Raw genomic sequence first — 118,373 nt, 5'->3', positions numbered from 1 at the left:
TACTATTCCACTACTCACTCCATACTCATCATCCCATCACCACTCCATCACTACCTGCACACTTCTCACCCTCTACTATTCCACTACTCACTCCATACTCATCATCCCATCACCACTTCTTCACTACCTGCAGTCTTCTCACCCTCTACTATTCCACTACTCACTCCATACTCATCATCCCATCACCACTCCATCACTATCTGCAGACTTCTCACCCTCTACTATTCCACTACTCACTCCATACTCATCATCCCATCACCACTCCATCACTACCTGCACACTTCTCACCCTCTACTATTCTACCACTCACTCCATACTCATCGTTCCATCACTACTCCATCACTACCTGCACACTTCTCACCCTCTACTATTCCACTACTCACTCCATACTCATCATTCCATCACCACTCCATCACTACCTGCATACTTCTCACCCTCTACTATTCCACTACTCACTCCATACTCATCATTCCATCACCACTCCATCACTACCTGCATACTTCTCATCCTCTACTATTCCACTACTCACTCCATACTCATCATCCCATCACCACTCCATCACTACCTGCACACTTCTCACCCTCTACTATCTCACTACTCACTCCATACTCATCATCCCATCACCACTCCATCACTACCTGCATACTTCTCACCCTCTACTATTCCACTGCTCACCCCATACTCATCATCCCATCACCACTCCATCACTACCTGCACACTTCTCACCCTCTACTATTCCACTACTCACTCCATACTCATCATCCCATCACCACTTCATCACTACCTGCACACTTCTCACCCTCTACTATTCCACTACTCACTCCATACTCATCATCCCATCACCACTTCTTCACTACCTGCAGTCTTCTCACCCTCTACTATTCCACTACTCACTCCATACTCATCATTCCATCACTACCTGCAGACTTCTCACCCTCTACTATTCCACTACTCACTCCATACTCATCATCCCATCACTACCTGCAGACTTCTCACCCTCTACTATTCCACTACTCACTCCATACTCATCATCCCATCACTACCTGCAGACTTCTCACCCTCTACTATTCCACTACTCACTCCATACTCATCATCCCATCACCACTCCATCACTACCTGCACACTTCTCACCCTTTACTATTCCACTACTCACTCCATACTCATCATCCCATCACCACTCCATCACTACCTGCACACTTCTCATCCTCTTCTATCCCACTACTCACTCCATACTCATCATCCCATCACCACTCCATCACTACCTGCACACTTCTCATCCTCTACTATTCCACTACTCACTCCATACTCATCATCCCATCACTACCTGCACACTTCTCACCCTCTACTATCTCACTACTCACTCCATACTCATCATCCCATCACCACTTCTTCACTACCTGCAGTCTTCTCACCCTCTACTATTCCATTACTCACAACATACTCATCATCCCATCACCACTCCATCACTACCTGCAGTCTTCTTACCCTCTACTATTCCACCACTCACTTCAGACTCCTCAGTTTCTACTACTGTTCCACTACTTATTCCATAACTAGCTCCTCATTTCACTACTATTCATGTTAATTGTTTTCCTTATTATGAACTCAGCACTCTCTACTATTCCACTTCCACTACTCACTTTAAACTTATCACTCAACTGCATACTGCAGACTCATCAAATGTATTGTTCCACCTCTTACACCAGACCTACCACCCCCTAATTCCCATCCCACTCTCCTCATTCTTAACTACTCCACTACTCATTCCAGATTCAACTTCCTCTGATTGTACAAAATCCTTAGGCTTTACTATGCCACCACTCACCTCAGTGCCCTCATTTTCTACTATCCCACCTCTCACTCCAGAGTCCAGACTCATTACGTTCATCTACTCCACTATTGGTTCCAGCTTCCTCATCCTTTATTATTTTACTATTGCATACTCAAGAGTTCACACTCTCTACTACCCCACTACTTACTCCAAACTTGCTGCTTACTCCGAAATCGCTTTTTACTACTAAACTACTTACTCCACACCCAACATACGTACTACTCTATTCATTTGAGACTTATCTCTCCCATTCAATCTGCTGAAGCGACCTCTAACATCTGAAGCATTTATTTTTCCATTACTTATTTCAGACTTATTCTATGATTTCACTACTAACTCCAGATCCCCCCCACCTCTACTATTCCACTGCTAAATTCAGGATTATCGCATCACCACTCCATCACTACCTGCGCACTTCTCACCCTCTACTATTCCACTACTCACTCCATACTCATCATCCCATCACCACTCCATCACTACCTGCAGACTTCTCACCCTCTACTATTCCACTACTCACTCCATACTCATCATCCCATCACCACTCCATCACTACCTGCACACTTCTCACCCTCTACTATTCCACTACTCACTCCATACTCATCATCCCATCACCACTCCATCACTACCTGCACACTTCTCACCCTCTACTATTCCACTGCTCACCCTATACTCATCATCCCATCACCACTCCATCACTACCTGCAGAATTCTCACCCTCTACTATTCCACTACTCACTCCATACTCATCATCCCATCACCACTCCATCACTACCTGCAGACTTCTCACCCTCTACTATTCCACTACTCACTCCATACTCATCATCCCATCACCACTCCATCACTACCTGCAGACTTCTCACCCTCTACTATTCCACTACTCACTCCATACTCATCATCCCATCACCACTCCATCACTACCTGCACACTTCTCACCCTCTACTATTCCACTACTCACTCCATACTCATCATCCCATCACCACTCCATCACTACCTGCACACTTCTCACCCTCTACTATTCCACTACTCACTCCATACTCATCATCCCATCACTACCTGCACACTTCTCACCCTCTACTATTCCACTACTCACTCCATACTCATCATCCCATCACCACTCCATCACTACCTGCAGTCTTCTCACCCTCTACTATTCCACTACTCACTCCATACTCATCATCCCATCGCCACTCCATCACTACCTGCAGTCTTCTCACCCTCTACTATTCCACTACTCACCCCATACTCATCATCCCATCACTACCTGCAGTCTTCTCACCCTCTACTATTCCACTACTCACTCCATACTCATCATCCCATCACCACTCCATCACTACCTGCAGACTTCTCACCCTCTACTATTCCACTACTCACTCCATACTCATCATCCCATCACCACTCCATCACTACCTGCAGTCTTCTCACCCTCTACTATTCCACTACTCACTCCATACTCATCATCCCATCGCCACTCCATCACTACCTGCACACTTCTCACCCTCTACTATTCCACTACTCACCCCATACTCATCATCCCATCACTACCTGCAGTCTTCTCACCCTCTACTATTCCACTACTCACTCCATACTCATCATCCCATCACCACTCCATCACTACCTGCACACTTCTCATCCTCTACTATTCCACTACTCACTCCATACTCATCATCCCATCACCACTCCATCACTACCTGCACACTTCTCACCCTTTTTCACTGCACAATCCAGGGTCCTCCTCTTCTACTATTCCAATGTTCTTTCCAGACTCATCACCTCGTACCATTCTACCATTCACACCAAGCTCCTCGCCCTGTCCTATTCTACTACTCATTTGAAGGATTCTCATCCTTTACTTTTCCACTACTTTTTCCAGGGTCTCCATTATCACCATTACACTGATAATTCCAGAATTCACACCCTTTACGTGTCCACTACTCATTTCAGAATTCTCACCCTCATCTATTCATCTATCCTTTACAAATTCCTCACACTCTACTATCCTACTACTAATTCTAGGCTTATCACCCTCTACTATTCCACTACTCATTTCAGAATTCTCACCCTCATCTATTCATCTACCCTTTACAGATTCCTCAAACTCTACTATCCTACTATTAATTCTAGGCTTATCACCCTCTACTATTCCACTACTCATTTCAGAATTCTCACCCTCATCTATTCATCTACCCTTTACAGATTCCTCAAACTCTACTATCCTACTACTAATTCTAGGCTTATCACCCACTACTATTCCACTACTCATTTCAGAATTCTCACCCTCATCTATTCATCTACCCTTTACAGATTCCTCAAACTCTACTATCCTACTACTAATTCTAGGCTTATCACCCACTACTATTCCACTACTCATTTCAGAATTCTCACCCTCATCTATTCATCTACCCTTTACAGATTCCTCAAACTCTACTATCCTACTATTAATTCTAGGCTTATCACCCTCTACTATTCCACTACTCATTTCAGAATTCTCACCCTCATCTATTCATCTACCCTTTACAGATTCCTCAAACTCTACTATCCTACTATTAATTCTAGGCTTATCACCCTCTACTATTCCACTACTCATTTCAGAATTCTCACCCTCATCTATTCATCTACCCTTTACAGATTCCTCACACTCTAGTATCCTACTACTAATTCTAGGCTCATCACCCTCTACAATTCCACTACTCATTCCAGGATCCTAACCCTCCAATATTGCACTACTCAAATCAGGATCCTCAACCTCCACTATTCCATTTACCATTCTAGACTCACTCATTTCTACTTTTTCAGTACTTGTTTCAGGATCCTAGCCTTCTACCATTCCACCACTAATTCCAGGATTCTCACCCTTTTTTTATTATATTACTCAATCCAGGATCCTCACCCTCTACTATTCCACTAATCATTCCAGATTCCTTACTTTTTCTACTATTCTTCTACTTACTCCATTACCCTCACCCGCTAAGATTCAACATTTTACTTTAGACTCCTCACTTTCTACTATCCCACTACTCATTCCCGATCCTTACTTTCTACTATTCCACTACTCATTCCAGGATCCTAACCCTCCAATATTGCACTACTCAAATCAGGATCCTCAACCTCCACTATTCCATTTACCATTCTAGACTCACTCATTTCTACTTTTTCAGTACTTGTTTCAGGATCCTAGCCTTCTACCATTCCACCACTAATTCCAGGATTCTCACCCTTTTTTTATTATATTACTCAATCCAGGATCCTCACCCTCTACTATTCCACTAATCATTCCAGATTCCTTACTTTTTCTACTATTCTTCTACTTACTCCATTATCCTCACCCGCTAAGATTCAACATTTTACTTTAGACTCCCCACTTTCTACTATCCCACTACTCATTCCCGATCCTAACTTTCTACTATTCCACTACTCATTCCAGATTCCTCACTTTCTACTATTTTACTACTTATTCCATTATCCTCACACTCTAAAAATCAACTTTTTATTCCAGGCTCCTCGCCTTTTACTATCCCACTACTCATTCCAGCATCCCAACTTTCAACTATTCCACTATTCATTCTATGACCTTAACTTTCCTCTATACTACTACTCAATCCAGGATCCCCACCCTTCAATTCTGGAACGTATTCAGGTCTCCTCATCCTCTACTATTCTTCTACTCATCCTATGCTTCTCCCACTTTACTATTCCACTATGCACACCACAGATTCATCTACCTCATTTATTATGCTGCATCAACATCTGCTTCCTGAGAATTTACTTTTACACTCATTACACTCATCTACTTATTCCAGAGTCATCACTTCTTACTATTCCACTACTTACTCCACACTTATCTCCCTCTAATCTTGCATTACTCACTTGAGACTCATCATCCTCTGTTCCTCCCCTTCTCAGGCTACTTCCTATTCTCCACTGTACTGTCTAGGTCAGTGGTCTCAAAGTACCGGCCCGCGGGCCATTTGCGGCCCGCGGACCAGTTAGAAAATGGCCCGCAGGCGCCATCTGGTGGTGAGCCATTGGTATTACAAGTTATTACCACCAGATGTGTAAGCTGGCGCCATCTGGTGGTGGTCGTTGGTATTACAAGTTAAGCATTACAAGTTAAACAGCAATTCTAATGTAATTGTTCACTATTTTCACTGCCATCTTCTTCCCTCTAATTAGAACCCCCAAACATTATATATATTTTTTATCCTAACACCCTAGAGAATAAAATGGCGATCGTTGCAATACTTTCTGTTACGCCATATTTGCGCAGCAGTCTTACAAGCGCACTTTTTTGGGAAAAAATTACACTTTTTTTTATTTAAAAAATAAGACAACAGTAAAGTTATCCCCATTTTTTTTAATATTATGAAAGATAATGTTACGCCGAGTAAATTCATACCCAACATGTCACGCTTCAAAATTGCGTCCGCTTGTGGAATGCCGACAAACTTTTTTACCCTTTAAAATCTTCATAGGCGACGTTTAAAAAAATCTACAGGTTGCATGTTTTGAGTTACAGAGGAAGGTCTAGTGCTAGAATTATTGCTCTCGCTCTACCAATCGCGGCGATACCTCACATGTGTGGTTTGAACACCGTTTACATATGCGGGCGCTGCTCGCGTATGTGTTCGCTTCTGCGCGCAAGCTCGTCGGGACGGGGTGCGTTTTCTGGCTCCTAACTTTTTTAGCTGGCTCCTAGATTCCAAGCAAATTTGTCAAACCCTGACTTACACCAGTGCTGGTGGTAATAATGCGCTCGCTGACACCAGTGCTGGGGGTTAATAATGTGTTCGCTGACACCAGTACTGTTGTTTTTGAAGTTTGAAAGTTTGCATGCGGCCCCCCCTTGGCATATGAAAACTTGTCTTGTGGCCCTCGGGTAATTTGAGTTTGAGACCCCTGGTCTAGGTAATATGTTGGCACCTCATGAGTTAAGAAGAAGAATTTGTGATTATTACCACACTTTGCTAAGTCTAGGGGTTTAATAAGGCTCCTGAAACGCCACCTTTGCAACGTCCAAAAGCACAACAGAAGGATATGTTCAAGTTTGGCCAATGATTATCCTGTAGTAAATGCGGCTGAGCACCAAACACAGCCCTTGGCATCATTTCCCACACCAGTCCTTCTAGCACCTGTCAGAGAACATTGTAAAGTTTGCCCATTTAGTGGTCTGTAGTCATCCCTGCTGAGCACCCCGTCCGCGCCTAGGCATTATCTCCACCATACGCTTGGATTTAGTCAACAAAACTTGTGAGTATTCTCTTACTTTTACTACTTGATGTAACGGCCTCATCCACACCTGTTAACCTTTATACATAGCACAGTGCATCAGCGGAGATTTGTACTGTGTACTGTGGTACTATACGTGGTACTATGTTGGCACCTCATGAGATAAGAACAATAATTTGTAATTATTACCAAAATTTGCTAAGTCTAGTAGTTTAATAAGGCTCAGGATCGGGAACTGCCACCTCTGCAATTTACCAGTAGGATACAGTCAAGCTTTCCATTTGTTGGTCTGTACTCATTGCGCCTAAGCACCATACCCCACTTAGGCACCATCTCCCATACCAATCCTTCTAGCACCTGCCAAAGTTGCCTTTATCAAACCTCTATAGGCTTGAATTTTGCCACCAAGAATTATGAGTATTCTCTAACTTTTGCTACTTGGTGCAACTGCCTTATCCACACCTGCCAAAGTTAATACTTAGTCATCACTTCTTACTATTCCACTACTTACTCCACACTCATCTCCCTCTATTTTGTATTACTCACTTGAGACACCAAATCCTGAAACCCAGCAGAGTTGCCTTCATCAAATCACTATGGGGTTGGATTTAACCAACGAGTCTTAAGAATTCTCTAACTTTTTACTACTTGACGCCACTGCCTCATCCACACCTGCCAAAATGTATACTTATTACATATTAAGGGCCAGATCCACAAAGCAGTTAAGCTGGCGTATCTATTGATACGCCGCGTAACTGCTAGGTTGCTCCGGCGTATCTTTGTTTTGTATCCACAAAACAAGATACGCCTGAAGCTGGGCTAGATCCGACTGGCGTACGTCTTAGTACGGCGTCGGATCTAAGGTGCATATTTACGCTGGCCGCTAGGTGGCGCTTCCGTAGATTTCCGCGTTGAGTATGCAAATTAGCTAGATACGCGAATCCACAAACGTACATCCGGCCGGCGCATTTTTTTAAGTTGTTTCCGTAAGGCTTTTTTCGGCGTAACGTTACCCCTGCTATATGAGGCGTAGCCAATGTTAAGTATGAACGTCGGGCCAGCGTCGAATTTTCCGTCGTGTACGTCGTTTGCGTAAAACTTTCGCGAATAGGGCTTTGCGTAGAATGACGTTCACGTCGAAAGCATTGGCTTGTTGCGGGTTAATTTGGAGCATGCGCACTGGGATACCCCCACGGATGGCGCATGCGCCGCTCAGAAAAAAATTCATTTACGTCGGGTCAAGACGTATTAACATAAAACACGCCCCCATCTCATCCATTTGAATTGCGCGCCCTTACGCCGACACAGTTGCACTACGCCGCCGTAACTTACAGCGCAAATTCTTTGTGGATACGGGAAATACGATGTAAGTTACGGCGGCGTAGTGTATCTGAGATACACTACGCCGGACGTAAAGAAGCGCCGGGCTATGTGGATCTGGCCCTAAATGTATACATATTACATATTAAATGTATACATATTACAGTGCTGATAACAAAACATTGAAACAAAATTCTTAAACCACATCTTCTACCCTTGTTACCAAACTTTGCTAAGCCCATTGGTTTATTACGGCTGATGAACTGTCACCTCTGCAACCTACAGAAGGCCAACAGTAGGGTATAGTCAAGTTTGCCCATGTATTAGTCTGTAGTGATTGCGAATGAGTACCTTGCCCATGCCTAGGTATCATCTCCCACACCAATCCTGAAACCCACCAGAGTTGCCTTCATGAAACCACTATAGGCTTGAATTTAGCCACCAAGAATTTTGAGTATTCTCTAACTTTTACTACTTGATGCAACTGCCTCATCCACACCTGCCAAAGTTAATACATAGAACAGAACTTATTCCAGAGTCACTTTTTTTTACTATTCCACTACTTACTCCACACTCATCTCCCTCTAATCTTGTATTACTCACTTGAGACACCAATCCTGAAACCCACCAGAGTTGCCTTCATCAAATCACTATGGGGTTGGATTTAACCATTTAAGAATTCTCGAACTTTTTACTACCCGATGCCACTGCCAAACTACATACATTATTACATATTAAATGTATACATATTACATATTAAATGTATACATATTACAGTGCTGATAACAAAATATTGAAACAAAATTCTTCTACCCTTGTACAACGGTATTCCCTTTTTACGGAACCAAGCCCACTGTGGTCGTAATTTCAGCATGTGGGCAAGTTCAAGGCCGATGGGTCACTTCTAGAATGTGGCAGGGGCCACGATTAGGGTCACCCACGGTGTAACTCGATTACCGAAGGCCACTGCTAGGTTTAGTAATTATTTTTCTCATCCCGGGAATGGTATCATAAGGTTCAGTAATTACATGTCATCTCTGGAACAGCTGTGGATGCTTGTTAGGGTTAGCGGTGGGGAGGACGGCATGCGGAGAGCCTCCGCTCATCCTTACCGTTGCTAAAAGAGACAGAGAGAGATGGAGTGAAAGTGGGAGGGAGGCAAGAAGAGGGGGGAAAGGAGAGAAAGTGGGAGGGGGGAGAGACAGGGAGCGACACAGACACTGTATTCTCACAGCCAGACACACGCTGCTTTGCTTTGTGTTCAAGGGGTGGGTGGGATACGAAACCCCTCTAAGGCTGACCTGTAAGGATCAGTGCAGCTCATCTCCACCACCTTGCTCTAGCTAACCCCCAGAGGACCATAAGAGAGAGGACAGGAGGAAAGAGAGGAGGTGAGATGCTTTCCAATAGGTGTGTCGGGAGGGGATCTGCTCAATTTCGCTGTGTCTGGACAATTTTTTTTTTTTTCTACGCTATAGGTGTAAAGTGTAGGGGTGCGCCGCTAGGGTCATGGTAGGGTTTGTGCATGCATCATAACATGTGGACGAGGGCTTTTCCAGGGGGTGGGTACCCGAATGAGACCAAGAAGAACATGCATGCTACATCTAAGGGGTTCAGGAATAATTTGGGGTACCCGGACATCAGGAATTTAATTATATCATACATGGGTTCAGGTGTTGTCAGCGACAGAAGGGGGAAGAGGCGCAGGGTGGCTCAGGGGGAAGGAGGGGAGGAAGGGGGGGGTATTTTTGCTTACTACACAAGATTCCAAACACGCTGCGCAGACACTGTTCCAAACACACGGCATACAGTAAGGTGTGGGGGAGCCAAGTGCAGCATATGCGCTGGGAGAGATTGTTCCGGGACACATATGGTGTGTGTGTGTGATAGGACAGCCAGCACACGAGAGGTTAATATCTCATTCATCTCGGGGTCCAGGTGGAGGGTTATAGCCCCTCGCCACCGCAATCTTCATTTTTTACTGTCCCTCCACACCCTCCCTCCACCTCATCTACATTCACATCTGATAGGAGCGCTGCAGAGCGCAGCCTACAGTATGTGTATGTACATGTGTGTGTACATGTGTGTGTGTGTGTACATGTGTGTGTGTGGGATGAGCCTGGCTCTAGCGTGTTCTGCGCGTTCACACTGTATTTATGTATAGTGTGCAGACTGTGCGGCTGCTGTGGAAGAGACACCGCTATTGTGTGTGATGCACTATTGTGTCTATTGCAAGGTATACAAAGAGGGAGATGGATAGATAGATAGATAGATAGATAGATAGATAGATAGATAGATAGATATCCCACACCCAACCTAAAAAAAATAATATATATATATATATATATATATATATACACTGTATATACTGTACACTGTATATATATATAAATGCATCTTAATTAAATATACATATATATATATATATATATATCTTAATTAAAAATAGATATATTATTATATTATTATACAGGATTTATATAGCATCAACAGTTTGTGCAGCGCTTAACAACACATATATATGAAAAAAATATTATATATATATATATACTGTATATACTGTACACTGTATATATATAAAATATATATATATATATCTTAATTAAAAATAGATATAATATTATACAGGATTTATATAGCGTCAACAGTTTGCGCAGCGCTTTACAACACATATATATGCTTCTTGTTAAAAAAAAAATATATATATATATACCTAACAAGAAGCATATATAAATATATATATGTTGTAAAGCGCTGCACAAACTGTTGGTGTTATATAAATCCTGTATAATAATATATATATATATATTTAATTAAGATACATTTTATATATACAGTGTACAGTATATATATATATATATATATATATATATATATATATATATATAAAATTAGGTTGGCTGTGGGATATCCATCTATCTATCTATCTATCTCATAGATATCCCACAGCCAACCTAATTTTATATATATATATATATATATATATATATATATATATATATATACTGTACACTGTATATATAAAATGTATCTTAATTAAATATATATACACATTATTATACAGGATTTATATAGCACCAACAGTTTGTGCAGCGCTTTACAACATATATATATATTTATATATGCTTCTTGTTAGGTATATATATATATTTTTTTTTTTAACAAGAAGCATATATATGTGTTGTAAAGCGCTGCACAAACTGTTGACGCTATATAAATCCTGTATAATAATATATCTATTTTTAATTAAGATATATATATACAGTGTACATTATATACAGTGTATATATATATATATATATTTAGGTTGGGTGTGGGATATCTATCTATCTATCTATCTATCTATCTATCTATCTATCTATCTCCCTCTTTGTATACCTTGCAATAGACATAGATTTTTATACATATATCCATATAGATATAGATAGATAGATATATATATATATATCCCACACCACACCCAACCCCCCAAAAACGTATGTACATCTATATCTATCTATATACAAATATGCTCACATATACAGTAGATACTAATTAGATATTATAAATTAGACATATATTAAAAGAAAATATATATATATACACACACACACACACACACACACACACACATTTGTTTGTCTTTGGGGGAGATCGGAGTGAGAAGAAAAGACAAGAGGTATTTGGTAGGTTAAGTATAAGGTAGAAGTTCTTTGTAATAATAGATGGGGATCACACAGAATAAGAGTTATATTAAATAAAAACATATGAAACGTTAGGATATGTGGCGCTGTATAATAGTAATTATAGTAATTATAGGGAGAAATAATGGGGGGCGGGGGGTTATATTTAATGATAGGAGGAGTTATATAGTCTTCAGTGGTCTGGGGGGGGGGGGGGGGTTATAGGTAATTTGTAGGAGCTACTAGGATCACATATAGTAATACTGAATATTAGGCAGAGTTGTATGAGATAATAGGATTATATGGAGTTCTAAGGATTACTTTGAATAATAAGAGGGGATATGGGGCAGAATTAAATGGAATAATAGGAATAATCTGAATTATATGAAGTTGTTAAAGAAGTTATATGGAGGAGTTATATGAAATAATAGTTTATTAGGACCTGTATGGAATAATGGGAAAGGTTTTTTTTGGGCTGGAATAGAAATACATTACATAGAAAGGGTTATGTGGACAATTAGAAGATGTTATATGGAATAACTGACGTTCTAAGAATAATTTGGAAAAATGGTAGTTGCAGAAGAAATGTTAGAACAAGTTATATGATGGAGTTATAAGGATTAATGGGTGGGGCTACATGAAATAATAGGAGTTATATGAAATAATATTAATGAAATGAAGTTGTAGAAGAAGTTATACGGAGGAGTCATATAATGGCATATGGAGATATATTAAGATAATAATAATAGGAAGGGGTTATTGGGAAAAGTTAGAATACATTATGGTAAGAAATTCGATGAAATCACAGGACCAGATTTATGGAATGGAAAATGAATAGAGAAATCACATGAAATAATGAAGATGTCATGGGGCGGAGTTATTAGAGGAGCTAAGGGGAGAACTTACATAGGGTTATAGGAGAAGCTATCAGTAGTGGTTATAGGAGGAGCTATCAGTAGTGGTTATAGGAGGAGCTATCAGTAGGGTTATAGGAGGAGCTATCAGTAGGGTTATAGGAGGAGCTATCAGTAGTGGTTATAGGAGGAGCTATCAGTAGGGTTATAGGAGGAGCTATCAGTAGGGTTATAGGAAGAGCTATCAGTAGAGTTATAGGAGGAGCTATCAGTAGGGTTATAGGAGGAGCTATCAGTAGGGTTATAGGAGGAGCTATCAGTAGGGTTATTGGAAGAGCTATCAATAGAGTTATAGGAGGAGCTATCAGTAGAGTTATAGGAGGAGCTATCAGTAGGGGTTATAGGAGGAGCTATCAGTAGGGGTTATAGGAGGAGCTATCAGTAGGGTTATAGGAGGAGCTATCAGTAGGGTTATAGGAGGAGCTATCAGTAGGGTTATAGGAGGAGCTATCAGTAGGGTTATAGGAGGAGCTATTAGTAGGGTTATAAGAGGGGCTATCAGTAGGGTTATAGGAGGAGCTATTAGTAGGGTTATAGGAGGAGCTATTAGTAGGGTTATAGGAGGAGCTATCAGTAGGGGTTATAGGAGGAGCTATCAGTAGTGGTTATAGGAGGAGCTATCAGTAGGGGTTATAGGAGGAGCTATCAGTAGGGGTTATAGGAGGAGCTATCAGTAGAGTTATAGGAGGAGCTATCAGTAGGGTTATAGGAGGAGCTATCAGTAGGGTTATAGCAGGAGCTATCAGTAGGGGTTATAGGAGAAGCTATCAGTAGGGGTTATAGGAGAAGCTATCAGTAGTGGTTATAGGAGGAGCTATCAGTAGGGGTTATAGGAGGAGCTATCAGTAGGGTTATAGGAGGAGCTATCAGTAGGGTTATAGGTGGAGCTATCAGTAGGGTTATAGGAGGAGCTATCAGTAGGGTTATAGGAGGAGCTATCAGTAGGGTTATAGGAGGAACTATCAGTAGTGGATATAGGAGGAGCTATCAGTAGTGGTTATAGGAGGAGCTATCAGTAGGGGTTATAGGAGGAGCTATCAGTAGGGTTATAGGAGGAGCTATCAGTAGTGGTTATAGGAGGAGCTATCAGTAGGGTTATAGGAGGAGCTATCAGTAGGGGTTATAGGAGGAGCTATCAGTAGTGGATATAGGAGGAGCTATCAGTAGTGGATATAGGAGGAGCTATCAGTAGGGTTATAGGAGGAGCTATCAGTAGGGGTTATAGGAGGAGCTATCAGTAGTGGTTATAGGAGGAGCTATCAGTAGGGTTATAGGAGGAGCTATCAGTAGGGGTTATAGGAGGAGCTATCAGTAGTGGATATAGGAGGAGCTATCAGTAGGGGTTATAGGAGGAGCTATCAGTAGGGGTTATAGGAGAAGCTATCAGTAGGGGTTATAGGAGGAGCTATCAGTAGAGTTACAGGAGGAGCTATCAGTAGGGTTATAGGAGGAACTATCAGTAGGGGTTATAGGAGGAGCTATCAGTAGTGGTTATAGGAGGAGCTATCAGTAGGGGTTATAGGAGGAGCTATCAGTAGGGGTTATAGGAGGAGCTATCAGTAGTGGTTATAGGAGGAGCTATCAGTAGGGTTATAGGAGGAGCTATCAGTAGGGTTATAGGAGGAGCTATCAGTTGGGTTATAGGAGGAGCTATCAGTAGGGTTATAGGAGGAGCTATCAGTAGTGGTTAGAGGAGGAGCTATCAGTAGTGGTTATAGGGGGAGCTATCAGTAGTGGTTAGAGGAGGAGCTATCAGTAGTGGTTATAGGAGGAGCTATCAGTAGGGGTTATAGGAGGAGCTATCAGTAGGGGTTATAGGAGGAGCTATCAGTAGGGGTTATAGGAGGAGCTATCAGTAGGGGTTATAGAAGGAGCTATCAGTAGGGGTTATAGGAGGAGCTATCAGTAGGGTTATAGGAGGAGCTATCAGTAGAGTTATAGGAGGAGCTATCAGTAGGGCTATATGAGGAGCTATCAGTGGGGTTATAGGAGGAGCTATCAGTAGTGGTTATAGGAGGAGCCATCAGTAGTGGTTATATGAGGAGCTATCAGTAGGGTTATAGGAGGAGCTATCAGTAGGGTTATATGAGGAGCTATCGGTATGGTTATATAGGAGGAGCTATCAGTAGTGGTTATAGGAGGAGCTATCAGTAGGGGTTATAGGAGGAGCTATCAGTAGGGTTATAGGAGGAACTATCAGTAGGGTTATATGAGGAGCTATCAGTAGGGTTATAGGAGGAGCTATCAGTAGGGTTATAGGAGGAGCTATCAATAGGGTTATATGAGGAGCTATCAGTGGGGTTATAGGAGGAGCTATCAGTAGGGGTTATAGGAGGAGCTATCAGTAGGGGTTATAGGAGGAGCTATCAGTAGGGTTATAGGAGGAGCTATCAGTGGGGTTATAGGAGGAGCTATCAGTAGGGGTTATAGGAGGAGCTATCAGTAGGGGTTATATAGAGGTATGTGAGGAGCTATGGAAAGAAGTTATATGAAGTTAAAGAGAGAGAGATGGGAGAAGTTATTTGAAGTAATGGGGATATGAGGAGAAGGTATACTGAATAAAAGAAGAAGCTATATGAAGTTATATTTATAGGAGCTGTGGGATGCAGTTATATGGGGTAATAGAAGGAACTATGGGGAGGAGCTACATAGAGTTATGAGAGGGCCTATGGGGAGGGGTTATAGAGTTATGTAAAGATCTATAAAGAGGAGTCATATAGAATAATAGAAGGAGTGATGGGGAAGAGTTACAAAGGTGCATAGGTGGAGCTATGGGGAGGGGTTATATTGAGTTATAGGAGGAGCTATGGAAATAAATGATATGGAGTTACAGTGGGAGTGATGGAGAGGAGTTATATAAACTTATGGGGGATGGGTACATAAAATATAGAAGTAGCTAGGAGAAGCTTTACACTTTACATTGAATAATTAGAGCTATGGGGACAGCTATATGGAGTTATAGGGGGAGCTCAGGGGAGGAGTTACATGGAGTTAAACGGGGAGAAATTGTATACAATTATATGAGGAGTTATAGGAGGAACTAGAGGGAGGGGTTATTTGGAATTCTGCAAGGAACTATGGGAAGGTGGGAGGGGGTTAAAGTAACGAGGGAGATATGAAAAAACGTTATACGGACTGATGGGGGCCATTATGGAAAAAGGATTAGCAATGCGAAGGATGTTGATTAATAAGCATTACATTGAGGCAGGATCATCTTATAGGAAGTAATATGAATACATAACATCTATAAACTTACTGCAGGATGTATCTTGGCAGTATATGATGACAGATGGAGCCTTACAGAGGTGTTATATGGGGTACTGGTACTTCTGGGATGTGGATTTGCAGAGTCAACTTTGGGATTGTTTTTATGGAAATGACGTCTTCTGCCGGCTGGAAATAATTAGATGAATATTTCAGCAATGTTATTAATAACTGTTGCCTGATCTTAGTTATCCTGTTCATAATACTCTTTATTTCTTCTCCTATGGCAGACCCGTCTCTTGCTTTCCTTTTTGGCATCTCTCTTCTGGGCTGACCACCCAGCAACCTTCCCCACCTTTTTCTTAAAACCTTCCCGCTGGCGCCCATACCCATGGCCACACCACCTGCAGACACAGGACCTCCACCCGAGGGGCAGACTACTCCAGAGGCCACAGAGCCTGTCTGCTCCACCACCGTGGTGGTGGTGGAAGAGCCGGAGCCTGTGCCGGAGACTAGTGCTGCAGAAGCAGAGGCAACGGTGATCATCCAGTCCAATTGCTCCTCTTTGAATGACCTCAAAGCCCAGCCAGCTGCCAATGGAGGACCTCGAGCCCCCAGCCTGACCGGCTCAGAGGGAAGGCTAGCCCAAGCTGCGTCTAATTCTCCCAGGCCAAGTCTTTGCCGACAAGGGTCTACTGCCACGGCTAGTGTCGCAGAAGCGGAAAAGCCAAGGGACTATCTGGTTATTGCCATCTTGTCGTGCTTCTGCCCCATGTGGCCAGTGAACATTATTGGCTTTGTGTACTCCATAATGGTAAGTCAGATGTACGTTTTGTCATAGACCTCCTATGAGTCCACTTTGTCAAAGAACTTTGTCCATCTTGCCATAAACCCATCACTTGTCTATCTTGTAATAGACCTCTCTCTTGTCCATTTTGTCATCAACCACCCATGGGTTCATTTGTCATGAACCCTACACTGCCTTCATGAAGACCTGTCAATTACTGTATTTATTGGTGTATAACACTCACTTTTTCACGAATCGGTTGCAAATGGTGTGTGCGTGTTATACGCCGATACAACAATTTGGGCTTCCTCGGTGAGAACGGGGAGGGGGCCTAGACGAGCGCTGTCAGATTACATACAGCGAGAATCTCCTGTTTACTCAGCGGCCTCTGTAATAGGAAGTCCCGTCTCCTGGGCCGGCATTGGACCAGTGTTCTGTTTATCATAGAACCCGGTCAAGGAGGCGGGATTTTGTATTAAAGAGGCCGCCGAGTAAACAGGAGATTCTCGCTGTATTTAATCTAACAGCGCTCATCCCGCCCCCCTCCCTGAGATGGGCATTGATCAGGCTGCATTCGTGGCAATGGGGTGGATGCAGATGGGCATTACTCAAGCTGCATTGATGGGCAATTGTGAGGCTACAGATGGGCATTGATTAAGCTGCATTGATGGGCAATGGTGAGGCTGCAGATGGGCATTGCTCAAGCTTCATTGAAGGGCAAATTTCAATTGTGAGGCTGCGCATGGGCATTGATCAAGCTGCACTGATGGGTAATTGTAAAGCTGCAGATGGGCATTGATCAAGCTGTATTGATGGGCAGTTTTGAAGCTGCAGATGGGCATTGATCAGGCTCCATTGATGGGCACTGACCCTTATTTTGCGTCAAAGTTCTTTATTTATTTTTTCCTGAAACTTCCCTCTTAAAATTTAGTAGCTAGATTCAGAGACAGTTACGCCGGCGTATCAGTAGATACGCTGTCGTAACTCTGAATCTACACCGTCGTAAATTTAAGCGTATTCTGGAAACCAGATACGCTTAAATTAGGCTAAGATACGAGCAGCGTAAGTCTCCTACGCCGTCGTATCTTAGGGTGCATATTTACGCTGGCCGCTAGGTGGCGCTTCCGTTGAGTTCGACGTAGAATATGCAAATGACTAGATACGCCGATTCAGAAACGTACATGCGCCCGGCACATTTTTTTACGTCCTTTACTTAAGGCCTTTTCCGGCGTAAAGTTAGTCAAACAAATAGCTGGCCTAGCCAATGTTAAGTATGGCCGTCATTCCGGCGTCGAAATTTGAAAATTTTACGTCGTTTGAGTAAGTCGTCCAAGAATGGGGCTGGACGTAATTTACGTTCACGTTGAAACCAATATGTCCTTGCGGCATACTTTGGAGCAATGCACACTGGGATATGTCCACGAACGGCGCATGACGTTAAAAACGTCAATCATGTCGGGTCACTAGTCATTAACATAAAACACGCCCCCCTGTTCCACATTTGAATTAGGCGCGCTTACGCCAGCCCATTTACGATACGCAGCCGTAACTTAGGAGGCAAGTGCTTTGTGAATATAGCACTTGCCTCTCTGACTTACGGCGGCATAGCGTATATATGCGATACGCTACGCCGCCTGAAAATTAAGCCAGTCTATCTAAATCTGGCTAAAGGTGCGTGTTATACGCCTGTGCGTGTTTTATGCCGATAAATACGGTATTCAAATTTGCCATTAATATCCCATATTTAAATGTTTTCACAGACCCTACAGTACACTTGTCTGTCTTGTCGAGGACCTCTTAGTTGTCCACTTTGTCCTCTACCTCCCAAATGCCCATTTTGTCATAAACCCTTCACTTGGCTGTAATGTGAAGAACCTCTTAGTTGCCCACTTACCCCCCAAATGCCCATTTTGTCATAGATCCTTCACTTGTCATGTCACAGACCTCTTACCTGTCCATTTTGTCATCTTCATCCAGTGTGTCCATTTTTCGATAGACCCCTTACCCGTTCACAGTTTCAGTAAGTTCTCAAGCTTCCATTTTGTTGTGGACTTCTCAGAATCCTCCATTTTCTTGCTAAATTAAATAATTTGTTTTTTGTTTTGCTTTTACCACCATCATAATATTTTATTGTCCGTATATGTCCGTACTGGTGCATTCTTACAGTGTTTGCATAGCAATAATTTGTAGGTCTTACGATGAAACCATCAGAAGGTTAGAAACGGGATGATTGGCCACCTGATGACTCTAAATCAGGGGTCTCCAAACTGTGGCCCGAGGGCCGGATGTGGCCCTTTGCTATACTTTACCCGGCCCTTGGGGCAGTATTGCTCCCAACAATATGAGGCACTATTCCTCCCAATGACACCAACAATGGGGCTCTATTTCTTCCACTAATAGCAATGATGGAGCACTATTCCTCCTCCTACTGCCCACCAACACTGGGGCCATGTTTATTCTCACTGATGCTCGGCCCTGGGGCATTTTCTACCCCCAGTGGTCAGAATCCAGCCCCCCCTGAAGTCTCAAAGGCAGTAAACTGGCCCTTTGCTTGAAAAGCATGGAGACCCCTGCTCTAGTTCTTACAAATGACTTCTGGCACTGGCAGGATCTTCTGTACTTTGGCAACTAGCAGTGCACAGGTCACCCATAGGCGTGCGCAGGGGGTGTGCCGGGTGTCCCTGGGCACACCCTAATCACCCGGGTACGTGCAGCCCAGATTCCCCCTGCTGATATTTCACCAAACGTATACATTTTTTTTTTTAAATATAAATAAAATTTAAAAAAAATAATACAAAAATAAAATAATAAAAATAAAAAACTACTGACACCATCCACTTTCCGCTACTACATTTTAAAATGTTTATATTTATTTAGAGTGTGTGTGTATTTATATATATATACACACGCATGTGTGTTTGTGTTTTCGGGTGCACACCCCAATGCCACAGGCTGCGCACACCTATGAGGTCACCTATAATGTTACTTCCCTGATAACCCTGGTCTACAAAGATAGGCCCGGATTTAGATAGAATGGCGTAACTATATGCGGGCGTAGCGTATCTCATATACGCTACGCCGCCGTAACTTTGAGAGGCGAGTACTGTATTCAGAAAGAACTTGCACCCGAAGTTACGGTGGCGTAGCGTATATGGGCCGGCGTAAGCCCGCGTAATTCAAAGTAGGCTGGTAGGGGGTGTGTTGTATGGAAATGAATCGTGACCCCACGTAAATGACGCGCCTCAGTATCACATCGAATTTTCTCCGTAAATTACGCCGGCTCAATGCTTAGTCGACGTGAACGTAACCTACGCCCATCGCCATTCACGTACGCCTTACGCAAACGACGTAAAATACGACGCTGTTCCGACGTCCATACCTTAACATGACTTACCCCTGCTTTATGAGGGGTAAAGTTACGCCGGTCGTACGCCTTACGTAAACAGCGTATTTTAAGTACGTTCGTGAATCGGCATATCTAGATAATTTGCATATTTGACGCGGAAATATACGGAAGGGCCCCTAGCGGCCAGCGTAAATATGCACCCCAAGATACGACGGCGTAAGAGATTTACGTCAGTCGTATCTTGGACAAATTCTAACGTAAATGCCTTTCTTAATAGGCGTATAGATGCGACGGCGCAGATTTGGACTTACGACGGCGTATCTGGAGATACGTCGTCGTAAATCCTTTCTAAATCCGGGCCATAGAGTTCACTGCAGCTTTTCAGGAGATCACTCCTATGTTAATGATGAGGATAAACCTGCTGAATTGTCATAACGGTCCGTTGTGCACCGTTTCCCATAATTCCCTATACCACTGACTGACCTGGTAATATGGAGACACATGGCAGGAGGAGAACAAAGCTGCAGAAACTATTATGGATGCTACTTCTGCATTCTTTCCCATAATCCTCTATAGCTGGGAACTGATCCTGCACCATAGCACAACTTTTGTTGCCTGTGGGCCAAATACAGTCATACTTGGGAGAAGGGAGAACTTGCGCCCCCTGTCTGTTACCGAGAAGACAGCAGTATAACGTAATAATAATGTAAAGAGATGCAGTGAGCTGGGCATTATAATAAAGCTGTATAATGAGATAGTTGTGTGTAGTGTTGGGATTGACCAAGCACATATGAATGAAAAGAAAATGACGCACAAATTACACAACTGGCATCTGCCTTATCTAAATGTTATAAAATCTAAAATGTACCCATATTTAAATATACAACTCAGTGGGCACTTTAAAATGAAACCAACGTTTTCAAATTTTAGAAAAGGAAAAAACAAAAATGGTATTGCTTCCAGTGGTCCACCACATTTCATCCTTCTGACCCATGGTAGGAGAATTATGGATCCGGCTGGTTGCTGTTTATCAAAGTGGATACTTTGCTGCAGGTTCCATGAGTCAGCACCAGCCGTGCCGGAGAAAGGGAAGCCTCGCCGTGAAATGTGGCTTCTAGCTATGTGCATTGCAGGAAAGGAGCGTTTGAAAGTAATTATCATTAAGTGCAGAGCTGCAGTGGCTGGGCCATAATAACCCATTCGTGACTCAAGCCATTTAGAACTACACCGTTTGTATTGTGGCTTGATGCTCCCTCCCTCTGCATTTCCCCATCCAACACTACTGAAGAACTACAAGTTTCTCAGAGGGTCCTTAATGCTCCAGTGCCCCTAACACCTAACCTGCATCCTGCCTGAAACGAACACTTAACCCCTAAATAATGTCCCCTTAACTTTTATCTAGTCCTTGGGGCACTGATTCATCCACTGATACCAACAATAGTGCAGCAGGAAGATTCCCCCATCCACCATAGTGCAGCGAGAGGATTCCCCCATCCACCATAATGCAGCGGGAGGATTCCCCCATCCACCATAGTGCAGCGGGAGGATTCCCCCATCCACCATAGTGCAGCGGGAGGATTCCCCCATCCACCATAATGCAGCGGGAGGATTCCCCCATCCACCATAGTGCAGCGGGAGGATTCCCCCATCCACCATAGTGCAGCGGGAGGATTCCCCCATCCACCATAATGCAGCGGGAGGATTCCCCCATCCACCATAGTGCAGCGGGAGGATTCCCCCATCCACCATAGTGCAGCGGGAGGATTCCCCCATCCACCATAGTGCAGCGGGAGGATTCCCCCATCCACCATAGTGCAGCGGGAGGATTCCCCCTTCCACCATAGTGCAGCGGGAGGATTCCCCCATCCACCCTAGCACAGTGGGAGGATTCCCCCATCCACCATAGTGCAGCGGGAGGATTCCCCCATCCACCATAGTGCAGCAGGAAGATTCCCCTATCCACCATAGTGCAGCGGGAGGATTCCCCTATCCACCATAGTGCAGTGGGAGGATTCCCCCATCCACCATAGTGCAACGGGAGGATTCCCCCATCCACCATAGTGCAACGGGAGGATTCCCCCATCCACCATAGTGCGGCGGGAGGATTCCCCCATCCACCATAGTGCGGCGGGAGGATTCCCCCATCCACCATAGTGCAGCGGGAGGATTCCCCCATCCACCATAGTGCAGCAGGAAGATTCCCCTATCCACCATAGTGCAGCGGGAGGATTCCCCCATCCACCATAGTGCAACGGGAGGATTCCCCCATCCACCATAGTGCAACGGGAGGATTCCCCCATCCACCATAGTGCGGCGGGAGGATTCCCCCATCCACCATAGTGCGGCGGGAGGATTCCCCTATCCACCATAGTGCAGCGGGAGGATTCCCCTATCCACCATAGTGCAGCGGGAGGATTCCCCCATCCACCATAGTGCAGCGGGAGGATTCCCCCATCCACCATAGTGCAGCGGGAGGATTCCCCCATCCACCATAGTGCAACGGGAGGATTCCCCCATCCACCATAGTGCGGCGGGAGGATTCCCCCATCCACCATAGTGCGGCGGGAGGATTCCCCCATCCACCATAGTGCGGCGGGAGGATTCCCCCATCCACCATAGTGCGGCGGGAGGATTCCCCCATCCACCATAGTGCGGCGGGAGGATTCCCCCATCCACCATAGTGCGGCGGGAGGATTCCGCCATCCACCATAGTGCAGCGGGAGGATTCCCCCATCCACCATAGTGCAACGGGAGGATTCCCCCATCCACCATAGTGCAACGGGAGGATTCCCCCATCCACCATAGTGCAGCGGGAGGATTCCACCATAGTACAGCGGGAGGATTCCCCCATCCACCATAGTGCAGCGGGAGGATTCCCCCATCCACCATAGTGCAGCGGGAGGATTCCACCATAGTGCAGCGGGAGGATTCCCCCATCCACCATAGTACAGCGGGAGGATTCCCCCATAGTGCAGCGGGAGGATTCCCCCATCCACCATAGTGCGGCGGGAGGATTCCCCCATCCACCATAGTGCGGCGGGAGGATTCCCCCATCCACCATAGTGCGGCGGGAGGATTCCCCCATCCACCATAGTGCGGCGGGAGGATTCCGCCATCCACCATAGTGCAGCGGGAGGATTCCCCCATCCACCATAGTGCAACGGGAGGATTCCCCCATCCACCATAGTGCAGCGGGAGGATTCCCCCATCCACCATAGTGCAGCGGGAGGATTCCACCATAGTACAGCGGGAGGATTCCCCCATCCACCATAGTGCAGCGGGAGGATTCCCCCATCCACCATAGTGCAGCGGGAGGATTCCACCATAGTGCAGCGGGAGGATTCCCCCATCCACCATAGTACAGTGGGAGGATTCCCCCATCCACCATAGTGCAGCGGCAGGATTCCCCCATCCACCATAGTGCAGCGGGAGTATTCTCCCATCCAGTATAGCACAGCTGGAGGATTCCCCCATCAACCATAGTGCAGCTGGAGGATTCCCCCATCCACCATAGCACAGCTGGAGGATTCCCCCATCAACCATAGTGCAGCTGGAGGATTCCCCCATCCACATTGGCTCAATCCAGCAGGTTGAAGGAAAAAAAAATTGATAGGCAGCCCAAAGGGCCCCAGTGCCGGGTCAAGGTGAGGATGCCAAATTGCACCCCTTTCCCCCTACTTTTTAATTTGGCATTACAAAAATGTACACAAATTTAAAATGTTTGTATACAAACAGTAAAAGAACAAATAAAATAAATAGCTATGGGAAGGTAATTAAGGACCTAATACAAATAATTGACTGCATTTTTAAATATCAATTTTAGGGTTAATCAAAATAAATTTAATTAAATTTTATTCTGTGATTTGAACCAAACACAAATCCTCTGCCTCTGCAAACATAAAGAACTGCAAATGTAATTAAGTTTATCTACAAAGGATAAAAAAAAAAATGTTAAGGGATAATAGAAATGACGGTGGACCGAGTTATTAGTTTGACAGCTCAGAGCTATAAAGTGCAGGAGATGGTCGGGTGATGCAGAGACAGGAGAGGCTCCTGCCCCAGCTGGTACCCTCCTCTCCCCATCATGTACACAGCATGGCGCCCAAAGCCGGTGCCACTTCTGCCTCGGCCGGGCCCTGCCAACGGCCACTCAACGCGGCAGGCTGACGACGCTGCTCATATTTCTCAATCACAGGCTTAGTGTTGTCAGCCTGCCACAAGAAGTGCTGTTACTGGCAGGATTTCAGGGTAAGGACTCGTAAACAACACACTTAGGCCCAGATTCTCAAAGGACTTACGACGGCGCAGCGCCATGTACGCCGTCGTAAGTCCTAATCTGGCCCGTCGTATCTATGCGACTGATTCTTAGAATCAGTTACGCATAGATATCCATTATATCCGACAGGCGTAAGTCTCTTACGCCGTCGGATCTTAACTGCACTTTTTTTTGCCCGCTAAAAAAGATACGCCCGCTAGGAAGCGCCGCCTAGCAGCCAAAGGAAAAATTGCACCCTAAGATACGACGTCGTATCTTAGCTAGGTTTAAGTGTATCTCAGTTTGAGCATACACTTAAACTTAGGACGGCGCAGATTCTGAGTTACGTCTGCGTATCTACTGATACGCCGGCCTAACTCTCTGTGAATCTGGCTATATACCTATAGATATATACACACACACACAGTATATATAATTGTAATCATAATTAATTTCATTAGTTAAAATTAAATAACTAAAATTAAATAGCCAGATTCAGAAAGAGTTAGGCCGGCGTATCAGTAGATACACCGACCTAACTCAGAATCTGCGCCGACCTATGTTTAAGTGTATTCTCAAACAGAGATACGCCTAAACATATCTAAGATACGACGGCTTGCGCCATCCTATCTTAGGTTGCAATATTGAGGCTGGCCGCTAGGTGGCGCTTCCATTGCGGTCGGCGTAGAATATGTAAATTAGTAGATACGCCTATTCACGAACGTACGCCCGGCCGCCGCAGTACATTTACGCAGTTTACGTAAGAGATAGGCCGCCTAAAGTTATTCCATCAAATAGATGGAATAGTAATGTTAAGTATGGCTGCCGTTCCCGTGTCGAAAATCGAAAATTTGACGTCGTTTGCGTAAGTAGTCCGTGAATAGGGATTTACGTCGTTTACGTCCACGTCGAAATCAATAGGCCCGTGCGGCGGACGTAGCCGCAATGCATACTGGGAAATGTAGGCGCACGGCACATGCGCACTTAAAAAAAAAAAAGGTCAAAAACGTCAGGTCAAGCGCCATTAACATAAAACACGCCCCCTTAGACAAATTTGAATTAGGCGCCCTTACGCCCGCCTGCTTTAGGCTACGCCGCCGTAACTTAGCAGGCAAGTACATTGTTAATCATGTACTTGCCTCGCTAACTTACGGCGGCGTAGCTTAAATGCCTTAAGCTACGCCGCCTTAAAGTTGCGGCAATCTATATGAATCTACCTAAAATACTTTATTATTTGAAAGTATGTATAATGTATTATTACTACATACATAATTAAATTAATTAAAATGAAACTACTTCAATTCAGGTCCTGCTCTGCACTGACATATCAAAGAAACGAATAATTCAAAATTAAATGATTATATATATATGTGTGTGTTTTATCATAATTAACCACTTGCTTACTGGGCACAAATGCCTGATCAGGACCTTGTTCCCAGCACTGCCTGTATAATAATCAGCTGACCAAAACGCTTTCAGCAATTTCAGAGGAACTCGGAGCTAATAAATCATCGCTCAATGACTTGTAATGTACATTTTTATATTAGAGAGGGAGGAGAAGGAAACATGGGGACGCCGTGATTAGAAATAAAGTGGATGCTGGTAAGAGAATGACTGATATAAAAACTGTGAAGGGTGTTGGGGAGGGGGGGGAGGGGGGGAGCCGTACATTTCAGTGTGCATTGTTTGACTTAAAGTGTTACTAAACCCACAACAGTAAAATCAGCCTGTATATGCAGTAAAGCATGCTTGTTATACTCACTGTGCAACCTAAGGGGGTTAATCCTCTGCATAGTGTTAAAAGGCTGTTTTATCCTGTCTTCTCCGATCCTCCCCTTTTTCCACTGTCCCCAATCCATCTCCTGATAGAACCGAGTCTTGGGGGCACTCTGCACATGCTCAGTTTGGTGTGTATTGCTAGAGAGCTTTTCTTTCTTCTTAGGAGAGTGCATGTGATTAGCACAGAGCCAATCAGCACTGTCCAGACAGAGGATCAGGGGTCACACCCGGCACACCCCCTGCGCACGCCTATGAATCCAGCAGCAGAACTGGGTGAGATGGGTGTGTAGGGGAGTCACAATACCCTCTGCAGATCAAATGGCAAGCATCCATCCCATGGTTAGGTGGGGGCCAGACTACATCCTCCGTCATTCTGATCTGGATCCCCTTGATCACAGTTGGTGACAAGCGGCCTGAAGGCGCACAGCGCCAGGTCTCAGCCTGCCAAGTGCCACAACTTGGTTTTCAAAGGACGGCCGCTGTCAGAGGAAAACGCCATATCCATCGTTTCCTAAAAGGACTTTAGAAGGAAATCCATTTTTAATGAAATGGCCCGTTATTTGAATTGCAGAGATGGGATGAGAGTGACGGGGGAGACAATATAGACTCACATGGCAGCGGCCGCACTTCTTCTAGCGCAGGTTAGGAAAGCCGAGGAAGAATCCGGGGAGAAGCTTCAAACTTTACTTTTCTGTGCTTTTTGCAGAGAGAATCTTAAATACAAATTTTAGAGATATTTTAAAATGTTTTTTTTGTTTTTTTGTTTATGTGCTGCAGCTCAGTTTCAGGGTCTTATAGCCTAGACCAGGGGTGGGCAAACTTTTTGACTCGAGGGCCGCAATGGGTTCATATATTGGACCCGGGGGCCGGACCAAGAGTAGATGGACAGTGTGTATGTGTGAATTAATATAAATTCAATTTAAATTTGTAACATTAAATGTTTAGAATAATTTAACCACTTGAGATCCGCGCTATGGTCGAAAGACGTCCACAGCGCGGCTCTCAAGTGCCGGGTGGACGTCCCTGGACGTCCTGTTGTTGTTGTTCCCTGTGCACGCCGCTGGGGGCGCGCAGCGGGGAAACAACGTGCCCGGCGCATCGTTCGGAAGCCGATGCGAGTGCCTGGCGGCCGCGATGTCCGCCAGACACACGCGATCGTCGGTGACACAGCAGGACGTGGAGCTCTGTGTGTAATGATGGGGTGTAAACACAGAGCTCCACGTGCTGTCAGAGGAGAGGAGACCGATCTGTGTCCCTTGTACATAGGGACACAGCATCGGTCACCACCCCCAGTCAGTCCCCTCCCCCCACACAGTAAGAACACAATGAGGGAATACATTTAACCCCTTCCTCACCCCCTAGTGTTAACCCCTTCCCTGCCAGTCACATTTATACAGTAATTAGTGCATTTTTATAGCACTGATCGCTGTATAAATGTGAATGGTCCCAAAATTGTGTCAAAAGTGTCTGATACGTCCGTCGCAATATCGCAGCCCTGACAAAAAAAATCGCAAATCGCCGCCATTACAAGTAAAGTAAAAAAAATCATAAATCTATCCCCCATTTTGTAGGCGCTATAACTTTTGCACAAACCAGTCGCTTATTGCGATTTTTCTTTTTTTTTTTACAAAAATACGTCGAAAAATACGTATCGGCCTTAACTGAGAAAAAAAATAGTTTTTTAAAAAAAAAATGGGATATTTATTACAGCAACAAGTAAAAAATATATATATTTTTTTCTAAATTGTCGCTCTTTTTTTGTTTATAGCGCAAAAAATAAAAACCGCAGAGGTGATCAAGTACCACCAAAATAAAGCTCTATTTGTGGGGAAAAAAGGACGCCAATTTTGTTTGGGAGCCACGTTGCACGACCGCGCAAATGTCAGTTAAAGCGACGCAGTGCCGGAAGCTGAAATTTTTTTTTTTTGCGCCCCCCCCACAATTTGAGCACCAGCAGCCACTACCCCTTAAGTGCATTTGAAAAACTATATAATGGGCACATAGATAAAAGTGGATATAAGAGCGGATATTTTAAATTAGTCTTTTTGGCCTCTCTTACCATATCCTGCTGTTCGCGCATTGTGTGATCACGTGACCGCCGTGTTATCTGCAGCCTCCGGCCAGCTCCTTTCCTGTGTCTCCCCGTGGCAGTGACGTAGGTGGCACCGCCCTCTCAGAGGAATTCCCCAATCCCCCGGGGCGAGAGGCGGCTGGAGGCGGAGCGTCCCGGAGCCTATCTGCACTCGCCTCACTCCAGCCCCCTCGAAGCATAGGCCACAAAGCCGCAGCCTCAATTAGCGGCGATTGCGGCACGAGGAGATCGCGGGTGGGGGCGGATTAAAAGGTCCGCCGGGCCGTAGTTTGCCCATTCCTGGCCTAGACCATCTTTATGTAGAGCAACAATTATTTTTTTCAGATCCCCAGAGAGTTCTTTGCCATGAGGTGCCACATTGAACTTCCAGTGATCAGTTTGAGAGAGTGAGAGCGATAACACCAAATTGAACACACCTGCTCCCCAAACCTTGTAACACCGGGGAGAGAAAATGGCTAATTGGGCCCAATTTGGACATTTTTCATTTAAGGGTGTACTCACTTTTTGTTGCCAGCGGTTTAGACATTAATGGCTGTGTGTTGAGTTATTTTGAGGGGACAGCAAATGTACACTGTTATACAAGCTGTACACTCACTACACAACATTGTGGCAAAGTGTCATTTCTTCAGTGTTGTCACATGAAAAGATAGAAGAAAATATTTTCAAAAATGTGAGGGGTGTACTTACTTTTATGAGATATAGGGCCACATTCTCAGTAGAGTTACGACGGTGTATCTCAGGAAACTCCATCATATCTCTCTTTTTTGATCCGCGTATCTATGTGAGTGATTCCTAGAATCATTTTCGCATAGATACGCTGAAGATCCGACATGTGTAAGTCACTTACACTGTCGGATCTTAAATGTAATTCGCCGCCGGCCACTAGGTGGCGTTTACGTTCAGGTCTCATTTGTTTATGCAAATGAGCCTGATACGCCGATTCACTAACAAAATCGCGTCGCGTAACCGTCGCTTACGTCGTTTGCGTAAGCGTAAGGTTACCCCTGCTATATGAGGGGTAACCTTACGCCAGTCCCACGTAGGCCATGTTAAGTATGGCGTCGGGTCCGCGTCGTCTTTTCCCGTCGGGTACGTCGTTTTCCTAAGTCGTTCTTGAATACGAATTTACGTCAATGACGCACACGTCGGCGTCATTGACGTTTTCCGCCGAGAACTGGAGCATGCGCACTGGGCTATTTTTAGCCCGGCGCATGCGCAGTTCGATCGAAACGGGGGCGCGCTTAATTTAAATATAAGCCGCCCCCTTTGAAATACGCGGGGATACGCCGGGCCTTTTACACTACGCCGCCGCAAACTACGGAGCAAGTGCTTGAGGAATACGGCACTTGCTCCAGTAAGTTGCGGCGGCGTAGTGTAAATAGCTTACGCGATGCCGCCGCAGAAAGTACGAGAATATGGCCCATAGTGTGTGTATATATATATATATATACACACACATATTTTTTATTTTATTTTTCTTTCAACTGGATATTCAAGTGATTAAAAAAGACCAGAAACTGTCAATTTGTAAATGTGTAAACGCGACTTAAAACAAGCAATTTCGGGCATCAAGTGAAATTGATCAGTTAATGGTCAAGGCTTTCCAAGAAACTCCGCAAAGAGAAAATCCACTGAAAGCACTTTAATCAGATTTCTATGTAATCCACTACAGCAGATTCTAGAGACGCTCCTCGCGGGACGGCGTCGGCGCTTCAAACCCAGCGCTGGACATTGGGCCACAAAGGTTAATTGAATTTCTCAATGAGTTTCCTTGTAACCAGCAGCCATGGCCTGTCCCTGAACATTTTAGGGGCATATATTTGACGCAGAGAATGTGAAATTCACCAAATATTCACTAGTGGTGAATCATTCACTTTACATGAAGACATATGGACCACCTGCAGTGAATGTTTGGTGAATGTCATATTCACTGTTTTATATTTATGCCTCTTATGGTATATCCTTTCACTTGAACCTATCCTAACACCTAACCTTACAGTGTAAGTTTATCTTTACAGAAAATCTGTAAGGTGAACTTTCACTGGACCCCTTCACATCCCCCCCCCCTGGTAGGGTGACCACGTGTCCCGGATTGCCCGCATTTTGCAAGTCTGTCCCAGGTCCCGGGCACCTTCATTCCAGGACAATACAGTGTCCCTAAATGAAACTGACGCAGCCCCCCCCCCCCCCCGGGCCAATCTGATGCCCCCAAAAAAGGACGCCACATCACCGCTTTACTCACTGACAGTACTTGTCCTGGCTGGGAATGCCTGGAGGAGCACAGTCCCGCCCCCTGCTTGTGATTGGAGAAATCATAAATCCCGCCTCTTGTGTCCAATCACTGTGTTGTGATTCATTCGTTACACCACAAGCTGATTTTTGGGAAGGGAGGTTGTCCCTGAATTGTAGTTTGGAAATGTGGTCACCCTACCCCCCCGGTTAGGGCAGGACTTAGGGTGGTGGGGGCCCCTGGGCTTAATATAATCGAAGGGGCCCCCTGGAGCAGAGAACCGGGGGGGGGGTATTATCGCCGACCGAGCATAGTTGTTCGGGGGGTGAGGGGGCTGGATCCACCGACCGGCCTATCAATGTTATTGAGCGGGGGGGGGCAGTGTGCCGACCGATCATACTTGTTGAGCAGGAGGGGGATCCGCCGACCAACCAAAGTTGTTGAGCGGGGTGGGGCTGCCTTCAGTAATCTTGGGGCCCCTTAGACAGCTGCAGTGAAGGGGCCCCCTGGAGCATCAAAGTTGTTGAGCAGGGGGCTGCCGAGAATGACATCCATCCGCCAAAGTTGTTGAGCAGGGGGACTGGGGGCTGCCGAGAATGACATCCATCCGCCGAAGTTGTTGAGCGGGGGGGTGCCGAGAATGCAGCGACCGGGTGATTGCCGAGGGAGGGGGTTGCCGCGATTGCCGCAAAATTGCAGGAGGGGTTTGCCGCGATTGCCGAGAACTGTAATTTGGCCCGGGGCCCCCATTGGGCGGGGGCCCATGGGCTTGAGCCCAGTCAAGCCCAATGGTAAGTCCGGCCCTGCCCCCGGTCCCGCTGTACCTGAGGCCGGAGATCACCCACTAGGAGACATCGGGTCGCTGCTTTACCGGTCCAGGGATTTGAAATCCCCTTGGCTTTCTGTCTTCTTCTCCCCCGCTGACAGGACGGGCTCGGCGCCGACCAATTAGAATGCCTTCTATACGTATCTTTACAAGGTACGTTTAGGAGATTTAAAATCCCGGACCGGTGAACCGGCGACCGAATGGGTCACAGCGGGTGATCACCGGCCTCAGGTACAGCGGAACCGGGGGGGGGGGGGGGGAGCAGGTCCAGTGTAAGTTCACCTTACAGATTTTCTGTAAAGGTGAACTTACCCTTTAAAGTGGTTGTTACCCGTTCCACATACCCAGTGAAGTCACTGGCCTCAGGTGATACGCAGAGAGGGAAGAAACCCTCCTCCATAAGTTGTACCTGTTTATCTATGGCCATTCAAAATGCAGAATCTACGCAGGATCTCTCAGCTCTGAAAAGCAGGGGGCGGAGAGTTGAAGTTACATCAGTGAGGAGAGCTCTGATTGGAGGGAGGAGACTCCACCCTCCTTCACACAGCACACAGGAACAGAGCTGTGGCTGTCAATCAGCTGGAGCACCCTCCCCTGACACCATTTTTCACCTGGTGTCAGGAAAACTTCAGAAGTGATCCATATTTGTCACGATCAGAGGGTAAGACCACCTGGGACGGTAAACTCAAGATCTAGTGGGCCAATGGAACAACTGAACGGGTGTACCCGGGTACAGCTCCTCAAAGATGCGGGAGCAGTGTGACCACACACAAACCGAGGTGTGCCAAAGTCGCAGGATCGAAGGAGCCATCCGGTCTTCACCAGAGCCACTGGAGGCGTGGATGTTTCAGACCACAGGTTGCGGCTCTCTAGTACACCCGTGCGGGCCACAGTGCAATCAATTATCACGTTGGAAGGACACAGGGTACGCAAAGGAGGCAAGGAACCAAGGAAACCTAGTGCAGCAAGCTAGGAAGGGATGCCAGGGGAGAGGACGAAGGCAGCAAGTTAGTGGCGGCCTGTAATGCAGGGCACAGGCCCTATGCATGCGTCTGGCCCCCTAATCTACATCCGGGGCGCCGGACGCATGGATTCCAATGTTTTTTTTTTCTAAGCACGTGATTAGAGCCAGAGGCTCGAATAGGCTTCGAAAAAACATGAGCTCTGGGAGACCATCCAGTTGTGTGACAATAGCAAACAGGGGAGGGCTGGGCTGGGGGGAAGGGTGGCAATTGCCTCCCAGGCCACCCTGACTTATGGCCGGCAGCCGCTGCCCGCTACCAATTTTTTTTTAATTCTGGTCTAGGAAGTTGGCAAGGACCTGCTGAGATCACTGCGGTGAGAGACCCTGACACCATAGCTGACCCCCCCACCACCCCCATACACCACATGTAACCTGCCCTAGTTATCAGGCTGCATTGATGGGCACTGGAGTTGACTGCACTGGTAAGGCTGCATTGAAAAACCAGATGGGCCATGGATGGTGAGCTGATTCGGCAGTTCAATGGGCCAATTGACTGAATCTGCCCCCCAGGCCTAAGGTTGCCAGCCCTCCCCTAATAGCAAATGAATATTAGCCCAACCCACCGACCGACTGACCCACCGGGGGCCATTGGAGCAAGTATAAAGCACAAGAGAGAGGGGGGGATGTTGAGCAACGGTGCAGAGAGAGAGAGACTCAGCAAGCTGGAGAGGGCTGCAGGCTAACAACAAGAACAATGCTGAGAAAGACGCACACAGCAAAAGGAAATGAAGGGATACACGGACGGAAACCAAAGGGAATATTACTGCACAGCCAGAGAGAAACCACGGAGAACAAAGCCAGGATCAAGCAACACACAGAATTTGGAATACTCAGACGGCGGCGAACACCACAGGAACAGAGGGGTCCGGCTTCCACCTAAAGACATGTTGCTCGAACAATAACACAGGTGCAAAGGCTTAATAAAACCTAGGTTCAGGGCTGATAGGCAGCAACCCGAGCAACTCAGGCAGGAGACAAAACCCGGTGCTGGATCGATGTGTACGGAAGAGTGGCAATGCTTTTATCAATGGAAAGAGGCAGCAGACAGAAATTACACTGAGTGCTCTTGATTGAGACAAGTATACACTATATAGAAGACATCGCTAAATGAATGAATGAATGAATGAAACATTTATATAGCGCGGCACATGCGAACTGAATCGCTTCTGGGCGCTAGTTGTTAGTGTCTCATGCCTTTCAGAAAAGCAGGGTTTTGATCTGCCTTCTGAAAGACAGGTGGTTTTGCTCCAACCGAATGCTGGTTGGCAAAGCATTCCAAAGCCTGGGGCCCTGGAAAGCAAACCTTCTTTCTCCTTTGGACTTGTATTTGGTTTTAGGAACCTTGACCAGATTTTGGTCGGTGGATCGCAGAATGCGGTTGCAATTGTGCGTTTTGATCTTGTCGCAAAGATATCGAGGAGCCTTCCCATGGATGCACTTATGTGTCAGGCAGAGTGCTTTGAATGCAATTCTGTCTTTCACTGGCAACCAGTGAAGGGATCTCAGCGAAGGTGAGATTGATTCCCAAGATTTTTTCCCAGTCACAAGTCTAGCGGCCGTATTCTGTACGACTTGCAGACGAGCGATTTGGTACTTGGGGAGCCCGAGGTAAAGGGCATTTGCATAGTCCAGTCTGGAATTCACGATTGTTCCCACCACGACTGCTATGTCTTCTTTGGGAATAAATGGAATAAGTCTGCGTAGAAGGCGCATCAAATGGTGCGTCCCGCTGACTACTGACCCTATTTGTGCGTCCATTGTCATGAAGGTGTCAAACGTGACTCCTAGACTTTTGACTTTGGAGCTAGGGGAGATGGTCTGACCCAGGATGGGCGAAGGTGTCCAGTTAGTTGTCGGTTGTCTCTTCCGACTGGCATTGAACATAAAGAGTTCTGTTTTAGCGCTATTGAGTTTGAGATAACTCTTAGTCATCCAGTTTTCTATTGAAGAGAGACATTTCTCTAATCTGAGATGATGATCCTTTTTTTGGCAGATGCGAAAGTACAACTGCGTGTCGTCTGCATACGAGTGATAGAGTAGTTCTTGGCTACTGATAATATCAAAGAGAGGGCGAAGATAGATATTAAACAGCACCGGTGATAGGGGGGATCCTTGGGGGACCCCACATGGCACCGCGCGTTTTTCTGACGTGAAAGATCCCAGTTTCACTGTTTGTGAACGGTTTCCGAGAAAAGAGGAGAACCATGGTAAGGCATCTTCTGAGACTCCGGCGACTTCTGTTAGTCGTCTCAGTAGCAATTTATGGTCTACTGTGTCAAAGGCTGCGCTTAGGTCCAGCAGAACCAGGAGACACGATTCTCCTTCGTCTGCGGCCTCGAGCGCATCATCCCATATTTTCAGTAAGGCCGTTTCTGTCCCGTGTCCGGGACGGAACCCGGATTGAAATGGATCGAGTAGGTTGTGGGTATCCAGATGCTGTTGCAGCTGATTTACCACCACTTTCTCCATTATCTTGGACAGAGCATTTAGACCTGTTATGGGACGGCGGTGAGTTGGGTCCATAGGATCCAAATTAGGTTTTTTCAAGATCGGCAGGATTGTGCCCTCTTTCAGCAGGGAAGGCACTATGCCTTCCTTAAATGACTGATTTATAAGCTGTGTGATCGGAGGCGCCAGGATGTCGGCACATTCCTTCAGTAGCTTGGTGGGAATGATGTCATTGGGTGCTGTGCTGTTGCGCAGCGCACCAATGAATTTTTTTGTGGTATCAATGGAGATGGGTTCCAAAGTGAACTTAGTTGATTGTAGAGGCGTTCCGTCGGTGTTTTGATTGAAGAGGGGGCTGAGTGGAGTATTGTTTTGCCGAATACTTACCCGAATTTTTTCAATTTTGTTGATGAAGAAATCCGATAGTTCATTGCAGAACTCTTGGGTGTCTGAAGTGGGGACTTCAAGACATCCCGGATTCATGGTCTGGGTGACCATCCTGAAGAGTTCACGTGGGCGATTCATTGCGCTGTTAATCACCGTGGAAAAGTGAAGTTTCTTGGCTTTGAAAATTTCCTTGTGATATCGTGTAGTTACTGCTTTGTAGAAGTTGAGGCGGTCTTCTGAAGGACTTCTTATCCAGGCGGCTTCCGCCCTTCTGCGCTCTTGCTTCAATAGCGACAGCTGGTTATTGAACCAGCTGCACTTTTTTGCCCGGCTGCGGACTTTGCGCTTTGGTGCTGCTAAGTCGGCTGACTGTAGCAGAGCTGCATTTATGGCATCCAAAGTATCTGAGGCTGCTAGCTGAGGAGGAATAGCCCCAATTCGGTTTCCCAGGGTAGATCTGAAGAGTTCCGAGTGGAGCTTCCTCTGAGATCTAGCCCAGTGTATTGTCACCGGCTTGGGTACTTTCATGACTAGTGGAATTCTGGGAATTATGAAGCTAATTGCATGGTGGTCTGTCCATGGCAAAGGTTCAATACCCAGAATGTTTATTTTCAGATTTTGTCTGAAAATTAGGTCGAGAGTGTGACCTGAAGCATGCGTGGGTCCGCATATAAGTTGCTGAAGACCTAACCCTTCCAGGTGGTCGATGCAGGCATCCGCGATGGGATCCTGTGAGGAGTTGGCCCACAAATTGAAATCCCCGAGCAGCAAAAGATGATTGCTGTTAAGGGAGTAAGTGGATATGAACTCCGTTAATGCTGAAATCAAATGCGATTTGGGCCCAGGGGGCCTATAGCAGAGGAGAATGTGAACGGTCTCCTGAGAGTGAGCTTGAAGTTGAAGCGTAAGAGTTTCCATAAAAGGTAGAGGATTTTGAAGGACCGGTTTAGTGATTGCAATATGAGACTTATGAATCACCGCCAGGCCTCCTCCTCTTTGCCCTATTCTATTTTCCGTTAGGATACGATAATTTGCTGGTACCAGTTCTCCAAGAATGGTGTTGCAATCGTCTGACAGCCAACTTTCTGTAATGAAGAGGCAGTCCAGATCGTTTTGTAGTAAGAAATCATGGATTTCTGATCGGTGTTTAACTGCTGATCTAGTGTTAAGCAACGCACATGATATGTGCTTGAGCTGTGTTGAATGGTTGAAATTTTTGATGATCGATCGTCGATCGATTCTCAAAAGTTGATCTGATTTTAAGGCTTTTTTGGTGACGGCAGGTAATATTGTTGCGAATTGTCTCAGACCCCAAATGGTTTCCGCAGAGTATCGCAATTTAACCATTGTTGCCAGTCACCGTGGGCGGGGGTGCGGGTGATCGGTGAGAGAGGATTCGGAGAATCCTCGCTCTCAGCAGTCCTTGGTCCAGAGGAAGGCAAAAAAACCCTGGGCAAGCTGGCCAATGTGCTGCGGCAGGGAAAAAAAATTCCTTCCTGATCCCTAAAGGCGATCGGCTTCAAGCCCTGGGTCAAAGACTGCTGAACTTAATGAGGGGAAAAAGAGGGGGGGGGGGGATGCTGGGTGTCACTGTTGCTGGGGTGCACCAAGATGGCCGCCAGGCAAAGATACAGGACCCAGGCTGGGGGGGCAACCAGGTTGGTAAGAAAATGATTCCCCCAATCTGGTTGCTTAGCAGGGGGGTGGAGGGGACCTCTGGGGGTGCGGGGGCGATAATCAGAAAGACCCGCACTATTGGTGGCAGGCGCAGGGAGAAAACGGACGGAGCGCCGGTAGGCCGCGGCTGAAGCCGCGGACTTTCCTGAGGCGCGGCGGCCGCGGAAAGTAGCAGGCTGGCGCGGGCGTGTAAAAAACGCCGAGAAGCGCCGAGAATACACCCAGGTGGGGTGTCTAGGGGCCACCACAATCGTGGGTGGCCGTGCGAGTGGGGATGCCGAGCCCAAGAGGGGAATAGAGAGCCGCAGTGAGGGGTCTGAGTGACGGCTGCCCTGAGAAGGACGGCCGTCAGTGGTTCCCCTGGATGGTAGGCCCTGAGAGGCAGGGTCTTACCTGCGGCGAATGAAGGAGTCCACGAGGAGAGAAGAGAGCTGGATTCCTGGTTCCCAGTAGTTCCTAGTAGCTGTTCCCTGTGCAGGACAGGTAATGGTAGTCTGCCTAGTAGCTGACTGTCAGGTCTGGGTGGGAGCAGGCTCGTAACGGAAGGTCCGAAGCACCCTACTCCACCTCTGACACTGACTGACTGACTGACTGACTGACTGACTGTTTGATTGGCGTGTACCTTAAATGGTGGGCCGGATCCGGACCTAAGTCACTGTCCCATCCGGACCAGACATGGTCCCACCATTTAGGAGCCCCGCTAATTCCTACAGAGGACTTTCTGTGCAGGAATGATTAACTCACCTCACTTCAATGGCCGCACCACCTTTATCACCTCCCATTAAAGCGGAGTTCCACCCAAAAGTGGAACCTTGGCTTATCTGTCTCCTCCCCCCTCTGGTGACACATTTGGCACCTTTCGGGTGGGGGGGGGGAGCAGGTACCTGTGTTTTACAGGTACACTGTGCCCACTTCCGTCAGACCTCGCCGCGGCGAGGTACGGTACGTCAGAAGTTCGGCCCCCTCCCCCTCCTTCCCCTGCTGCCGGGCCAGTAAGAGAGTACAGCGCGTTTCGCACATGCACAGTAGGGACCCGGCTGTGAAGCCGCAAGGCTTCACTGACGGGTTCCCTTACCGGCAATGGCGGCGGCAGCACCCCACAGCCGATGGAAACATCAACTGCGGTGCCGACATTGCTGGATTCCAGGGCAGGTAGGTGTCCTATTAATAAAGGCCCCTGATTCAGGTAGAATTGCGCTATTTTTGCGGAGGCGCAGGGCAACGTTTTTGCCCTGCGCCCCCGCAATTTTTTTGCACTGCCCTCGATTCATGGAGCAGAAGCTCCGTATATTGCGTGGGCGCGGCGGCAAAATGCCCGGCGCAAGCGCGCGCAATTTAAATGATCCCGTAGGGGGCGGGAATCATTTAAATTAGGCGCGTTCCCGCGCCGATCGTAGAGCGCATGCTCCATCGGGAAACTTTCCCGACGTGCATTGCGGCAAATGACGTTGCAAGGACGTCATTTGCTTCAAAGTGAACGTGAATGGCGTCCAGCGCCATTCACGATTCACTTACGCAAACTACGTAAATTTTAAATTTCGCGACGCGGGAACGACGGGTATACGTAACATTGGCTGCCCCTGCTAATAGCAGGGGCCGCCTTACGCAAAAACCGCCATACGGAAACGACGTAAATTGCGTACGCAGGGCTCGCGCAACGTTGTGAATCGGCGTTAGTATGCAATTTGCATACTATACGCTGAGCACAACGGGAAGGCCACCTAGCGGCCATCGCAAGAATGCAGCCTAAGATATGCGGGCATAAGAGCCTTATGCCGCGCATATCTTAGGCTGCAGTCGGCGTAACAAGGTTCCTGAATCAGGAGCATTCGTTACGCCGGGGCAAGTAAGCAATTGCGCTGTGTAACCTATGGTTACACAGGCGCAATTGCTTCTTGAATCCAGGCCAAAGTCAGCAGCTACAGTATGTGTAATTTTTGGAGGGGGAGGCCAGAACAGACTCTACAATTTGTAATATGGATGATAATAAAATATGGAAAATATAAAATCTAACACAGATTTACTGTATGTGCACAATTTTTCATTTGCAATTTTAGAGGGTTTGAAAAAAAACATAAAGTATGCTTTACCCTAACACTTAAACTTAAAGGAGAACGCCATTTTAGTTTAAAAAAAAATACCAATTGTCATTTCCTGTTAGTGTGATTGGATAATTGATTTTCTCAGAAGACGCAAGTAATCGTTTAGGCAGAAGAGCATTCAATGAACTGGAGAAGATGTGTCAGGATGGAATGGTGAAGCCCAAAGTAGGAAGGCTATGCAGTAAAGTGGAGGAGCTTCCAAGCTGGGGCCCCCTGTTCTCAGGGGCCCCCGATACAGACTCCTCTGCCCTCCTTTGTACTTATTTGCTAACACATATTATTGTAGATGTGTGAGTGATTGGGGATGGTAACTTGGATAGTGTGGTGACAGAACCTTCAAACTTCAAATGATCATTTTACGAATAAGGGGAAACCTTGGCATAAAGAATATTCCACCAAGTTATCCATCAATATGAAATCCTCCACAGGGGATACATTACGGAACTTATCCCATTCTTTTTCATCTCTTACAGTCACGCAACAGCCTTCAGCAAGGTGATGTGGATGGAGCCCTGAGACTGGGCCGAGTGGCCAAACTGCTGAGCATTGTGGCGCTGGTGGGCGGAATCCTGATTATCACTGTGTCCTGCGTCATCAACTTCGGAGGTAGGTGACACAAAGAACATATTTTTGCCTAGGGGGATGACATGAGGGGCAAGGAAAGCACATTTCACAACAGATAGATATATAGATTGGAGACAAATAAAAAGATAATAGATAGATAGATATGTAGCACTACCCTTGGCAACGCAATCATTACTCACATATGAAAGAGGCCATCCCGGACGAGCCCCCATTTGTAACACTACCCTCAGAGGAATCACTGGATTGCTTGGGTTCCTATGCCCTGCACAAGTGATGATCTGCCCCATAACTGGACCCAACTGACATGGACACACCTGGAATGTTTAGAATGGCTTCCATTCATAGCCATTTATTGTGGCCTAATGTGTTGATCTCTGATTCGTCACAGTGATCACATGATACAGACAGGGCAAGTCACAAAGCATCTGTGAGTGAGTGAGTGAGAAACTTATATAGCGCAACACATGCGAACTGAATCGCCTCTGTACCATGTGATAGCTGTGTCAATCAGAGCGTCACAATATTACACACTGGATGATGGTTGCTTATAACAGTGATATTCGCTGTTATAGGCAATCGCAGTGAGTAAAAAAAAATAAAAATCCTGATCACCTCCTCAGAGTAGTACAGTGTCACTATGGTAACACTGTACTGCTCTGGTCACAGTATGTAAAAAATGAAATAATAAAAAAATAAACAAAAATTGTAATAAAAAATAAAAAACCTCCTACCTCTATGACTAAGCCCCGGTGGGCATGACTTGTGGAGTGGTGTAAGGCTACAGCCATTACACGTGTTAACAACACAGACTGGACTGGGAGAGTGGCGATTTTTCTTAGTATACTACAAAAAACAGTTTAAAAAAAAATCATTTTTTTTACATATTTTCGCCAGTCACCAGTGTCCCAGATCACCTCCACACATTATATGATGACGTTGTACTGCCCTGGTAACAGTATGTAAAATATTTCTTTATTTTCCAAATAAATACGATAAAAATTCCAACTTTAAAAAACTTGTCATGCCTCTTACTAAATACCTTGGACTGTCTACTTTCCGAAAGGGGGTCACTTGAGGGGTATTTGTACTGTCCTGGCATTTTTTGAGCCTCAAGAAATTAGATAGGCCGGCATTACATAATGATTGATCAAATCTTCAAATAAATATACCATACTACCATTTCCAAAAGTTACAAAATTGCAGTATTTAGGCTACAAACAAATACAATATAAAATTAGCAATATGATTTAAAGTAGATAATAAGGCAAAAAGCATATTTCTTATTTTATTTTCGATATAGTAAGTATCTCAGGGACAGGACTCAGGAGGGCAAGAAATTAGAATAACAGGTCCTAGTCTTTTACTTAATCTGGTAGCAGTGACTGGATCCTTGTTGACTACTTGACTTGTTGCCACAGTCATCACTCTGCGAAAGGTGCCAGAAGGTGTCCTAGATGTTTGCCCACTTGCTATTCCAAGAGGAGCACCAGTGATGACCCGCTCTATACCGGGAACCAAGTCAAATTGACACACCTGGAACCTTTAGACTGGTCTTTATAAGGGCCGCCTTTAACACAGGGCAAAAGGGGAAGCTGCCCCGGGCCCAGTCATTGCTGTGGGGCCCAAAGCAGCTGCCCCTTGAGCTCACACTTCCCACAAAAAGTTGATAAGTGGATTTGGGAGGGCCCAAGAAAATGTTTGCCCAGGGTCCAATCAATATTAAAGATGGCCCTGGTCTTTATTAAAAAGGAAAAAGCCCTAATAATGTAATTGCTGCAGCATGGCAGCCATGTGGATGTCAGCATCAAAACCCTCAGCCCAGCTTCAACTGCAGGCATGATGGCACAACCATGTGGTCTTGGCACAGCCCAGCTATATAGCCCAGCTCTGTAGTGTCCTGCAGAGAGGTGTACAGGGGCCACAGGTGGGCACTAGAAAGAAATAAAGAAAGACTAGATAGATAGATAGATAGATAGATAGATAGATAGATAGATAGATAGATAGATAGATAGATAGATAGATAGATAGATAGAAATTTAGAGCCATACTCTTGTCCGAGACCCATAGATAGATAATAGATAGTTAGATATTAGACATGCGTGCACACTGAAATATTTTGTTTTGGAATTTCGTTTTTGTCCGAAAAATACATTTATTTAGTTACTTCCGAAATTCGTTTTTATTTATTTTGTTTCGTTAAAAAATGCATTCGCCTGAAAATCCGAATGAATTAAGGTCGAATCTGTCATTGAAGTCTTATGGTGTCTGTCGAATGTTCTAAGAAGATTCAACGGAGCAGCTAAACTGTACGACGCCGCGATTGTACATTTCTGGTCGAATGCTCCGCCCACAAGCTATAGAAGAATTCTAATGTTGTATGACACTAGTATTAATTATATTTATTAATTATTATTACTAGTCAACCAACATTAGAATTCTTCTATATCATTTGACCCTAAATGTCCGCTCACGGCGATCGTATGTTTTTAGCTGCTTCGTCGAATTTTCATGTCTCTATAATGTCAAATCTTTTCTCTCTATATAGAATCTTTTCTTTCTATGTCGAATCTTTTCTCTCTATATCCAATCTTTTCTCTCTATATCGCATCTTTTCTCTCTATATCGAATCTTTTTGTCTCTATAATGTTGAATCTTTTCTCTCTATGTCGAATCTTTTCTCTCTATATCAAATCTTTTCTCTCTATGTCGAATCTTTTCTCTCTATGTCGAATCTTTTCTCTCTATATCGAATCTTTTCTCTCTATATCAAATCTTTTCTCTCTATATCGAATCTTTTCTCTCTATGTCGAATCTTTATGTCTCTATAATGTTGAATCTTTTCTCTCTATTTCAAATCTTTATGTCTCTATAATGTCGAATCTTTTCTCTCTATATCAAATCTTTTCTCTCTATGTCAAATCTTTTCTCTATATGTCGAATCTTTTCTCTCTATGTCGAATCTTTATGTCTCTATAATGTTGAATCTTTTCTCTCTATATCGAATCTTTTCTCTCTATATCGAATCTTTTCTTTCTATGTCGAATCTTTATGTCTCTATAATGTCGAATCTTTTCTCTCTATATCGAATCTTTTCTCTCTATATCGAATCTTTTCTCTCTATGTCGAATCTTTTCTCTCTATGTCGAATCTTTATGTCTCTATAATGTCGAATCTTTTCTCTCTATATCGAATCTTTTCTCTCTATATCGAATCTTTTCTCTCTATATCAAATCTTTTCTCTCTATGTCGAATCTTTATGTCTCTATAATGTTGAATCTTTTCTCTCTATATCAAACCTTTTCTCTGTATATCAAATCTTTTCTCTCTATGTCGAATCTTTTCTCTCTATGTCGAATCTTTATGTCTCTATAATGTTGAATCTTTTCTCTCTATATCGAATCTTTTCTCTCTATATCGAATCTTTTGCCTCTATGTCGAATAATCTTGGACTAACAGAGTTAGGTTAGGCACATTCGACCGCAGATTCGATAGACACAGATCGCTATTGTCACCATCATGTCGAATCTTCTATCTATAATCGAAATGTTGTCGCAACGAAAAGAAAATAAAGCCTTTTTTATGTCGGATCTTTCGGATTTCGGATTCTGCGCGTTCGTTATCGTTTGTTAAAACAAATGCGAAAAACCTTTGGATGAAAACGAATGCACCTGTCTATAGATATACAATAGATAGATAGGTTGTAGATAGATAGAAAGAATGATACAGTAGGCAGATAAATAGCTAGAGCTGGCTCTCTCTGAGTCTCGTTAGGCGGGTGAAAGCGCTCTCGCTGGGCGATGTCACGTCAGAGATTTAGTGGAGCGTGGAGGGATGGCGGCGGTTGTCGGGAGTCAGTGGAGCGTGACAGATATATAGACACACATAGGACCCGCTCGTTCTCTCTTGTCATATTTTTGCCAATTAGTCTCAATTTATTCCCCAGTAAAACCTCTGTTCTTAAATCTCTTTCCATCTCCCGTCAGCTGGCTGGGGGTTGGGTCACCTGTGCAGAACCTGTCACCGGCCAGCCACGGGTCACCTGTGCATCACATGTCACCCCCCCTGGCTGCAGGTCATCCATGCAGCACCTGTCAACCCCCCCCCCCTTCTGGACAAGCCAAGCGGATGACATAGACAGTGCTCAGAGCCGAGGCTTCCAGGTCCACCACCATCACACCCTAAATTATTCACTACTGGGCCTCCCCAACGGCTCAGCCCGTTATACCAGCCATCTCTTCTTCATTCATTTTTTATGCGGAAACGAGGTTACTAAATAAAAACCTGATACAATTTTCACTTTAGAATTCCACTTAAAACTGTGTGTGTATATATATATATATATGTATATATATATATATATATATATATACATATATATATATATATATACACTGTGGCCCAGATTCACAAAGACTTACGATGGCGTATCTCCAGATACGCCGTCGTAAGTCCGAATGGCCACCGTCGTATCTATGCGCCCGATTCATAGAATCAGTTACGCATAGATTTGGCCAAGATATGAGCGGCGTACGTCTCCTACGCCGTCGTATTTTGGGTTGCAATAATTACGCTGGCTGCTAGGTGGCGCTTCCTTGATTTCCGCGTCGAATATGTATATGAGCAAGATACGCCGATTCACGAACGAACGTACGCCCGTCGCAATTAGTTACGCCGTTTACGTAAGATATACGCCGGCGTAAAGATAAAGCTGGTCTCTAGGTGGCGCAGCCCATGCAAAGTATGGACGTCGGAACAAGCGTATCTTTTTAGGTTGTTTGCGTAAGTCGTACGCGAATAGGGCTATGCGTAAGTTACGTTCACGTCACAGGCATTGAGCCGACGTATCTTTGGGCGTAAATACGACGTGATACTGAGCATGCGCGCGCATGCGCCGTTCATTCGGCCATGCATCTACATGGGGTCAAGCCTCATTTAAATACAACACGCCCCCTACCAGCCTAGTTTGAATTACGCGTGCTTACGCCGGCCAATTTACGCTACGCCGCCGTAACTTAGGACGCAAGTGCTTTGTGAATACAGCACTTGCCTCTCTAAGTTGCGGCGGCGTAGCGTAAATAAGATACGCTACGCCCGCGCAACGTAGAACGGCCGTACGTGAATCCGGGCCTGTATATATAAAAAAAAATTGCACACCTTTTCTTTTTTGTTTCTTTTTTTCGTAGCAGGGGGATGGGAACGATTAGACTGTAATGATTTAAATCTGTATTGCTGGGTCTAGTCTGGTATTTTTTTCGTTTTTCATTTATGAATGTGGGTCGTTTTGGATGAAGGTGTTTTGCTATGGTTGGTGAAATTTTTTAGTTTTAATAAAAATGTAAATATGGATAAAAAAAAAGAGGCTTAGGGTCCGGTTCACACCATAGAAAAGCAGACCGGATGCGTTCTGGCATGTGCATTTTTGACACGTTTTTAACTACATAACGACCAGCCGCCGCAGAACAGACCAGGACTTTTTCTGACATTTGTTGTTTACAAGTAAAAATCTGTATTTTTTTTCCTAGAAGATAACTTAGGCCTCTTTCACACTGGGCGGATCAGTAATGATCCGCCCCGTGCACCTCCGCTCGCTCAGCGGGGATCGCTCAGTTGATCCCCGCTGAGCCGTCGGCTGACAGGGCGCTCCCCGCACACTGTGCAGGGACCGTCCTGTCTTTTCTTCGCTCTCCCCTATGGGGGGGATGGAATGTCCGTGTTCATCCGATCCGATCCGCCAAACGGATGGAAAAGTAGCTTTTTCCTCCGTCACACTTTGGCGGATCGGATGTCAGCGGGCATGTCACCGCTGACATACGCGGCTCCATAGAGGAGCACGGAGCGCCCGTACAGGTACGCAAAAAAAAAACTGACAGACAGACCTGTACGGGCGCTCAGTGTGAAAGAGCCCTTAGAAACCCCAAATATTATGGGCCAGATTCTCTAAGATCCTGCGGCGGCGTCGCGTAAGCTATTTACACTACGCCGCCCCAACTTACAGGAGCAAGTGCTGTATTCCCCAAACACTTGCTCCGTAGTTTGGGGCGGCGTAGTGTAATTGGCCCGGCGTATACCCCGCGTAATTCCAAGGGGGCGGCTTGTATTTAAATTAAGCGCGCCCCCGTGACGTTGGAACTGCGCATGCGCCGCGCTTAAAATAGCCCAGTGCGCATGCTCCAGTTCTCGACGGAAAACGTCAATGACGACGACGTGTGCGTCATTGACGTAAAGTCATATTCAAGAACGACTTAGTAAAACGACGTACCCGACGGGAAAACACGACGTGGACCCGACGCCATACTTAACATGGCCTACGTGGGACTGGCGTAAGGTTACCCCTCATATAGCAGGGGTAACCTTACGCTTACGCAAACGACGTTAGCGACAGTTACGCGACGCGATTTCGTTCGGGAATCGGCGTATCAGGCTAATTTGCATAAACAAATCAGACCTGAACGTAAACGCCACCTAGCAGCCGGCGGCGAATTACATTTAGGATCCGACAGTGTAAGTGACTTACACTAGTCGGATCCTAGCCTAAATCTGGCGTATCTTGTTTTGTGAATACAAAATAATGATACGCCGGCGGGAAATTCGATTTACGCCGGTGTATCAGTAGATACACCGGCGTAACTTGTTTGAGAATATGGCCCTATATATTTTGTTTAGCAGAGATCCTAGAGAATAAAATGGTGGTCGTTGATATATTTTTTTTATCACACTCTACTTGCGCAGCGGTCTTTCAAATGCAATTTTCTTGAAAAAAATATACTTTAATGATAAAAAAAAAAAAACAGTAAAATAGATACCTAACATGTCATGCTTTAAAATTGCGCACGCTCATGGAATGGCGACAAACTACGGTACTCCATAGGCGATGCTTTACATTTTTTTTACAGGTTACCAGTTTAGAACTACAGATAAGGTCTAGCACTAGAATCATCGCTCTCACTCTAACGATCGCGGCGATACCTCACATGTGTTGTTTGAACACTATTTACGCATGCGGGTCGTGACCTACGTATGTCTTCACTTCTGCACGCGAGCTCAGATGGATGATGCGCTTTTTTTTTACTTTTTTTTTTTTGATTTCACACTATCCCTTTTATTTTTTTTTATGTTACAAGGAATGTAAAGATCCCTTGTAACAGAAATAAGCATGACAGGTCCTCTTTATTGAGAGATCTGAGGTCAAAAAGACCCCCAGATCTCTCATTTAGCTTAAAAGCAAAAACAAAAATTACATTTTTGCCTTTAAGGAAAAAAAAAAAAACTCCTATCTGTCTGCCTGAGAACAGGAAGTGACGTCAGACGCCACTTCCTGTTTCTATTTCATTTCTATTTCGTTTCTATTTTTATGTTTTTTTTTTTTTTAACATACATTTTTATGAGTTATACTAACCTTATTTCATATTATTCTCAGGATTTGTTTGGTTATGACTTCTCGGGGGGTGGTTCTGGTTCTCTCCGATCTAGCACTAGAATCAGGAAGTGAGGTCAGAACAGGAAGTGAGGTCAGACGCCACTTCCTGTTCCTATTTCATTTATATTTCGTTTCTATTTTTATGTTTTTTTTTAACATACATTTTTATGAGTCATACTAACCTTATTTCATATTATTCTCAGGATTTGTTTGGTTATGACTTCTCGGGGGGTGGTTCTGGTTCTCTCCGGTCTAGCACTAGAATCAGGAAGTGAGGTCAGAACAGGAAGTGAGGTCAGACGCCACTTCCTGTTTCTATTTCATTTATATTTAGTTTCTATTTTTATGTTTTTTTTTTTTTTAACATACATTTTTATGAGTCATACTAACCTTATTTCATATTATTCTCAGGATTTGTTTGGTTATGACTTCTCGGGGGGTGGTTCTGATTCTCTCCGGTCTAGCACTAGAATCAGGAAGTGAGGTCAGAACAGGAAGTGAGGTCAGACGCCACTTCCTGTTTCTATTTCATTTATATTTAGTTTCTATTTTTATGTTTTTTTTTTTTTTAACATACATTTTTATGAGTTATACTAACCTTATTTCATATTATTCTCAGGATTTGTTTGGTTATGACTTCTCGGGGGGTGGTTCTGGTTCTCTCCGGTCTCCGTCTGTAAGTACAGCTGAGAAAATGCAAAAAAAATAAAGAATCGTGAACCCGTTGGTCATTTGTCTCGTCTCTTCAGCAAGTTCACATTCCATTCGTTATCACTACGCTATTATTTCTCGGGTCTTCTTTCTTTTTATGTTCTCTTTTGTGTTGTTTTTTTTTTCAGTGCCTCATACATCGTGTATATAATCATATACAAATGTTTTCAATTGTATACTGTATATGTTTTTATTGCATAATCCTCTAACAGTTCTGATATGGTATGTACTATGACATTCTTATCCTCTATTGATCCTGATTTTGTATGCCCTTGATTGTGTAACCTTGGCTACTGTGGGGTAGATTCACAAAGGAGATACGCCGTCGTATCTCTGAGTCCGGCCGGTCGTATCTATGCGCCCGATTCATAGAATCAGGTTACGCATAGATTTCTATTAGATCCGACCGGCGTAAGTCTCTTACGCCGTCGGATCTTAACTGCATATTTACGCTGGCCGCTTGGGGCGTGTTCGCGGATTTACGCCTAGAATATGTAAATCAGCTAGATACGCGAATTCACGAACGTACGCCCGGCCGACGCAGTACAGTTACGCTGTTTACGTTAGGCTTTTCCCGGCGTAAAGTTACCCCTGCTATATGAGGCGTATATGCGGCGTGCCAATGTTAAGTATGGCTGTCGTTCTCGCGACGAAATTTGAAAAATTTACGTTGTTTGCGTAAGTCGTCCGTAAATGGGGCTGGACGCTGGTTCACCAATGACGTCCTTGCGGCGTACTTTGGAGCAATGCACACTGGGAAATTCCACGGATGGCGCATGCGCCGTTCGTGAAAAAAACGTCAATCACGTCGGGTCAGGGTTAATTTACATAACACACGCCCACCTCTTCACAATTTGAATTAGGCGGGCTTACGCCGGCCTATTTACGCTACGCCGCCGCAACTTTTTTGGAGAATACGGCACTTGCCTGTAAAAGTTGCGGAGGCGTAACGTAAATAGGATACGTTACGCCCGCACAAACATACGCCATTCTACGTGAATCTACCCCTAAGTAGTTAATTACTGTGCAAGGAATTGTACTTGGCCCGCCCCTTTCGTTATGCCCAATCAGCTTGAGAAAAGAGCGCTGATATACCGATGGGTGTACCGCAATTGTTTCGAAACGCGTCGTACAATCTCAGGTTTCCTGGCCACTTCCTGTGGTCCGCCGCCCTCCGGAGCGCCCCCGGCTTCCTTCCATCATGGCTGTGACCAGGGGCGGACTGACAACTCAAGGGTGCCCCGGGCAATAGAAGATTATGGGGCCCCCGGGCTTACAGATGGCCACCATGCCAGGAGGCGGGGTAGCTAAAATCTCGGGATTTTCACATCAAAAGCATGTCGGTTTTCGGACATATCAGGAACAGATGTAAAAAAACACAGATTTTGACATACTGTCCCTGGTTTTACTGAGCCTGGCAACCCTGATGGGGCCCCCTAGTGGCATGGGGCCCTTGGGCAGGGCCCCTGGCTGTGACCCATCGACGGACCTCCTCCTGAATCCCGGGACAGCTCCCGGCAGCTCATGATCCCATTGGTGGCTACCTACATCTCAGCCAATTACTCGAGCCTATTTACAATCTACATCATGTCAGGGCCTAGTGTTTAGCCTGCTTTTAATAAATTTATTTTTGATAGTAAACTAATGCTGGCCATACACTATACAAAAAAAAAATCGACTGAAATTCGGTCATTTAGACAGTTTGTTCGTTTTTCGGCCAGTTAACCACTTAAGACCCGGACCAAAATGCAGCTAAAGGACCAGGCCCCTTTTTGCGATTCGGCACTGCGTCGCTTTAACTGACAATTGCGCGGTCGTGCGACGTGGCTCCAAAACAAAATTGGCGTCCTTTTTTTACCACAAATAGAGCTTTCTTTTAGTGGTATTTGATCACCTCTGCGGTTTTTATTTTTTGCGCTATAAACAAAAATAGAGCGACAGTTTTGAAAAAATTCTATATTTTTTACTTTTTGCTATAATAAATATCTCCCAAAAATATATAAAAAAACTTTTTTTTTCCTCAGTTTAGGCCGATACGTATTCTTCTACCTATTTTTGGTAAAAAAAATCGCAGTAAGCGTTTATCGATTGGTTTGCGCAAAATTTATAGCGTTTACAAAATAGGGGATAGTTTTATTGCATTTTTATAAAAAAAAATTTTTTTTACTAGTAATGGCGGCGATCAGCGATTTTTTTCTTGACTGCGACATTATGGCGGACACTTCGGACAATTGTGACACATTTTTGGGACCATTGTCATTTTCACAGCAAAAAATGCATTTAAATTGCACTGATTACTGTGAAAATGACAATTGCAGTTTGGGAGTTAACCACAAGGGGGTGCTGAAGGGGTTAAGTGTGACCTCATCTGTGTTTCTAACTGTAGGGGGTGTGGCTGTAGGTGTGACGTCATCGATTGTGATTCCCTATATAAGGGAACACGCGATCGATGACGGCGCCACAGTGAAGAACGGGGAAGGTGTGTTTACACACAGCTCTCCCCGTTCTTCAGCTCCGGGGACCGATCGCGGGGCTCCATCGGCGATCGGGTCCGCAGGTCCCGCGGTCACGGAGCGCCCACGACCAACGGCTGGGCACTTAAAGAGGACGTATCTGTACGTGCTTGTGCCCAGCCGTGCCATTCTGCCGACATATATGTGCAGGAGGCGGTCCTTAAGTGGTTAAAGGGGTTGGAAAGGTACAATTTATTTTTTCCTAAATAGCTTCCTTTCCCTTAGTGCCGTCCTCCTTCACTTACCTCATCCTTCCATTTTGCTTTTAAATGTTTCTTCTGAGAAATCCTCACTTCCTGTTCTTCTGTCTGTAACTCCACACAGTAATGCGAGGCTTTCTCCCTGGTGTGGAGTGTCGTGCTCGCCCCCTCCCTTGGACTACCGGAGAGTCAGGACGCCCGCTAACACACAGCTCCTTTCTCTATCTGCAATCCTGACTCTCTCCTGTAGTCCAGGGGAGGGGGCGAGCACGACACTCCACACCAGGGAGAAAGCCTCGCATTACTGTGTGGAGTTAGACAGAAGAACAGGAAGTGAGGATTTCTCAGAAGAAATAAGGACATTTAAAAGCAAAATGGAAGGATGAGGTAAGTGAAGGAGGACTGCACTAAGGGAAAGGAAGATATTTAGGGGGGGGGGGGGGAATTACCTTTACAACCCCTTTAATTAAAGGGACATGAGAGAGGTTCCATTTTCTGTAATTCAGCGTCTCCCGGTTGGCAGCGTGCAGGGCGCCTACTTATTATCTCATTCCATCTGTTTCCCATAGACACAGATATATTGGCCCAGTATGGCAGTGCCTACTGCCTGTGTGGGTCTGTCTGACTCATCTGCCAGTGCGTGCGAGGGTTCTATGCGCGTATCTGGAACAGCGAGTTAATATTTGCCGACATGTCACCGAAGAATTGGATGATCCGGATGATTGACTTTTATCCTTAACCATTTCAGCTCTCGCACCTTCACCCTTTATGGACCGGAACGATCTTTCCATTTCCGCTATGGGCCTGCTTACTTGGTGACAACGTTTGTCATAATCTAAAGAGTAACTCCACTTTTGCTGAAAAAAAAAAAAAAGCAATCCCCTTTTTTTGAGGGGGCGACAAACAGTACCACCCCCTCCCCCCATCAGTCGGTCAGGTCTGGAGCACTTACCCCATCTATGGTGGGCAGCAGGGCCGATCCGCCCTATAGGCTCACTATGCAAGCCGCTTAGGGCCCCGCAAAGCTGCGAAGGGCCCCCCCAAATTACTAGAGGCCCCGCCTGGTGAGAAGTCATTTTCGCACCCTCAACTCGCTGGCTGCATGGGAGAAGAGGTAAGAAGTCAGCACCCCTTGCTTCTCAATTTAATGTAAGATGTAATTTCCGACAGCAGAACACCCCGCTTCTCAACTCTCTTTAATGTCACATGTCACTGTCGTCAGCGCCGTCCGCTTCTCATTTTTAATGTGCCATGTCATTTTGCTTAGGGCCCCAGGGAGGTCAGGATCGGCACTGGTGGGCAGAGCTTCTCTTGGGCTTCACCGGCGGCTCTCCTTGCTTGGCTGCGACGGCTTTCCCTTCCTCTGCTCTCCACGGGCATCGCGGTGGACTCATCTCTTTTTATCCAATCGGAAAACGGGTCTCAGACCTGCTTCTGATTGGCCGGATTGAGGATCAGAGTTTCAATAGCGAATATTAATTCGCTGCTGTAACACCTGGGTGGGCTCACGGCGCAATGCTCTGCGCTCTGAGCCCACCCTATTTTGAAGCCAGTTAGAGCCTCTGGCGCGGCCGGCGTCCTGAAAGGGGCCGGACTCATGAATAGGGGGTGGCCCCTACAGCGCTCCCAAAGATGCTGCCTGCAGGACTTTTCGGAATGTCCCGCAAAGCGCACCTTCCCAGTGTAAAAAGTCACACTTGAATGAATGGGAAGCGGTTTTCTGGCGCTTAGCAGAGGCTATTTCCAGCGCTAAATCACCTGACAACAGCCCCAATGTGAGAGGGGTCTAAGGGTTCAAAGTATTTAAGCCTCGTACGCACGATCGGATTTTCTGCGGACAAAGCGTAGGACTTTTGTCCTAAGGGCGTTGGCTGTGAACTTGTATTGCATACAAACGGCAAATAATTGTCGGCCCAACAAACGCGAAACTACGTGTTTTTTCAGCTCTTCAGCGCCACCCTTTGGGCAACTTCTGCTAATGTTGTGTTGATTGTGGTGAACATTGTTTCTGAGCAGGGGCGGACTGACCATTGAGTCACTTGGGCACTGCCCGAGGGCCCCATGCCACTAGGGGGCCCCATCAGGGTTGCCAGGCTCAATAAAACCAGGGACAGTATGTAAAAATCTGTGGGCCAGATTCTCAAACGAGATATGACGGCGTATCTCCAGATACGCCGTTGTATCTCTGAGTTGCGCGATCGTATCTATGCGCCTGATTCTTAGAATTAGTTACGCATAGATTTCCCGTAGATTCGACTGGCGTAACTGTGTTACACCGTCGTATCGTAACTGCATATTTAGGCTGGCCGCTAGGTGGCGCTTCCGTCGAATTCCGCGTCGAGTATGCAAATCAGCTAGATACGTGAATTCACGAACGTACGCCCGGCTGACGCAGTACATTTACGCCGTTTACGTTAGGCTTTTCCCGGCGTATAGTTACCCCTGCTATATGGTGGCGTAAGTGCGGCGTAACAATGTTAAGTATGGCCGTAAGTTCCCGCGTCGAAATTTTAAAAAGTTACGTTGTTTGCGTAAGTCATCCGTGAATGGGGCTGGACGTCATTTACGTTCACGTCGAAACCAATGACGTCCTTGCGGCGTACTTTGGAGCAATGCACACTGGGAAATTCCACGGACGGCGCATGCGCCGTTCGGGAAAAACGTCAATCACGTCGGGTCACAGCACATTAACATAAAACACGCCCCCCTGATCCAAATTTGAATTAGGCGGGCTTACGCCGGCCGATTTACGCTACACCGCCGCTACGAGGCTTTAGACTAAATAAAAATTAACAAAAACAAAATATGAGGGGTGTCTACAAAGTTTGGTGAATGGTATCAGAAAACAAACAAAACAGAAGATGCAAATTACCTTTATTGGCCTTCAAAATAATCGCCGATCCTTCACAGCGCACTTTTGGCAACATTCACAAAGCTCCTGAAAACCGTCAGCGACGGCCTCTTTAGGAATCGATCGCAGAACCGCTGTCACACATTCTTGGATTGCTGCCACGACCGCAAGACGTGCGCCTTTCATGAGGCGAAGGGGGAAGACTGTGAATGCCATCCCATCCTTTGCCGCTTGGATTCCGGAATGAACTGGTCTCATCCGCCACTAAGGGGGGTACAGGCATTACACCTGTAAGGGGCCCGAATGTTCCCAGGGGCCCGCTCGCCCCCTTATCTCTCAGCTTGCGGCTGAGAGGAGAAAACTTTCATTTCTGTAGTCCCCCCTCCCCCTCTCATGTCGCGGCTAGAGGAGAGAAAACACCAGAGGAAGAGAGGCGAGTGCGATGCCAGTGTCACAGTGTCATTTTCGGTACCCGCCCCCGGTTATCAATCTGTGGCAGCGCCCCCCCCCGGTAACCAATTTGTGGCAGCGCCCCCCCTGTTCTCAATTCGTGGCAGCGCCCCCCGGTTCTCAATTTGCGGCAGCCCCCGGTTCTCAATTCATGGCCAGCTCCCAGCCCCCCGGTTCTCAATTCGTGGCAGCGCCCCCACCAGCTCTCAATTTGCGGCATCGCCCCCCCCCCCCGGTTCTCAATTTGCGGCAGCGCCCCCGCTGGTTCTCAATTTGCGGCAACTTCCCCCCGGTTCTCAATTTGCGGCAGCACCTCCCTGGTTCTCAATTCGCGGCAACGCCCCCCGGTTTTCAATTCATGGCCAGCTCCCAGCCCCCCAGTTCTCAATTCGTGGCAGCGCCCCCCCCCCCCCCACTGGCATTGCCCCCTGGTTCTCAATTCACAGCAGCGCCCCTGCCGGTTCTCAATTCGCAGCAGCGCCCCTGCCGGTTCTCAATTCGCGGCAACGCCCCCCGGTTCTCAATTCGCGGCAGCGCCCCCCCCCGGTTCTCAATCCGCGGCAGCGCCCCCCCTGGTTCTCAACCGGGGGGGCTGGGAGCTGGCCATGAATTGAGAACCGGGGGGCGCTGTCACAAATTATTGAGAACAGGGGGGGCGCTGCCACAGATTGAGAACCGGGGCGGGTGCCGAAAATGACACTGAGTATGCAGCGCAGAACAGTGGCCCGCCCTGCATGTCGGAACCTGTGGCTGTGCATCCCAGGCCTACCGGGCAAACGCCCGGTCTGCCCTATGGCCAGTCCGGGCCTGGCCCCAGAGCATTACTTTGCCCAGGGGCCCATGATGCTATTAAGACGGCCCTGCAGGGGCCCAATGATGGCATCACTGGAACTAAAATAAAGAATGTAATGAAAACGGGGTTCTTTATAAAAATGTCCTTAGCATGACGATGAGAGGGGGGAAGGAGGAACCAGGAGGGCAATATATAAGCCGGTTAAACTTCATCTTTAATCATGGCCTCTATTTACCTTTGTTCCCCCGTCTTGTGGACAAAGCCGTTTTGTAGAAAGGCCTCTCTGTGGTTTGGTGTTGCTGGGAAAGAGGATGTTAATGGCTTGATCTGCGTTTAATATTTAATAGGAGAATAATTCAGCTTCCTCTTCAGTTGTGTGTAGTGAGCCGGTCTGAGGCTCGGGGGAAATCCGGTTAGAAGTGAATAAAGTTTGTTGATGACGGGTGAGGTGAGGCCTGGCGGGGAGCAGGTGGGCATGGCCTGTGAATGGAGCTGCGTTGGTCCAGCTTGTCCCTCGCTGGGGCGGCAGGGTCACAAAAGCTCCCAGGATACCCTGGTGATGATGTTGGGCGCAATGGAAGAACAGTTACATAGATAAAAGACACGTCCATCGAGTTTAGCTGAGGAAGGCAAAAAAAAAAATATACAGTGGCCCAGATTCAAAGAGCAATTGCGCCTGCATAACCATAGTTACGCAGCGCAATTGCTTACTTGCCCCGGCGTAACGACTTCTCCTGATTCAGAGAGCTTGTTACGCCGACTGCAGCCTAAGATATGCGTGGCATAAGGCTCTTATGCCCTCATATCTTAGGCTGCATTCTTACGCAGGCCGCTAGGTGGCGTTCCGGTAGTGATCAGCGTATAGTATGCAAATTGCATACTAACGCCGATTCACTACCCTACGCGAGCCCTGCGTACGCAGTTTACGTCGTTTGCGTACGTCGGTTTTTTGCGTAAGGCTGCCCCTTCTATAGCAGGGGCAGCCAATGCTAAGGATACCCGTCGTTTCCGCATTGCGAAATTTGAAATTTAAGTCGTTTGCGTAAGTGAATCGTGAATGGCGCTGGACGCCATTCACGTTCACTTTGAAGCAAATGACGTCCTTGCGACGTCATTTACCCCAATGCACGTCGGGAAAGTTTCCCGACGGAGCATGCGCACTACGCTCGGCGCGGGAACGTGCCTAATTTAAATGATTCCCGCCCCCTACTGGATCATTTAAATTGCACGCGCTTACGCCAGGCATTTTGCCGGAGCGCCCACGCAATTTACGGAGCTACTGCTCTGTGAATCGAGGGTAGCGCAGAAAATTTGCGGGGGCGCAGGGCAAAACCGGTGCCCTGCGCCTACGTAAAAAAAGCGCAATTGTTACTGAATCTACCCCAGTATCATCCTAAGATAGGGGTCTCCAAACTATGACCCCCTACAAGGTTTTATCCGGCCCCCAGCTAGGGCCACTGGCACTATCATATCCTCAATGTGCATTCATTTAGGATTAGGGTCAGCTGAGACTGCCTATGGTTTGCTATTCTGATGTAAGGGGGACTCTGAATGAGACCCTGATATAAGGGGGAGACTTTGATGGGGACCCTTCGCCATGCAAAGGGGTCCTAATGACTCCAAAACGTTGCACTACTCTTTTGATGTGATCATGCATTAAATAATTTGCTTGGATGCATCCTTGTTGATCCATGGTGTGCTGGCAAACATTTTCCTTCTGATGTTAGGGGGGACTCAGATGGGAGTCCTGATGTAAGGGTCGATGCTGACCCTGATATAAGGGGGACTCTGATGGGGTCCCTAATGTAAGAGGACACTCTGATGGGGACCCGGATATGAGGGGAACTGTGATTTAGACCCTGGCATAAGGGGGGATTCTTATGGGGACCCTGATGTAAGGGTAGACTCAGATGGGGATCCTGATGTAAGGGTCGATGCCGACAGTGACTCTCATATAAGGGAGACTTTGATGGGGACCTGGATGTAGGGGGGACTCTGATGGGGACCCTGATTTAAGGGGGACTCTGATGGGGACCCTGGTGGTTTCCTATTCTGATGTAAGGGTGGTCTCTGATGGCAACCCTGATGTAATGGGGGCACTGATGTAAAGGGGGGACTCTGATGGTGACCCTGATGTAATGGGGAATCTGATGGGGACACAGGTGTAAAGGGGGACTCTGGTGGGGACCCTGATGTAAGGGGGACTCTGTTGGCAACCCTGATGTAATGGAGAATCTGAGGGGGACACATATGTAAGGGGGGGACTCTGATGGTGACCCTGATGTTATGGGGACTCTGATGGTGACCCTGATGTTATGGGGACTCTGATGGTGACCCTGATGTAATAGTGGAATCCGATGGGAACATTGATGTAAGGAGGGACACTGATGGCAACCCCTGATGTAATGGGGAATCTGATGGGGACCCAGATGTAAGGGTGGACTCTGATGGCGACTCTGATGTAAGGGAGGACTCTGATGGGGACCCTGATGTAAAAGGGAACTCTAAAGGGGACCCTGATGTAAAGGGTGAATGCTAATGGGGTCCCTGATGTAAGAGGGACTCTGATGGGGACCCTGATGTAAAGGGTGAATTATAATGGGGTCCCTGATGTAAGGGGGACTCTGATGTAAAGGGTGAATTCTGATGGGGTCCCTGATGTAAAGGGGGACTCTGATGGGGACCCTGATGTAAAGGGTGAATTATAATGGGGTCCCTGATGTAAGGGGGACTCTGATGTAAAGGGTGAATGCTAATGGGGTCCCTGATGTAAGAGGGACTCTGATGGGGACCCTGATGTAAAGGGTGAATTCTGATGGGGTCCCTGATGTAAAGGGGGACTCTGATGGGGACCCCGATGTAAAGGGTGAATTATAATGGGGTCCCTGATGTAAGGGGGACTCTGATGGGGACCCTGATGTAAAGGGTGAATTCTGATGGGGTCCCTGATGTAAAGGGGGACTCTGATGGGGACCCCGATGTAAAGGGTGAATTATAATGGGGTCCCTGATGTAAGGGGAACTCTGATGGGGTCCCTGATGTAAAGGGTGAATTCTGATGGGGTCCCTGATGTAAAGGGGGACTCTGATGGGGACGCTGATGTAAATGGTGAATTCTAATGGGGTCCCTGATGTAAGAGGGACTCTGATGGGGACCCCGATGTAAAGGGTGAATTCTAATGGGGTCCCTGATGTAAGGGGGACTCTGATGTAAAGGGTGAATTCTGATGGGGTCCCTAATGTAAAGGGGCACTCTGATGGAGACCTTAATGCAAGATTAAAAATACAAGGCATTCTGTGAATGGCCCCTGTGCTGAGAGTGGGACCCTCTGTGGTTGTAGCAGGGCAGTCAGCACAGGATCCAGAAGACAGCTAGGATGGTTGTGGTAGCAGCAGCTACTACAGTGATTGTCACCTTCTACAGCGGCCCCTCAGGTATTTGCATCCCAAGCTGGACCAATGTAACTATCCAATAAGATCCATAGCTGGAGTTCTCTGCAAAGAGAATAGTGACAGATAAATGACACAATCAGTCGGTTGGAGGTCATGTGAGCAATAAGCACATTAGGCAGTAATGGATTCTGATGCTGACTTTTGTTGGAGGATCTGTAGCCTGTCAGATCGGAGTGCCCGGCTCTTCATTCCTCTTCTCATAGCCCCAAGCTGTTTCTTCTAGTTCCTATGGGGACCTCTCCCCTATCTCTTCTCCCTCTGCAGTAACAGAAGTGTAGCATTACCCCCGGTGGAGCTGCTGGATTTTTGGGCGGCGTGTTACCTCGTGGCTCCTCCGAAATTCCTAGGGGTGAATGATGGGTATTGCATGTAGTAGAAGTAAAGGAATGTCCAGACAGGTGCTCTTTGCTGTGCTCTTTATTACCCAGCCGGGTAAAAACAATAAAACTTGTGGTGAGGAAAGTAAAGCTGAAGAAGAAAGGAGAACAGCAGATTCTGGCATACCGACAGGTGATCAATCCCTCAGTGTCCGGCAACCTCGATCCCCGGTGGTTTGTCCAGGCCCTTTTGGACCGCCAGCCTCTCATTGGCGCTCCTCAGACTAACTCCCCACCAAACAGCAGTACAGCTTGGGATCTTCAAAGTTGGAACCCAGTCGCTCACTGGATCCCCGTCGCAGTTCAGATGCTCCAGGTCAGCATGGTCCCAGAACGAGGAAGACCGCGTGGCACGCGGGGCGCCGTGATGTGGCCACCCTAAAGGTGGGTGCCACACTGGACGAAGAAGACCCAGAACCAATGGTGTCTGCCCCATAAATACCCATCACCAGCATGCACAGCGAGGACAAACCCTCGTGATTGGCTGCTGGGAAAGAGCACCCAGACCTTGACTCCACTGCTGCCACCTGCAGCACCGGGGCGGCAGATGTCAAGCGGAGACAGGACGGGAAGCGGAGTAAGGTTCTGAGATAAGTGTTCCATCCTGAATACTACTGTGGAACTCAGTGTTCTCTATTGGCCCCTATAGGAGGAGGGTCCACACCAGCAAAAGTTTAGGCTGGAGGCCTGCTGGTGGTACCCAAGGATGGTGCAACCTTCATTTGGCCCTGAGTACAAACCTATTTCAAAGTTTAAACCCATCTGGTGTATTGGCCTAGTTATCTATCTAATGGAGGTCCTAACCCTCCTTGACTCTATCCAAAACTGAACACAAAACAGAACAGAACCCCATGGCAGACCTTCGTCTTGTCTCTAGACCCAACTGAGAAAAACAGAACCCCATGGCAGACCTTCGTCCTGTCTCTAGACCCAACTGAGAAAAACAGAACCCCATGGCAGACCTTCGTCCTGACTCTAGACCCAACTGAGAAGAACAGGACCCCATGGCAGACCTTCGTCCTGTCTCTAGACCCAACTGAGAAGAACAGGACCCCATGGCAGACCTTCGTCCTGTCTCTAGACCCAACTGAGAAGAACGGGACCCCATGGCAGACCTTCGTCCTGTCTCTAGACCCAACTGAGAAGAACGGGACCCCATGGCAGACCTTCGTCCTGTCTCTAGACCCAACTGAGAAGAACGGGACCCCATGGCAGACCTTCGTCCTGTCTCTAGACCCAACTGAGAAGAACGGGACCCCATGGCAGACTTTCGTCCTGTCTCTAGACCCAACTGAGAAAAACAACACCATGGCAGACCTTCGTCCTGTCTCTAGACCCAACTGAGAAGAACAGGACCCCATGGCAGACCTTCGTCCTGTCTCTAGACCCAACTGAGAAGAACAGGACCCCATGGCAGACCTTCGTCCTGTCTCTAGACCCAACTGAGAAGAACAGGACCCCATGGCAGACCTTCGTCCTGTCTCTAGACCCAACTGAGAAGAACAGAACCCCATGGCAGACCTTCGTCCTGTCTCTAGACCCAACTGAGAAGAACAGAACCCCATGGCAGACCTTCGTCCTGTCTCTAGACCCAACTGAGAAGAACAGAACCCCATGGCAGACCTTCGTCCTGTCTCTAGACCCAACTGAGAAGAACAGAACCCCATGGCAGACCTTCGTCCTGTCTCTAGACCCAACTGAGAAGAACAGAACCCCATGGCAGACCTTTGTCTTGTCTCTAGACCCAACTGAGAAGAACAGAACCCCATGACAGACCTTCGTCCTGTCTCTAGACCCAACTGAGAAGAACAGAACCCCATGGCAGACCTTTGTCTTGTCTCTAGACCCAACTGAGAAGAACAGAACCCCATGACAGACCTTCGTCCTGTCTCTAGACCCAACTGAGAAGAACAGAACCCCATGGCAGACCTTCGTCTTGTCTCTAGACCCAACTGAGAAGAACAGGACCCCATGGCAGACCTTCGTCCTGTCTCTAGACCCAACTGAGAAGAACAGGACCCCATGGCAAACCTTCGTCTTGTCTCTAGACCCAACTGAGAAGAACAGGACCCCATGTCATTCCCCAGCCAAGGCATACCAATCACTAAGGCTAGAAGAAAGTGTGATAGACTTACCCGGGACAGAGGCTCCTTTAGACAATAGCAGACCTACTTACAATAAACACAATATGGCCCCAGACAGGTGGCTTGCTGATGAGATCAACATTATGAGTCCCAAGCTGGCAGAGACCATCCTGGCCTTTTTAATAATGTCCTTTTGCATTACATAACGGAACATCTTCCTAAAAGCCTCTAGCTCCCTCAAATGCCAGGGCACCTAGTCGGTAGGCAAGAGGCTAGCATTCAGTCCCCTCCAAAAGCCTCTGTTCTGGATGAGTCTATCACAGAGAGGTGCCACCACATCTAATGGGGGCCAGACCTGAATTCTCACTCCTCCCTCTAGCAAATCTCTGCCCAAACTCCCTCTATTTTGAAATAGCACTATAGATCTTAGGGGAGGGCGTCACCTAGTGGCAGGAACTGAAACCCGTCTTAACACCTCTTTACAAGTTGTATTCTCATAAAAAGCTTAGTACAAATGGTGATATAGTACAGGATGTCACATACTAAACTATACAATGAAAAGGCATGTTGGTGGAGCACTGAACCCACTAATAGGGAAAAATAACAATGTATAATCCTTATGAATAGGAGTGTCTCCAAGGGTCCCCAGAACAGCAGAGCAATGGTGTAAACTGGCATGATCGTTAACAAGGCTTATTGTCTTGTCTATGTTGGGCAAGGCTGCCCAGCACAGCACAACACACCTTGTGTGAGCAGGCTCGTAAGCAGTGCTTCTTAAACTATGGGTCGGGACCCAAAATTGGGTCACCACATGACTGCGTAGTAAATGTGACCTAGTTTGCCAAAGCTCAAAATCAGTGGCCAGTATTATAGCGCAGTTTGGGGTCTCTTTATAAAAAAAATTGGACAAACGTCACAAGCATTCACCCAGCCAGCACCAGTTCTTCTTATTATATATATTATATATTTAATATGTTGCACTATACGAAATTGAAAAAGGAGAATAATGGGGTCTATTAATAGAAAAATAAATAATTGGGTAAATGTGACAAGCATTCCCCCAGCTGTCATGAATTCCGATTGTATTTTGCTTGATATGTTGAATTTCTATGATCGTCGGCTCCATCTAATGGCCATAATGTGGTATTCTTTTCGTACTGAGGTATTTCAGAAAAAAAACACACACACATTATAGCCACTAGATGTAGCTTAAATAATTTTTTTTTTTTTTTAATAACAAACGACTTATACTTACCTCCACTGTGCAGCTCGAACCGGCCCCGAACCTGGTCTTCTGGGGGTCCCTCGGCGGCTGTCTCGGCTCCCCTCCGCAAGGACTCGACACCTTAATGCGAGCTTGCGTGGTGTTGAGTGCTTGCGGGCACGCTCCCATGATACAGCCGGCGGCCAAAGCCGCTCACTGTATCACTTGGCCCCGCCCCCCGGCGCGCCGCGTCATTGGAAGTGATTGACAGCAGTGCAAGCCAATGGCTGCGCTGCTTTCAATCAACCAATGTATGAGCCGGGAAGATGGCCGAGAAGCAAGCGTGTTCACGGCGCGGGACTTTCGAGGGGTCAGGTAAGTAATACCTAATACTCGGATGTTTTTTCACCTTAATGCATCCTATGTAGGTGAGTAATTCAGACAGAGAAAAAAAAAAATCAGAAGAGCAGGAGGTCGCGGCCCACATAAGAGGGCTCTGCAGGCCACTGGTTGGGCACACCTGACCTAAACTATACAGTGAAACCTTGGATTGCAAGCACAATTCCTTCCAGAAACATGCTTGTAATCCAAAGAACTTGTATATCAAATTGAATTTCCCCATGAGAAATAATGGAAACTCAGATGATTTGTTCCACAACCATTTATTCAGAAGTCCTTCAGTTTATAGTCCATATAAAAAGATTAGAGCGATGTGATTGGCTGTGTAACTATAAAATGTCCGTCCGCACATGGAAGCCTCCACAAGGGGATTAAAAGCAAAATCCAGCAGGAGCTCCAGAGTATAAAAGAGAAGAGAGGCGCCTCTAAGTGTAGCAATATGTTGTACCTTCATTAAATGTAACCATATTGCTACACTTAGAGACGCCTCTCTTCTCTTTTATACTCAGTTGTGACATGACGCTACTTGTATATGAAGACTTTGCTTGTATATCAAGTCAAAATGTATTTTAACATTTTGCTTGTCTTGCAAAACGCTCTCAAACCAAGGTTTTACTGTACTTGTGATGTCATATTTCCATTGGGACCTGGAGGGGCCCATCTAATGTTCCGATTGTAGTCCATCTTTACCTAAACTATACCTGAGATGTCATATTTCCATTGGGGCCTGGAGGGGCCCATCTAATGTTTCAATAGGCCATCTAAGGCCTCGCACTCACAGGGGCCTCGTGGCCGCCTAATATGCCTCTGCTCAATAACTGTGTGATAGATCCGTGCAACTTTCTGCAGCCATTTTTATTTGCTTGAATTTTTTTACCCATTGTGGCCATGGTAGGGCCCCCGTGTCTAAGTTTTGCTTAAGGATTCACAAAGCCTAGAGCCGCCTCTGATTGTCGTCCATCTTTACCTAAACTATACTTAAGATGTCTTATTTCCATTCTAATGTTTTGATGGATCGCAGTCTACCTTTACCTAAACTTTGAGATTGAGATCCAACATTTCAATAGCTTGGAGTCCATCTCCAACTACACTTGAGATGTCATATCTCCACTGCAACATAGAAAAGTTCACTTATGCCTCGTTTCCACTGACAGGTTCGGTTTGGTACGGTACGCTATTTTGATTGTTTCCATTATGAAAGCGGCCCATACAACCGAACCATAACGCACCATTCTGGGTCCTGCTTCAGATGTGGGGGCCATAGAAAATGGTAGGGTTGTCCCGATACCGATACTAGTACTAGTACCGATACCAAGCATTTCCCTGAGTACTTGTACTCTGGGAAAATGCTCTGATGCTTCACCCGATACCTGACTGTCCCTGTATCCTCCTACAGTTCCCCCATCCATGCTGCTCTCCCCCTCCGTGTCCCCCCTCCATGCTGCTTCTGTCCTCCTCCGTTATTCTGCTCTCCCCCTCCTCTCTCCGTGTCCCCCCTCCGTGCTGCTGCTGTCCTCCTCCGTTATTCTGCTCTCCCCCTCCTCTCTCCGTGTCCCCCCTCCATGCTGCTGCTGTCCTCCTCCATTATTCTGCTCTCCCCCTCCGCCCTCCGTGCTGCTGCTGTCCTCCTCCGTTATTCTGCTCTCCCCCTCCTCTCTCCGTGTCCCCCCTCCATGCTGCTGCTGTCCTCCTCCATTATTCTGCTCTCCCCCTCCGCCCTCCGTGCTGCTGCTGTCCTCCTCCGTTATTCTGCTCTCCCCCTCCACCCTCCGTGCTGCTGTCCTCCGTTATTCTGCTCTCCCCCTCCGCCCTCCGTATCCCCCTTCGGTGCTGCTGCTGTCCTCCTTCGTTATTCTGCTCTCCCTCTCCGCCCTCTGTGTCCCCCCTCCGTGCTGCTGTCCTCCGTTATTCTGCTCTCCCCCTCCGCCCTCAGTATCCCCCTTCGGTGCTGCTGCTGTCCTCCTCCGTTATTCTGCTCTCCCCCTCCACCCTCCGTGTCCCCCTTCCGTGCTGCTGTCCTCCTCCGTTATTCTGCTCTACCCCTCCGCCCTTCGTGTCCCCCCTCCGTGCTGCTGCTATCCTCCTCCGTTATTCTGCTCTCCCCCTCTGCGCTCCGTGTCCCCCCTCCATGCTGCAACTCTCCCCCTCCGCGCTCCGTGTCCCCCCTGCGTGCTGCTGTCCTCCTCCGTTATTCTGCTCTCCCCCTCCGCCCTTCATGTCCCCCCTTCGTGCTGCTGCTGTCCTCCTCCGCGCTCTGTGTCCCCCCTCTGTGCTGCTGCTGCTGTCCTCCTCTGTTATTCTGCTCTCCCCCTCCGCGTTCGGTGTCACCCTCCATGTCCCCCTCTGCGCTCCGTGTACCCCTCTATATCCTCCTCCGCCCCCTCTGTCAGGATGGAGAGCGGAGGTAGGAGCCGCTAAACCCGGCCCCTACCTTTTCCGAATGAACACTGACTGTCCATTCGCATAACTGAAACATCGTAACCTGTGTTTACGATGCTTCGGTTTATGAATAGAGAGGAGTCGCTGTCTTCTCTCCATTCATTTTCAGTGCAGCTGAGAAAGGGACTGGAGAATCTATGTCCTCAGTCCCTTTCTCTGTCTCAAAGGGGAGTTGTCAGAGGTCTGTTAAGACCCCCTGATATCTCACCTAAGCCCCCCAACAGGGCTTAATAAAAAATTGCAATAAATAATAGAAAATAATAAATTGTAAAAAATAAATTAATAAAAAACACACTGACACCATCCAAAATAGTAAAAAATTTGTAAAAAAAGTAAAAATAAAAATACTGACACGTGCCACATGACATAAAAAAAAAAGTATCGGTATTCGGTATCGGCGAGTACTTGAAAAAAAGTGGTATCGGGACAACCCTAGAAAATGGTTCGGTTAGGGCGGAGCTACAATACATTCCACTGATTGGCGTACACGCTAGGCATTTTTTCTAAACCCCGTATGGCCCCTGACGGTCCGACTTGCAGTGGAAACGCTCACCTGAATAGGCCGGACCATTCTAACCCTTCCAAACGTCACCGACCCGACCCGTTCCGCTCAGTGGAAAACGAGGCCGTCGTTTTTCCTTCTTTATCACCGTGATGTAGAAACAGCCGTCGCCAACCAGCCAAATAACCAATGTCTTGTTCTCTCCTACAGTTTTGTGAAATGGTGCCACTCCGTTCCCCTCTGTGGACATCATGGAGCGAGGGGACCCCCGAACTTCATCATCAAGACTCCTCCACATTCCCATTGAGACACCAGCCAGAGACCTTGAAGGAGACCGCCAAGAGTGACAGAGAGAGAGAATGAGTGTGAAAGAGAGAGTGACCGAGAGAGAGAGAGTGGGACGGTCTTGCGTGTTATAGACTGAGTGCATCCGTGTCTCCTCATCTCATGTGATATTTACACGCATACACGCCGCCACAGTCGCCAACCGCCTTGAAGTTTTTCGGCCAGTCCGTAAATTAAAATAATTCATGCAAAGTCCAGGTAAAAAAAAAAAAAATATAATAATTCGCAATATCCTAATAATAAAGTGCTACTGATTAGCCCTGTGCGATAGTACACCATCCAATCACTGTATGAAATCTTTGGCTATGTGTTTGTAAAGTTTTTACGACGTCCGAAATAATTCTGAAGCTGCGAACGAGACCTAACGTATATTGCTAATATTGACCGAAGATAAAAGCACATTGAACTGATCTCATTATTACACATTTTATTGGTATAAGAATTTCACTCACCTGTCATGTACATAGACCGACATTGTCCTATATTACGGTGCCTCCAGTGGCCACTGTGTGTATAGCAGGTGCATGTACTATTATTACTACCCTCACCTAGTGGTGGCGCTGCAGAGTATCATGCCTATCGTCCGTTAACCCTTCATGTCATCGCTCCCATGCTAACAGATCGTGACTCCCCTCCCTCATTCTTCATCTGCAGAGCCTCACTCAACACCATCTGCAGAGCATTCTTTCATGATCACTAATCTTCAGTGCAGGTCCCCAGAGCAGTATGTGACCCCCTCCCCCCTTCCCTTTGTGCACTGGACAGGCGGAGGTGACAGCCGGTCTTACTTAACCCTTCGGTGCCTGCAGGGGGCCTGAGGAACCCTGCAGAGCATTTCGCTCCCGCCTCCTGTCCCCTCTCTCAGATCTGCTCTCTGTACGTCTTATATCCGATGACTGTTATCCGTTATACGCACCTATGGTCCTGCATGATGCCTGGTTTACATGCACGCAGGGGAGGGCAATGAATTCTCTTAATTCACCCCTTCCCGCTAATATGCTGGGGGGAGGGGGTGGAGGGAGGAGCAATTCAATAAGAGGCAGAAACTTTTTCCTAGGGGAGAGACGGACAGCTACCCCTTTAAGTCACCCTATGCCCAAAAGGGGCACAGGATGACCCTAGACCTCATTAGTGACGCTGGCACAGGAGTACCCCCCATCCTTCAAAAGTCTCTGGGGGTCATTCTGTTACAGTACCCATCCCCCCCCCCCCCCCCGTCCTGGGCCTTTCATATACACCGCAGTTTCTATATCCAATAACACCAATCTGTTATGGATGCCCTAAAAAAATGCAGAAACCGCCAGGTCACCCGTGCCTGTATTTAAATCCATTGCCACCCCGGGGCTACGGTAACCTTTCAAAAAAACGATGAATTCTATTGGTGCATTGAAGGCTGAGAATCCCGAAGGCCTCGCTCACCGGTTCTGCGATAGGCATGCAATTGCCATGTTTACACACGCTGTATCCAATTTGCATCATTTGTTGGCACACATTCCTGCCTGCGGCTAGCGGCAATATTTGCTTGAGTGCCAATTTACTTGAAGGTCAACAACTCTCCATTCCAAATCTCTGCCAAAGGAGAACTGCAACCAAAAATGTTTACCTTAGCGTGGATAGAGAAGGGTTTGACACCCCCGCTCCCCCCCCTCATCGAATATTTTCTGCTGTCTGTGCCACCTGTGCCAAGATTGGCACAGATTTTGTTTCTAGGTCCAATGTTATTCTGTAAAAATATTGCACTAAGGCCACTAGATGGAGCTGGTGATCAAAAAAATAAATAAGGTATTTACTGTGATCATCAGCTCCATCTAGTGGTCATTCCTGACTAGAGAGAAAATAGGGGGGTAGATTCAGGTAGATACGCTATAAGTTACGGCGGCGCAGCGTAGTGTATTTACGCTACGCCTCCGCAACTTACAGGAGCAAGTACTATATTCACAAAGCACTTGCCTCCTAAGTTACGGCGGCGTAGCGTAAATGGGGCCGGCGTAAGCGCGCCTAATTCAAATGAGTATGAGGGGGGCGTGTTTTATGTAAATCGGTGGTGACCAGACGTGATTGCGCTGTCCGTGTACATATCCCAGTGTGCATTGCTCCAAAGTACGCCGCAAGGACGTATTGGTTTCGACGTGAACGTAAATTACGTCCAGCCCTATTCGCGAACGACTTACGCAAACGACGTAAAAAAAAATCTAAATTCGACGCGGGAACGACGTCCATACTTAACATTGCGTACGCCTCATAGAAGCAGGAGCAACGTTACGCTGGAAAAGCCTTACGCAAACGACGTAAAAAAAAATTTGCCGGGCGCACGTACGTTTGTGAATCGGCGTATCTAGGTTATTCACATATTCTACGCCGAAAACGACGGAAGCGCCACCTAGCGGCCAGCGTAAATATGCACCCTAAGATACGACGTGTAAGAGACTTACGCCAGTCGGATTTTAGGCATATCTTGCTTTCTGAATACAGAAAGAAGATACGCCGGCGCAGCTTTAAATTTACGCGGCGTATCTATAGATACGCCGGCGTAAATCAATGCTGAATCTAGCCCTTTGTTTCTAGGTCCAATGTTATTCTGGAAAAAATATTGCACTAAGGCCACTAGGTGGAGCTGGTGATCAAAAAAACAAACAAAAAAAAACAACTTATTTACTGTGATCACCAGCTCCATCTAGTGGTCATTCCTGACTAGGGAGAAAATACCACATTAGGGTCACTAGATGGAGCCGGTGATCGCAAAAATAAATAAAAAATGTCTTTACTGTGATCATCAGCGCCATCTTGTGCCCATGATGTGGTATTCTCCTAACTAGGGGTAAAATACAGCATTATGGTCATTAGATGGAGCTGGTGTTCGTAAAAAAATAAAAATAATAATAATACTTATTTACAGTGATCATCAGCTCCACCTAGTGGTCATAATGTAGGATTTTCCTAAATCAGACGTATTTTCCTGATTAGAGGGGAAAATACCGCTTTATGATCACTAGATGGAGCTGGTGAGTGTAAAAATAAAACAAAAACGTATTCACAGTGATCATCAGCTCCATCTAGTGGTCGTAATGCAGGATCTTCCTGATTAGGGGGAAAATTCTGCATTATGGTCACTAGATGGCGCTGGTGATTGTAAAAAAAAAAAAAAAAAGTATAATACTTATTTACAGTGATCATCAGCTCCACCTAAAAGGGGGAGCGGATGATCATAATTAATAAATATTTATTTCATCTGCTCTATCTAGTGGCCATAATGTGGTACTTACTGTATTCTGTATGGATGAATAACATTTGACCTGGAGAGAAACTATCCCAATAACATTCGATTTGCACAGAACGAACGCACATGCAGTTTCACACATCAGCTCTTTTATTTTTTTATTTTTATTTATTTATAATGACACCCCTTAAACTTGTTTAATAGGATACAACGGAGGGCTGCGGCATAGACCTGCCTATTCGGTGCAGTTTTTTCAATATTCCGCTAATGTTTTCTGGCCCCCCCCCTTTTGGATCCAGGACCCCCCTCCCCTCCCCCCAGCTGCCTGTCTCTTCTGGCCTCGAATTTCTTCTTTGTATACCTGTTGTGGGGTGGGCTTCCGGGGGTTATTGAGAATGTATTTTTATTACACTATGTTCTTGCAGGAAATAATAATAAAAAAAAAAGATAAAAAAAAAAGAAAAAAAAGAAGAAGATGACTAATAAAAGGAGCATGTCATGTGACCCAAACGATGTTTGTATACTCGACACTTTTTTTTTTTGTATGAAATGAGCATGAAAATAAAAATAAAATATTTATGCATGAACCGGCGGTCTCCTGTAATGTGTCGCGCCGGCGTTGTCTGTACTTCTGAAGATTTTCTCCGGCTGGGAAAGAGAGATGAATAAAACATGAGCGCCGGCGGCTCCGGCATCCTCGGAGACGGGGGAGATGTGAAGGTGCCACAGACTGCGCCGTGCCGCCGATTACAGACATGTTGGGAAATAATGGCGACGTTCTGTAATCTTCGACAGGCAGCGCCATGGGCGGAGATGAGCCGACCGCCACAGGTATGTGAAACCTCGGATTGCGGGTAACGTGGCTAACGAGCGTTTCGCAATATGAGCATTTTTTTTTAAAATCCTGACTCAGTTTGCGAGTGTTGTTTGGCCTGAGGTGCGGTGGTGCCGGAGCCGTTCGGAAATACTCTGAAAAACGTGGAAATACTCAGGCCCGGATTCTCATACGAGTTACGCCGGCGCATCTCCAGATACACCGTCGTAACTCTGAGTCCAAGCCGTCGTATCTATGCGCCTGATTCTTAGAATCAGTTACGCATAGATATCCATTAGATCCGACCGGCGTAAGTCTCTTACGCCGTCGGATCTTAACTGCATATTTACGCTGGCCGCTAGGGGCGTGTACGCTGATTTACGCCTAGAAATATGTAAATCAGCTAGATACGCGAATTCACGAACGTACGCCCGGCCGACGCAGTACAGATACGCCGTTTACGTTAGGCTTTTCCCAGCGTAAAGTTACCCCTGCTATATGAGGCGTACCAATGTTAAGTATGGACCTCGTTCCCGCGTCAAATACTCCGGACAGCTCGGTTGAACTCAGAAACCCTCGTAAAGGCTTGGGAACTGAGGCCCGGATTCACGTAGAATCGCGTATCTTTGTGCGGGCGTAACGTATCCTATTTACGTTACACCTCCGCAACTTTTACAGGCAAGTGCCGTATTCTCAAACGAAAGTTGCGGCGGCGTAGCGTAAATAGGCCGGCGTAAGCCCGCCTAATTCAAATGTGATAGATGTGGGCGTGTGTTATGTAAATTTGATGTGACCCCACGTAAATGACGCTTTTTAGGAACGGCGCATGCGCCGTCCGTGAAAGTATCCCAGTGCACATGCTCCAAATTAACCCGCAAGAAGCCAATACTTTTGACGTGAACGTAAATGACGCCCAGCCCTATTCGCGAACGACTTACGCAAACAACGTAAATTTTTTAATTTTCGACGCGGGAACGACGGCCATACTTAACATTGGCTGTGCCTCATAGACCCAGGGGCAACTTTACGCCGGGAAAAGCCTAACGTAAACATCGTAACTTTACTGCGTCGGTCGTGCATAGGTTTGGGAATTGGCGTATCTAGCTAATTTGCATACTCGACGGGGAAATCGACGGAAGCGCCACCTAGCGGGCAAAAAAAAAATTGCAGTTAAGATCCGACGGCGTAAGAGACTCTTACGCCTGTCGGATCTAATGAATATCTATGCGTAACTGATTCTAAGAATCCGTCGCATAGATACGACGGCACTAGGCAGAGATACGACGACGTATCTGGAGATGCGCCGTCGTATCTCTTTTGAGAATCTGGGCCATAGGCTCTACAAAGGCTTCAAAATAGGGTGGACTCGGAGTGCAGAGCATTGCACCCGGAGACCCACCCAGGTGTGTTCGAAAAGCAAATAAATATTGGCTTTTCTAACACTGAATCGCCTCTCCGCCAATCAGGAAGTGCGGGTCTTTTACCCGTTTCCCGTCTGGCGGAAAGGTCAGGCGTTGCTATTGACTGACAACTTCCATCCTAAGGTTTTAGCGCGCTTCACATTATCTTTATATATCAAGTCACTGCATACATTGAGAGAGCGCTGCTTCCAGGGGCATCGGGAGGGGGTGGCTAGCTGTGGCTGAAGCCCCGGTTGTGACCCCGTAAAGCCCCGAGTCTCACAGTGGCAGGACTGCATTATTAGCCCCGAGCGCCGGGATCGATCTGATCCTGAGCACCGCCGAATGTAGCCGAGTGTGGCCGAGTCCCATAGCAGGTCCCGCCTTCTGGAGCCTGCGCAACGCCTATGATGGATGTCCCACTGGTCCAATGCCACGACCGCAGGACGTGTTCTGTTGCAGCAAAATGGATTAAATGTATTATTTTCCTCAAAATTCTACAAACAATTCCCCATAATGACAATGTGAAAGAAGTTTGTTTTGAAATCTTTGCAAATGTATTAAAAAAAAAAAAAAAAATCCCATGTCCATAAGTATTCACACCCTTTTCCATGACACTCAGGTGCCTCCTGTCTCCACTGATCATCCTTGAGATGTTTCTACAACTTGATCGGAGTCTACCTGTGGTAACTTCAGTTAATTGGACATGATTAGGAAAGGCACACACACCTGTCTATAGAAGGTCCCACAGTTATCACTGCATGTCAGAGCACAAACCAAGTCATGAAGTCCAAGGAATTGTCTACAGATGGAGGCACAGATTGGGGGAAGGGTACAGAAAAATGTCTGCAGCACTGATGGTCCCAATGAGCACAGTGGCCTCCATCATTCTTAGATGGAAGACGTTTGGAACCACCAGGACTCTTCCTAGAGAGCGGTCCGCCCAGCCAAATATGCGAACGGAGGAAAAGGACCTTAGTCAGGGGGGTGACCAACATGGGCGTCCGCTCCATAGGGCAAAGGGGGGCAATTGACCCCCCCCTGGAAAATCGAGAAGGTGTTGAAGAGTCTCGCGGCTGTGGGCTGTCTGAGCAGTCCCGGGCCGGATGTCACACAGACACAGCGAGCAGAGTGAAGCCACCTCCCCCTCCAGTGTTTATGTGTACAGAGGGAACCTGCTGTGCCCATGCCGTGCTGATGGCTGATCTGAGGTACTGAATGGGATGGGGGGGGTCCGTCTGTGCTGAAGGGGGGGGGTTTGTGCTGAATGAGGGTCCATCTGTGCTTAATGGGGGCGCTGTGCTGAAGGGGGGTCCATCTGTGCTGAATGGAGGGGTCTGTGCAGAATAGGGGGTCTGTGCTGAAGGGGGGGTCTGTGCTGAAGGGGGGTCTGTACATTCTCTAGGCTATATTTATATGGGCATGGAGTGAAGCTGAATTATCTCAAGAGCTATTTCACACTGCCAGCTGGCTGCGTTATCGGTAAAGCGTTGCTTTACCATCATTTTAGCTGAGCTATTTGGCCGATAGCACGGTGCTTTTAACCCCTGCTAGCGTTTTAAGAAAGGGTTAAATGCGTATTGCCGCTGCGGAAGCGCCCCCCCCCCCCCTGAAAAAATTTCAGCGGATGCCCATGGTGACCAAGAACCCAATGGTTACTCTGACAGATCTCCAGAATTTCTCTGTGGAGAGAGGAGAACCTTCCAGAAGAAGAACCAACTCTGCAGCACTCCACCAATCAGGCCTGTATGGGGGAGTGGCCAGACGGAAGCCACTCCTCAGTAAAAGGCACGTGACAGCCCACCTTTTCCAAAAATGTGAGGGGTGTACTCACTTTTGTGAGATACTGCATTTGTCTTAAATGTTATCAGCCAGATGATGGCTAGGATACAAATAAAATGGGAATCTCTAAAGCCTCGCTCTCATTCAGCACATCTGCCTCAATGCAGCACCGCATATGAGGAGTAAACCTGGGCTCAGCATTTAAAAAACAATTTGCAGGGTGCAATTCCACCTGGGAAGGGTTGTTCTTTTGTAACACAACCACAAGATGGCAGCATAACACAAATAATATCTACATGAGTAATAGCAGTGGTGGTCGACTTAAAAATTAAAGAGGGTCTCAAGTACGGCCCAGACACCCTCAGAGGACCACACAATAGCAGTGCATTTTTGAGCAACGAGTCGTATTGCGCAAAATGTGTCAGACTATTGAAAATGAATGGGCTTTGACATACCTCAATGCCCAAAAATGGGGGTGCTGCTGCATTTCGCAATGCACATTGAAGAAGTTGTACCATGATAACCCCATCATTGGTGTTGGTGGTTACAATAATAACACCCTGCATTCATGTCAGTGAGTGCAATAACAACACACAGTGTTTTTTTTTAAATATGTCACTTTAAGAGTGACCAGGCGCCGGACATGCGGCGGTCTATGGGAAGCTTCCCAGCCTGCAATCAGTTGATTGCAGGCTGGGAAGCTGATTTGCCCGTGTTCAGGGCGTGTGCAGGGCGCAAGCTGTGCGCCTGCACACACTCCCACTGTCATTTGATTTGCTAGCATGCATGGTGTTGTCTTGGGATTGGCTCGGCAGGGACCGGAGGAGAGGTCAGTGGGCAGTGCCATTAATATTACATCACATCCGGTATTCTGGTGATATCTGGAGCGCATGTGGGGGGCATCATAGAGGAGCGGCGCCAACCATTGAAGGTAAGGAACAGACCGGCTCCATCCCCCACGTCAGCACCAGCAGCACCCCCGCATCCATTGCCTGCCAGCCCCGCCACCACCACCGAGCCCCACTGCAGCTGAATACTTCTCTCTGCGGAGTCGGCGCTAGTACTGCCAGTGACAAGCAGCAGCGGAGGTCCCCCCTCCCCCCCCACCCAGAGTTCACTCCGAGTCCCGCCGCCACACTCCGCTCCGGATCAGCAGTGTGCACTCGCAACAGCTTCAGGTCCCCCCCCCCCACCTCAATGTGCCGATCAGACGTCTGATCGGCACATTGAGGTGGGGGGGGGGACCTGAAGCTGTTGCGAGTGCACACTGCTGATCCGGAGTGGAGTGGGTCTGGGCGGCAGGACTCGGAGTGAACTGGGGGGGGAGGGGAGGGGGGGCTGCTGCTTGTCAGTTGTCACTGAACTTAGACAATGACAGAGCTCGGAGTGAACTGAGGGGGGGAGGGGCCTATTGCGATAAGGTCAACAAGTTTCCACCTATTGAAGTGAAGTTGACCAGTTTCCACCCCTTGTATTAAGGTCAACCAGTTTCGGAAAGGTCAACCAGTTTCTACCCATTGCGGAAAGGTCAACCAGTTTCCACCCATTGCGGTAAGGTCAACCAGTTTCCACCCATTGTGGTAAGGTCAACCAGATTCCACCCATTGCCGTAAGGTCAACCAGTTTCCACCCATTGCAGTAAGGTCAACTAATTCCCACCCATTGAAGTAAAGTCAATCAGTTCCCACCTATTGAAGTAAAGTTGACCAGTTTCCACCCCTTGTATTAAGGTCAACCAGTTTTCACCCATTGTGGTAAGGTCAACCAGTTTCCACCCATTGCGGTAAGGTCAACCAGCTTCCACCCATTGCAGTAAGGTCAACAAATTCCCACCCATTGAAGTAAAGTCAATTAGTTTCCACCTATTGAAGTAAAGTTGACAAGTTTCCACCCCTTGTATTAAGGTCAACCAGTTTCCACCCATTGTGGTAAGGTCAACCAGTTTCCACCCATTGCGGTAAGGTCAACCAGTTTCCACCCATTGCAGTAAGGTCAACAAATTCCCACCCATTGAAGTAAAGTCAATTAGTTTCCACCTATTGAAGTAAAGTTGACAAGTTTCCACCCCTTGTATTAAGGTCAACCAGTTTCCACCCATTGTGGTAAGGTCAACCAGTTTCCACCCATTGCGGTAAGGTCAACCAGTTTCCACCCATTGCGGTAAGGTCAACCAGTTTCTACCCATTGCGGTAAAGTCAACCAGTTTCCACCCATTGCGGAAAGGTCAACCAGTTTCCACCCATTGCGGAAAGGTCAACCAGTTTCCACCCATTGCGGTAAGGTCAACCAGTTTCCACCCATTGTGGTAAGGTCAACCAGATTCCACCCATTGCCGTAAGGTCAACCAGTTTCCACCCATTGCAGTAAGGTCAACTAATTCCCACCCATTGAAGTAAAGTCAATCAGTTCCCACCTATTGAAGTAAAGTTGACCAGTTTCCACCCCTTGTATTAAGGTCAACCAGTTTTCACCCATTGTGGTAAGGTCAACCAGTTTCCACCCATTGCGGTAAGGTCAACCAGTTTCCACCCATTGCGGTAAGGTCAACCAGTTTCCACCCATTGCGGTAAGGTCAACCAGTTTCCACCCATTGCGGTAAAGTCAACCAGTTTCCACCCATTGCGATAAGGTCAACCAGTTTCCACCCATTGCGGAAAGGTCAACCAGTTTCCACCCATTGCGGTAAGATCAACCAGTTTCCACCCATTGCGGAAAGGTCAACCAGTTTCCACCCATTGCGATAAGGTCAACCGGTTTCCACTCATTGCGGTAAGGTCAACCAGTTTCCACCCATTGCGGTAAAGTCAACCAGTTTCCACCCATTGTGATAAGGTCAACCAGTTTCCACCCATTGCGGAAAGGTCAACCAGTTTCCACCCATTGCGGTAAGATCAACCAGTTTCCACCCATTGCGGAAAGGTCAACCAGTTTCCACCCATTGCGATAAGGTCAACCAGTTTCCACCCATTGCGGTAAGGTCAACCAGCTTCCACCCATTGCAGTAAGGTCAACAAATTCCCACCCATTGAAGTAAAGTCAATTAGTTTCCACCTATTGAAGTAAAGTTGACAAGTTTCCACCCCTTGTATTAAGGTCAACCAGTTTCCACCCATTGTGGTAAGGTCAACCAGTTTCCACCCATTGCGGTAAGGTCAACCAGTTTCCACCCATTGCGGTAAGGTCAACCAGTTTCTACCCATTGCGGTAAAGTCAACCAGTTTCCACCCATTGCGGAAAGGTCAACCAGTTTCTACCCATTGCGGAAAGGTCAACCAGTTTCCACCCATTGCGGTAAGGTCAACCAGTTTCCACCCATTGTGGTAAGGTCAACCAGTTTCCACCCATTGCCGTAAGGTCAACCAGTTTCCACCCATTGCAGTAAGGTCAACTAATTCCCACCCATTGAAGTAAAGTCAATCAGTTCCCACCTATTGAAGTAAAGTTGACCAGTTTCCACCCCTTGTATTAAGGTCAACCAGTTTTCACCCATTGTGGTAAGGTCAACCAGTTTCCACCCATTGCGGTAAGGTCAACCAGCTTCCACCCATTGCAGTAAGGTCAACAAATTCCCACCCATTGAAGTAAAGTCAATTAGTTTCCACCTATTGAAGTAAAGTTGACAAGTTTCCACCCCTTGTATTAAGGTCAACCAGTTTCCACCCATTGTGGTAAGGTCAACCAGTTTCCACCCATTGCGGTAAGGTCAACCAGTTTCCACCCATTGCGGTAAGGTCAACCAGTTTCCACCCATTGCGGTAAGGTCAACCAGTTTCCACCCATTGCGGAAAGGTCAACCAGTTTCTACCCATTGCGGAAAGGTCAACCAGTTTCCACCCATTGCGGTAAGGTCAACCAGTTTCCACCCATTGTGGTAAGGTCAACCAGATTCCACCCATTGCCGTAAGGTCAACCAGTTTCCACCCATTGCAGTAAGGTCAACTAATTCCCACCCATTGAAGTAAAGTCAATCAGTTCCCACCTATTGAAGTAAAGTTGACCAGTTTCCACCCCTTGTATTAAGGTCAACCAGTTTTCACCCATTGTGGTAAGGTCAACCAGTTTCCACCCATTGCGGTAAGGTCAACCAGTTTCCACCCATTGCGGTAAGGTCAACCAGTTTCCACCCATTGCGGTAAGGTCAACCAGTTTCCACCCATTGCGGTAAGGTCAACCAGTTTCCACCCATTGCGATAAGGTCAACCAGTTTCCACCCATTGCGGAAAGGTCAACCAGTTTCCACCCATTGCGGTAAGATCAACCAGTTTCCACCCATTGCGGAAAGGTCAACCAGTTTCCACCCATTGCGATAAGGTCAACCGGTTTCCACTCATTGCGGTAAGGTCAACCAGTTTCCACCCATTGCGGTAAAGTCAACCAGTTTCCACCCATTGCGATAAGGTCAACCAGTTTCCACCCATTGCGGAAAGGTCAACCAGTTTCCACCCATTGCGGTAAGATCAACCAGTTTCCACCCATTGCGGAAAGGTCAACCAGTTTCCACCCATTGCGATAAGGTCAACCAGTTTCCACCCATTGCGGAAAGGTCAACCAGTTTCCACCCATTGCGATAAGGTCAACCGGTTTCCACTCATTGCGGTAAGGTCAATCAGTTTCCACCCATTGCGGTAAAGTCAACCAGTTTCCACCCATTGCAATAAGGTCAACCAGTTTCCACCCATTGCGGAAAGGTCAACCAGTTTCCACCCATTGCGATAAGGTCAACCAGTTTCCACCTATTGCGGTAAGGTCAACCGTTTTCCACCCATTGCGGTAAGGTCAACCGGTTTCCGCCCATTGTGGTAAGGTCAACCGGTTTCCACCCATTGGGGTAAGGTCAACCGGTTTCCACCCATTGGGGTAAGGTCAACCGGTTTCAACCCATTGCAGTAAAGTCAACCAGTTTCCACCTATTGCGGTAAGGTCAACCGTTTTCCACCCATTGCGGTAAGGTCAACCGTTTTCCACCCATTGCGGTAAGGTCAACCGTTTTCCACCCATTGCGGTAAGGTCAACCAGTTTCCGCCTATTGTGGTAAGGTCAACCGGTTTCCGCCCATTGCAATAAGGTCAACCAGTTTCCACCCAATGCCGTAACCACTTAACCACTTAAGGACCGAGCCTCTTAAATTTGTTGTTTACAAGTTAAAAACATTTTTTTTTTGCTAGAATATTACTTAGAACCCCCAAACATTATAAAACAAAAATTCTAATGCCCTGGAGAATAAAATGGCGGTCGTTGCAATACTTTGTGTCACACCGTATTCGCGCAGCGGTCTTACAAGTGCACTTTTTGAGACGGGTGGGGGCAATCTTCCCCTCACACGTATCCATACCCAGTCACCAGAAAGACCCGATCGTGCCCCTCTCCCACCGCTGATAACAGTGATCTTGCGGCGAATCCGCCACAGAGACCACCATTATCGAAAACCGGACTGCCGAATGAAGACGAGGATACCGGGGGTTACGGTAGCTAGCTGCTGCCATAACAGAGATATCCCTCTTCAAACAGCCGACGTATATCGGCGTCCGGCGGTCCAGAAGCGATTAGTAGAAATAAGCATGACAGGGCCTCGTGAGGTCTGGGGTCAAAAAGATCTCACCTTTACACTTAAAAGCAATAAAAAAAGAATAATAAAAAAAAAGAGTGTTATTTTATTTTTATACATTAAGGGGGCGAAAGTGACGTCGCTCTGGTCAGATTTTGGGCATCCCCAGCAATAGAAATTTCAGTTTTGGTTTACTACTGTACTTCTACAGGGATGCAGACCCTGCGACTTTCCTCATCAGAACACCGAGGGTGCACCAGGTGATTATAATGACCCAGGCCCTCCTATTCAGAATCAGTCTGCGCTAGGATACAAGTCAGATTTTGGGCATCCCCAGCAATAGAAATTTCAGTTTTGGTTTACTACTGTACTTCTAAAGGGATGCAGACCCTGCGACTTTCCTCATCAGAACACTGAGAGTGCACCAGGTGATTATATTGATTCAGGTCCTCCTATTCAGAGTCAGTCTGCGTTAGGATACAAGTCAGATTTTGGGCATCCCCGGCAATAGGAATTTCAGTTTTGGTTTAATACTGTACTTCTAAAGGGATGCAGACCCTGCGACTTTCCCCATCAGAACACAGAGTGCACCAGGTGATTATATTGATTCAGGTCCTCCTATTCAGAGTCAGTCTGCGCTAGGATACAAGTCAGGTTTTGGGCATCCCCTGCAACACAAATTTCATTTTTGGTGAGATACTTCCAAAGGGAAAAAAAATCACACCTAAAGTGACGCAGACCCTGCCACTTTCCTCATTAGAACCCTGCAGGTGCAGCAGCTGATTGATAGTTATAAAGTCACTCCTGTTCACATTCATTGTGCACATGGACACAAACAGCTATTTCTTCAGAGTGACAAAAGGTAGGAATCTGCAACAAAGTTTGTTACAATCCCTGCAATGTGGGGGAGGGGTTCTCAGCAAAAGTGGAGTTAGACTCACCATACATTATACAATTTCCCTTTAGATCTACCAAACAATCTAATATGAGGTCAGACCTAAACACTTTCAACATGAATGCACTCAGGCAGGCCCTTGTACTACATAGATGACGGTAAATCTAAAGGAAATTGAGTATGAAAATTGTATAATGCAGGGCTGTCTTAATGAGAGGGCACACCTGGGTACTGCCCAGGGGCCCCAGCTGCATGGGGGCCCCTGCCCTTTCCTCAAAGCAGCTTGTCCTTGAACCCGGGCTGCCCCTCGACATCCCAGATATCCAGAGGCAGCTCTAGGCTTTGTGAGGCCTTAGGCAAAACTTGACATGGGGCCCCACTCACACCCATGATGTGAAAAATAATTCAAGAACAAGAGCCTCTTCCCCACAACCCTGGCCAGTGGTTGTGGGGGTCTGCGGGCAAGGGGCTTTTCAGAATCTGGAAGCCCTCTTTTAACAAGGCGGCCCCCAGATCCTGCTTTTTAATAACTAAGGGGTGGGGGGACATCACCTGGTGAACCCGCCGACTTGTGACGTCATTGACTGAGGGCATGCTGGGTCATTAACGTCACAAGGGGTGGTGTCACCGATATTCACTGGTTGTTAAGGGCGCTGGCGGCCCCTCTTCTGAGTCAGGGCTCTTAACGCTGCCTGAGCACAGCAGCGTTAAGGTCCCCTGTCCCTCAAAACTGGGGTAATGCATTGAGTAAGTTAGGCGGCCGTGAGGCCCCTGTGAGTGCGAGGCCTTAGGTGCCTAATTTGCCTAATTAACCACTTGAGGATCGCCTCCTGCACATATACGTCGGCAGAATGGCACGGCTGGGCACATCAACGTATATGTACGTTGATCTTTAAGCCCAGCCGTGGGTTGCGGGCGCGCGCCCGCCACCCGGTCCGAAGCTCCGTGACCGGGACCCGATCGCCGCTGGAGTCCCGCGATCGGTCCCCAGAGCTGAAGAACGGGGAGAGCCGTATGTAAACACACCTTCCCCGTTCTTCACTGTGTCGGTGTCATCGATCGTGTGATCTCTTTTATAGGGATCCACAATCGATGACATCACACCTACAGCCACACCCCCCTACAGTTGTAAACACACACTAGGTGAAACATAACTCCTTCAGCGCCTCCTTGTGATTAACTCCCAAACTGCAACTGTCATTTTAAATGCATTTTTGCTGTGAAAATGACAATGGTCCCAAAAATGTGTAAAAATTGTCCGAAGTGTCCGCCATAATGTCGCAGTCACGAAAAAAATCGCTGATCGCCGCTATTAGTAGTAAAAAAAAAATAGATAAAAATGCAATAAAACGATCCCCTATTTTGTAAACGCTATAAATTTTGCGCAAACCAAATGATAAACGCTTATTGCGATTTTTTTTACCAAAAATATGTAGAAGAATACGTATCGGCCTAAACTGAGGAAAAAAAATGTTTTTATATATGTTTTTGGGGGATATATATTATAGCAAAAAGTAAAAAATATTGATTTTTTTTCAAAATTGTCGCTCTATTTTTGTTTATAGCGCAAAAAATAAAAACCGCAGAGGTGATCAAATACCACCAAAAGAAAGCTCTATTTGTGGGAAAAAAAGGACGCCAATTTTGTTTGGGAGCCACGTCGCACGACCGCGCAATTGTCAGTTATAGCGACGCAGTGCCGATTTGCAAAAAGGGGCAAGGTCCTTTAGCTGCATTTTGGTCCGGGTCTTAAGTGGTTAAAGATGTCCCCCCAAAACTCTGACCCCAATACACCCTAGATCTCCCCTACCTCCTACCTATGTGATTTCTGTTTACCTGCACTGTCATCATTGTAGGGGCCCCAGAGCATTACTTTGCCCAGGGGCCCATGATGCTATTAAGACTGCCCTGGTACAATGTATGGCCAGCTTTATTCTTTATGCAGAATTTTCAGCTGCAGTTTTTGGGAAGTGACTTTTACTTAACAGCTACATTGGCAAAATCTGTTGTGGTTGGTGAGAGTGTTGAAGAAAAATATTCACTTGTTTTATTATCTCTGTCACTCTGCCTAGCAACTAAAATCCCCGTCCGGAGTACCGTCTGAAGTACCAAAGTCACGTGACTTCCTCTGCTGTACTACAGGCGAGATGCACCTTATATATATCACTACAACAAAACACAACTTATAAGACTTCGCTCCCACCGGCACAGGTAAGACCATGCTTGATTATTCCTCTCCATCCCCGGAATGTATACATTGTTTCTTTACTGTAGAAGAAGAATCACAATGTTCAAATTGGGGTCTATTTATCACTCGTGATTTAATGATTTACTGAGACAAGATTCCCCCAATATTTTATTAGAACACGTGTGAATCTTGCATCAGCACAATAATAAACAGACCACTAAAAAAAAAAAAAAAAAAAGAGGATGAAAATAGGCGCAGTCTTTATATGCAATGGGTTTTGCAGCCCAAATATCACCCTATAACGAAGGAATGAAAATTACATAAATACTATAATTTATCATATTTTATATATATATATATATATATATATATATATATATATACACAGTAAAACCTTGGTTTGAGAGTAACTTGGTTTGAGAGCGTTTTGCAAGACAAGCAAAATGTTTTAATACATTTTGCCTTGATATACAAGCGATGTCTTTATATTAGAGCAGCGTCATGTCACAACTGAGTATAAAAGAGAAGAGAGGAGCCTCTAAGTGTAGCAATATGGTTCCATTTATTGAAGGCACAACATTTAGCAACTTATTGCTACGCTTAGAGGCGCCTCTCTTCTCTTTTATATCCTGTAAAAAAAATGTATATATAAATCTACTAATACCCATGCATCGCCCTATAGTGAAAGTTAGACAAACCCTATAATTTATGAATATATATTTTTTTTCCTTTTAGAAATATATTTATAATAAATAAATAAATATACATTTTTACATATACACTGTATGTATATATATATATATATATATATATATATATATATATATATACACACACACACACAATATTTATATTATATATACTGTTGATTAAGTTGTTTTCTTTTAAAAATAAAAGTGTATATATTATAGTGTTTATTTAACTTCATTCATTTATTATAGGGTGATATATGGTCTGCAGTAGATAATTTTTTTCCTTTCTGTATTTTTTTTTTAAGTGTTTATTTTTTATTTTTTTATAATTGCTTCTTTTCTTTATTTTTTCCAAATTGCACCACATACACAAAAACAAATAACGATGACAAGAAAAAATATAAAAAGACATCTCCATACATATTTAAATAAAAATATCTACATACATTACATTACCCCCCCCCCCATGAGCACCATCCGCCTCCCCCCCCGTCCCGCCCCCCACCTACAAAAAGCAGGGGGGGGGGACGCTAGGGAGAGAAAGAAGGAGGGGGGGGGAAGGAGAGAAAAAAATAAAAAAATAGAAATAAAAGGATTTTGTGCAGAACTTAATAGTCCTTAAAGAGGAGTTCCACCCAAATTTGGAACTTCCTCTTAACCCACTCCTCTCCCCCTTACATGCCACATTTGGCATGTCATTTTTTTGGGGGGGGAGTGGGGGCTTCAGGAGGAGTGGGACTTCCTGTCCCACTTCCTCCTTCCGGGTAGACGATTAAGCCTAATCGCCTAGGCGATTAAGCTTAATCACCTACAGGAAGGGGCTGCTGTAGGCGATCGCCCAGGACACGTGACAGGTCCTCGGCGATCGCCTGTCCAATCAGACGGCGCCTCGCCGGGCCGCTCGCGCATGCGCAGTCGGTGCCCGGCCGTGAAGCCGAAAGTTGTCACGGCCGGGTGCCCACACTGAGCATGAAGGGGGGGCGAGGAGCGGAGCCCCGTCCGGCGCGTGTCGCTGGAGCAGTGAAGCAGGTAAGTGTCGGTTTATTAAAAGCCAGCAGCTACACTTTTTGTAGCTGCTGACTTTTAATAAACTTACAAAATGGGTGGAAAACCCCTTTAATTTTGTGACTTTAGTGCCATCACCTTCTCTCCCCCCTACCATATGAAGGGGAGAAATTCCATAACCACCTCAAAGAAAAAAAAAATTGTGTTCTTTGTAATTTAGTGACCTTTATTTGGTAACTGTAACCTTTCCTTAAAACCCTGATTCCCATTCTTATGGCTCCCAAATAAAAATCCTCCAATGTTGACTTAATTAATTAATTATTCCCTCCTCTTTAGTGATCCGAATTAGTGCTGTGAAAAAAAGAGGGGGAGTAGTGAAAAAAAAAAGGAAAAAATAATATATTTCCATGTAAAATAATTACCTAATACAGTGAATAAAAGATGCGAAACGAAAAAAAAAAACGGAAGAAAGGAGGGCCGCGTCCCCCCCTCCCTATCCCCTTCCCCTCTGGTGCCCCCAAGGTAGGGAGAAAACAAAACAAAAACTAAGACAACGCAAAAAAAAAAGGAAATTTATCCGCTGTCTCACCCTTCCCTCTCCACCCGCCCCCGAGCCTCTTTGCCCCAAACTAATCCTTCCCTATTTCAGGAGAATAATATATCCATCCGGCCCATACATCCTTAAATTTGTCCTGTTGGTCCTTGACCGTGTGTACCCATCTCTCCGCCTCCATTATCCTCTCTACCTCGATTTTCCATTCCATTATATTGGGGACTTTAGATTGTTTCCAGTATCTAGGTATCAATGCCTTCGCTGCATTTAATAGGTGTGGTGTAACACTCCTTTTATAAAACTTCATAGATGATGGCATTCTATGAAACAGGAAATGCAATGGTGATTGCTCAATAGGTCTTAATGTCAATTTTTTTATCCACGGGGATATCTCCTCCCAAAATCTCCTGATCTTGGGACACTGCCACCATATATGAAGGAATGACCCTCTTTGGTTGCACCCCCTCCAGCAGTTGGCATTCATTGATGGATAAATCTGGGCCAGACGGGTCGGTGTATGGTACCATCTAGTCAGAAACTTATACGACATCTCCTGTATATATGAACTTATTGAGGACTGGTGTGTTATTTCCATCAACCTTTTCGATTGATCCGCTGTAAATTTGAGGCCCAACTCCCTTTCCCATTCACGCAAGTAATATGGGATTATCTTATCTTGGGCGCTCTGAACCATTCTGTGCATCCGGGATAACATATGGCCTGGTTCCAAGCGGTTAACACACCACTCCTCAAAAGTAGTCATGGAGTTTACTGATCTAATTTGGTGTTTCCATTTATTAAACAGGTCTGTCAACTGCCGGTACCTCCATTCCATCATTGATACCTCCCCCTGCTTTTGCACCAACTCCCGTAAGGGAAGCAATTCCCCAAATGGGGCCACCTTTGCACAATTTCCTCCCCAACCCTCTAAGCTACCCTTCTCTTACCCAGGGGGGAACCATGGAAACCCCTCCAAAGGAGTAATAGGCGATATTGGAGGAGCAAACTTTCCCGATTTATTCATTCTATCCCAAATAGATAACGTTGTTGTAGTTATTGGTGACACGTATTCCGATAACCCCCTATATACGGTCGGGATCCAGGGTGCTCCCGCCAAATCCCTTCCTGCCAGTGTATTCTCCAGGGACACCCATACTTTACCCTTTGAGTCATGTCTCCAGTTCATAATGCGAACCAGGGCCATGGCTCTATAATAAAATACCATATCTGGGAGTCCTACCCCCCCTTCTCTCTTTGATCTTTTCAAAATATCATATGCCAGCCTGGGATGTTTATCCCCCCATACAAATGTCCTAAAAGCTTTCTTTATTTGTTTAAATAATATTTGTGGGAGAGCTATAGGGATGGCATACAGGACATAGATAAGCCTTGGGATTATACTCATTTTAAGGGCACTTACTCTCCCAAACCATGTCAATGTGTGACTTCTCCATCTCTGTAAATCTCTCAATATTGACGATAGCAAGGGTATATAATTCAACTCATATAAACGTTTAACATCTGGGGCTATGTGTGTTCCCAAGTAAAATATAGAGTCTGAACGCCATACAAAGGGGAAGGATCTTTGCAGCTTTTTCCTCATCCCCAAGGGTACCTGATTTGGCATCAACACCGATTTCTCTATATTTATTTTAAAGTTGGAGATACAGCCAAACCTATCTATCTCTCTCATCAATTCCATCAGAGACTCTTGAGGCGAGGAAAGGTACAGCAATAGATCATCCGCATATGCGGAAATCTTATGTTCCATTGATCCTATAACTATCCCTTTAATCCCCCTATTCCCTCTAATCATACACAAAAAAGGTTCCAGTACCATGGCGAATAGTAATGGGGACAGTGGGCACCCCTGCCTAGTCCCATTCCTTATTTCAAAATAGTCTGATAGTCTACCATTAACTTTAACCCTTGCTCTGGGTTCTGCATACAATGCCATCACCCATCCCATCATTCTTTCCCTCAGGCCCATCTCCCTCAGAACTCCGACCATAAATCCCCACCCCACCCTATCAAAAGCCTTTTCAGCATCCATTGAGATCACAACTGCCGGAGTTTGATTTGGGCCTTTATGTATCCAGTGCAACACATGGAGGGCCCGTATTGTATTATCTCTGGCCTCTCGGCCTTTCATAAATCCTGTCTGATCCGGATGGATCAACTTGACAATGTGATCCTGTAGCCTCAAGGCTAAAATTTTAGATAGGAACTTAACATTGGAGTTCAGGAGGGAGATGGGCCTGTAACTAGCACAACACTGCGGGTCCTTCCCCGCTTTCGGGAGGACAGTCACATTAACAAGTAAGGCATCTGGTGATAATGGACTTGAGATCGACACCGAGTTGAGATACCTACAAAGGGGGGTCAGGATTATAGAGGAGAACTTTTTATAATACATATTAGTAAAACCATCTGGTCCTGGACTTTTCCCCTGCGCTGCCTCCGATATCAATCTCTCTAGCTCCTCTATGGAGATGGGTTTTTCTCCATTTCCTCCAGGGCTGTTGTTGGTATCGCTTGTAGTCCCGAAGCCTTCAAATATTCCCGAATCCTATCCTCCTGTCCCCCCCCATCAGCCTCCCCCGAAAGTGGGTCTAGGTTGTATAAAGACGTATAGAACTGATGGAATTCAGCTGCTATTGCCTGGGAGTCGACTATCTGTTTACTCCCTGCCTTTATTGTATGTACATGGCGCGCCTCCTGCTGTTTCTTTAATTGTCTGGCCATTAACCTACCACTCTTATTTCCCTGCTTGTAAAAACGATGGGCAAAATATCTATTTTTATTTTGAGTTTTTCGATCCAAAAGCTGTTTAAGATCTGCCTGAAGCTTCTCTAAATTTTGCGCATCTCCTGACTTTAAACAAGCCTTATGTTTAATTTCTATTTTATGTATCTCCTCTAAAAGTGCTGTCAATTCCCTCTGTCTATCTCTTTTAATACGTGATCCCATTGAGATTAACTCCCCTCTCATTACTGCCTTATGGGCCTCCCAGACCAGATGGTCCGACACCTCTTCTGATGTGTTCATCTCAAAATATGAGGTCAACTTGCCAGTTAAGGATTCTACATTTTGCTTATCATCCAATATCGCTTCATTCAGTCTCCAGGTTCTTTCCCTACTCCCGACCAAAGCTGGTCTCATCCCTAGACTTATCGGTGCGTGATCCGATATGGTGATCGACTCAATAGTCGCATATTCCACCAGACTCATAATATTGGTCGATCATTATATCAATCCTTGAATACATGTTATGTGTTTTGGAGAAATAGCTATAGTCTCTATCCCGCTCGTGTAATACCCTCCAGCTATCATCCAAATGTAGGGAACGTAGATGCTTTTTAACACATCTTAACGCTTTCTGTGACAAGAAAGTTTTCCCAGATGAAGTATCTAAACTCGGGTCCATAGTAATATTAAAATCTCCCCCCAAGATCAACAGACCTTCTCTAAATTTCTCCAACCTATCTAGGGTTTTGATTAAAAACTTAACCGTTTGACTATTTGGAGCGTAGATCGTTGCTATAGTATAACACTAGCCCTGGATCTTCCCTTTCACAAAAAGATATCGACCTTCCGGGTCCTTTTGTACTTCTGTAGGTATCAAAGGGCATTGTTTATGTATTGCCATTGTAACCCCTCTTGCCCCAGAAATAGGCGAGGGAGCATGAAACCACTGATTGTATATGAAAAGGGGCATCCGGGGGATCGACCCTGCCACGAAGTGCGACTCCTGTAGAAGAACAATTTCCGCCCCCAGGTGGCGCAGTTCATGCCAGAGACGCCCCCTCTTACAACCTGAACAGAGACCCCTTGTATTATATGATATAATTTTCATTTTATCTGCCATCTTTTTAATCCTTACCCACTAAACTCTTTACCCTCCTCCCATTCCTTTCTGCATTTAAAAAAACAACATATATACATACTATATAGATATGATGATATATACAGTATATAGATATAGATATATAAATATTTTCATATATATATATATATACATATACACACTGTTGCCTGTTGATCAAGTTTTTTTTCGTAAAAAATAAATAGATACCGTAATTATAATTTTTTATTATTTTTTTTACATATACACTGTTTATATATATATATATATATATATATATATATATTTATATACTGTAGATTAGCTCTAAGAGCCCTTTCACACTGCTAAAACTAGCGGCACTTTACCATCGTTTTTTTTATATCAAAGGTAATACAGTGGAACCTCGGATTACGAGAATAATCCTATCCAGAAGAATGTTCGTAATCCAAAGCACTCGCATGTCAAAGCGAGTTTCCCCATTGAAGTCAATGGAAACGAAAATAATTTGTTCCGCATTGGCTTCAATGGCATGCAATACCGCATGTGGCCAGAGGTGGGGGGCACCAGAGAGCCTCGGAATCACTCAGAAATGCCTGTTACTCGCAATCCGAGGTTTCACTGTATTGTTTTTTTTTTGTATAAAAGGTAGTTCCTTGTATCTATAAATCAAGGGGACAATGACAAGCATTGAAGTTACCAACAAAGGACTCTTTTGAGCACAAGGTCTCTTCTGTTTTTTGTTTGTCTGATAGATTAGACCGACCAGATCTTCGCACACACACTGCCAATCTTTAGTTTTATTCATTTTATCTGCCTGAAGGTCAGGTCACCGTGACCTTGTATGGTGCTGAGGGGGCCCTTTAAGAACTTTTATTCGGCTAAAATGTAATTTTTACATTTTAACCACAGTTCCGGCGGCCGTCTATAGAGGGCGCTGCAGCGCCACCCCCTTTTGCAAATAACATACATTTGTGCATAATTGCACGAATGTATGTTATTGGTTGCCAGCTGCCTGGTCTATTCAGATAACCGGACATAGGGCGCCGGTTACTTGAATAACGGCAGCTGGTTGGCTGAGCGGAACTGCCTATCAAAGCCAGTGGCTCTCATAGGCTTTCCAAGTACAGCCCTCCGGCTCTCGGATTTCTATTCTCGGAACAAGGCCCCCTGCGTTCCTTGAAAAAGACTGAAGGCCGTTTCAGCCAATCAGGTTCCCGGATTCTGGTTATCAGGAACCTGATTGGCTGAAGCGTCACCAAGCGGGACAAGACATCAAGGGAGGACATGGAAGCTTCAGGTAAGTTCATTTTACAGGGAAAGGGGCGACAATGGGCACAGAGAGCGGCAAAGGGGACAGAGAGCGGCAAAGGGCACAGTGGCATCAATAAAAGGGCACAGACAGCACAGTGACAACAATGGGCACAGAGGCGACAAAGGGCACAGCACAGTGACAACAATGGGCACAGAGGCGACAAAGGGCACAGCACAGTGACAACAATGGGCACAGAGGCGACAATTAAAGGGCACAGCACAGTGGCAACAATGGGCACAGTGGTGACAATTAGCACAGTGGCTGCGTTTAATAGCATGGCACAGTGGTGACAATTGATGGCACAGCGGCTGCGTTTGATAGGCACAGTGAGGCTGCAATTTTTTTTTTTTTTTTCATTTGCGCCCCCCCAAAAATTTTGAGCACCAGCCACCACTGGAATTCAATAATAACCCCCCCCCCATTTGTGTCAGTGAGTGCAATAATAACCCTCGACATTGGTGTCAGTAAATTAAATAATAATCCCCAACATTGGTGTCAATGAACGCAATAATAATCCCAAGCACTGGTGTCAGTGGACTCAGAATTAACCCCCAACATTGGTGTTGGTGGCAGCAATAATGACCCAATTTGGACATTTTCACTTAGGAGTGTACTCACATCAGAGTCCACCCCCATCACATCAGAGCCCCCCTCCCCTCATTATCACAACAGAGTCCGCCCCCATCACATCAGAGTCCCCCTCCCATCATTATCACATCAGAGGCCCCTCCATCACAGCCTCATTATCACATCAGAGCCCCCTCCATCACACCAGAGGTCCCTCCAGCACACCAGAGCCCCCTCCATCACATCAGAGCCCTCATTTCACATCAGAGCCCCCTCCATCACATCAGAGCCCTCTCCATCACATCAGAGCCCCCTCCATCAGAGTTCCCCCCCATCACATCAAAGGCCCCTCCATCACAGCCCCATTATCACATCAGAGGCCCCTCCATCACAGCCCCATTATCACATCAGAGCCCCCTCCATCACACCAGAGGTCCCTTCAGCACACCAGAGCCCCCTCCATCACATCAGAGGTCCCTCCATCACATCAGAGCCCCCCTCCCCTCATTATCACATCAGAGCCCCCCCATCAGAGCCCCATTATCACACCAGAGGTCCCTCCATCACACCAGAGGTCCCTCCATCACACCAGAGGTCCCTCCATCACACCAGAGGTCCCTCCATCACATTAGAGCCCTCTCCATCAGAGGTCCCTCCATCACATCAGAGCCCTCATTTCACATCAGAGCCCTCATTTCACATCAGAGCCCCCTCCATCACATCAGAGCTCCCCCATCATAGCCCCCTCTATCAAATTAGAGCCCCCCATTTCACACCAGAGCCCCCTCCATCACATCAGAGCCTCCCCCCTCCTTCACATCAGAGCCTCTTCCCCTCCATCACATCAGAGCCCCCCTCCCATCAGAGCCCCCTCCATCACATCAGAGACTCCCCCTCCATCACATCAGAGACCCCATCCCCATCACATCAGAGCCTCCCCCTCCATCACATCAGAGCCCCCCTCCATCACATCAAAGCCCTCCTCCCCATCACATCAGAGCCTCCCCCTCCATCACATCAGAGCCCCCCTCCATCACATCAAAGCCCTCCTCCCCATCACATCAGAGCCTCCCCCTCCATCACATCAGAGCCCCCCTCCATCACATCAAAGCCCTCCTCCCCATCACATCAGAGCCTCCCCCTCCATCACATCAAAGCCCCACATCTATCACTTTAGAGCCCCATTTCAGGTTGGTGGGAGGCCCCTCAGGAGGTGTTGGGATTGTTTACATTACAAAACTTTTCTGACTGTCTGTGTTGTGTCTGCTCTGGGAGACCAGATGCAGTGTGTCAGTGTGCTTGTTCTAATCTGTGACCACATGAGAGAACTCTCCTGCACAGCAGTGTGTCTCTGACCGCAGAAGCTCCTATCCTCCTGGGCTGCCAATCCTCTGAGCCCAAAGTTCAGACTTCTCTCCTCCAGCCAATGAGAGCAGCGAAGGAATGTGGTCATGGGAGAAGGCAAACAAGAAGCTCTGGACTGGATTACAGAGCTCAGCTGAGGTCCTGGGAGACACAAGGCAGATCGGACCTGGATTCTGTTTCCAGGATTTTGTAATTGAAAAATCCAGCGTGTCCAATGAGAGCAGGGAGCCACGCGCCCCCTGGAGGTAAATATAGGGACGCTATGGTGACCCCTGCATCCCTTTATGCTATGCCCATGGTATTAATATAACACCCCCTAAGCTTTTAAAAGCATTTTTTTGTTTTTCTCCACTGAACTGTCTGTGAAGCTCCACGCCCCCACCCCTATGGCTGGCCGGGCCCAGTACAACAGGGCTGGTTGTACAGACTTATCAGCGGCCCTGGGTGAAACAACAAATACACTTACATATCAGAAATTAATAATGGTCTATTTAACCACTGTGCAAATTGCGTAGCTGTACGTCAGCCCTTTAAACAGCTATAGCGGGGCCCGCGCGCCCGCTGCACAGCGGGGGACCCCATGCGTGTGGACAGCGGGTGCGATGTATGCCGGCCACATGCGAATGTGGGCATGAGAGCCTGAACAGGGATGTGTGTGTGTGTGTGTGTGTGTAGTTAGTCCCATCCCCCCACACTTAGAAACACTCACAAGGGCACAAATTTAACCCCTTGATCACCCCCTAGTGTTAACCCCTTCCCTGCCAGTGACATTATTACAGTAATCAGTGAATTTTTATAGCTCTGATCGCTGTACAAATGTCAATGGTCTCAAAAAAAGTGTCAAAAGTGTCCAATCTGTCCGCCACAATGTCGCAGTCCCGGAAAAAAAAATCGCAGATTGTCGCTATTACTAGTAAAAATAATAAAAAATGCCATAAATCTATCTCCTAGTTTGTAGACGCAATAACTTTTGCGCAAACCAATCAATACACTGATTGCGATTTTTTTTCTTACCAAAAATTTGTAGCAGAATACATATCGGCCTAAACTGATGAAGAAATGTAATTTTTCCAAAAATTGTTGCTCTTGTTCATAGCGCAAAAAATAAAGACCCCAGAGGTGATCAAATACCACCAAAATAACGCTCTATTTGTGGGGGGAAAAAAGGGCGCCAGTTTTGTTTTAGGTACATTGACGCACGACCGCGCAATTATCAGTTAAAGCAATGCAGTGCCGAATCGCCCAAAATTGCCTGGTTATTAACCGCTTAACGACCGTCGCATGTATATGTACGTCCACAGAATGGCATGTACAGGCAGATGGGCGTGCCCGTACGTCCCTGCCTTTCCGCGGGTCGGGGGTCCGATCGGGACCCCCCCCTCCCGGGACATGCGGCGGTCCGAAATCGTCGGGGAGCAATCCGGGACGAATAGCCGCCCCCTCGCGATCGCTCCCCGGAGCTGAAGAACGGGGAAAGCCGTATGTAAACACAGCTTCCCCGTGCTTCACTGTGGCGGCTGCATCGATCGTGTGATCCCTTTTATAGGGAGACTCGATCGATGACGTCAGACCTACAGCCACACCCCCCTACAGTTGTAAACACACACTAGGTGAAACATAACTCCTTCAGCGCCCCCTGTGGTTAACTCCCAAACCGCAACTGTCATTTTCACAATAAACAATGCAATTTAAATGCATTTTTTGTTGTGAAAATGACAATGGGCCAGATTCACATAGAAGTGCGGCGGCGTAACGTATCGTAGATACGTTACACCGCCGCAAGTTTTCATCGCAAGTGCCTGATTCACAAAGCACTTGCAATGAAAACCTACGCTGGCGGCCTCCAGGGTAAGCTCGCGTAATTTAAAGGGGCGTGTGCCATTTAAATTAGGCGTGCTCCCGCGCCGAACCTATTGCGCATGCTCCGTTTTGAAATTCCCGCCGTGCTTTGCGCGAAGTGACGTCATTTTTTCGAACGGCGACGTGCGTAGCGTACTTTCGTATTCCCGGACGTCTTACGCAAACGACGTTGATTTTTAAATTTCGACGCAGGAACGACGGCCATACTTTATACAGCACATACGTGTGCTGTGTAAAGTTTAAGGCACCCAAAACGACGACTAACTTTGCCACGGGAAACTAGACTAGCAGCGACGTAGCGAACGCGAAAAACCGTAACGGATCGCCGTAACTCCTAATTTGCATACTCGACGCTGGTTTACGACGTGAACTCCCCCCAGCGGCGGCCGCGGTATTGCATCTTAAGATCCGACAGTGTAAAACAATTACACCTGTCGGATCTTAAGGCTATCTATGCGTAACTGATTCTATGAATCAGTCGCATAGATACTCTGAGAAATACGACGGAGTATCTGAGATACTCCGTCGTATCTCCTTTGTGAATCTGGCCCAGAGGTCCCAAAAATGTGTCAAATTTGTCCGAAGTGTCCGCCATAATGTCGCAGTCATGAAAAAAAAAAAATCGCTGATCGCCGCCATTAGTAGTAAAAATAAAATAAAAATAAAAATGCAATAAAACTATCCCCTATTTTGTAAACGCTATAAATTTTGCGCAAACCAATCGATAAACGCTTATTGCGATTTTTTTTAACAAAAATAGATAGAAGAATACGTATTGGCCTAAACTGAGGACATTTTTTTTTATATATGTTTTTGGGGGATATTTATTATAGCAAAAAGTAAAAAATATTGAATTTTTTTCAAAATTGTCGCTTTATTTTTGTTTATAGCGCAAAAAATAAAAACCGCAGAGGTGATCAAATACCACCAAAAGAAAGCTCTATTTGTGGGGAAAAAAGGACGCCAATTTTGTTTGGGAGCCACGTCGCACGACCGCGCAATTGTCAGTTAAAGCAACGCCGTGCCGAATCGCAAAACCTGGCCCGGGCATTTAGCTGCCTAAAGGTCCGGGGCTTAAGTGGTTAAGAGGGCAAATCTTCTGGGGCGGAAGTGGTTAATCGACCAGAAGAGAGAATGTAATAGAAATACATTTGGCCAGATTCACGTACGGCGGCTTAAAGTTGTGCGGGCGTAGCGCATGTAATTTACGCTACGCCTCCGCAACTTAGACGGGCAAGTGCAGTATTCACAAATCACTTGCTCCGTAAGTTGCGGCGGCGTAGCGTAAATCTGCTGGCGTAAGCGCGCCGAATTCAAATTCTGAAGAGGTGGGCGTGTTTTATGTAAATAAAACATGACCCCACGTAAATGACGTCTTTAACGAACATGCGCCGTTCGTGAAAGAATCCCAGTGCGCATGCTCGAAATTCTGCCGCAAACCGTCAATGCTTTCGACGTGGACGTAATTTACGCAAAGCCCTATTCGCGAACGACTTACGCAAACGACGTAAAGGAAAGCAAAATTCGACGCTGGCCCGACGTCCATACTTAACATCGGTTGCTCTTCATATAGCAGGAGCAACGTTACGCCGGAAAAAGCCTTACGCAAATGACGTATCCAGCTCATTTGCATATTCTACGCTGAAATCAACGGAAGTGCCACCTAGCGGCCAGCGTAAATATGCAACTAAGATACGACGGCGTAAGAGACTTACGCCAGTCGGATCTTAGGCTAATTCCGGCGTATCTTGCTTTCTGAATACAGAAAGAAGATACGCCGGCGCAGCTTTGAATTTACACGGCGTATCTATGGATACGCCGGCGTAAATCAATGCTGAATCTAGCCCATTGTTTTTAGGAATTACATACTGCCAAACGATTACGGAAGTGCTACACGACTGAACTGTTGCTGTAAGAGTTAATGAGAAATGTAGAGCAAGAAATTGTTCCCGCCACTTTCTAGTTCCTCCCCATGGCGTCTGCAGAGCTGCACGCTGAGCTATGCCGCTCTCTCTGCCAAAAGATTTACACCGATCCCGTCACTCTGAAATGTGGACACAGCTTCTGCCGGGGCTGTATGGAAATAGTGCTGAAGGATCAAGATGAAGTTGGATTTTATACATGTCCTACGTGCGGGAAAAGGTTTTCTTCAAGACCTTCCCTACAGGTGAACGGAGAGCTCAGTGGCAGGGTGGAGCGTGAGCGGTCTGCGCGGGAAAACCCTACGGTACTTTGTATGACCTGTTCATTACCGGCTCTTAAAACATGTTTGCAGTGTATAGGATCTGTGTGTAGCAAACACCTAGCAGAACACGAGACACACCGTTTAATCGATCCTCATTCCTTGGAAAAGAGAAAATGCCGTGCACATGGCAGATTCCTCGATTATTATTGCACGGGGGATGGTATGTGCATCTGTGCTGACTGCTTAGCGTTTGGGGACCACAAAGGACACGGCGTGGAGTCACTGGAAGAGGCTTCTAAGAAGAAAAAAGAAAAAATGCAAAAAGTTCTGGAGAATTTGATCTCTAAGAGAGAGGACACCAAAGGAAAGATCGGGGAACTGAGCAGACAGGAGGGCAAAGAGAAGGAAAGGGCCGCTTTACAAGAGCGGGTCAGTCCCAAGATTAAGTGTCTCAATCAGCAGATACAAAAGCACACCTTATGCCAAAAAGACCAGGCGGTACAAGCCATACAATCAAAACAAATCAATGAGTTGAAGGAAGAGGACCAACAACTGTCCATGAGGATACAGTCCATTGAAGAGTTTTGTAACATGGATGACCGAGACCCACTAGACATCCTACAAAGATGGGACTCAGATATATGCCAAACAGGTAAGGAAAATAATAACTGTTCTCATGTTTTGCTTGCAGGATGGAAACTTGAGCAGGGCCGTTTGAAGGAATTTGGGGGCCCCAAGCAAAATAGGGGGCCCCCAAGCACCCCTCCCGCACGCAAAGCCTACATTAGCGCTTCACAAATTTTTTACACCCATGTTCTTACTCCCCCCCCCCTAGTCCCTATGTTTCTCTATTCTCACCTCCCCTTTTTCCCTGTAGACAGCCGCTGTAGCGTGGCTAAGCTCCTCTTCCTCCTGTCAGTCCGGTGTTCTATCATTATGGGTCCCCAGTCCCCTATCAGATAGTGCCCGGGCCGGGTACTGTGCGGTACAGGAGATTCAGTTTCCTGTGTTCCCAGCTGGACTGAAAGGAAGTGAGCACACAGTGTGCACTTTCTGTTAGTCCGGCCGGGAACAGGAAACTGAATCTCATGTACCACGTGTGGTACCCGGCCAGACTGACAGGACTCCAGGAGGCAGGAGGAGGAGCATGGCCAAGTTACAGCCTGGGAAGGGGAAGTTGGGGGCCCCAGGCCAGCTCAGGGGCCCCAAGCAATTGTTTGTTTGCCTGTCCTGTAGCGACGGGCCTGAGCTTGAGGAAGATCAATGTGCAGGGGCTAAAGCTGGCCATACACTATGCGACTTTTTGCCAGTACCAATCCACATTTTTTTAGTGAATGCCCTGTTGGCCACCTCCCGCCTCTTGACTAAAATATCAAAGGAACTGACTAAACTGACTAAATATCAAAGGAACTGGGAAGAAAATTGTTGGCCAAGCAGCAGCTGCATCCGATCAGCTACCATTTGGGTATTTTGACAGCTGGCAGGGCTAATGTTCTATCAGAAAGCCGCTACCCATCAGAATACGCAACCGAAGTGACATAGTGGCCATCTTGGATGTTGAATTCGTACGGACGAGTGCGGGTGTACCAAGATGGCCACGACATCACTTTGCATATTCTGATGGGTAGCGGCATTCTGATAGAACAGCAGGAGGTTCATCCATCAGCACTATATAGCACAGGTGGATGATACAGTTAAAAAAAAAAATTATGAATGAATGAATTGTATAGCGCTACACATGCGAACTGAATCGCCTCTGGGCGCTTTTTCCAGCCAGAGTCTGCTTGGCTGGTGCGGTCATTTTACCCCGTAGGATCTCAACACGCTTCGGACACACAGTCATACATATATATACTGTGCCAATTTTTTGGACAGGATCTAATTTACCTACCAGCATGTCTTTGGAGTGTGGGAGGAAACCGGAGTACCCGGAGAAAACCCACACAGGCACAGGGAGAACATGCAAACTCCAGGCAGATGGGTGCCGTGGTCGGGATTCGAACCAGCGACCCTTTTGCTGCTAGGCGAAAGTGCTACTCACTGCACCACTGTGCTGCCCATTATCTACCAATAGAAAATAAAGAAAAAGTTGCGCTAAACTTAAAAACAGATGTGGGATTATAGCAGCCAGCACCAACAATGGACGTTGTATGCAGAAACGAAAAAGAAAAAAGTGCAGCGCTGAATAATATCTGGAGTGAAACCAAATATGTGATCAAGGTATTCAAATCAGGTGCCCCAATTAAGGAGCAGGTATAAGAATATATAAAATTGCACTAGACCAATACGTGTAAATATGAAATAATGTGCAAGAAAAATTGAAATACTAAAAAAAAATCAAAGTAAGTGTGATACCAAATGGTACCACCAGGGTACTTCACACTCAAGTGAAAATGGATATGTATCACAAATAAATATCCCAGGAATATACGTCCAAAGATATATGATCAAATGCTAATAGATGTTATAAATAGCAATGTACATAAAACAATCCAAAGAAACCAAGGAATGGAAACTCTGATGATAAAAAGTCCCAATGTAAAAATGAACAGAATCACATTAAGGCAAACTGAATTGCAATTCAGTTTGCCTTAATGTGATTCTGTTCATTTTTACATTAACACTAGGGGGGAGGGGAAGGGGTTAAGTATGTTCCCTGGGTGTGTTCTAACTGTAGGGGGGGTGGCCTCACTAGGGAAAATGACCGATCTTCTGTTCATACATTGTATGAACAGAAAATCAGCATTTCTCCCCCTGACAGGACCGGGAGCTGTGTGCTTACACACACAGCTCCTGGTCCCCACTCCGTAACGAGCGATCGCGTGTGCCCGGCGCCGGGCACACGCACGGGAGTCGGGGGCGAGCGGGGGCTGTGCACGCGCCCCTAGTGGCCAGCGCGAGAGCCGACGTAGAGCTACGGGCTCTCGGGCAGGGGAGCCAAACTGCCGCCGTAAAACGACGGCGGCAGGTCGGCAAGTAGTTAACCAATCTTGTTTTTTGTACACTTCTCCTTTAAGGGGGCGTGGCAAGGGGTGTGTCCTATGCCTGCATAAGTATGCAGGCTGATAGGTGTCCCTTATTCCCATCTCAGAAAGTTGTGAGGTGTGAGTGTTGCATAGCGCCCCTGCTACATTACAGTGAATTGCAGTGTGGTGGGCTGTGAAGAGCGGAGTGTACTCCCTTTGTATTTACTGTGCTGTTTAGTGTTCCATTACTTAGGAATTGCATGGATATTTGTGCAAACTGTAACGGCTCTAGTTTTGTTGTCATTAATAATATGCTAGCTATTCATAAATTGTTATTAAAAAAAACTCTTTGATCTAACTTTTTGTCAATTTTTACCATACTATATTTTAGGCTTAAATGGTAATTCTGTTCAAGATGACATTTCAGAGGATGAATCTTGTAATGGACACACCGACCAGACAAATGTAAAGGACGCTGTGCATAAGGTAATAGAGGAAATTTGGGAATATTTTTTATTTTGTATGCAACTAAAATGCGTGATTACATCCTCACAAAACCAGACCAGGCTGTCATATTCACAAAGATTAACCACCTCAATACCGGGCACTTTCACCCCCTTCTTGCCCAAGCCATTTTTCAGCTTTCAGCGCTGTCACACTTCGGTCATGCAACGCTGTACCCAAATGACACTTTTATCATTTTTTCCCCACATATAGAGCTTTCTTTTGGTGGCGTAACTCTCTATGAATCCGGCTAAATGATTTTAAATGACGTTTTTAAAAATTTCATTTTTTTTTCATGCCGAAAAACGACTGTGTGTACGCGGCATTAGACTTTAGCCCATGTTCACGCTGGGCTGCGGGAGTCAAGCGGTGCAAGTTCAGCTGAACTCGCACGATTTCACTCCCGCTTGTCAGTCCCGATGATTTCGGCCGCGATTACAGAGACATCTGTGCAGGTTTAGGACGGGGCAATTTCTGGCAATTTTGCGGCAAATACTGCAGTTTTGACATGCCAAATCACATGTCAAAACGCACCAGTGTGAACCAGGGCTCAAGGTTTAAAAATAAATTACCTCCTTGCATTCATCAAATGTTAGGCCTTGTACTCGCGAGCAGACATGTCCGATGAAACCGGTCCGCGGACCGTTTTCATCGGACATGTCTGCCCGGGGACTTCTGTTCGATGGCTGTACACACCATCGAACAGAAGTCCGCGCGTAAACAATACGCGGGGCGTGTCCGCGGTGTCGCCGCGTCGATGACGCGGTGTCGCCGCGACAATGACGCGGCGACGTGGGCGGGCCTGCCTTTTAAATGCTTCCATGCATGCGTCAAAGTCATTCGACGCATGCGAGGGATGGCGGGCGGCCGGACATGTACGGTAGGTCTGTACAGACGACCGTACATGTCCGGGCGGACTGTTTTAAAGCAAGTCCAGGAAACAGTTGTCCGCTGGAAACCTGTCTGATCCGCCCGAAAATGGTCCGCTCGGGCCTACACACGGCCAAACATGTCTGCTGAAACTGGTCCGCGGACCAGTTTCAGCAGACATGTTTGGTCGTGTGTACGGGGCCTTAGGCCCCATACACACGAGAGGATTTATCCGCGGATACGGTCCAGCGGACCGTATCCGCGGATAAATCCTCTCGAGGATTTGCGCAGATTTCCATGCGATGGAGTGTACTCACCATCGAATCGAAATCCGCGCCGAAATCCTCTGGCGATGACGTGTCGCGCCGTCGCCGCGATTATGACGCGGCGACGTGCGCGACGCTGTCATATAAGGAATTCCACGCATGCGTCTAATCATTACGACGCATGCGGGGGATCCCTTCGGACGGATGGATCCGGTGAGTCTGTACAGACCAGCGGATCCATCCGTTGGGATGGATTCCAGCGGATAGATTTGAAAGCATGTCATCAAATATTTATCCGCTGGAAATCCATCCCAGGGGATAAATATCCGCGGAAACAGATCCGCTGGCGTGTACACACCATAGGATCTATCCGCTGAAACCCATTCGCTGGGATTTTTCAGCGGATGGATTCTATCGTGTGTATGGGGCCTTAGACTTACATTTTAGTTACATTCATTTTCTTGGTGTTAACACAAATTTTCCTCTTCTCCCTTACCTGAAGCATCAAGATTCTACGGTAGTGAAAATGGACCCTGTCATAACTGAAGGGACTTACAGGTAAGGATAATGATCACAAAGCATTTAGATCTTTTAGGCTTTTGAGGACAGCCATTCATGTGTGTTATCTGACCATCCTCTTAGCTATCTGCTACATGCTGCTGAGCAGTCTACAACCTAATAAGATTTCTGACCTTCTCACTTGGTAAAAAGAGGTGAGTGAAGAGGAAGAGTCTTATCAAGACAAGGGGCTAGATTCAGGTAGGGCGGCGCATTGGTTACGGCGGCGTAGCGTATCGTATTTATGCTACGCCGCCGTAAATCAGAGAGGCAAGTACTGTATTCACAAAGCACTTGCCTTCTAAGTTACGGCGGCGTAGCGTAAATGGGGCCGGCGTAAGCGCGCCTAATTCAAATGAGTATGAGGGGGGCGTGTTTTATGTAAATGGGTGGTGACCCGACGTGATTGACGTTTTTTTACGAACGGCGCATGCGCCGTCCGTGTACATATCCCAGTGTGCATTGTTCCAAAGTACGCCGCAAGGACGTATTGGTTTCGACGTGAACGTAAATTACGTCCAGCCCTATTCGCGAACAACTTACGCAAACAATGTAAAAAATTCAAAATTCAACGCGGGACCGACGTCCATACTTAACATTGCGTGCGCCTCATAGAAGCAGGAGCAACGTTACGCCGGAAAAGCCTTACGCAAACGACGTAAAAAAATTCTGCCGGGCGCACGTATGTTTGTGAATCGGCGTATCTAAGTCATTTGCATATTCTATGCCGAAAACAACGGAAGCGCCACCTAGCGGCCAGCGTAAGTATGCACCCTAAGATACGACGGTGTAAGAGACTTACACCAGTCGGATCTTAGGCTAATGTCGGCGTATCTTGCTTTCTGAATACAGAAAGAAAATACGCCGGCGCAGCTTTGAATTTACGCGGCGTATCAATAGATACGCCGGCGTAATTCAATGCTGAATCTAGCCCAAGCTTTTCTAATCTGTCTACTATTACTATTCAGCTGGGAGTTGTTATTGGGAAATGTCTGGATGGTTGCCTGTATCTCCTCTTCCATTATACCTGCGAAGAAAATGTTTTATATATGCAGGTTCTATCCACATTGCTTTGAATTAGAAATTTTTGAAATTGAGCACATTTTTAATTCATTACAGGCACGGGGGTTTATTTACTAAAGGCAAATAGACTGTGCAAAGTGCAGTTCCTCCAGAGATACGTAAATGAGCAGAAGCTCTGCTGACTTCCATCATCCAATCATCTGTAAAACAAGAAATCTGTGTTTAAGTTTTAATTTCCTTGCATGTGATTGGGTGTTTTTTTGCAAAGTGAAGCTTTGTCTCATTTACTAAGCTCTGGAGCAACTGCACTTGCAGGGTGCAACTTCACTTTACAAAGGGCACATTCTTAGCCAGATTCATGTAGGCGGGCGCAACGTTAGGCAGGCGTAGCGTATGGCATATACGCTACGCCGCCGTAAGTTAGAGAGGCAAGTGCTGTATTCACAAAGCACTTGCCTCCTAAGTTACGGCGGCATAGCGTAAATGGGCCGGCCTAAGCGCGCCTAATTCAAATGTGGAACAGGGGGGCGTGTTTTATGTTAATGACTGGTGACCCGACGTGATTGAAGTTTTTTACGAACGGCGCATGCGCCGTTCGTGAAAGAATCCCAGTGCGCATGCGTCGAATAGAATGCCTAAGATACGTCGAACACTGCCTACGACGTGACGTAACTTACGCACAGCCCTATTCGAGTACGACTTACGCAAACAACGTAAAAAGATAGGCCTGTTCCGACGTCCATACCTTGCATGGGCTGCGCCACCTAGGGAGCAGCTTTATCTTTACGCCGGCGTATCTCTTACGTAAACGGCGTAACTAATTGCGACGGGCGCACGTACGTTCGTGAATCGGCGTATCTTGCTCATTTGCATATTCGACGCAGAAAACAACGGAAGCGCCACCTAGCGGCCAGCGTAAATATGCACCCTAAGATACGACGGCGTAGGAGACTTAAGCCGCTCGTATCTTAGCCTAATTTAAGCGTATCTGGTTTCCAGAATACGCTTAAATTTACAACGGCGTAGATTCAGAGTTACGCTGGTGTATCTACTGATACGCCGGCGTAAACGTCTCTGAATCTAGCCCTCTATTTGCTTTTATTAAATCAAACCCATAGCGCCTATAGTGTCTGATGAAATCTACAACACCGAAACAGAAGGTTTAGCCCAGTTGTACTAAGTGCAGATAGAAACTGATGGAACTCGGATGCTGTCTAAAATATTCTGCATACATGTATAATGATAAGAACTGTGACCTGAACTATTAATAACTTAATAAAGATACAAAAATTTGGGGGGCCTTAACCAATGTTCCGTGGCATTTTTTCTTTCTCTAGGTTGGATGCAAAATCTGCTTGTCTATTACAGTGCAGCAAGAGCAAACTTCAATTGTTGGTGAACTCTCCACTGGTCATTGACTTTACAATGGTTAGGAATTGGGATCATCTTCTGTCGGATACTTACAAAAACAAATATGAGATTATGAGCCGTCTGTTCAAATTAAATACATCAGCACCTCATGAAATATCAGCAGTGTACCTACCTCATTTGTTGTCTCCCAAAGGTAAGTTAGAATTACAATTTGCTAAACGTGATAAATGAGTAAGGCCTCATACACACGACCGAGAATCTCGTCGTAAAAGAAACGTCGTTTTCCTCGACGAGGTTCTTGTTAGGCTTGACGAGAATCTTGTCTAGCTTTATTTGCGTACACACTGTTAAGACAAAATCTCGTCGTTCTCAAACGCGGTGACGTACAACATATAAAGGGGAAGTTTGATTCCACTGGCGCCACCCTTGGGGCAGCTTTTGCTAATCTCATGTTACTGCGTGTTAGTAAAAGTTTGGTGAGAGACGATTCGCGCTTTTCAGTCTGTTACAGCGTGACGAATGTGCTATCTCCATTACAAACGCCACTTTTACCGAAGGCGTGCTCCCGTCTCATACTTTATTCTGAGCATGCGCGGGTTTCTAAGCATACACACAAACATGTTTCTCGTCGTAAACCAGCCCGACGAGGAACACGACGAGGAAATTGAGACTCCCGACGAGGAAAAAGAGAACTTGTTTTTCTCGTCGAGTTCCTCGATGAAAAACATACACACAACCATTTTCCTCGGCAAAAAAGCTCTGCAACCAAGTTTCTTGATGGATTCTGTTGAGGAAAACGGTCGTGTGTACGAGGCCTGACAAGTTGCCCAGGGGGCATGTCAGCAGGAGGCAGTGAAACAGCAGCACACTGATCTTCCCAGTGAAGAGTTGAGCAGGAGGAGTGTGTCAGCCCACTGCCATACAAGCAGGTTGTAGAATGCAAAGAATAAAACTGACCATGCTGAAGCACTGATGTGCTTTCATATCTAGTGTGGTCAGTTTGAAATAGGAAAGTAGAGGGACTGGCAGGATCACCACTATACAAAGAGAACAGGATACTTTTTAGTACAAGTACATGGTAACACAGACACAAATTAGAAATATGAAATGTTAGTGTAACATATTCTATAACCTTTTTTACTCCTGATAATTATATCTGCATTAATGGAAGATCTAATAAAGTTTATTTACTGTCATTTCCCAATCATGTACAGAGTTTGAAATAAACAAGCCATACCTTAAATGCGCCTATTTTGAAGATGGAAAGTTCAACTTGGTATCACCGAGTAAAGTGGAATCCTCCCATGTGGTCCTTGAAGGCGCTACTTATACATCAGTTGGAGTCCTTATAGAAAATTCACAGACGCGTAAAAGAAAGCAAGCGCAATCACGTGGAACGGTTCTGATATACTGCAAACAAGTTACAAATGGTTTCTCGATCCATGTCTACTTGGTGCCCATGTCTAAACGCGAAGTAAAAAAGGTAAGTCTGCTACAAAATTAAATGGAACAAAAATTAGAGGGGGTCCTTTTTGATGGGGGCTTCGAGGGCAACATGGAAAAAACATGGAACTTTTACATTTACAGGCTTGGGGGATGCCTTAAAGCGGAGTTCTACCCAAAAGTGGAACTTTCGCTTTGAGGCCTCCTCCCCGACTCCTGTTTGTGAAACTGAGCTTTTGGGGAGGAGGGGGAGCAGGTGTCGGAATTTGAAGCAGCAAGCCGTCACAGTCGGGTGCCCATAGATTTCGGCGCCGCTGAGGGAGAACAAGGGAACAACACAGCGCGGGGTGAGTGCACCGCTGGACCGTGAGACAGGTGAGTGGTTGTTTATTAACCGGTTCCCGATCAGCCACCGCAGTTATACTGCGGCAGGATGGCTCCCCTGGGCGAGCCGTCGTAGCTGTACGTCGGCTCTTTAATACGCTGTAGGAGGTGTGCGCGCCCGCAGCGTGTCCCCGAAGCTGAAGCGAGTGCCCGGCGGGTGCGATGACCGCCGGACACCCGCGATTGCTCATGACAGAGCGAGAACCGGGATCTGTGTGTGTAAACACACAAATCCCGGGTTCTGTAAGGGGAGAGGAGACAGATCGTGTGTTCATACTAAGTATGAACACTGATCGGTCTCCCACCCTAGTGAGTCCCATCCCCACAACATTTAGAACACACCTAGGGAACACAGTTAACCCCTTGATCGCCCCCTAGTGTTAACCCCTTCCATAGCCTATTGCATTAGGGTGTGCACCCAAAGGCTCAAATACACACTACCGATCACTCGCGATCTTCATTCAGAAAGGGAAGGAAATTACATACTTACCGGCCCCTTCACCCACTTATTTTAAAACATCCCCACAGCAACAGCCAGCGGAAGAGGAGAGGAGGGAAGCCAGAAGGGCTGTAGGGAGAAGGGGAGGAGATAGGGCATTAGGGGGAATTTGTGCTGCACAGGGTGATTAGGGTGTGCCTGGGCACACCTGGCACACCCTGTGCGCACGCCTATGACCCCTTCCTTGCCAGTGACATTTTTACAGTAATCCATGGGTGCTTAACCTGTGGCCCTCCAGCTGGTGCGGAACTACAAGTCCCATGAGGCATTGCAAGGCTGACAGTTACAAGCAGGACTCCCGTAGTCAGAGGCATGATGGGACTTGTAGTTCTGCATCAGCTGGAGGGGCACAGGTTGAGCACCCATGCAGTAATCAGTGCATTTTTATAGCACTGATCGCTGTATAAATGTCACTGGTCCCAAAAAGGTGTCAAAAGTGTCAGATTTGTCTGTCGCAATATCGCAGTACTAAATCGCAGATCGCTGCCATTACTAGTAAAAAAAAAAAAAAAATTATAAAAATGCCATAATCTATCCCCTATTTTGGCCGGCTCCGGGTGCTAGAGAGGATAGGTATGCCACTGGGCATGGATAATTTAAATAAAAGATTTGGCTTAATTGAATAATTAATTTAATTTCTGTGGTTCATTTTGTTTGACATATGAAGAATAAATATTGTTTAACTAATGTGGTAGAAGACATTAGAGAAGTGGTTCTCAACCTTCTAGTGCCGTGACCCCTTGATAAAATTTCCCAAATTGTGGGGACCCCTAACAGTAAAATTATTTTTATAGCGTGGGTTGTCAGCACCCAAGGCAAGACAAGTAATTTGTGCCTAAACCACAGACATTTAGCGCTCCCTGTGTCCTTTTAATGGCAACTATAATAACACTCACTGTGTCTCCGACTTTGTGATGTCTCGCAGCAGTGACACCTATGCCTAAATCAGGAGATGGGGTCTCCTCGAGCCCCTCCCACTTCACATTCCTCACCAGTCAGCTGACCTCTAGTCTCTGCCCCCCAGCCATGCCTGCAAAGAGGCTGAGTGGGTGGCCGCAGGGCTCCAGGGACAGCCCTGCTGGGTGGCCGCAAAAAGGCTGGGAGAGTGATGCGGGCTTCAGGAATAGCCCAGGATTCGGTGACCCCTGGCAAATTATCATTTGACCCCCGAGGGGGTTCCGACCCCCGGGTTGAGAACCACTGCATTAGAGGGATCATGGGTCCTTGTATGTCCTATAGCAGTGCTGTCTGTGTCTAATTCAGATTTATATAGAGAAAATAGGTGTTCTTTTTTTTTATGGGGGCCAATATTCTTTTTTTTGTTTACAAACTTTTTATTAAAGTATATAAAATACTATATTATCATGACAGAATACAAAAAGGAGTATATGTCACAAATATAGGTTTAAACCAAAAAATAAACCACAATTCAGAACCATACAGAGAATCTCCGGGGCAAATGAATCGACAGTCGTACAGATATATGTATATTGAGGGTCAAACACATACCCAATGGCATTGTTCCTTCAACTCACACAAGCAAGTACTATATCATTTCAGGGTAACAGGATATGCCTATGGGCAGGGGCAGACTGACCATTTGGTCACTCGGGCACTGCCTGAGGGCCCCATGCCACTAGGGGGCCCCATTAGGGTTGCCAGCCTCAGTAAAACCAGGCAGAGTATGTAAAAATCTGTTTTTAAAAGAAATCTTAAGATTATAGCTGCCCCGCCTCTCCAGTACCTTTTCAGTGTGTGTATGTATACTGTGTGTATATATTGTGTGTCTGTATACTGTGTGTATATATTGTGTGTATGTATACTGTATGTGTGTGTGTATATACTGTGTGGCCCCATAATCTCATATTGCCTGGGCGCCCCATAATCTCATATTGCCCGGGGGCCCCATGAGTTGTCAGTCCGCCCCTGCATATGGGTCTTCCAAGCCTCCCACTTGTGATTTAACAGGTCCATCTTATCTTGAAGGGTATATAGCAGGGGTCTCCAAACTTATTATACAAAGGGCCAGTTTACTCTCCTTAAAACTTTAGGGGGGCCGGACTGTGGCCATCGGGAGTAGAAAAAGTACCAGCATCAGTTGGTGTGAACAATGCCCCATCTTTTGTGTCAGTGACAGGAATTATGCCTCTCTGTTGGTGTCTTTGGTAGGAATTGTGCCCCATCACTGGTGTCATTGGGCTCTATTGTTGATGCCATTGGGAGGAATTGTGCCCCATCTTTGGTGTCAATGGGAGGAATTGTGCCCTATGTTGGTGTCATTGGAAGAAATGGTCCCCCATCAATATTGGTGTTATTGGGCCCCATCGTTGGTGTCCTTGGGAAGAATTGTGCCCCCATCTTTGGTGTCATTGAGTGGAATTGTGCTTCATCTTTGGTGTCATTGGGAGTAATTGTACCCCATGTTGGTGTCATTGGATTGAATGGTCCCCCATCATTGGTGTCATTGGGCCCCATTGTTGGTGTCATTGGGAAGAACTGTGCCCCTTTGTTAGTGTCAGTGAATGACATAGTGCCCAAAGGGCCAGATAAAATCAAGCAAAGGGCCGCATCGGGCCCCCGGGCCGCAGTTTGGAGACCACTGGTATATAGCTGTGGTCTAACCCTAACCCTAACCCATTATTGGTGTCATTGGGCCCCATTGTTGGTGTCATTGGGAAGAACTGTGCCCCTTTGTTAGTGTCAGTGAATGACATAGTGCCCCAAGGGCCAGGTAAAATCAAGCAAAGGGCCGCATCGGGCCCCCGGGCTGCCGTTTGGAGACCACTGGTATATAGGATCCTTTCTATCAACTATGGGGGCCAATATTCTACTCTAAGTGGTTTTAAGGGATAATAATTACATTTATGATATAACTATGCTTTCCTAACTTGATAAATAATCCTTGTTGTACTCTCAACCAGGTTATAGAGACAAAGGAAACTCGCTTGGGATTTCGGTGGATTGACAAAAATTCATACATCAAGTTTGTTAATAAGGACATCACATACACTATAAGAGGATCAGAAGGAGTAAAATTAGAAAACGAGGTAAAATGCTAACCAGCGTGGTTTCAAATATGTATAAAACAGTATAATCATAATTCGTAACCGTGGTCAAAAATTCAGCAAACCCGACCTTAGAAGGGAATACCATTGAAGTCTATGGAAGGAGAATCCGGTGTCACCATTGGCACCTTTCAGGGGGGAGGGGAGCAGATACCTGTCTAATACAGGTATTCTTGACAGCAGCTTGTAGGAATCCTGTATGATGTCTACCTTTTTATTATGCGTTAAAATAGACAGCAGTCTATCATTATACTTTATTATGTATAATTTGAATATCCTCATCATTTCAGGAACTGCACTGCCTGTACTCAGCCACAGAACAATATCCGTATGCTACAGTCCAGGTACCTGAAAAGTGCACTACAGTAAAGTTGCATATCTCTGAAAAGGGCGAAAAAGAAGATATCTGGAGCTGTGTGTTGAATGAAGGTAAGACTAATTATTATATTTGTAGCAAGGTCCCAGCCCTCTTTCCATCTAATGAGAACTTCCAGGGCCAGACACAGCTGACATCCTTCTGTATATGGTGGGTTGTGAGGCATGGTGGGTGAAATTTAGCTAACGTTATTGGGTGCCAGACACTTTTTGAATGCAAAAGAGAGTTTATTTCTCTTAACAAACTTTTTGAGGGAAAGAGGGTTAGGGCCAGGGCACCCTTAAGTAGTTGCAAGTTCAACTGGCAGACTCCGAGACTTCAACAGTAGAACAGCCATGGGAAACGCATCCAGCAAGACACCTTTAGCCAGATTCAGGTACACATGCCTAACGTTAGGCAGGCGTAGCGCATCTCATATACGCTACACCGCCGTAAGTTAGAGAGGCAAGTGCTGTATTCACAAAGAACTTGCGCCCGAATTTACGGCGGCGTAGCATAAATGTGCCGGCGTAAGCGCGCCTAATTCAAATTGTGAAGAGGTGGGCGTGTTTTATGTAAATAAAGCATGACCCCACGTAAATGACGTTTTTTAACGAACGGCGCATTCGCCGTCCGTGGACGTAACCCAGTGCGCATGCTCCAAATTACGCCGCAAAGACTCATTGCTTTCGACGTGTACGTAAATTACGGCCAGCCATATTCACGGACGACTTACGCAAACGACGTAACATTTTTTAAATTTGACGCGGTTCCGACGTCCATACTTAACATTGGCTGCGCCATCTTTTTGGTGGTTTATCTTTACGCCTGAAAACGACCTTACGTAAATGGCGTATCTTTACAGCGACGGCCGGGCGTACGTTCGTGAATAGGCTTATCTCGCTGATTTACGCATTCTAGGCGTAAATCAGCGTACACGCCCCTAGTGCCCAGCGTAAATAGACAGCTAAGATACGACGGCGCAGGCGGTCGTATCTTAGCAACATTTAAGCGTATCTCAATTTGAGAATACGCTTAAATATACAACGGCGCAGATTCGAAGTTACGACGGCGTATCTAATGATACGCCGGCGTAACTGAACCTGAATCTGGCTACATATCTGCATGTAAAGGAATGCTGTGCCTGGGATAGGCCCAATCTCCAGCCTAGCAGCCCGGGCAATACGACACACGTCCACCCAGATAGCCGTCCAGGTGGCACAGAACACTGTCATACCTCCCAACCCACATGGACTCTGTGGGACTTTCCCGCATAGACACTTTTTTCCCGCCGTCCCGCGATAGAGGTCATTTTCCCGCACAGGATGAGGAGCCAGTGGAGGCAGCACTGGAGGAGGAGGTAGGACACGGCACCCCCCTCCCCTACCAAGTGTAATGCCCGCCCGTCCCATGGTAGCAAATCCCCCCCCCCCCCCAACAACTTTCAAAAAACATACATGTTCTCCCAGCAGGCCAAGGGATTCAAGAGAACCCCTGCCCATTGGCTGAGATACCACATATACCCATTACCTGACCCTGCATTGCCCTTCTCATGTCTAGTACCACCAGATACCTGGCCACCTAGCGGTAGAAGAGAAAAGTGCAATAAGGCCAAACTTAGGGAAAAATCAAACTATAATCAAATGACATGATAGTGGAACTGTATGTCGCTCGTGCTACTCTGCAAGGGGCGGGTGTATTACTGTTATATGGTGTAAGGGGCGGATGGCTACAGAAGAGGCCAAATTTTAAATTGATAGGCAGAGCTGATAACTTGGGGGTGGTTTTAGCAATAAAATACACGTCTTTGCGGGGCGTGTTTAAACAAATGAAGGACGGGTTTTTCAATGTTGATGGGCAAAACCACCCCCAAGTTATCAGCTCTGCCCATCAATTCAAAATTCGGCCTCTTCTGTAGCCATCCGCCCCTTACACCAGGGCTCAAGTCCTGCGGGAACGCATGGGAACGGAGTCCCTGCACTTTTTTCACAGCAGGAACGCAGTTCCCTTTGCAGGACTGGAGCAGCCAAGAGCAGCCGAGCCGCCCGAGCCAATCCTTCACTAAGCGGTGATGCCCAGCTCGAGTCACTGTCAGGGACAGGCGAACCTTAGTAATCCTTTATGTTACTGGGCGCTTCCTGTATATGGATTCATCGGGTAGTGTGCGGGTATTCCGTCACTTCCTTGATGCCGCAATGTCTCCTGGGAGCTTTTGTCATTGTTCCCAAGAGACATTGCGGAGGTCTGCCGCGAGTTATCGCGGGATTTAGAAAGAACTTGCTTCTAGTAATTAAAACATGTGGTTTAGTAATTATGCATATGAGCGTATTTTTAAATTTTTTGGTGGGGGAGTGGATCTTGGGTGGGAGTTCCCATACTTTTTTCCCCAGGACTTGACCCCTGCCTTACACCATATAACAGTAATACACCCGTCCCTTGCAGAGTAGCACGAGCACGGGAGCGTGCGGCAGCGTCTGGCACAATGTTGTGGTCACTGCACAGGCGCCGTGTACAGCTGACTCACAGGTGTTCATCTTCGGCTATTTTCGGCGGCTCGGTTGCAGTTCAGGGGGGGGTCATTATCCGCCGGGAAGACCTTTATCGGCAGAACACCGGGATTTAGTGGAATCCTAGGGTTCCCCCTGAGGTTGTTAGGAGTTCCATGAACAGTAAACAATGGTGGATTTCTGTTTCATCTAGGGAGTTTGTAACAAAATTAGCAACCTTTGTTGTCAAATATGCTAGGTACACCAGATTACTTATTATTTTATTTAAAACCATCTTCAACTTCAACTTGACTGATCACACTAACATTACCATGAGCTGTAGGTATAATCAATTATGGTAAGGATTCCCAGAGAACCTGAAAATTATTTTGAGGGTTCCTTAGGGTTCAAAAGGTTGAGAAAGGCTGTCATAGGCACAAAATATGTGAGTTCACCCAAAGCCAATCATGATTGTATAAAAATCGTTCATAAGAGCTAGTTTGGTGGCTCAATTGAGCGCAGATAGATAGATAGATATTACATCTAGAGAAGAAAGCATTGTGGGCAGACATTTTACCATTCTTTCAGATTATAAAATATGTTTATTTTATTTTTTTCCAAATTAATTTTTAGAAGATCTATATGAAATAACTGGGACTCCATCAACCAGCAATTCTCCATCTTCTTCAGGTATGTTGCATTTGGTAAAGCCTTTAATCTACGGAAAGGCAAAACCTTTTTTCTTGGACAAAGCAGCGAAGGGTTAGACCCTCTGCCAATTTGTTATTGCTGTCTGTTATTGTTGTCATTGATTCACCCCTCTATTTTTCATGGTGATTATTGTCACTGAGAAAAAAAGAGAGGGAAATACCAAATTTTGGAGTTGTGACCAGAATTAGGCTGGATTCACACCTATGCAGTTTTAGTGCTTTTTGCATTTTGCAGATTTGCACTACAGTCCATTTACCATGGTTTCCTATGGAACACGTTCTGTAGTGCAAAAAGCACTAAAACTGCATAGGTGTGAATCCAGCCAAAGTGGAGAGAGACATAGGTAGATTCACACACATTGGCCTAACTTTAGGGCGGCCTAGCCTAGCCTGTTTAGGCTACACCGCCGTAAATTAGTTAGGCTAGTAGTGATTCACAATCTACTTGCCTGCTAATCTACGGCGGCGTAGCCTAAAACGAGCGGGTGTAAGGGCGCCAAATTAAAATTGCTTGGAGGGGGGCGTGTTGTATGGAAATGAGGCTTGACCTCACGTTTTCTGATGTTTTTTGACACTGCGCATGCGCCGGGCGACTACATTTCCCAGTGCGCATTGCGGCTAAGTAGGCCGTACGGGCCTATTGATTTCGACGTGGACGTAAGCGACGTAACTCCCGATTCGCGGACGACTTACGCAAACGACGCAAACATTTCGAACCTCGCGGCGGGAACGGCAGCCATACTTTAACATTGTTATTCCACCTCATAGGTGGAATAACTTTAGGCCGTCTAAGGCCTTACGGAAACAACGTAATTCGACGGCGTAGGCCTAGCGTACGTTCGTGAATCGGCGTATCCCCTCATTTACATAATCTACGCCGGCCTCAATGGAAGCGCCATCTAGCGGCCATCAGAAACATTGCAAGCTAAGATAGAACGGCACAAGCCGGCCTATTTTAGCTTTGTTTAAGTGTATCTCTGTTTGAGCATACGCTTAAACAAACGCCGGCGTAGATTCAGAGTTAGGTCGGCTTATCTACTGATAAGCCGGCCTAACTCTTTGTAAATCTACCTATACATCTTCCAATGTGACACCTGTCTAAGAGGGGTATTCCCTTCACTTTTCTAGGTGACAGCTACCATCTAGTGTCTGTAAACTTTACACCACTAGTCTCCAAACTGTGACCCGGGGGCCAAATGCGGCCCTTTGCTTGCTTTTATCCAGCCCTTTGGGCATTATTCCCCCCACTGTCAGCAACATTGGGGTATAGTTCCTGCCAATGACAACGGAGCACTATTCCTCCCACTGACACCAATGATGGGTCACTATTCCTCCCACTGACACCAATGATGGGTCACTATTCCTCCCACTGACACCAATGATGGGTCACTATTCCTCCCACTGACACCAATGATGGGTCACTATTCCTCCCACTGACACCAATGATGGGTCACTATTCCTCCCACTGACACCAATGATGGGTCACTATTCCTCCCACTGACACCAATGATGGGTCACTATTCCTCCCACTGACACCAATGATAAGTCACTATTCCTCCCACTGACACCAATGATGGGTCACTATTCCTCCCACTGACACCAAAGAGGGTATACTGTTTACTTCCAGTAACTCCAGGACATTTTCTACTCCCGCTGGGCACAGTCAAGCCCCCCTAAGTCCCCATTCACACCTAGGCGTTTTGTCGCCTGTAGTGTGACGCCGCTGCCGCCAGAGGGCTGGAAACACATTGCCCTCTATGGAGATGGTTCACATCTCCACGCCGAACGCCGTACGCCTGCTGCCTGCCGCCTGAAAAAAGGTCCCGGACCTTTTTTTCAGGCGGCTTTCGGGAACCATCTCCATAGAGGGGCACATCCTAGGGGCACATCTAGGCGGACAGTCGCGGCGTTTTGTTGCCGCAAATCGCGGTACAAAACGGCGCTATTTGCCTCCGCAATTCGCGGGACAAAACGCCGCGATTTCGTCCGCCTAGATGTGAATGGAGCCTAAAGCCTGGCCCTTTATTTGGAAAGTTTGATTCAAAAATATTGAAGAAAATATTGGGAGTTGTAGGGAGTTTGTAACAAAATTAGCAACCTTCGTTGTCAAATATGCTAGGTACACCAGATTACTTATTATTTTATTTAAAACCATCTTCAACTTCAACTTGACTGATCACACTAACATTACCATGAGCTGTAGGTATAATCAATTATGGTAAGGATTCCCAGAGAACCTGAAAATTATTTTGAGGGTTCCTTAGGGTTCAAAAGAATCGTTCATAAGAGCTAGTTTGGTGGCTCAATTGTGTGCAGATAGATAGATATTACATCTAGAGAAGAAAGCATTGTGGGCAGACATTTTACCATTCTTTCAGATTATAAAATATATATATATTTTTTTTCAAATGAATTTTTAGAAGATCTACATGGAATAACTGGGACTCCATCAACCAGCAATTCTCCATCTTCTTCAGGTATGTTGCATTTGGTAAAGCCTTTAATCTACGGAAATGCAAAACTTTTTTTCTTGGACAAAGCAGTGAAGGGTTAGACCCTCTGCCAATTTGTTATTGCTGTCTGTTATTGTTGTCATTGATTCACCCCTCTATTTTTCCTGGTGATTATTGTCACTAAGAAAAAAAAAAAGTGAAATCCCAAATTTTAGAGTTGTGACCAGAATAGGAGGAAAGGTTAAATCTTCCAATGTGACACCTGTCTAAGAGGGGTATTCCTTTCACTTTTCTAGGTGACAGCTACCATCTAGTGTCTGTAAACTTTACACCACTAGTCTCCAAACTGTGACCCGGGGGCCAAATGCGGCCCTTTGCTTGCTTTTATCCAGCCCTTTGGGCATTATTCCCCCCACTGTCAGCAACATTGGGGTATAGTTCCTGCCACTGACAACGGAGCACTATTCCTCCCACTGACACCAATGATTGGTCACTATTCCTCCCACTGACACCAATGATGGGTCACTATTCCTCCCACTGACACCAATGATTGGTCACTATTCCTCCCACTGACACCAATGATGGGTCACTATTCCTCCCACTGACACCAATGATGGGTCACTATTCCTCCCACTGACACCAATGATGGGTCACTATTCCTCCCACTGACACCAATGATGGGTCACTATTCCTCCCACTGACACCAATGATGGGTCACTATTCCTCCCACTGACACCAATGATGGAGCACTATTCCTCCCACTGACACCAATGATGGGTCACTATTCCTCCCACTGACACCAATGATGGGTCACTATTCCTCCCACTGACACCAATGATGGGTCACTATTCCTCCCACTGACACCAATGATGGGTCTCTATTCCTCCCACTCACACCAATGATGGGTCACTATTCCTCCCACTGACACCAATGATGGGTCACTATTCCTCCTACTGACACCAATGATGGGACACTATTCCTTCCAGTGACTCTAGGACATTTTCTACTCCCGCTGGGCACAGTCCAGCCCCCCTAAAGCCTGAAGGACAGTAAACTGGCCATTTATTTGGAAAGTTTGGAGATCCCTGCTTTACACGACAGATAGATGGATCTAACTATCTAAAGCTGGTTGTATTGAAGTCAATCTATCGATCGACTTCAGTACAAGAAGACCTGTTGGGTTTTTCTATTTCACACGATCACTGCAAGCGACTGTCAGAGTACAATAGTGAGTAGGAGGGGTTCCACCCCATTAACACTCACTCTATTGAGTGGGGAATTAAGCAATTTACTTTTCTTCAACCCATGGTCTAAGGAAAGAAAATTGCATGATCTATGGTCAGCCTTATTCTCTACACAATAGATCAGGAGTGTCAAACTCAATTTCATTGTGGGCCGCATCAGCATTATGATGGCCCTCAAAAGGGCCGGTTGTATCCGTAAGATTAGATGTCCAGCGCATCCCCTCCCCTTACATTAGATGTCAAGAGCCCCCCCACCATCAGAAGTTGAGTCCCACACTCTTCCTTACATCACAGTGCACCCCCCTTTTCTTATGCTGCTGCTGGGAAGAAGATGGATGCATTGCTTGAAAGCAGAAAGTAAGGGTCTGGAGTAGGACCATAGGAGGGCTGGAGCTCTCCTGCAGGTGCAAGGGCCACATTAAATGGCCTGGAGGGCCTGATTCGGCCCGCAGGCCTTGTGTTTGACACCTGTGCAATAGATATTATTGCCTCCTATATAGGTTAAGAAATACAGTAGAACTTTACAGCCAGCATTTAACACTGATATGTGTTTGGCCTGTTTTGACCACACGCAGATAACTGACCTATCAATAAACAGTAGATATTTAATGTGCACACACATGCAAAATTCATGTTTTGTTGAATCTATAGTCCATTACTATGAACCGTAGAACAGACAGAAATAATCAAAACACTTAAATAAATCTATTAACTGATACTTTTGTTACTCACATTTTTCCATCTTCACATTCAGCTAGAGCAGTGGTCTACAAATGGCAGCCCGGTGCACTATTTTCATCCACTGATATCAATAATGGGGCATAATTCCCCACACTGACACCAATAGAGATAGAATACCTTCCAATGACACCAATGATGGGGTACAATCCCTCCCACTGACATCAAGGATGGGGCACTATTCCTCCCACTTCCAATGCAATATTCCCAACGCACACATTTCTGTAGAAATGACTATATTTACAATTGGGTGCTGAAGCGACCACCACCTGGAACCGTAAAGAGTCAAAATAAGACTAAGACTAAAAAGCCTAATAAGGTGAGAGGCTGGGGGAAACAGCTGCTTCTTCTCTTCGCACAGAGAACGGAGCGGGAATTTGCACCGGACTGGTGTGAACCCAGCCTAAGTGATGAAACAAATCCTTTCCCTGAAGATATCAGATCAAAATCTGGCAGGGCTTTTAATTATCCCCTACACTATTTAAAATGAACAACAAATATTAAAACATGGAGGTCCCAACTTTGTATAAATAAGTTTATATTCTCATTGGGGATATTTCTTCCCAATTCCTATGCCGGTGGAATGAATTACTTTTTCCGTAAAGAGGGGAAGGGTTAGATCCTGTTTTCCCCTCTCTTCATTTCTGCTGGCATCAGTTCCATCCAGACAAGAGTAAAATCCTAACAAAGATTCAAATCCTTCCCCGCTCTATCCAGAACTACCGGAATAGAGTCTAGTGCTTTGTGACCTCTTTATGTCTCGCAGCTACAACTATAAACGTATACTCAAGCTTTAGTAATGTTGTAATCTGTCTACACTTTATTTTCTAGAAAATGCCAGGACTTTTCTACAAAAAAACTATAAAAATCTCTGCAACAGATTGGGACTTCTTGAGCCTATACTGTTGTCTCTTAATGAAAAAGGAATTATTACGGAGCATGAAGAGCAATTAATTAGAAGTAAAGACGTGAAAATAGAAAAAAACAGAGTTTTGCTAGATATGGTCAAATCAAAGGGAGCAGAGGAAGAATTCTACGGCATTCTGATGGAAAATGACCAACACCTTGTTCGGTCCTTGGAAAAACCAACCTAGAAAGACTAAAAAACGGTTGTTATAAAAAAATATCGGGAAAAAAGCTGAGTTCACCAAGCTAATACAACTGCTACTTGCCAAAATTATGATTATTTTCAGCAGTGAGAGCCACCAAGAGCTGGAAAGAACAGTGATTACATCAAACAATGCATGCAATGTAGCTTGGTGAATGGAGTCTAATGTGAATAAATAACAAGGCGTTTACTACTGCTAACTCAGGGACAAATCTTATACTGTAGATCTCTCCAGATAATGCCACCCACTGCACTTATTGGGGTGGACCTCTGTCCTAGAGACCTTTCCAAAAAAGGGGCAAACTTCATGGAACCTAACAGACTGCACTTTGACCTTGACGCACTGGTGTCTTAAAGGCCCACTATATAAAAAAAATATTGCATTCTGATGACTGTATGTGGTAAATACAAGTGATTCTGTACAGTAGCAATGGGAAAAGTACACACCATGCATTTTTATATTTAAATGATACGTTTATCAAGTCCTCATTGACCTCTGTAGCTGCAATCACAGTTGAGAAATTCAACTTGAAAGTTTACAAAGGAGTTGTTTTAAAGATGACAAGGTCAAAAGGCTGCCAAGCCTGTGCAATCCTGGTTGTCGCTATATTTAACATTGTAAAGCGCTGCGCAAACTGTTGGCGCAAAATAAATGTTGTATAATAAAAATCACAGGTATTTATATAGCACCAACAATTTACACAGCACTTAGAACAGGGAGCATCAGTGACCAGCTTTTTTAAAGGAAGCTTCTGCACAGAGGTAAAGTCTGTAGATTACTGCAGAGATCTGAAGGACCAGTGTCTGTGCTGGTGGCCATAGGGACAAGGTGGTGTATAGGCCTCTGACTTCCTTTTTTTCATGGTAGTACCCGGAAATTGCCATCCCTACTTGTGTTTTCTTCACCAGGCCAGGGAAGGCCTTTCTATGAAGAATTGAAGAAGGTAGGCAAGCCTATGGCTATAGGATTCTAATGCCCCATACACATGAGTGGAAATTCCGTCGGAAAAACCTTGGATGGTTTTTCCAACGGAATTCTGCTCAAGCTACACACGGTCACACAAAAGTTCTCTGAACTTTCGACCGCCAGGAACGCTGTGACGTACAACACTACGACGAGCTGAGAAAAGCCGAGCATGTACTTGGAATTTTGTGCGTCGGAATTGCTACAGTTGATCGGAATTTCCGATTGAAAATTTTTCCGTCTGAACCAGCTCTCAATCTTTTGTTGGCGGAAATTCCGACAGCAAAAGTCCGATGGAGCCTACACACAGTCGGAATTTCCGACCAAAAGCTCACATCGGACTTGTCTTGTCGGAAATTCCGACCAAAAGCTCACATCGGACTTTTCTTGTCGGAATTTCCGATCGCGTGTACGGGGCATAAGCCGATATGTTTCCTGCTGCCTGCCCTTTCCCCCATTATCATGGAACGGCGGGCAGCCTTTATACTTTTGCAGAGGGACAGTAAGGTTTAGGCCTAGGACTTCCGTTTTTATTTAAACGTAGTACACAGTTTGCAGTGTCATCCCTGCCACCCTACCAACACAACGACAGCATTACAAGGAAAAACTATTAAAAATGTAAATAAAAATGTATAAATGTAAATTTTTAAATATGAAAATATGTAAATAATCGAATTTTTAAGAAATGTCTTACTTTGTATTTATCTTTT

General features: G+C 46.2%; 2 protein-coding genes across 5 annotated transcripts; both read left to right on the top strand.

Moving 5' to 3' along the window:
* Nucleotides 1–9,577: 9,577 nt before the first annotated feature.
* PRRT2 (proline rich transmembrane protein 2) lies at nucleotides 9,578–65,839 on the top strand. Of its 4 annotated transcripts, XM_040356136.1 has the most exons (5): nucleotides 9,579–9,765; nucleotides 16,445–16,968; nucleotides 39,581–39,713; nucleotides 47,729–47,785; nucleotides 65,295–65,839. In XM_040356136.1, the coding sequence occupies exons 2-4, from the start codon at nucleotides 16,546–16,548 to the stop codon at nucleotides 47,743–47,745; spliced, it is 573 nt and encodes a 190-aa protein (XP_040212070.1). In that variant the 5' UTR covers nucleotides 9,579–9,765; nucleotides 16,445–16,545; the 3' UTR covers nucleotides 47,746–47,785; nucleotides 65,295–65,839. The 4 variants fall into 4 exon arrangements, with proteins under 4 accessions (XP_040212073.1, XP_040212070.1, XP_040212074.1 ...); XM_040356139.1 differs by lacking the exons at nucleotides 47,729–47,785; nucleotides 65,295–65,839 and adding an exon at nucleotides 47,313–47,362 and having other exon boundaries at nucleotides 9,578–9,765; XM_040356140.1 differs by lacking the exon at nucleotides 47,729–47,785.
* Nucleotides 65,840–94,434: 28,595 nt separating this feature from the next.
* Nucleotides 94,435–117,745, top strand: LOC120943061 (NACHT, LRR and PYD domains-containing protein 1b allele 5-like). Its single transcript, XM_040356135.1, has 10 exons — nucleotides 94,435–95,308; nucleotides 98,014–98,108; nucleotides 99,765–99,820; nucleotides 102,181–102,407; nucleotides 103,429–103,697; nucleotides 107,462–107,587; nucleotides 107,896–108,034; nucleotides 111,080–111,136; nucleotides 113,577–113,633; nucleotides 116,423–117,745. Exons 1-10 carry the CDS (start codon nucleotides 94,444–94,446, stop codon nucleotides 116,683–116,685), a joined length of 2,154 nt encoding a protein of 717 aa, XP_040212069.1. The 5' UTR covers nucleotides 94,435–94,443; the 3' UTR covers nucleotides 116,686–117,745.
* The last annotated feature ends 628 nt before the right edge of the window (nucleotides 117,746–118,373 follow it).

The sequence above is a fragment of the Rana temporaria genome, chromosome 6 (assembly GCF_905171775.1).
Source record: "Rana temporaria chromosome 6, aRanTem1.1, whole genome shotgun sequence".
Lineage (NCBI taxonomy): Eukaryota > Metazoa > Chordata > Amphibia > Anura > Ranidae > Rana > Rana temporaria.
Note: the sequence above shows the minus strand (reverse complement) of the source record. Positions and strands in the feature narration are given on the sequence as shown.

Coding starts and splice junctions, on each gene's coding strand:
- LOC120943061 (XM_040356135.1), top strand. CDS start 94,444: ATGGCGTCTGCAGAGCTGCACGCTGAGCTATGCCGCTCTCTCTGCCAA. Junction 107,588..107,895: donor GAGTAAAATTAGAAAACGAG/GTAAAATGCTAA, acceptor TCATCATTTCAG/GAACTGCACTGCCTGTACTC. Junction 111,137..113,576: donor CAATTCTCCATCTTCTTCAG/GTATGTTGCATT, acceptor ATGAATTTTTAG/AAGATCTACATGGAATAACT.
- PRRT2 (XM_040356136.1), top strand. CDS start 16,546: ATGGCCACACCACCTGCAGACACAGGACCTCCACCCGAGGGGCAGACT. Junction 16,969..39,580: donor GCTTTGTGTACTCCATAATG/GTAAGTCAGATG, acceptor CATCTCTTACAG/TCACGCAACAGCCTTCAGCA.